General features: G+C 37.1%; 1 protein-coding gene across 3 annotated transcripts; it reads right to left on the bottom strand.

Annotated features, from left to right (window-relative positions):
- Window positions 1-38,285: 38,285 nt before the first annotated feature.
- Window positions 38,286-130,917, bottom strand: UBE3A (ubiquitin protein ligase E3A). 3 transcript variants are annotated; one of them, XM_029237093.1, is made up of 13 exons: window positions 130,364-130,917; window positions 102,599-102,662; window positions 99,852-99,971; window positions 96,706-96,750; window positions 71,892-72,196; window positions 64,666-65,912; window positions 55,514-55,658; window positions 52,278-52,483; window positions 51,493-51,657; window positions 50,255-50,410; window positions 50,086-50,159; window positions 41,977-42,120; window positions 38,286-40,946 (listed from the first exon to the last, which is right to left on the bottom strand). In XM_029237093.1, the coding sequence occupies exons 3-13, from the start codon at window positions 99,869-99,871 to the stop codon at window positions 40,826-40,828; spliced, it is 2,628 nt and encodes an 875-aa protein (XP_029092926.1). In that variant the 5' UTR covers window positions 99,872-99,971; window positions 102,599-102,662; window positions 130,364-130,917; the 3' UTR covers window positions 38,286-40,825. The 3 variants fall into 3 exon arrangements, with proteins under 3 accessions (XP_029092926.1, XP_029092928.1, XP_029092927.1); XM_029237095.1 differs by lacking the exon at window positions 99,852-99,971 and having other exon boundaries at window positions 40,793-40,946; window positions 130,364-130,590; XM_029237094.1 differs by lacking the exons at window positions 102,599-102,662; window positions 130,364-130,917 and adding an exon at window positions 98,277-98,347 and having other exon boundaries at window positions 40,793-40,946; window positions 99,852-101,105.
- Window positions 130,918-144,179: the final 13,262 nt, after the last annotated feature.

Raw genomic sequence — 144,179 nt, 5'->3', positions numbered from 1 at the left:
TACCAGTCAGATTAGATTAGGCTCAACTCATATGACCTCATTTAACCTAATTGCATCTTTAAAGACCTTATTTACAAATACAGTCACATTCTGAAATAATGGGGGTTAGAACTTCAACACATTAATTTTGAGGGTACACAAATCACTCTATAACATTCCACTCTCTGGATCCCCTAAGTTCATCTTCTTCTAACATGTAAATATATTCATTCCATCCCAAAGAGACTCAAAAGTTTTAACTCATTTCAGAATCAACTCTAATTTCCAACTCTCATCTAAATATCATCTAAATCAGGTATGGGTGAGACTTTATGTATAATTCATCCTGAGGCAAAATTTCTCTTCTGCTGTGAACCTGTGAAACCAGGCAAGTTATCTGCATACAAAATACAAACAGGGATAGAATAGACATTCTTTTTCCAAATGGAAGATATCAGAAAGAAGGAATCATGAGTCCCAAGAAGTCCACGACCTATCAGGGAAAATTCCATTATATTTTAAGACTCAAGAATAGTCCTCCTTAGCTCAGTGTTCTGACTTCCTGGACTATCAGGGTGATGGTTCTGGGCCCTCGATGGCAGCCGTGTTGATCACTGAATTACCTTTTGGGTCATTTTCCCCTTTTCTTGAAGGAAAAATCATGTTCACAGGTAAATAAGTCTATTGTCATATCCTGTAGAATCCCAGAAGTCCAAAAGCTTTCCCTCATTTTGCTCCATCTCTACCTCCTTTAGTCCAACCTGGAAGTGTTTTTGCTGTTAAAACACATCTCAATTCTTGGCTTCAGCTGAGATGGCTTGTTCGTCAGTGAGTCATACCTGTAAGTCCCTTTATGGAGTTTTTTTCCAGCCACACTTTGGTGTTCTCTTCAGAACATGCTTTCTTATATTTTGAAATATGGATAGGCTGATAATTTTCCAAATTTTCAAGTTCTGCTTCCTTTTTGCTTAACAATTTCTTCAATTTTTCCGTCTCTTCTCACATTTTCCTATAAACAGCAAAGAGAAACCGAAGTATAGTTTCAACAATTTGTTTAGAAATCTCCTCAGTTATGTGATGATCCAAGATCATCACATACAATTTCTACTTTCAACAAGACACTAGAACACACTTCAGTTATCTTCTTTGCCATTTTGTAGCAAAGATCAACTTTCCTCCAGTCACCAATAACATGTTATTCATTTCTATTTGAGACGTTAACAGAATCACATTTAACATCCACATTCCTACTAACAGTCTCTTCAAGAAAGTCTAGTTTTTTTCTAACACGTACCTCAAAATTCTTCCAGCCTCTACCCATAATCCAGTTTAAAAGCCACTTACACATTTTTGGGTTTTGTTACATTTCATGGCACCAAAATTTGTATTATTATGTTAGAACTGCCATAACAAAATGCCACAAACTGGGTAGCTTAACAGGAATTTATTTTCTCACAATTCTGGAGGCTTGAAGTTCAAGCTCAAGGTGTTAGTAGGTTTGGTTTTTTCTGAGAACTCTCTTTTTGGCTTGCAGATTGTCCCTTTACTGCATTGTCATATGGCCATTTCTCTGTGCGTGCACTTCCCCGGTGTCTCTTTTATGTGTCCAAATTTCCTCTTCTTATATGGATACCAGTCAGACTGGATTAGGTGCTACCCATATTACTTTATTTAACCTTAATTACCTCTTTGAGGGCTATATGCAAATAGAGTTACATTCTGAGGAACTGAACTGAAATTCAACATATTTGGGAGGGACACAATTCAGTCCATAATTCTACTACAGATCTGGCATGTGGTGAGATGGTAGGTAGGCAGTTAAAAATGCCATAATACTCTTACCCCAAAGCATCTGCTCCTTCCTTCAACAAGCTTTCCCTCGGCTTTTGTGAGTTTTTTTCACTAAAATCCAGAATTCTAGTCAAGTTGATTATGACAATTTTTAATTTAAATTTTTTATTATTTTATTTTATTTTTGCAGTACGCGGGCCTCTCACTGTTGTGGCCTCTCCCGTTGTGGAGCACAGGCTCTGGACATGCAGGCTCAGCTGCCATGGCTCACGGGCCCAGCTGCTCCGCGGCATGTGGGATCTTCCCGGACCAGGGCACGAACCTGTGTCCTCTGCATCGGCAGGCAGACTCTCCACCACTGCTTCACCAGGGAAGCCCTAAAATTTTTATTTTTTAGATCAGTTTTAGGTTCACAGAAAATCTAAGTGGAAAATACAGAGATTTCTCAAACATCCCCTGTTCCCACACATGCACACCTTCCCTACTATCTTACATCTTTCACCAGAGCAGTACATTTTTTACAATGTACTATAAAGACAATGTACAATGTACTAAAAGGTTTATAAGATAAACCTATATCAACAAATCATTATTATGCAAAGTCCAGTTTATATTAGGGTTTGGCCTTGGAATTGTATATTCTATGGGCTTTGTCAAACATGTAATGACATGTATCCATCATTGTAGTATCTTACAGGATGATTTTACTGTCCTAAAAATTCTCTACTTTCTGCCTATTCATCACTTCCTCCCTACTAATCCCTGTCAACTACTAATCTTTTTTACTATCTCCATAGTTTTGCCTTTTCCAAAATACCATATAGTTGGAATATAACAGTAGAGAGCTTTTTCACATTGCATTTAATTTTCCTCCATGTTTTTTCATGGCTTGACAAATAATTTCCTTTACTGCTGAATAATAGTCCACTGTCTGTGGGCACCACAGTTTATAAATTCACCTACTGAAGCACATATTGGTTGTTCCAAATTTGGCAGTTATGAATAAAGCTTCTATAAACATCTGTGTAGACAGAAGTTTTCAATTTATTTGGTTAAATACCAAAAATCACAATACATGGATTGTATGTTAAGTGTATGTTTAGTGTTATAAGAAACTGCCAAACTGTCTTCCAAACTGACTGTAGCATTTTGCATTTCCTCCAGCAATGAATGAGTTTCCTATTGCTCCTTATCATCACCAATGCCAATCTCATCTGGTATTGTCTATGTTCTGGAATTTGGCCATTCTAGTGGGTTTGTAGTGGTATCTCATTGTTTTAATTTGCATTTCCCTGATGACAATAATGTGGAGCATCTTTCCATATGCTTATTTGCCATGTGTATGTCTTCTTTGGTGAGGTGTTTCTTAAGGTCTTTGGCCCATTTTTTTTAAAACATCTTTATTGGAGTATAATTGCTTTACAATATTGTGTTAGTTTCAGCTGTATAACAAAGTGAATCAGCTATATGTATACATATATCCCCATATCCCCTTCCTCTAGTGTTTCCCTCCTACCCTCCCTATCCCACCCCTCTAGGTGGCCACAAAGCACTGAGCTGGCCCATTTTTAAAATCAGTTGTTTATTTTCTTATTGTTGAATTTTAAGAGTTCTTTGTATATTTTGGATAAGAGTTCTTTACCAGAGGTGTCTTTTGGAATACCATCTCCCGGTCTATGGACTGTTTCCTCATTCTCTTGACATTTTCTTTCTGAGAACAGAAGTTTTTAATTTTAATGAAGCCCACTTTATCAATTGTCTTTTTCATGAATTATATCCCTAGTGTCTTAAAAGTCTGCCATATTCAAGGTCATCTAGGTTTTCTCCTATGTTACCTCCTATTCTGGGCTTTTTTTCTTTACATATAAATTACAGAATTATTTTTTAATATCCTTAAAATAACGTTAATATTCAGATTAAAATTACATTGAATCTATAGATTAAGTTGGGAAGAACTGATGTATTGACAATATTGAGTCTTCCTATCAATGAACATGAAATCTCTCTCCATTTATTTAGTTCTTCTTTGATATCTTTCATCAGAGCTTCATAGTTTTCTTCATATAGATCTTCTACACATATTATTAGATTTATACCTAAGTATTTAATATGGGGGAATGTTAATGTAAATGTAATGTATTCTTTTTTTTAACATCTTTATTGGAGTATAATTGCTTTACAATGGTGTGTCAGTTTCTGCTTTATAATAACGTGAATCAGTTATACATATACATATGTTCCCATATCTCTTCCCTCTTGCATCTCCCTCCCTCCCACCCTCCCTATCCCACCCCTCTAGGTGGTCACAAAGCACCGAGCTGATCTCCCCGTGCTATGCGGCTGCTTCCCACTAGCTATCTATTTTACGTTTGGTAGTGTATATATGGCCATGCCACTCTCTCACTTTGTCACAGCTTACCCTTCCCCCTCGCAATATCCTCAAGTCCATTCTCTAGTAGGTGTGTGTCTTTATTCAAATTCCACATGTCTATTGCTGGTATGTTGGAAAAAATTGACTTTTGTATATTAATCTTGTATTCTGCAACGTTTCTATAAACCAGGAAAAAATTGTTTTTCAATTCTTTCAGATTTTCTACAAAGACAATTATGTCACCTGTGAACAAAGGCAGTTTTATTTCTTCCCTCACAACCTGTATAACTTTTATTTCCTTGTTTTGTTGTTGCATTATGTAGAACATCCTGTATGATGTTGAAGAGCAGTGGTGAAAGACCACATCCTTGTTTGTACCTGATCTTAGTGAGAAAGCTTTGAGTTTATCATCATTAAGTATGATGCTAGCTGTAAGGTTTTTTGTATATATTTTTTATAAAGTTGAGAAAGTTCCCCTCTATCCCTAGTTTTTTGAGAGTTTTTATCATGAATGAGCATTGGATTTTTTGTCAAATGCATTTTATGCATCAATACATCTGTTGATATGATCATGAGACTTTTCTTTTGTCTGTTGATTTGATGGAATACATTAACTAATTTTTGAAAGTTGAACTAGCCTTGCATATGTGGGATAAATCCCACTTGGTTGTGATGTATAATTTCTTTTTTAAAATTAATTAATTAATTTATTTATGGCTGCATTGGGTCTTAGTTACTGCACACAGGCTTTCTCTAGTCACAGCGAGCAGGGGCTACTCTTCAATGCAGTGTTAAGACTTCTCATTGTGGTGGCTTCTCTTTGTTGTGGAGCATGGTCTCTAGACTCGTGGCTTCATTAGTTGTGGCTCGTGGGCTTAGTTGCTCCGTGGCATGTGGGATTATCCCGAACCAGGGCTCGAACTCATGTCCCCTGAATTGGCAGGTGGATTATTAACCACTGGTCCACCAAGGAAGTCCCTGTGATGTATAATTTCTTTTACACATTTTTGGATTTAACTTGTGAATATTTTGTTGAGGATTTTTGCATGTATCTTCATGAGAGACATTCTTCTGTAATTTCCTTCTTTACAATGCCTTTCTCTGGTTTTGGTACTAGGATAATGCTGGCCACACACAGTAAATTAGGAACTATTTCTTCTGCTTGTAGCTTCTGAACAAAATTGTAGAGAACCTGGTGAATTCTACCAACCATTTAAGAAATTGTTTATTTCTCTTTCACTTTTGAAGGATAATTTCACAGGGTACAGAAATCTAGTTTGGGATTTTTTCCTCAATGTTTTAAATATTTCACTCCACTCTTTTGCTCCGGATGTGCAGGCTTGGTGGCCATGGCTCACGGGCCTAGCCACTCCACAGTATGTGGGATCTTCCTGGACCGGGGCACGAACCCGTGTCCCCTGCATCGGTAGGTGGAGTCTCAACCACTGCACCACCAGGGAAGCCCTCAGGACTTTTTTTAATCTTCAATTTTTTTGTAGTTTGAAAATGATATGCCTACCTGTGTTGTTGTTGTTGTTATTTACCATTTGGTGTTCTCTAAGCTTCCCAGATCTGTGGTTTTGTGCATGACATTAATTTGGGGATATCCTTAGTCATTATTGTTTCAAATATGTTTCTGTCCCTTTTCTCTCCTTCTTATTCCTACTAAGTGTATGTTACACATTTTGTAGTTGTCCTATAGTCCTTGGATATTCTGTTATGTTTTTAAAAACCATTTTTCTCTTTGTCTTTCACTGTGGAAAGTTTTTCATATTCTCAAAATTAGAGATTATTTCCTCAGCCATGGCCTGCCTACTAATGAGGTGTTCTTCATTTCTGTTACAGTGTTTATCTCTAATATTTCCTTTTAAAACTTTCTTAGAATTTCCACCTCTTACTTACATTATCTGTTTTTGCATGTTATCTTCTTTTTCTATTAAAGTCTTTAGAATGTTAATCACAGGTTTTTAAAAATTCCTCATCTGATAATTCCAACATTTCTGTCACAGCTGACTCTGGTTCTGACGCCTAGTCTCTTCAGATTGTGTTTATGCCTTTTAGTGTGGCTTGTAATTTATTCTTGAAAGATGAACCTGATATACTGGGTAAAAGGAATTGCACTAAACAGGCCTGTAGTAATGTGGTGGTGCTGTGTGTTAGGAGGAAAAGTATTCTATACTTCTCTGATTAGGTCTCAGTCATTTGGTGAGCCTGTGCCCCTGGACTGTCAACTTCACAGATGCTCCTCAGTTTTTTTCTCCATTAAGTGGAACAGGAGAGCTAGAGAAGGCTGGAGTTGGATATTTCCCTTTCCCAATGTAGGTAAAATAGTTTCTCCTATTGGCAGGCCTTACTAAGAAGAGCAGAATGCTCTGGCCAATTTCAAAATGGTTTATTTTTCCCTTCCTCTGCTTAAAAATATGAGGGGATTTTTTCTCTGATATATACTATGAGAATGAGGTTGAGCTCCTGGAGAGAAAACTGACAAAAGTATTGGTTCCACTGGAGATCTGAACTCTCAAAATTGTCCACTCTGAACCTCCTTCAGTTCATCAATTACAGTTCAGGTTTTCCTAACTCAGCACTGGTTCCCACAGAGGTTTCTGCTCATGGATTTCTGCTGTAGTAAATTGTGATTTTCTGTATCTGCCTGTATATCTTTCCAATTTTTCAGGCAGTGGTCTGCCTTGTGGTTTCTCTTCTCTGATGGATCTAAGAATAGTTGTTGATTTTTCAGTTTTTTCAGCATTTTACTTGTTGTTAGGAATGGCGGTTTCTAAGCTCCTTACAGGCAAGTTTTTGTTAGCTTGTTAGTTTCTTCTTTGAAGGGTTGTTAGCTTGTTAGTTTCTTCTTTGAAGGGCCGGAGCCCTGTATTTCTCTACTTTGCAATTTTTGGTGATGTTGCTCCTTTGTCTTTTAATTGGTATTTGAGACCATTTACACTTGAGGAAATTATTATTTTATGGCTTACATGTGCCACTTTATTTGTTTCCTATTTATTTTCTGTTTCCCTTTTCTGGCCTTCCTATGGATCCTTGAACATATTTATTTAAGGAACAATCTGATTTATCTATGAGTGTCTTTGAGTTTTTATAGTTGTTTTTTGTAGTTTTACCCCTCCTTGGGCATAACAGTATAAACATATACCATGTCATAATCTTCTGATATTGGCATTTGCCACTTCAAGTGATAACCTTACTTCCATTTAGGTTCCTTTACCATCCACACTTTTAAAATACACATATCTGAAGTATTTCCTCTACCTATTTTAAGAACCAAATCAGATAGTATTATAATTTTTATTTCCACCATCAAACATGTTTAAATATCTCATGAAAAGGATAATCTATTATATTTTTACTCTTGTATTCACCCATTCCAATGTTCTCCTTTTCTTTCTTAAGTTCTAAGATATCTTTTATTCTTTCCTTTATGTTTAGAGAACTTCCTTTAAACTTTCTTTACTGATAGGTTTGTTAGAGAAATTCTCTTTTGTTTTCCTTCATCTAAGAATGTGTTTATTTTCTCTTTTTTACCCTGAAAGATTGTTTTGCTGGGTTAAAAAAAAAAGTAGTTGATGATTATTGTCTTTTAGTACCTGAAAAATTAACATTTTTCTACATTAACATTTGCTACTTCCTTTGGTCTTTATGTTTTCAAGTGAGAAATGCACTGTCATTTGAATCTATTTTCTTTCCTTAACACACTTAAATGTGTCATTTCTCTCTAGCTTCTTTCAAGATTTTTTCTTTTTCTTTAACTTTCAGAGTTTGATTATGATGCGTTTTGGCATGGATTTCTTTGGGTTTATTTTATTTGGGTTTGTTTAGCTTCCTAAATCTATAGGTTAATGTGTTTTTCTAATTTGGGAGAATTCTAAGCCATTATTTTTGTTCATATTTTTCAGTTCCACTCTCTTCTCTCTTCTGATACTCCAATGTTTTGAATGCTAGTTCTTTTGTTATTGCCCATAGGTCCACAAGACTACTTTTTTTTTTAGTCTTTTTGTTTGTTTGTTTATTGTTCAGATTAGATTGGGCAAATTCTTTTTATCTGCCCTCAAGTTCATTAAATCTTTCCTCTGTCATCACCACTCTATTATTCGATCCCATCTATCAGTTTTTTAATTTGGCTATGTATTATTCCTTTCTAAAGTTTGCATTTTGTTCTCTTTTATAAATCCTATTGTTTTGCTGAGATTTTCTATTTTTCATTTGTTTTAAAAGAATTCATGATTGCTTGTTGTAACATTTTCATGACAGCTGCTTTAAAATTGTCAGATAATTTCAACATCTCATCCATGGTGGTGTTAACACTTGTAGACTCTTTTCTCATTCAAGTTGGGGTTTTCCTAGTTCTTGGTATGATTAGTGACTTTCAACTTTATCCTGAACAGTTTAGATATTATATTTTGTGACTCTGGATCCTATTTAATCTTTTTTTATTAGGCAGTTCCTTTGTTTATGTGTAGTTCAAGGTCTTGGTGAGGGTGTATTGTAGGCTTTCTATTGCCCATTCCTCCTACACATACACCTTTTCAGCAAAAGTGGAGTGATGACTCACACTGCTATGGTGTGTGAGAAGTTCAGCTTCCCTCTTAGCCCTGTTGACACCCCAGCAAAAGTAAGGTGCCAACTCACACCACTTTGTTGTCTCCAAGTGGGGGTGAAATGTCACTTCCCCACTGGACCCTTCTGACATCCCACTGAGGAAAAACTATGCCCTGTTCATTCTCACTTGATGTCAGGTGATAGTAGAATCTCAGATGTCCAATGGGCCCATTGTTATCAAGGTTCACTTTATATGGGGTAGAGTGAAAAGTGGTGACTAGCCTTGCCTCACAGTATCTTATTAAGTCTCATTCTACGTGGTGTCTCAGCTTGCTACTGAACTCCATTGACACTACCATGTGTGGGGGGTGGGAACTTGGGAACGTGGCATCACTGTTTCCTCCTGGTAAGTAATGGAAGTTCAGCTCTCTGTTCAGTCTTGCTTACACTACTCTAGCTGTGGAATTGATGTACACTGCATGCTTCCACCAGATAGAGGGTGGAAGATCAGCACAGTAATACCACCCTGCCAGGTAATCAAAGTTTTATCACCTATTCCATGGTGCAGGGAAATGTAATGGAATAACAATTCCCCATTCAGAGAAGGGGTCTACAGTTATTCCATTGGTATGTGGCTGAAGTAAGATGGATACTGCCAAAGAGTCTGTTATTAGGTTCTTTGTCTAATAGGAACAGATTTTTTTTCCTTATGTCTGTGCCTATTGGTAGTTCAAGTTGGAGGCTTGAAGCAGTGCCCTACCTAGAATATATGGGAAGTATTAAAGAAACACGGGGACCTCACTACAACATTCCTCAAGTCTCAAGTTTCCTAGGTAGTCCACCTTCTTCCTTCCACACAGTAGGACTGTTGGAGTCCTCCTATGCTTGTTTGTTATGTTATGTCTAGGGAGTTTTGATTGAAAGGGGGAGAATCTGAGAATAAGGGGGATACTCTCTTTTGGCCTTAATCAGAAATCTCTTACTACTTTATTGGCTTAAAATTTATCTCCCTTCCATATGTCAATTGCCTGAACTCAAGAAATTGTGATCACATTCTACTGAAATGATTCATTGTGATTTAGCAAAAAGTTTTGAGGTTTTATGTAAAAGCCAACTGGACATTATTTTGGCCTTCCTGGTGTGACTTCCTTCACTGCTGTGTGTCATTGACTTTTTGACTCAACTTTGTAATAAAGCTCATGGATGTTTTACAATCTTCTAAGAAATTCATACATCACCTCCATTCAGAGGTGTCCATCAAAACAGGGAACAACACAGTATGTTCAAACATCATGCTGCAGGCCTCCCAGAGCCCCCAAAGTCCCCACAGACACATTCAGTAGCATACCATATTGCATAGATTGAGAAATTTACAGTTACAGAATTTTTCCTTGGCAAATCTAAGCATTATTTTTAAATCTTGGTCTCCTTCCTCCAGTTGTTCTAGACACTCTATGTATTTCACTCCAGAAGAGCAGCACACTTGCTTGGAGAAATTTCTCCAGTCTGTGATGGTCTTTTTACTTCAAGTCAAGGTGAACTAATGATCAGTGTCTCTGGCATAAAACTATCCAGCAGGACAGTACTTTATGCCTTCAGTAAATCCATTCCTCTAGAAACTATGGCACAGTTTAGAGTATTGTGGTTTCAGATAAATTCAGTATGCCAGTTGAAAGAAAATCATGGTCCTAAGTAATTCTGCAAGGAGGAAAATACTTTAAGATTAGTTCTGATCATAGGTAAAGAGAACAAAATTTTCTTTTACAGAGAAATTGTTTCTTGAGTAATGAAGAAACTTTATTAAAAAATTCATACCGAATCCCTCCATCTCTTTGATGGTATACAGTTTTTCCAAAGTTGTGTGCATGTTCTCTTCCCAATTTTCTCTTTTTTGTTCATCAAATGATTGGATAACGTGTGGAAATATGTAGAATTTTCACCTTACGTAGATAGTGAATGTTCCATTATTTTGAAATCTGTCATAGAGTACCTCTTCATATAGATATTGAGATTTTTCCCCCTCATACTATTATGATTAATGTAGGTATAAAATACTGATTAATATTATGATCTTTTCCTACAGTGGCATGGTTGAGCCTGAGGACAATTCTATAATTTCTGGCCAATGGACACAATTTTCTTGAGTTTTCACACTGAGGCTACAGTCCAGTCAGAGATGCTCAGTACAAGGATATATGTACATATATTTCTCATTGAAGTCTTCCTTGGCTCCCACTACATAAATTTGGAAGCACAGCATTTCCTCTCCCTTATCCTGGTTTATTTTCCCTCAGAGATTTTGTCACAATCTGATATGCCATTTGATAACTATCTTGCCAGATTATAAGCATATAAGTTTATAAGGTTATCACCTTATAAACACATAAGCTTTATGAGTAAAGGTTTTGTCCGTTTTTTTATAAAACTGCTCTTTCAATGGTGTGTTTTTGGCCATCTTTTTTCATGTTCACCTCTATTCTAAGAAGAAAAAAAAGTTACTTTTGAGAAAACTGTCTGAGATGTGACTTCTTTGCTCTAATACTGCCTATTTTCACAAACACTGCATTTGCTGTAAATGTAGTAAGAAGCACCTTTGTACTGAGCACAACATAATAATTGAGATGACGTTCAAACACACTGCTAGATTCATCTCAACCTGCTCTAACAAGAAAGTTCATTTGATACAAATGTGTGTTTCTGAGCTATTTTGCACATGTAAAACTTAGAATCATGTCACTTTTTTTCTAATGGCTAAAGAGACCTTTCTCTCTAGCAAGAAATGTCTGATTCTGAGCTTCATTTCATGTTGGGTTTTTTGTTGTTGTTATTTGGGGGTTTTTAGTGGATTTTTTTGTTCGTTTATTTTTGGTGCACATACACTTCTTGTTTCATCCAAATTTCTTCTATTAGCAATAAAAATATACTTGTCAGAAAAACATATGATATTGAGATCATTTACAATTATGTTAATTTAAATACTACTTTGACTCATTTTTCTCTAGCTCAAAGTAAGAACTTTGAGCTAGAGAACTTATGAGGACAATGTATGATTCTGAGTTCATTTTCATAAATACTGCTTAGATTCATCTTGATTTCTTCTTACAGTAAGAAAGCAAATATGAGATTATTGTTTTTAATTTAATTGCCAATATAAAACTTAAAAAAATATTTATAATTGGCAAGTATTAGAAGGAAGGGGAACAAAGGGGAGAAGGAACAAGAGAATCTTGGAGAATAGGCAAATAGCAGAAGCAGAAAATAAAAGGAGAGGGAAGAAATTCTGCAGTCACCATGTATTAGATGAGGTAAAAGAAGGGAGTAAAATCTTGGGGAATCAACTGGTGTCATAATGGGAAGATGAGAGAGAAAAGGAAGGAAAATCTTAAAGAATCAGAAGATTTCAAAAGGGAGAAAATAGTGAAGATTGGCAGTGATTAGAAGACAAGTGAAGGGTGACAAAGAGGGAAAAAATCATGGAGAATTTTCCAGAGTGAGAATGAGAAAAAGGGATGATAAAATCTTATAAAAGTGGCATGGACAAGTAAGGGTAGAAAAGGGAAGAAGTAGGAAGGGAAATTTGGAGACGACATTGGGAAAATGGGGGAAGAAATTCTTGTAGAATTGGCTTGCTCTAGAAAAAGGAAATGGGTGAAGAATACTAGAGATAATCATGTAAAATTGGCAGGTACCAAATACAGAAGTAGAGTAGAGGGAAAGAAGGTAGTGAAAATTTGGGAGAATCACAGATGTAAGAAGTGGTGAGGATGTGAGAGAAAATGCTGATACATTGGCAGATGTCAGAATGGGGAATTGGGGATGGAAAAGAAGAGAATATCCGGGGCTTCCCTGGTGGCGCAGTGGTTGAGAGTCCGCCTGCCGATGCAGGGGACACGGGTTCGTGCCCCAGTCCGGGAAGATCCCACATGCCGCAGAGTGGCTAGGCCCGTGAGCCATGGCCGCTGAGCCTGCACGTCCGGAGCCTGTGCTCCGCAACGGGAGAGGCCACAACAGTGAGAGACCCACGTACCACAAGACAACAACAACAAAAAAAAACAAGAAGAGAATATCCAAGGTACAGATCCAAAATTCAGGTTGAAGGTCCAAAGTCAAGATCCAAGAACAAGTACAGGTCCAAGGTCCAGGTTCCTGTCTGAAGTCCAGATCAAAGGTCCAATTCAAATCCATGTGAAAGTTCTAGATCCAACGTCCAAATTCAGGTACAATGTCCAGGTCCGAGGACATGACCAGGGCCAAGATCAAGAACCATAATGCAAATATAAGGACCAGGTCCAGGTCTGAGGTCTAGTTCCAACATCATTATCTAGATCTGAAGTCCAAGAACAATGTCCAAGTTAAGGTCAGGTTCAAGTTCTGCTCTTTCATCTACTCTCTTTTATCCAATTATTTCATTAGGATGAATTCATGTATGCTGAATTGCTAGTTCACTTCCTAAAGCTTTACTTACATGTTGTCAAAGTGCACATTTCTTAGGGCAAACCAAGATCACTCCAGAGCACAGTCATCGTGACACTTCTAAGAAGGACTGAACAAAAAATCTCTGGTGATATACTTTCATCTAAGGGTAAACTTAGGATACTAGTGGAGCAGCTGGACTGTGTGTTCTCCAAAAAAATCCTCCTTAACTATCACTTTCCAAAATTAAGATTTAGAAATGCAAGCAATAAATAATGTAATGTAATGCTGCTGGCAAAAGTAGTAGTAGTAGTAGCAGAAGCAGCAGCATTAGAAGAAAGAGAGGGAGAGGGAGGAGGAGAAGGAGAACGAGAAGAAGGAGGAGGGGGAGAGAGGAAAAACAGCTCTTCTTTGTTGCTAATCAAGGGTGAAGTTTTTTGCTTTCCCGTTCACTGGGGCAGAAGGTAGATTCAAGCAAATAGTTTCTTATAAAAAGTTAAAGGGCTTAAATGGATGGCCATCTGACAGAGGTGGAGGAATTATAGTTTTCATTTTGCATTTGCAGAGAATTAAATTTGCCTTTCCCTCAACTAGTCTGAATGAATGAGATTGGTCAGTTGTGACAGCATCTAACATTTATAGAATGCTCTTCAGTTCACAGAGAACATTCCAACCCCAGTGACACTGCCTTGGTCCTCAGCTTCATCATCTCCCACTGGGATTATTACATCAGCATTCTTTCTGGTCTCCTGTGTCTAGTCCCATGGAGATTAACTGACAGGATCTGATGGAGTCTCTGGACAATCTCTCAGAAAACAGTGTTTATGCACAGTCACAGGAAACTTACCTTAGAATTTCAAGATTTTTTCCCCCTTCCTCTGCATCCCTGATTCTATCCCTGCATTCCTGCTGCAGTCTTACATGCTCTTGCCAGGGTGACCAATGAAACCCTCTGTGATTCTTAATTGCTTCCAAATAAAATCTGAATCCCGCAGAATATGTGAACTCATCATCTGCCTCTGCTTACCTATCATATACTATACCTCCTGACATACACCATCCTCTCCAGGCCCTTTAACCCACTGACCTTCCAAGATCATCTATGAGCATCTCTGCCTAGAGTAACTTCTCTCCAACTCCTCCCTACTCTCTCAAAACTAGGGCAGATGTTGCTTTCCCGGGGCACCCACTACTGGAGGCAGATTTGAACACCACTTTTATGTTTTCATTGCCTCATATAAACACACTTGATGGGTCACTTTGCCACATTCAAGTGTGCAATTATAAACTGGCACATTTTTCCTCAACTTCACTTTAGGCTCCTTGAAAGCAAATACAATATTTATGTCCCCAGTGTCTAGTACAATGTGGCTGTAGTAAGAGATCAATGAATACTTGCTAAAAATTTATTTGCTGAATAAAATGGATTTTATGGATGATATATGTTAAGTTAAAGTAACTTTATAGAAGCCATGACAATCTGAAGGGTAGATCTGGAATTAAAATCTAAGTACAATTCTTAATCCACTGCCCATGTCCATATGACGTTCATGGGCCATTATCTTGCAAGTGTTTCTCAAAGCCATACTGAGGATATAATCCTTAGTGCTAAGGGCTCTGGTTACACTGGGGTGAGAGAGAGCTGAGAAAAAGGCATATCATTTCCAAGGAGAGCTACCAGTCCTCTTCCCCTGCTTTCATGCTTCCCACTGCCAAGAGAGAGATGTCACTGAAGGCCCTAGGCAGGGGGATTGACAATGTTCTCATACACCTGCAGACACTGAACTTGCCCCCAAAAGTGATTTAATCAACCAGGTTCTGGGAGAATGGAATTCAGAGATGGAAATCAAGCTGAGCTCTGTAAATACTGATGGACTGTTAATGCCACTCACCTCTTTTGCTAGTGTCCAAGGAAAAGATTAACCATCTACTGCAAGAACTTCTAAATTGAGCAGACCTTTGTATTTGCCTATTTACAGGCAAAAGAGCTCTCAGTTAAGATGCAGACCTCATTGTGCTAAGTACATAAACATAAAATTGCTAGGTGGGGTCAGTATTCAAACAACTTCTCTAATGGGAATGCAGATAATCTTTAATGGTGGCTTAAGCAAAATCACCTATAATTGACTATAGCATGAGTTTCTGGTGCCTTTGGCTCAAGGATTATCTCAGTCTAGCACACCTATAGGACTCAGTACTATAGCATGGTCCCTTTGTGCGGAACAAATACAGTCTAGAAAGAATCCACTCTTGATGCCATGTGGCAGCAGGTCCACAGCTTCTGGGTGAAATGAGTGTGAGGAGGAGAGACTGCTGCCTCTGCTATGGTCTGTGCCTCTTCATGATCCCTTAACATACTTACTTTGTTGGATATAGGTGTGTGCCAGGAGAAAAGCAGACAATCTACTTTCATAGCCTTAGCCAGGGGAATGGGGTAGGCTATTTAGGTCTGCTCACTGCCCTGGACATAGTGATTTGTCTAGGGATAGGCACATGACACAACGTTGAGCATTCAGTGTCTTCGCTGGGATTTTTTTCCACCCAAAAAATCCATCAGGGGAGAAACTCTCTTTCTCCTGGGGTAAATCTTGAGCTGCTGGCTGTCCTACTCACCATGTGGAAAAAAACCCAGAGGGATAAACTTCTGAAGACCTCATGAAAGCCCTGCATGCAGCTGTGCCAAAGGCCAAGCTATACCTCAACATTTTTCTTTAAATTGAGGCATAATTGACATATCATAAACTACACATATTTAACACTGAACACATCCATCACTCCACTATTTTCACAACTTTTCTTCCACAACTTCTTTTCTTCCACTAAGTTTCCTCTTTCTTCCCCTCCCCAGGAAACCACTGCCACTTTCTGTCACTATATATTAGTGAAGAATTTTATATAATTGGAATCTCACAGTATGTACTTTTTGGTTTGGCTTTTTTCACTCAGCATATTTATTTTGAGATTCATCCATGTTGTTATGAGAATCAGCAGTTCATTCCTTTTTATGAATAGATACACCACAATTTATTTATTCATTCACCTGTTAATGGACATTTGGATTGTTTCAATTTGGAGTTATACAAGTTAAGCTGCTATGTACATTCATGTACAAGTCTTTGTAAGGACATCTGATTTCATTTTTCTTAGGTAAATACCTAGGAGTGGGAATGGCTGGATTATGTATATGGTAGGTGTATGTGTAAATTTTTTAAGAATCTGGCAAACTGTTTTCTGAAATTATATCATTTTACATTTCCATCAGCAGTGTATGAGAGAACTAGTTTCTCTACAACCTTGCCAATACTTGATATGGTCAGTCTTTTTATTTTTAGTATTCCAATAAGTGTGCAGTGGTATTCAATTGCGCATGAATGTGCTTTTCCTGAATGATTAATAATTTTGAGTATTTTAAATGTGCTTATTTGCCATTCATATATCTTATTTGGTGAAATGTTTTTTCATCTTTTGCCATGTTTTTAATTGGGCTGTGTTTTCTTATGGTGGAGATTTAATAGTTTTTAAATATGTTCTTGATAGAAGTCCTTTATTAGATATGTGATACACAAATATTTTCTTCTAGTTTACTAGAAGAAACTAGTGTCTTTTCACTCTCTTGCTGTCTTCAAAGGGCAGAAGTTCTTAATTTTTATTAATTCCAACTTATCAAACTTTTTTCTTTTGTGCAATGGAGTTTTGTGTCGTGTTTGTCTCTGCTTAGCCCCAGGTCATAAATATTTCTTCTAGGAATTTTATGTTTTATATTTAGATCAGTGATCCATTTTTTTTCTTAATTTTTGTATATAGTACAAGGTACAGATAAAAGTTCTTCTTCTTCTTTCTCCTTCCCCTTCTCCTCCTCCTTCTTCTTCTTTTATGGCATGTAGATATCCAATAGTTCCAATACATTTTGTTGAAAAGATTAACCTTTCTTCACTGAAGTATACCTTTGATTCCTTGCTTAAAATCAACTGTCAATATTTGTTTACATCTATATCTAGATTATCTATTCCATTTTGTTATATTTATGTCAAAAGCACATTCTTGATTACTGTAGCTTTATAAGTAGTCTCAAAGCCAGTTTTAGTCCACTCACTTTTTTCTTATTTTTAGTTATTTTGGCTCTTCTAAGTCCATTGCATTTCCTTACGAATTTTAGGATCACCTTATTGATATCTACGAAAAACTTCTTGCAATTTTGTTTGGGATTTCATTGAATCTCTAGATCAGTTTAAGAATTGAAACTAAAAATATTGAGTCTTTCAACACATAAACAAGGCATATCTCCCCATGTATTTAGCTGTTCTTAAATTTCTTCCAGTGGTGATTTTAGCTTTTTTTCTTTTTGCGGTACGCGAGCCTCTCACTGTTGTGGCCTCTCCCATTGTGGAGCACAGGCTCCGGACGCGCAGGCCCAGCGGCCATGGCTCATGCGCCCAGCTGCTCCGCAGCATGCGGGATCCTCCCGGACCAGGGCACGAACCCGTGTCCCCTTCACCGGCAGGCGGACCCTCAACCACTGCGCCACCAGGGAAGCCTGATTTTAGTTTTTGTTATACATGTTTTTCACACCTTTTGTTCAGATTTATCACTAAGTATTCCAGATTTTTGATGGTAAATGGTAGCTTGTATTTCAACTTGTGATTGTTCACTGCTGGTATATAATACATAATTTTTTATTATATTGATCTTGTATCCTGAAAACTTGCTGAACTCATTTATTAGTTCTAATAGCAATTTTGTAGATTCCATCAGATTACCTACAGAGATGATCATATCATCTGTGAATAATGGCACTGTTATTTCTTCCTTTCTTACCTAAATGACTTGTTTTGATTTCTTTATTTGACTGGCCAGAACCTCTAGTACAAATGCTAAATCAAAATTGAGAGACTGGACTTATTTGCTTTATTCTCAGTCTCAGGGGGAAATAATTCAATCTTTCACTAGTAAGTACGATGTTAGCTGTGGATTTTTATAGATAACCTTTATCAGGTTGAGGAAGTTCCATTCTATTCCTAGCTTACTGAGGATTGAAAGTGGATTTTGTTAAAATGCTTTCTCTGTGCTTATTGAAATGAATATGTGGGTTCCTTTTTAGTATATTAATATGGTGAATAACATTGATTGACATTCAAATGGTAAACTAAACTTGCTTTCCTGGGATAAACTTCACTTGGCCTTGATACATTACCTTTTTAATATATTATTGGGTACAATTTGATAGACTTTTGCTAAGAATTTTTGTATCTATATTCATGAGGGTTATAGTTCTATAATTTTCTCTCTTTTAAAAACTATCTGTCTGGATTTTCTACAAGGGTAACACTGGACTCAATAATTTGAAAAATATTCTACTGTCTTCAATTTTCTGGAAGATTTTGTATAGGATCTGTATTATTTCTTCCTTAAATGTTGAGTAGAATTCAGGAAGGAAGACATCTGGGTCTGAAGTTTTCTTTGTGGATAAGTTTCCAACTACATATTCAATTACTTTAATAGACATAGGGCTCTTCACATAGGGCTCTTCACATTTATCTATTTCTTCTTGGGTGAGTTTGATCATTTCATCTAAGTTGTCAAATCCATTGACAAAATGTTCACAATATTCACTTGTTCTCCTTTCAGCATCAGTAGAATCTGAAGTGAGGTCAACACTTTTAGTCTTTAAAATGGCAATTTTGTCTTCTCCATTTTTTTTAACCTGATCAATCTGGCTTGAAGTTTGTCAATTTTATTGATTTTTATATTGATTTTACTCTATCATTTTGTTTTACATTTCACTGATTTCTGCTTTGCTCTTTATTATTTCCTTTCTTCTGCTTATTTTGGGTTTAACTTGTTTGTTGAGTTGGAAGCTGATGTCATTCATTCGAGATCTTTCTTCTTTTCTAATATAGATGCTAGTGTTATAAATTTTGCCCTAATTATTACTTTGGTAAAATTCAACAATATTTTTTTATTGAAGTATAATTGCTTTAAAATGTTGTGTTAATTTCTGCTGTAGAACAAAGTGAACCAGCTGTATGTATACATATGTCCCCTCCCTCCTGGACCTCCCTCCTGCCCCCTACCCCATCACACTCATCTAGGTCATCATAGAGCACAAAACTGAGTTCTCTGCACTATACAGCAGGTTCTCACTAGCTATCTGTTTTACACATGGTAGTGTATATATGTCAATCCTAATCTCCCAATTCATCCCACCATCCCCTTCCTCCCCTGTGTCCACATGCCTTTTCTCTACATCTGCATCTCTATTCCTGCCCTGGAAATAGGTTCATCTGTACTATTTTTTTATATTGCACATATATGCGTTAATATACTATATTTGTTTTCCTCTTTCTGACATACTTCACTCTGCATGACAGACTCTAGGTCTATCCACATCTCTACAAATGACGCAGTTTCATTCCTTTTTATGGCTGAGTAATATTCCATTGTATATATGTACCACATCTTCTTTATCCATTCATCTGTCAACGGACATTTAGGTTGTTTCCATGTCCTGGCTATTGTAAATAGTGCTTCAATGAATATTGGGGTACATGTGTCTTTTTGAATTATGGTTTTCTCAAGATATATGCCCAGTAGTGGGATTGCTGGGTCATATGGTAGTTCTGTTTTTAGTTTTTTGAGGAACTTCCATGTTCTCCACAGTGGCTGTATCAATTGCCATTCCCAACAACAGTGTAAGAGTGTTCCCTTTTCTCCACACCCTCTCCAACATTTATCATTTGTAGATTTTTTGACAATGGCCATTCTGACTGGTGTGAGGTGATACCTCATTGTAGTTCTGATTTGCATTTCTCTAATAATTAGTGATGCTGAGCATTGTTTCATGTGCCTCTTGGCCATCTCTATGTCTTCTTCGGAGAAATGTCTATTTAGTTCTTCTGCTCATTTTTTGATTGGGTTGTTCTTTTTTTTGATATTGAGTTTTGTGAGCTGTTTGTATATTTTGGATATTAACCCATTGTCAGCCACATCATTTGCAAAGCATGGAGCTGAGCTCCCTGTGCTATATAGCAGCTTCCCACTAGCTATCTATTTTACACATGGTAGTGTATATATGTCAATGCACTCATTGTCCACACCTCATTGTGGTTTTGATTTGCATTTCTCTAATAATTAGTGATGTTGAGCATCTTTTCATGTGTTTGTTGGCCATCTGTATGTCTTCTTTGGAGAAATGTCTATTTAGGTTTTCCATCCATTTTGATAGAAAGCCCAGAGTTAAACCCACACACCTACAGTCACTATATCTTTGACAAAGGAGGTAAGAATATACAATGGAGAAGAGACAGCCTCTTCAATAAGTGGTGCTGGGAAAACTGGACAGCTACATGTAAAAGAATGAAAATAGAACACTTCCTAACACCATACACCAAAATAAACTCAAAATGGATTAAAGATCTAAATGTAAGGCCAGACACTATAAAACTCTTAGAAGAAACATAGGTAGAACACTCTTTGATATAAATCGCAGCAAGATCTTTTTTGACTCACCTCCCAGAGTAATGAAAATAAAAACAAAAATAAATAAATGGGACCTAATTAAACTTAAAAGGTTTTGCACAGCAAAGGAAACCATAAGCAAGACAAAAAGACAATGCTCAGAATGGGAGAAAATATTTGCAAACAAAAGATTAATCTCCAAAATATACAAGCAGCTCATGCAGCTCAATATCAAAAAAAGATACATTTTTACATGTTGTGTTTTCATTTTTCTTTAGTTCAAAATTTTTCTTAATTTCATTTTGGATTTTTGTGTATGTGTGTATTTGGTAACTAATTTCAAATATCCATGATTTTCCAGAGATTTTTCTGTTATTGATTTCTAATTTAATTCCATTGTGGTCTGGAAACATGCTTTGTATGCCTTCAGAATTAATTTTTATTACTATGTTAAAAAGTCACATACATAAAATGAACTTTTAATTTTTTTTTGCCACACTGCGTGGCCTGTGGGATCTTGGCTCCCTGACCAGGGATTGAACCCGCACCCTTGGCAGTGAGAGCGCAGAGTCTTAACCACTGGACTGCCAGGTAATTACCAAAATGGACCATTTTAAAGTGTACAATTCACAATTCAGTGGCATTTAGTACATTCACAATTTTTTACAACTATTATTTTTATCTAGTTCCCAAATATTTTTTTTAATGTAAAAGGAAACACCATACCCATTAAGCAGTCAATCTTCATTCCTCTTTCTCACAGCCCCTGACAACCAGTAATCTGCTTTCTGTTTCCATAGATCTACCAATTCATATAAATGGAATCATATAAAATGTGGCCTTTTGCATATGGCTTCTTTCAGTTAGTATAACGTTTCTGAGGTTCTTCCATGTTGTAGCACGTATCAGTACTTCATTCCTTTTTATGATTGAATACTATTACATTGTATGGATATACCACATATTGTTTAACCATTCATTAATTGATAAACATTTGTGTTTTTCCCACATTTTGACTATTGTGAATAGTGCTGCTATGAACATTAGTGTACAAGTTTTTGTTTAAAACTTCAATTCGTTTGGGCATATATCTATTAGAGGAATTGTTGGGTCATATGGTAATTCTATATTTATTTTGGAACTACCGAACTGTTTTCCACAGTGCTTGCATCATTTTATATTCCCACTTGCAATGGATGAGTGTTGCAATTTCTCCACATTCTCACAAACGCTTGTTAATTTCCTTTTTTTTTATTATAACCATCTTGTGGGTGTGAAGTGTTATCTCATGGTTTTGATTTGTATTTCCCTAGTGAATAATGATGGTGAGCATTTATTCAGGCATTTGGTGGCCACTGTACACATTAATTGGAGAAATGTCTATTTATGTACTTTTCCCATTATTTAACTGAGTTGTCTTTATTGTAGAATTGTTAAGAGTTCTTTAGATATTCTGAATAGACATTTTTATATTTGTCCACGTATCTACTCTTTTTTTTTTTTTTTTTTTTTTGCGGTACGCGGGCCTCTCACTGTTGCGGCCTCTCCCATTGCCGAGCACAGGCTCCGGACACGCAGGCTCCGCGGCCATGGCTCACGGGCCCAGCCGCTCCACGGCATGTGGGATCTTCCCGGACCGGGGCACGAACCCGCGTCCCCTGCATCGGCAGGCGGACTCTCAACCACCGCGCCACCAGGGAAGCCCCACATATCTACTCTTACCAGAGATTTTTATATCTTTATGTGGCTTTGAATTATTTGCATCCTTTCATTTCAACCTGATGGACTGCCTTTAGCCATTTCTTATAGAGCTGGTCTCATGATAATTAACTCTTTCAGCTTTTGTTTATTTGCAAATGTCTTAATTTGTCCTTCAGTTTTTTGATGGACAGTTTTGCTGGATATAGAAATCTTGGTTGACAGGTTTTTGTTTTTTGTTTTCCCCTTCAGCCTTTTTTTTTTTTTTTTTAATGTGGTACGCGGGCCTCTCACTGCTGTGGCCTCTCCCATTGTGGAGCACAGCCTCCGGACGCGCAGGCTCAGCGGCCATGGCTCACGGGCCCAGCCGCTCCACAGCATGTGGCATACTCCCGGGCCGGAGCACAAACCCATGTCCCCTGCATTGGCAGGTGGACCCTCAACCACTGCGCCACCAGGGAAGTCCCACCCCTTCAGCCTTTTAAATATATAATTCCACTGCTTTCTGGCCACCAAAATTTCTGTTGAATTAATTCAACTGATAATTTTATTGAAGCTCCCTTGTCTTTGTCTTTTCACAGTTAGATTATAATGTGTCTTGGCATAAGTCTCTTTCAACTTATCCTACAGAGTTTGTTAGGAGTCTTAGATTTGTAGTCATGTCGTTCAACAAATTTGGGTAGTTTTCGACCTTATTTCTTAAATCTTCCTCTCTTTTCCATAGGGGAATCCCATAATGCCTATATTGGTTTATTTAATGATGGCTCACAAGTATTTAAGGCTCTGTTCACTTTTCTTTAATCTTTCTTCTTTCTGCCTGACAGACTTGACTCATTTCAATTGTCCTGCCTTCAAGTTTGCCAATTTTTCTTTTGCCTTATTAAATCTGCTGTTGAACCCCTCTGGTAAATTTTTCAACTCAGATATTGTATTTTTCAGATCCAGAATTTCTTTTTGGTCCCTCTTTATAATTATATCTCTCTGTAGGTATTCTCACTTTGTTCATATATAATTTCCTGATTTCCTTTAGTTTGTGCGTGTGTGTTTTCCTTTAGCTATTTGAGCATATTTAAGACAGTTCCTTTAAAGTCTTTACCTAGTAAGTCCAGTGCCTGTGCTTCTTCAGAGGTGGTTTCTGCCAATTTCTTTTCTTTTTTTTAATTGGCCATGTTTCTTTGTATGCCTTGTAAGTTCTCTTTGTTGAAAATTTGCATTTGTAAAAACAGCCAGCTTTCCCAGTCTTTGTAGACTGTTTCTGTGCCAGAGCAGTCCTTCACTGATTAGTTGGGCATGTTCTGAACCTAGGGATCAGCTGAGATAAAAGCTTAAGGTCTTCTTAGAGCATGCACCTTGCTCATGCCTGTTTATGACTTTCTCAATTCTCATGTCTTAATATCTCAAAGAGTCTCACCTCGGCTTCTCCCCAGGACTTTAAATGGTCTGTTGTATGTCTCCATCCATAATCTCTTGCTCTGGATGTCTGCACAGCTGTAGTATCATTGCAACTTTCATGACCAGTGGCTGCCAATTTTCCCCATCTGAGAGTTCAGTTAGTTGAGACAGACAGCAGTCCTTCAGGAAGCCCCCAGGCAGGTTAGAAAGCTGCAAAGAGGTCTGTTCTGCTCCCTCTGGTTTAAAGGAGGGAATTGGGAACTGAACTTTCACCTTATCAAAGCAAGACCACACCACATGAGGGAGTCAGTGGTGCATGTGGGAGTAAAACAGCAATAAAACTTTCTACCATTTTGAATGTGATTTTTTCCTTGGTTGAGCATTTGCATGTTTGCTATAGACTTTTGTCTGCTTTCCAGAGCTCGTACAAAGTTATTTTAGCCAGTTTCTGGTTCTTTTCTTACATCTCCATGGGAGAAAAACAGTTTAGAGCTTCCTTGATCACCATTTTGCTGAAATCACTATTCTGTATTCAACCTTAAATATATTGATACTTATTTTATGGCCCAGAATATGATCTATCTTGGTGAACATCCCATTCACTTGAAAATTATGTGTATTCTGCTGCTATTGTGTGGAGTGTTCTAGAAATGTCACTTAAGTCAAGGTGGTTAATAGTGGTGTTCAAGTCTTCTATAACCTTGCTGATTTTCTGTCCATTTATTCTATCAATAATAGAAAGAGATGTATTAAAATTTCTGACTTTAATTGTGGATTTATCTGTTGTTTTTTTTAACATCTTTATTGGAGCATAATTGCTTTACAATGGTGTGTTAGTTTCTGATGTATATCAAAGTGAATCAGCTATATGTACACATATATCCCCATATGCCCTCCCTCTTGTGTCTCCCTCCCACCCTCCCTATCCCACCCCTCTAGGTGGTCACAAAGCACGGAGCTGATCTGTTTTTATTTGCATTTCTATCAATTTTTACTTTAAGCATTTTGAAGGCCTGTTAGGTACATAAATACTTCAGATTGTTATGTCCTCTTATTAAATTGACTCCTTTATGATTATGAAGTAAAACTTTATTATTCCTTCCTGTGTATATATATATATATATATATATATATTTAAAAAATCCAATCTGATATTCTCTACCTTTTTACTGCAGTTTTTATATGATTTACACTTAATATGATTATTGTTATGGCTAATATTAAGTCTATCATCTTGTTATCTGGTTTGTATTTGTCTCATCGGTTTTTTTTTTTTTTTTTCTTTCCCTTTTCTGCCTTCTTTTGGGTTGAGTATTGTATTCATTTCCTAGAGCTATGTAAAAAAGTAGTACAAGCCAGGTTTCTTAAAATAATAGAAATTTTTGTCTCACAGTTTTGGAGCCTAGTCATCTGAAATCAAGGTGCCAGCAGGGTCATGTTCTCTCTGAAACCTGTAGGAGAGAATCCTTCTTGCCTCTTCTACCTTCTGATATTTTTCAGCAATCCTTGGTATTCCTTAGCTTTTAGATTCATTTCTTCAATCTCTGCCTCCATCATCACATGGCCATCTTCTCCCTGTGTGTGCTGTTCTCATCCTCTAATAAGGACACCAGTCATATTGAATTAGGTCTCATCCTAATGATCTCACCTTCAGTTGATTACATCTGCAAAGATCTTATTTCCTAATAAGGTCACATTCACAGGTATCAGGGGTTAGGACTTCAACATACCTTTTGGGGGGACACAATTCAACCCATAACAAGTGTTTTATATGACTCTATTTTATCTCCTTTGTTGGCTTACTAATTACAATTTTGTTTTATTAATTTAGTGGTTGCCTTAGGGTTTATTATATACCTCTTTATTACAGTGTACCTACAAGTGATATTATACCTATCACAATGTATAGTTTAAAAGCCTTATAATACTTGATAATACTTTTTAAATGAAAAGTTATATACTTTTATAAAACATGTATAATTAAAGGCAGTAGCATTTCAGGTACAGAAGTGTTCTCAGCTTCAATGGTTGTTTACAGCTGGCATCTGTTCCAATTGGTTGGTGCCACATTGTTAAATATTTGAAGATTATCCCTGGGTGGGCTCTGTTGACTATAAAACAAACTAGCACTTCTAATCTGTAGGGGCTCAAACTAGGGGAAACAACCCTGATGGAGAAGGGAAAGACAGTCAATAAACGAGAACTGGGTTAATTCAGCTCATTCACCAGTTGCAATAACACAACCAAACCATGCAAACCATTGTGATGGTTGTCCTGCTATTTAAAGTCAGTGAAGTGAAAGAGGGACCTTCCTCTACAGTGTGCAATGGGTCAACATCATTCTCCCACAGCCACTTACCCCTACAAAGGAGTTCTGATACTTTGCTAAGAAGTAAAATTTTCTTATGTCAGTTAAAATACCGTTAGCTGAAGACTTCCAGGATGATTTGATGAAATGGCTCAGCCATGTGATTTAAAATCTGGGTTTTGTCCCACCACACAACCATCCATGGGTCAGTATCATCTCAAGGCTGGGTGTGCGTGTTGGTAGAAAGGCATGACAGCACCTGGCGTTAATAGCAACTGGAACAACATGCTTCCTTGTTCAGGCAGCTTGTTGCTTCTTAAAACCCACATAAGAGAAGCATGCTCTTTTCCTCAAGCTATAGTAAACATTCTGTCATAGTGGTTTTGGTTGGACCCAATCCAAGCCAATCAACTGTGGTAAGGCAGGTGGCATTATTCTGATTGGCTTAGATGGACCTATCTACCCCTGTGGCTGGGTCTGCCCTCCAAACTGAATGATAGCCATTCAGTTGGAGAAACATGGCCTGGATATTTGGGAGGCAACCTGAATTCATGAAAATGCATTTAGATTTACATAATATTTTCTAATTTAGAAATCACTTTTATAGAATTTAATTTTACTAATAAAAATACCACTTTTACCCTAAATGTAAGTAAAGGATAAGGTCCAGAAAGGTGTGGGAGCTATCAAAGCTTTGTGATTTTACACGGCAGGGTTTGGCAAAGCAGTAACTCTTAAGGGGAACAAACACAGAGGAAGTCGAAGGTTTAGAGAAGCCTTGGTATGCTGAAGGAAGGCTCAGCACTGTTTCAGGAATACAACGTTTACATAAAAGAGGTTGGGGTCTGCTGCTCTTGAGGAGAGTTGAGGATAGACTGGGAAACAGGAGTAAAAGGGATAGGAGGAAGAGGAAGAGGACAGATGATTTACATACTACATGGGCAACAGTCAATGGACCCCTAAGGAGAGGAAGATAATAGTTGTGAAAAGGTCAGTTGCTAAAAAAAAGAAACCATAACAAGTAACATTCTGAGCTGCAAAGTGGCTGGGTCACTAACACACTAAATCCTGGTAGAACAAACGCAGCAGTTTATTTGAAGGTGCTTAGGTAAATGGAGCTACAGTTTGAGGAATAAGGGAGCCAGGATTAGGAATCTGGGACATCTGCAGGCTGGCAGAAGCACCTTCTAGCAGGCTCTGTGAGCCACCCTGTTGTCACCCTCTCTGAATCTAGAGAAGGTCTACAATTAGGGCTACATTTCTTGAGCTCAGGATCCAGGGACAGTCTGTCAACAGCTGATGCACCCTCAGCAAATGTATCCTCATTTATTACCTTCTCTTCTTCCTCCTCCTCTACCTCCCACCTCCCCACCGCCCCCCTTTTTAACTTTTGGGAGGCCTCATCTTTGAATAAAATTCTTATATAACACAATTAAAGAAAGGGCCCAACTTTAACCAATTGACCAACTCTATCCTTGAGATATTCATACAATAAAACTATAAAAAGTTCTTTTTTCAACCACCTACATAAAAGTTCTCCTATTAGATTATACTTCTAAATTTCATATCTCTGTTGTTAATCTTATTAAATACTTCCCCATTACCACCTGCCAGGGACATATTGCCAATTCAGGTCCTATCACTCAGAGACGGTAGATGGCGTTTAAGTCTCCTTCCCCTTGGAATGGGGACAGTTCTCAGGTAGAAGTTGGGCCTGTGCTCAACAGGTCAGTGAAGAAGCCTCCCAGGACCTCTGTCCTTGGGAGAAGAACTTGCCCTTGATTATCTACAGTCCTTAACAACAAACACTGGAGCCTGGAATAGAACCCTCTGGTCATAGTGCCCACACGTCACTAAGCTCCTTCACAGGTCTGCTGACAGAACACTGGCTGCCAGGTCTCCAAGTGGGCAGAGAAATGTCAGAGCCCCAGACCAAACTGGGCATCTCCTGGAAAAGCCACCAACAGAGTGACCATCAGAGCTTGTTAGCACCAAAAATCAGGGACATAGGTGCTATTCCATATCAGGAGAGAACATAAAGCTTATGGAAACAGAGAAGTCCTACTCATTTCTGTCCTTCAATTGGAAAGAAGAGAGTTTGCTGAAAAAGAAACTCAGTTTTCTGGACTCCATGAAGAAATATGAAGCTAATGCCTGGCTAATGGAGCAGAAAGCCTTTTATAAACGATGCCACTCGAAGCTCTGAAAGTCAGAGCTGGTGCATGCTTGGTTGCTAGGCAACAAGGACTTGGTCAAACAGCTCACCTCCAAGAATATGTTGTGTAACTACACGACCAACTTGGTGGATGAGAGTGAGGCAGCAGTGAAGGCAATAATCCAGAACAGGAGAGAGGGGGAGAAGAACTAGATGCTCTTCAGACTTAGCCTGGACAAGGACAGACTCTACCCACCCACAGCTTCCAGAGCAACCTTAAAGGCAGACTCTAAAGATAAGAATGGGTGGGCAACTGTAAAAATAAGGGGGTCTCCCTCCAGAGGGGAGGGCAAACCAGCTCTGGTTTTATCTTTAGAGTCTTTGGATAATCCAGAGCAGGGAGAAAAACAGAGAAAGCTTCCTGTGGACAGCAGGCCACCATTCAGGGGAGAAGTGATCCTTAGAGACTCCCCTAGCAAGCCCTTCAGCACTGTGCAGAGTCATTTCCAAGATCCAGCCATTGGCAGGAAATTGAAAGGCAAGCTTCTTAAATACATAGTCTATGGCAACAGAAGTGGGGATCACCCCAAGAAGAAAAGGTCAAGACCCCAGAACAGCCCACATGGCCCAGAGGATGTGCAAATGGACTGGGCACTGCTAACCCAGATCCAAGTCAGCCTAAGGTAGGAGTTTCTCATGAGTGAAAGAGTCAAGTATCTGGAAGACAGAATCCAAAGTCTACCACAGCCCACATGTTTTCTCTTTCAAGGTTATTCTTCTAACAGCCCCTGGGAGAAAGGAAGTGAAGGAGTACTGCATGCTCCAGGAATCAGAACACAGGGTGCAGGAAGAGGGCAGAAAATCATTCCTGAAGAGATTGGAAAACAAACTGGAAGCAATCCCATCACCGAGAACACCTTTTATCCTAAGGCACCCTTCCCCTTTCCACCCCTTTATCATTCAGCAACTACTTCTTAATACTTACCAAGAAAAATCTTACCCCTGACCTCAAGACTGCTCCGGAACTCAGGGAGAAAATGCTTTTCCTCTTCTATAAAAACATGGCAACCAAGGCAGGATTTAACAGTAAGAAAGTGGACCTGGGTCACGACTCGCCCTGCAGCCCTTCAAATGGAGACACGGAGACAAGCAGCGAGCACGAGCAGCAGAGGCAGAGCAGGCTGGGCTGGGCCCGCATCTGGAGCTTCCCACGCAAGCCTTCATATCCACATCAAGGAGGAATATCTAAGAGGAACATGATTCTGGGAAACATTTTGCCAGTAATGCTCTTACTGTAAAAAGAGAGAGTAAAAGACAATAATTTGGGGAATGTTAGCAAATTTGTTTCTTCAGTGGCTTGGGGAGGGAACAGGAATAGGAACCTGGCTCTAATTTTTTATCTTTTTCAATAAAATCAAACCAATGAAAACTAGTCGACTTGAAAACTAGGAGAGAGCTCTCTCTTTTACTCTCCCTCTGCACCCCATCCTCAGCAGGCAAGCCCTATGGGGAGCCTCCTTACATTTAGTTAAGCAAAGAAATGCTGACTTAAGCAAGCAAGTGGCCTGATGATGTTATAAGAGCACCAAATGGGAGGCAGAGGTTCTACTTTCTAGCTTCATATAAATTCATATAAATGTAATGACCAGAGTAATCTTGGGCAAAGTGCTTCACAGCTTGAGACCTAAGTTTCCTCATCTATAAAAAGAGGGTTGGAGAAGATGATTTTTTAGAAGGTCATTTTTATCCTTACACCTCTACAATACAATTACGTTAACTTGTCACAAAAGCAGATGTTGGATGACTGCCCTTGAGCAAAATAAAACACCTTCAGTCTTTTTTCCTTCCAGTAGTCAGTCCAGTGGTTGGTTAACATGTCAGACTTTTTTCTGAGGTAATATAAGGAAGTTGAGGTCTTCGTTATCAATTAGATGGTCATGAGAAGTAGCAATTTTACATTAAAATGAATAATGGTAGGGCTCTCTTTAAATGTTATTTCTTTGTATTTCCTAAATACTTAAGTCCCATGATGACAGCAACGTAAGTGGAATTAATGTTATAAAGCACATGGCTAAATAATTGCAGACTAATGTCACCTGAAATCATATCTGCAGACAGAGGCTACTCCTGTCCACTGCAGTGGTCTGCACTGTCCCAAATGACTGCATCCACTTCATGTGGATTCAGTGTGAATTTTACTGATTTCCTTTATGGGTTACTTGCATAGAAGTATTGAAAGCACACAGGTGGTTGTGATGAGAAACAAAAAGCCACCCTTATATAAATAATGGGATTACAAGCATGATTTTAGAGTGGGGAGTGGGGTGGGGACCTGCAGTAGAAAGAAGCTCATAAAACTAAAGTTACTTAGGAAAACATGATTGTTTACTCACCATCTTCTTAGGAATATATGGAAAACTGGTTTCCCTCTTATTGCTTTCCAAAACCAGCTACATTTATAAAAGCAGTATAAGGTTGTGCTATCCCTGAACAGTGGAACATGTGAGGAGCACCTGAATGCCAGAAAAGCTCCATCCAGGACCCCCTCTTCACATGCAGGAACAGCTCTTACACTACTTTTACTGGTAGCTTCTGTGGAGATCTGGAAGTCCAGTTGACAAATCAGGCCCTTTGGTTTTACAAGCATAATTTCATTCATACAAGCATAATTTCATTCACTCAACAAATACGTTCTGAACATCGGGGTGAAAAAAACAGACACATTCCTACTCTCATGGAGTAGAATTTAAGGAAAGAGGCAATAATGAAGTAAGCAAAATAATACACTGTGAAAGGCACTTTGGAATTATGAATATTTTAGGGACTATAGTTTAAATTTGAAAAATATTTCAGTCCTTTTAACAATACATATTGAAGGCATTTTCTTTGGGTCTGGGTACAGGATGCAAGCACATGGGGGCAATTCTGAAATGCATTTTTAGGTAATAGGCTAACTTCCATTTGACAGGCCAAAGTATACACTGTAGTTGTGGTGAGCTGGGATTCTCCTGCTCAATCTCAGCTTGAAGCACTGGAGGTTATCTTCCTGCCCTTGGTGATTATCTCCAGAGCAAGGCTGCCTTCTTAGTTGCCTCAAGAAACCGATTTGATCTCACTACTGTGAACTTTTTGACCCACTGGTAAGTGGGCCAAACCCAGCAGTGTTAGGCAGTGATCAGTCCTGAAAGCTGGACATTTGCTGTAATTGATGATTTTCAAGTTAATATATATCACATTTCAAAAGTTTTGAAATATTTTCACATAGCTGATATATTTCCTGGGATGACCTTCTTAAAAACTGCGGTAAGAATTGAGGTGGGGGAGGGTATCAGCCAGAAGTGTGCAAGGGACAGAAGGGAAGAGGATGGGAAAGGGTTTCTGAGGCAACCTGGCTGCTCTGTAGTTCTACAAAGCTTGTTTACATTCTGCTCTAGGCACTGGGGGCACAGCCATGATTAAGACAAGGTCCCTGGGCTTCCCTTGTGGTGCAGTGGTTGAGAGTCCGCCTGCCGATGCAGGGGACTCGGGTTCGTGCCCCGGTCTGGGAAGATCCCACATGCCGCGGAGCAGCTGGGCCCGTGAGCCATGGCCGATGAGCCTGTGCTTCTGGAGGCTGTGCTCCGCAACGGGAGAGGCCACAACAGTGAGAGGCCCACGTACCAAAAAAAAAAAAACAAAACAAGGTCCCTGCCCTCATCAGGCTTGGTTTCTAGTGGAACACAGATAAAAATGAGCAAATAAGTGAACTGCTTTTCATTTTCCTTTCCTTGTGTAACCCTCAAATGCTAGCATTTTCCAGGGATTCTGTCCATGTTCTTTCTTCCTTCCTTTATTCCCTTTCCCTGGTGATTACCTAAGGGCTCATCTATACTGAAGAACCATACACTTTAATCTTGTGTAGGCTTTTCTTTAAACGCTTATTTTTTTTTTAACTGCCTCTGAACAGCTCCACTTGTGTATCTCTCAGACACTTCAACTGAAACATAATCCAAGAGTATTAATGTTCCCTCCAAAACCTGCTTCTCTTCCCTGTAGACCCCACACCACCACTACCAACCCATTAACCCAAACCAGAAATGTGGGAGTTATCTTTGACTACTCTCTCCCAGGAATATCTAATCAGTCACCCAGTCCCAGTTCCTAATATATCTTAGACTGTCCCCTCCCTTCTATCCTCAGGCTCTTATATACCATTCTAGAATTATGGCAGTGGTCTCCTAACTACAAAGACCGCGTGGCACTTATGCTCCTCCAGTCCATGTTATAATACATATGAAATGCAAAATGAATTATCTTTGTATTACAGTATCTGCAAAATAAAAGTCCAAAGTCCTTGGTAAAGTCTACAAGGTCTTTCATGATCTGACCTGTCTTCCTTCCCAATCCTGTCTTGATCCCTTTGAGCCCTACCTACACTCAGGCATACTGAACACCCTCCACTTGTCTGCCTAGTATACACCCACCCATCCGTTAAGATTCAGCTAATCCTTCACCTCCTAATTGAAAATTTTTTGGATCTGAATTCTCTGTCCGAACTGTATTTCTACATACTTCTATTACGCTTTGTGGTTTATATGTATGTCTGGCCCACTAGATTCTGTCTCCCCATAAAAGATTCCTTGATTGAACAAAGCAGCTCTGAAACCTCAGCAAACCTGTAACATGATTAGCATTCAACTGGTATTTGCCAGGTAAATGTTAGTGAACAGAAAAAACTTCACACTTCATTTGGAATAGGACTAGAGGTAGGTTTGAAATCTCCCTTAGAGATCTTTCCTTAGCACCATCCTAAGTGTGCCTAAGTCCTTTCTATAGGTCTGATTTACTACATAATGAGGAACCTGTGTGTCAGGAAGGAAGTAAGGGGGATGGTGCAGCAGAACACAATGTTTTTCTTTTTGCAAGTCTGCTCTCTGGCTCTGGATTTGTTTTTCTAGGAATGAATTCTCAGGTCATGTAGTTTTTCTGGTCACTTTCAGGTAATAAACAAAGCATCTATTTTTCTGGGTATGAAATCCACACTAGTGAAACGTCAAAAGGCCACTCTCTCCCCTAATTGAAGACATAACTCTTGCTCAGGCCTTCTTCTGGGTGGGAAGCCTGAAGATAGGCTCTTCCTCACTTTACCTTCTTTCTCACTCAAAAGCTATGTCTGGCCCTTCTGGAAGGGAGGGAATTAGAGAAAAGAATCCTGCCTTATCCAGTTGGTGCAACTGTAATAGGATACTGAGCCTTCAGGCAGAGGTGGGGGTTAATGTCTATCTTTCATGAAGCAGACTCTCCAGGGAACCCCAACTGAAACATCTGGCTTGGTTGGTAGCTTCCTTCTCCTCACACAGCTTCTACATCTGATGGTACTCAGATGTTGGATGCCTTGCTCCAGAGCAGGAAGCCCACTTGTGCAGGGTAATTTTCAAGACAGCTCGTGACCAGTCTCTTACAACGACCCCACGTGGCCTATAGGAAACACACTTCAGCCTCATCATTGGTAAATGTGCCCTTTATTCGGCAATATTCTGAACAAAATACAAACAAACCAAACCCAGCAGCATATTAGAAGGTTTGTGTACCATGGACCTGTAGGATAACCCCATGAATGCAGGGTTGGTACAACATACCAAAATCCATCAATGTGATAAAGGGCAAAACCCACATGACCATCTTAACAGAAGCAGAAGAAACATCTGACAAAATCTAATATCCTTTCTTGAGAAAAAACACTCAACAAACTAGAAAGGGAAGGAAAATTTCCTCAACCTGAAGCAGCTATGAAAAACCTACCGTTAGCATCACACTCAATGGTGAAAGATTAAATGCTTTCCTCATAAAATCAGGACTAAGATAAAGATATCTGTTCTTGCCACTTCCATTCAATATTGTACTAGAGGTGCTAGCCAGGGCACTTAGAAAAGAAAGAAATAAAAAGAACCCAGAGTGAAAGGGAAGAAGTCAAACTATTTCTATTTGGCAGATGCATGATCTTGTATATATAAAATCCAAAAGAACAAAAAGAATAAAATACTTAGGAAAATATTTAACCAAAGAAACCAAGACTTGTACACTGAAATCTATGAAACATCAATGAAAAAATTAAAGACCTTAATAAATGCAAAGACATCCATGTTCATGAATTGAATACCTTTATATTGTCAAATTAGCGATATTCCCCATATCTATTTACAGATTCAACACAATCCTTATCAAAATCCTAGCTGCCTGTTTTGTAGAAACTGATAAGCTGACCCCAGGATTCACATGGAACTGCAAGGCACCCATAATAGCCAAAATGACCTTGAAAAAGAACAAAGTTAGAAGATTCACACATCCCAAATTCAAAACTTACTACAAAGCTACAGTAATCAAGACAATGTAGTACTGGCATAAGGACTGACATATAGGTCAATGGAATGAAATTGAGAGTCCAGAAATAAAGTCTTATATTTACGGTCAATTATTTCTCCATAAGGGTGCCAACACTATTCACAGGGAAGTAAGTCTTTCAACAACTGGTGCCTGGACAATTGGATATCCACATGCCAAAAAATGAAGCTAGACTCCTACAAGGCACCATATGCAAAAATGTATTAAAGATCTAAATATAGGAGCTAAAACTACAAGACACATATGATTCTTTAAAATATGACACCAAAAGCACAAGCAACAAAAGAAAAAATAATTTGGACATCACCAAAATTAAAGTCTTTTGTACTTCAAAGAACACCATCAATAAAGTGAAAATACTATCCAAAGGATGGGATAAAATATTTGCAAATAACTTATCTGGTAAGGGACTTGCATCAAAATTAAACAACTCAATAATAAAAAGACAACTCAATCAAAGATTGGGGAAATGTTCTGAATAAACATGTCTCTAAAGATGATAAAACAGCCAAAAGCACATGAAAAGATGCTCAACATCATTAGTCATTAGGAAAATGCAAATCAAAACTGAGATATCGCTTCACTCCCACTAGGACGGCTGGAATCAAAGTCAGATAATATGTGTTGGCCAGGATGTGGAGGAATAAGAACTCAAGTTGCTGGTGGGAATGTAAAATAGTGCAGCCACGTTGGAAAACAGTTGGCAGTTCCTTGAAAGGATTGGGCATATGACCCAGAAATTCACTCCTGTGTACATAGCCAAAAGAAATGAAAGCTTATGTCCACATAAAAACTTGTACACAATGTTCATGGTTGTAGTACTTATTAGCCAAACAGTGAAAACTACACAAATATCTACCAAATGAACAAAAATATGGTATAGCAATATATTATTCAGCTATAAAAAGAAATGAAGTGCTGAAACATACTGCAACATAGATGCACCTTGAAAACACTGTTCTAAGTGAAAAAAGCTAGACACAAAAGGCCACATGTTGTATGATTCTATTGATATGGAATATCCAAAATTGGCAAATCTATAGACAAAAAGTAGGTAAGTAGATTAGTGGTTAGCACTTGGAGAGCGGGGAGAGACACTTTCAATGGGTACAAGATTTTTTTCTTTTTTTGCAGTGATGAAGATGCTCTGGAATTATATGTGATGCTTGCACAATCTTGTGAATATTCTAAGAGCCACTAATTATATACCTTAAAGGGGTGAATTTTATTATGTGAATTATCTTAATTAAAAAAACAAAGATGAGGGAAAACACCCCTCCTCCTTTTTGAGGTAGATGAGGGTCAACTCCTGCAAAAGAAATCACTACAAGCATCTCCAGCCTCTCAATGGATTCCCTCTTCTGTCTTGCAACAGGTTGCCTAGCATCTGTATCTCAACTTCACTGAGTCTTGGATATGATAATCCAAGCTGAAGGAAGGGCAGAGCCAGGACTGAGACCCAGTCATCCAACTCTGAAGGTTGTGCCCTCAATCTGTGCACTATTTACTAGACACATGCCCATCACATTTTCTATGGTTTCCTGGAGACTGGAAGATAGGATAATTATTCCCGATCCTGTTCAGCTGAACATAAGAATCCTGATTTAAGGGTCAATTTGTAGCAATGGTTATAAGGTTCTGGCAAAACAGGTATTCATCATGGTGAGTGCTTCATTTAGTATAAAAAACACAGTATTTAGCAAAGAATAGCTCCTTGATGTGAGGGTTTGGCAACAGCAGGATGGTGTAAGACACCCGCTCCCATCTCCACTGGGAGAGGAGTGTAGCCACAGAGGCTGGCTGCACAGAGGCTCCTGGTTGCCAGAGCACATCCATAAAGCAGGAAAATCTTGCCTTCAAGGACTTTGTTCTTTTCATCCTTCCCCTCTTAGTAACCTACAGTTTCACAGGCTGAAATGACAGAGCCGGTTATTCTGGGGAGCCACTTCCTCCAAGAGCAAGTTCTTTAGCCACTAAATATTCAAATATTTAAAATAAAAACCTTTTTGGGGGAGGAGGGAGGAGACTGAGGCCATCTTTAGTGGAAAAAAGAGAAGCTTCATTGAACATTCTATGGCACGCTGAGTCATTTTCAATCATTCATCAGGTAGTGATTGACAAGCTAGTGGAAAAATAGAGCTAATCCTTTAACAAAGTTATTATGCAACTACTACATGGCAGAGGCACAAAGATAAACAATCTTCCCCATGAATCTGCCCACATCAGGTAATGATTATGGGAAAAAAAGAAAAATCCCAGTGATTCCTCACTGTTCGATGTGCCCAACCATGCATGTACTACCATGGAAGTTTGGGGTGCTGTTAGGTTACAGAGGCACTCTGGGGGTTGATGAAGTCTTTATGCGTGAGGCGCTTTTAAAATTTTGGCCTTCAAGGTTACTTGAGAAATATGAAATAATTAAGCACAGCGTGCTAAGATGTGGGTGGGGATGCAGGGAGACATGCCTGTAACTGATGGTAAATAAGATGTGGGTGGGGACGCAGGGAGACATGCCTGTAACTGATGGTAAAATTGGAAAAGCAGGTGGGGCTGAGCCTATGGAGGGTTTTGGATGCAGGCTTGCAGATTTATTCAAAGGGGAACAAGTTTTGAAGGAAAGGATATTTAAATTAGCAAAATTGTGTTTTGGCAGAACAAAAAAGAATGCAAGAGGACGTTAGTCAGGCAGATGAGTTAGGAAGCTACTAACAGCATCCAGGTGAGTCAGAGGATCAGGGGCTGAAACGAAGTATGTTGAAGGATGGAGGGGGAAAGAAATGATACAAGCAGTGATAACTGAGGGATGAGGGATTCTGAGTTGAAAATGATGCTTTTAAGGAAGAAACAATAAATGGTAGGTACAGACATAAGAGTTTCATTTTTAAGTGCATTGATTTTGAGGTACCAGAAAGATATTCTGGGGATAGAGACTGAGCAGAAGACATGGATTTGAGGAAGAATCTTTTTGAGTGGTGGAGGAATAACAGACAGAATTGGGCAGGTACAGACCAGAACTTTACAATTATAGTAGTATCCATCCAACTGAAAAAAGGACAGTAGCAGATGAACCAAGTTCAGGGTGCTGCCAAGGTTACTGGAGTTCTCACTGGCAAGTAGGAGGCTATGAGTATCTTTCAGGAAAGCATTTTTAGTGGCACAGCAATAGTTTAGCAGCATTTCTCACAGGGACACATCTGCACCAAAATCTTCCTACAGTGGTTAACAAAAGTCAACTACTGGATTTGAATAGGGGAAAAGAAAAAGTCTCGAGACTCTGCACTAGTAACACTCTCTAGCCTCCCCAGGAAATTATACACTAACACTGTGGGTAAAAGACAACAAGAGAGAGAGCCAGAGGAAGCTGTGCTTTGAATTCTCTGGCGGCTCAGGGAAGGGGTAGGGAGGGTAAAGATGGTCCTTAGAAGCCAGTGGAAGGTCAAAAAAGAAATTTAAGGTAAACAGGTAAGGGGAGCATGACTACAGAGAGCAGCCTTGGGAAGACACTCCTTCCAATGACAGTTTGAATGAAATTCTTGAGAAAACCCCTTAAAGGGGCCTGAAATCCCAGCACAGTCATGGTATTATGGGAACAGGGAGTCATGTTGCCAGGTTACAATCATGTCTTTTCTAATAAGATGGACCTGTGCCAATGGGGAAATGAATACCATCAGCAAGTTCTGTTTGAAGCCTCATTTCGTGTATCTCCCTGCTTAGGTATGTATCCCAAAATAAAGCTAGGGAAGTTGTCATTGGATTTTATCACAAAACTAAGCACAGCCCAGGAAAGTATATAGGGGAGGAAATCCAACTCAATTTGCTGAAGCAGCCGGGCTCCAGAAAAGTTTGGCTACAGGCCGTGTTTTTTTTTTAATCACACAACTAAGCACAGCCCAGGAAAGTATATAGGGGAGGAAATCCAACTCAATTTGCTGAAGCGGCCAGGCTCCAGAAAAGTTTGGCTACAGGCCGTGTTTTTATTGTATGTTTGAAATACTGAGTAACAATGATATATAAGAGAAAATTTGTATTTTATTTGGAAAACCAATTACTTTAGTTTATGGTTTTTTATTTCCTCCAGAGCTTCCTGCTGATCCAGGCAAAAGAGTACTTTATAACATGACATCTGGGGTAGATATCTACTACAGTTAAAATTTCTATTTTTTTTCCTCTTCCTAAAGATATTGTTCCGTGACATTTTGTAAACAGTAGTGAAAAGGAGGCAATGATAAAAAGAAGTGGTAACATGCCCAGGATAATTAGTTACTAAGCAAGTGAGAGCAATTAGTCTAGACAACCAATGAATTTTTCTCTTAAAATATTTTCAAGGGTAGGTTTATTTTCAACTGTTTGTTAAAAGTCTATTTGATGTGAATTCTATGTCTGATAACCTATACTCAATTACTATTCAAAAACTTCACACAGATATTATTACAACTGTAGAACTTCAATACTGTAGTGATAATAAAACTTGAGAACCAAAGAACACAAATTTCTTCATGAATTTATTATACAAAACGCCCCCAGAGTATTTGATTTCTCTTATTCTCACTTTCATTATACACAAGAAGCACAAGAATGAGAGAGAGGCCTTTTAAGGTGACTGTAGTAGCATGAGGGTCCCTTGCATCAAGGCAGTGTACATACCTTAACAGTGTTCTAAAGGCTGGCCCAGAAAAACCCCATGTTACTTTATCACAATATGGAAAGCAACGTCTTCTTTTTCCACTAAATTATGGTGAAAAATGTCACTTTTATTTAGCATTATGGTACATAACAGTTAAGTCTCAATTACTAAAAGAATTAAAATAATTCTTAAAGACATCCTCTTTCCCCCTCCAATGATTTGAAAGCTGTATTTTTCCTGCCAATTTCAAACAAATCATCAAATTGATCTGTCATAGTCAGTTAAAACAATCATCGAGGCACAAGCTCAGCACATTAGCTGTAACTTGTAGTAAAAGGATATATCAATATGTCTCTTCTCAGTTAAAAATACATAATCCTTTTATTTTATATTGCAATAAAAGAAATTAACAACACAGACACAGAAGACTAGAAAGGGGAAGAAACTACTTACTTCTGAATGTCCAGTAATTTAAACCAACCTGTACTTTTCCATAGTACATGAAAGTATTATTTAACACTTACTTTTTGAAATAAACTTTAATCTTTGGGGATAGACAATGTAAATAGGACTAAAGAGTAATAGTTCCATTCACTTCCAGGTCTCTGCTTACTGTATGATTAGGTAAAACAAGGCACAGTAGCCATCCTTTCCATTATGTTCCAACACTGATCATGTGCCTTGATAAAATGGCTGATTAGATAAGATGATGGCAACATGAAGGGAAGACTTTGGATTGTCTATTTAAAATGCGGGTAATAAGCAATTAATAAAAAATTTATTTTAAGTGCACTTTCACATGCTTTATGTTTATAATAAACAACAAACTTCCTACCTTTCTTGCAAAGGGTTTGACTACCATTTCTTTTGGCCAAATGCACTTTTCCCCAGTAAACTTAAAACAACAACAACAACAACAACAGTGACGACAACAACAAATCCCTGTCCTTCCATATACTAAGAAAGAGGATTGGCTACTGAAACAGTTCATTGCAAGACACATGAAGACGACATACTGTGGCATGAGTTGTTTTTAATTCGTTGTGCTGTTACTAAAGTAAAGTTCTGAGGGCTGCAGTTAAACATTCCAAGTTCTCCCTTCCATCTTTATTGATTTTAAGATTTTGCACAGAAAACTCTTTGGGGACTAGAACAGCAGCAACTGCATCACACTGTTTTCAAGACTTCAAGTTTCAAAAGCAAATTGTTTAAAAAAAAAATACAGCTCCTGATTTGAGTTAGATACAGGGACAAAAAAAATAGCACATACTTGAAGGTTACATGGTCTACAAATGGTGGCAATATTTTCCTTGGGAGAGTAGTTTGTTGGTATATATTTTTTAAATATGCAAAAAGGCTCAACCTCAAGCAGTAATAAACACAAGCAAAAGTGATTTAACCCTTAAAATAAATATTCAGAAAAACCTCTCTGTACATACAAGTGAAAGAAAAAGTAACACTTTCACGCAAAAAAATAAAATAAAATAATAATAATAATAAAGGATTTGTTCATATAAGTAGCTGAAATCTGCTGTTCCAGCCCACATATCCCCAATAAAGAAGGGAGGCACAGACATAGGTGACTACTGTGGTTCACTATTTTACAGCCTTTTTGTACTGGGTCACTATCACCACCAATTTTATCCCTCTTGTTATATTTATTAAAATTTTAAATTTTTTTCTCCCCCCCCCCTTTTTTTTTGTTTTTTACAGCATGCCAAATCCTTTGGCATAAGTGATGGCCTTCAACAATCTCTCTTTAAGTTTTTCTTTGCTTGAATATTCCGGAAGTAAAAGGACATTAAAGCAAGTATGAGATGTAGGTAACCTATATAGAGAGAAAGGGGAAAAATAGGAAAATAAGTCATGGGAAATACGCTCAGTATTAAATGATCCTACTTTAGATGGTATATATGTTGAGATGGTTTGCAATGCAGACTATACACTAATACAAGTCATGGATAATCTTTCTGCTCTTGCCATACAACTACCAAACTGCAGTTTGTCTCTATCGCATAAATTACTCAATGCTAATAATGATGATGGTTGATGATAACATATTGCATCCACAAAATTATTACTACATACCAGATATTGTTTTAGGTACTTAACCCTGAGAGCTCATTTAACTAAATTTTCTTACAATAAACCTACAGACTGGGTGTCAGTTTCCCCACTGTAGAGTTGAAGTCACTGAGAAGTTAAGTAACTTACTCAAAGGTGGAGGTAATATATTCAAACCTCGTTTCCAAAATTTCAAAGTCTGGGCTCTTTAATGCTTATTAGAAATATTCTTGTATGACTATGTAATTGATTTGATAACCAATAAACTTACATTAATACCAAATAATACAGATAATACCAAATAATATCAAATAATGTAGAAAACTAATAGAAATGTTTCTATACATTCAAGCTATTAAATATACTACTGCTCACATACGGTCACTATGCACCAAATGTTAACTTACACGACGGAGAGGAAACACAACGTAAGGACTATGAAATTCATCATTCTAGCATAATATAGGGCTGAATAGACAATCTCCTGAGCCTCAACTTTACTATTCTAAACAGATGACATAATATGGCTTCCAATTAAAAAATTCTCAACCAAAAACTAATCACACCAATTTTAAAAATTTCAAATCAAGTGAACTCCATAATAATTTTTAACCTGGCCAGTGTTTAAAAATTTTCTCAAACATTAACAGCAAAATATTCTCTGAACTAATGTTTCATGTGATTTGGAGATTTCTATATAAAATTGCAAAAGTGCTCAGAAGCTTATGGATACGTCACACATGTGTAATGTGGAATGCAAGGTTTTCAGTATACAGTCACAATTTAATAATTACCTTTCTGTGTCTGGGCCATTTTTGGCTATAATCATCTTTAATTTTCCTAGTCCGCCCACAGGTGCCCTGTCTGTGCCCGTTGTAAACTGCAAGAAGAGTCTTTTCTGCTCATCTGTAAATGAATGAACGATTTCCCAGAACTCCCTAATAAGAAAATATAAAATACTGATTTTAGTTTGGCATTCATTATAACGAGCACTAATGTAAGTTTATGATTTGCATTAAAACCATAATAGGAGATAACCTGGAAGTTAGTATCAAGTACCCTGAAGATTCTTTTCTGTTCATCTAGGACCTAGGAATTCCACTACGCAAATTTATCTTACGGAAACAGTTTTTAAAAATATAAAAGCTTTTGTTCATCACTACATTATCTACAACAGCAATAACTGGTAAACCTAAGTGTCCAACAAAAGGAAATAATTATGTAAACTGTAAATATATAATCAGTAACAAACAAAAGACAAAATGTGTGTACTGTGAAAACTTAACTCCGGATGTGTGTGTGTGTGTATTTTATTTACCCCTCCTTCTTTATTTTCTTTGTCAATGTGTGTGCATGTGTGTATACATTGTATTTACCCCTCCTTTATTTTCTTTGTCTGCTCATATCTTACACAACTTTGGGGGAGAAGGTGATACAGATAAGAGACAAAAGAAAAGGAAAAGAAAAAAATAAAAACAACCCACACACCTAAAAGTACTAATAAAAAAGTATATAATTATTATATAATCAATATCAATAGTGTGTGCTGGGGAAGGGGAGATGGGGTATTATCCTGATATATCTGTCATCTGCAGTTATTTTAAGAGAATAATTTAATCCCTGGCATTCCTAAAACCTATGTGATAAAAGTCATGTTATAATGATGCTTGTTAAACTTACTCTAAAAACAAAATGCAAGCAAATTAAGAGCAATCCTGGCATGCTTATTTGAATAATCCATAAATTTAACATACACACTACTTCTCAGATAAAAATTTTTAAGATTTTGGAAAACAATTAAAAACATTTTTAATTGGTGAAAGAATGCATTTTTTAAATTTAATTTTTATTTTATATTGGAGTATAGTTGATTTACAATATTGTGTTAGTTTCAGGTGTACAGCAAAGTGATTCAGTTATACATATATCCATTCTTTTTCAGATTCTTTTCCATATAGGTTATTACAAAATACTGAATTCCCTGTGCTACAGAGTAGGTCCTTGTTGATTATCTATTTTATATACAGTAGTGTGTATATGTTAATCCCAAACTCCTAATTTATCCCTCCTCCCACCTGTCCCCTTTGGTAACCATTAAGTTGGTTTTAGAAGTCTGAGTCTGTTTCTGTTTTGTAAATAAGTGCACTTGTATCATTTTTTTTTAGATTCCACATATAAGTGATATCATATGGTATTTGTCTTTCTCTATCTGATTTACCTCACTTAGTATGATCATCTACAGGTCCACCCATGTTGCTGCAAATGGCATTATTTCATTCTTTTTTATGGCTAAGTAATATCCATTGTACATATGTACCATATCTTCTTTATCCATTCCTTTGCTGATGAACATTTAGGTTGCTTCCACATCTTGGCTATCGTAAATAGTGCAATGAACACTGGGGTGCACGTATCCTTTTGAATTATCCTTTTCTCCAGATATATGCCCAGGAGTGGGATTGCTGGATCATATGGTACCTCTATTTTTAATTTTTAAGGAACTTCCATACTGTGTTCCATAGTGGCTATATCAATTTACATTCCTACCAACAGTGTGGAAGGATTCCCTTTTCTCCACACCCTCTCCAGCACTTATTTTTTGTAGATTTTTTGATGATGGCCATTCTGACCGGTGTGAGGTGATACCTCATTGCAGTTTCTATTTGCATTTCTCTAATAATTAGCGATGTTGAGCATTTTTTCATGTGCTTTTTGGTCATCTGTATGTCTTCTTCGAAGGAATGTCTATTTAGATCTTCTGCCCATTTTCTGATTAGCTTGTTTTTTGATATTCAGCTGCATGAGCTGTTTGCATATTTTGGAGATTAATCCCTTGTTGGTCACTTCGTTTGCAAATATATTCTCCCATTCTGTGGGTTGTCTTTTTGTTTTGTTTATGGTTTCATTTGCTGTGCAAAAAGCTTTTACGTTTCATTAGGTCCCATTTGTTTGTTTTTATTTTCATTATTTCAGAAAGATATTTCTGCAATTTATGTCACAGAGTTTTCTGCCTATGTTTTCCTCTAAGAGTTTTATAGTATAGTCTTACATTTAGGTCTTTAATCCATTTTGAATTTATTTTTGTGTACAGTGTTAGAGAATGTTCTAATTTCATTCTTTTCCATATAGCTGTCCAGTTTTCCCAGCACCACTTACTAAAGAGACTGTCTTTTCTCCACTGTATATTCTTGCCTCCTCTGTCATAGATTAATTAACCATAGGTGTATGGGTTTGTATTTGAGCTTTCTATCCTGTTCCATTGATCTATATTTCTATTTTTGTGCCAATACCAAACTATTTTGATTACTGTAGCTTTGTAGTATAGTCTGAAGTCAGGGAACCTGATTCCTCCAGCTCCATTTTTCTTTCTCAGGATTGCTGTGGCTATTTGGGGTCTTTCCTGTTTCTGTACAAATTTTAAAGATTTTGTTCTAGAAAATGCCATTGATAATTTGATAGGAATTGGATTATCTGTAGGTTACCCTGGGTAGTATAGTCATTTTGACAATACCGAATCTTTCAATCCAAGAACATGGTATATCTTTCCATCTGTTTGTGTCGTCTTCGATTTCTTTCATCAGCATCCTATAGTTTTCGGAGCACAGGTCTTTTTTCTCCTTAGGTAGGTTTATTCCTAGGTATTTTATTCTTTTTGATGCGATGGTAAATGGGATTGTTTCCTTAATTTCCCTTTCTGATCTTTCATTGTTAGTGTATAGAAATGCAAGAGATCTCTGTATATTAATTTTGTATTCTGCAACTTTACCGAATTCATCGATAAGCTCTAGTTTTCTGAAGAATGCATTTTAATATTTATTTGAAAGTTCTTTCCAGAAACTTGGCAGAGAATGTCATACTTCCTACATCCATAATTACAATTCTAGTTTTTGATATTCTAGTATTCTAGAATACAATTTCTATTACCAAAATGCTAGTATTTTTGTTGGTGCAATGCCATTATTTCTAACATAGCTTAGCAGCTTTATTAGAATTCTTGGCTCTCTCCACTTCCCTTCCCTGACACTCTAATATCCTCCCCACCCTTCAGTTCTTGCAAACCCCCCATTCACCTAGAGAAAAGAATTTAAAAAAAACTACACAAGAGGAAATTGGACATGGATAGGCACATCTCTCAGGAAGGAGAGAAATCATACCACAGTTTAGGTCATTCCTTTTGGGTGGCTGGCAAGAAAAAGCAAGTCTGCTGTAACCCAGAGCCCTTTGTCAGGGCAGAAAAGCTTCCTCACCCTTCAGGAGTGTTCTAAAGCCATACTGAATCAGCCACACCTGAAGAGGCAGACCAACGGGTGCCCTTGAGTAGAGGAGACAAACCCTGAAGGAAACAGCAGACCAGCAGTGGTCACTGTGAAAAGTTTAGCTGTTTTTTTGGTTCCTTCTAAAAAATTAGAACTTAAAATATTAGGGTTACTACTGTCAGTTTATATAATGAAAACACTTACTGAGCAAAATTCTTCTTTTCCTATAAGTGTTATGTTCTACATTAAAACTGTGAACTAAGAATGCAACTATTTAGAAAACTGAAAATGAAAAAAAGAAGCTTTTGTGTTTCTACATTAAAGTGGTAGCTGTATGGATTGCATCCCACTCACATCTTCTAAAACCTATCCAGTACATAAAGGAGACAAATTCCAATAAAAACACCCATAATCTATGCCTAAGTTAACTAGAAAAACAGAGTGGAAAACTCAAACTGACATGTAAACTGGAGTTTATATACACCTGAGTCCACACCAGCAGAGTCCAGCAGGAGCTATGTGGAAGAATGGGGTGTGCAGAATTACATGGGCTAGGGTTCACCCCAAAAGGGCAGAGCCCCACCCCAAGAGTGAACTACTAAGGGCAGGTAAGAGCACTGGCAAGAGGAAAGTATCTTGGACCAAATATGGCAGTCTCAGGAAGACATCATGCCTGAAAGGGATAGGGGGCACCCTGGAAAGCAGAGGTGTCCCCTAAAAGTAGCTTCTGGTTGTAAAGGGATGAAAGCAGCTGACAAAAATTGGCCCTAGTCAGGTAGAAGGCACTGGGCCACATAAACACACATGGAACTCAGTGAGAGATGGACAAATCTGAAATAGAAATTAGAAGTCTCTAAAATACTCAAGAAATATGCAAAATATACTTGGAAATAAAGCTAATTTATGTGGTGACTAAAGGAGAAACAATATGACTAAAATTTCTACTATGGACATAGGAGGTCAGAAACAGAAGAGCAAAAATAAAAAGTATTTAAAAAAAACTAAAGAAATACAAAGTATTTAACTGCATAAACATAATAGTTTTCATTTGCAAAACACCCCTGTAAGCAAAGTCAAAAGACAAACGAGGTAAAAATATCTGCCAATTTATTCAAGTGCTGATGTCCCTAATACAAATATAAAGTTTCTAAAAATCAAAATGACTGAGCAGCAAAATGAGCAGAACTATAAAAATTACTAATAGCTCTTAAATATAAGAAAAGATGCCCAACCTCCCTCATTCATAATGAGAAAACCACAAATTATAACTACACTGAAATGTCATTTCTCAACTAACAGACAGGTAAACAGCTGAGTTTAACAACACAATGGGTTTGGGAAAATTGTAAGAAATGAGATACTCATATATTACTGGTGGGAGTGCAAAATGTCACAATTTCTGTGAAGGAGAATTTGGCAGTATTTAACAAAATTACATATGTATCTACCATTTGGTTCAACAATCCCACTTTTAGCACCAATTCCCAATTTAATGATGTCTCTACATATGTATGGAATAATCCGTATGTAAGATGATTCACTGTGACTTTCTCCTAACAGGGTTGGAAATAACCAACATGTCTGTCTACACAATACGACAGTATTCAGACACACGCCTTTTTTTTAAACTGCTAAAGTAAAAAACGTAATAGGACCCAGGGTCTCCTAACAAAACAGCCATAATGTCCAGCATACAATCCAAAATCACCTGTCAAACCAAGAACCAGGAAAATCACATGAAAGAAAGAGAATCAACCAATGTCAACACTGTGATGAATAAGATACTGGAATTAACTGACAAAGATTTTAATGAGGTCGTTATAAAAATGATTCTACAAGCAATTACAAGTTCTAGTGTTTCAAAACTGAAACATCAGAAACTCTCAGCAAAAATTATAAGTTATAATAAAAAAGAGCCAAATGGAAATTACAGAACTAAAAAACAGAGTAAGAGAAAAATACGAGATGGGCTCAACAGTAGAGTCAAGATGACCAAGGATAAAAATCTGAACAAAAGAGAAAATAGACTGAAAAAAGATAAATAGAGCCTCAGGTACATGTGAACAATGACGAATGACTGAACGTTGGTATCATGAGAGGCATAGAAAGAAAGGAAAAAGAGGGATTTCTCTGGTGGTACAGTGGGTAAGACTCCATACTCTCAATACAGGGGGCCTGGGTTTGATCCCTGGTCAGAGAACTAGATCTCGCATGCATGTCGCAACTAAGAGTTCACAAGCCGCAACTAAAGATCCCACATCCACGATGAAGATCCTGCACGCCACAACTAAGAGTCGGTGCAGCCAAAATAAATAAATAAAGGAATATTTAAAAAAAAAAAAAAAAGGAAAAACAGAGTGGTACTGAAAAAGTGTTTCAAGAAATCATGCCTGAAAACATTCTGTGTTTGGAAAAAGACACAAACCCAGACTTAAGAAGCTAAGAAACCCCAAATAGCACAAACAAAACTGTTCTTCAGAAATAAAGGGGAAGTCACCCTCAGGCAAAGGAAAACTAAAAGAATTTGTCATTAGCAGATCTGCCTTTGAAGACTAACTAAAGGAAGTGATAAAAGATGGACTCTGAGGCAAACAGAAGAAAGAACAGAAATAGAAGAAATACAGGTACATACAACAGACTACCATCCTCCTCATGAATTTTATAAATCATATGTGATGACTGCTACAAAAATTGTAACAGCAGTAATATTCAAGACAACGATATTTAAAGGTGGGGTTTCCATACTTCACAGGAAGAGATTTTGATAGCAATACCACATATGTACAATGTAATAACAACAGCAACCATGAAGAACACTATACTAAGCAACATACACAAAAAAAGAACACTAAAATCATGAAATCCTTAAAAATGTTCAAATAACTAAGTATCCCACAGAAGGCAAAAAGATATCAACAAGGAACCATACAGAAGAAACAGAAAACAAATAAAATGGCAGACTTGAGCCCTAACATATCAATAATTACCTTGAATACAAATGGCCTAAATATACCAATTAAAGGCAAAGATTGACAGACATGACTCAGCTATTTTTAAGAAACTCATTTCAAATTCAGCAACATAGATAGGTTGAAAAGTAAAAAGACATTAAAAGATATATCATGCAAACAAAAAGCAAAGCAATACAAAACCAGGAATGGTTACAGTCATATCAGATTCAGATCAAAGAAAATTACAAGACATAAAGAGAGACCTTACATAATGATGGGGGGTGGGGTGGGGAGTCAAATTAGAAGTATGGGATTAACAGATACAAACTACTATACATAAAATAGATAAGCAACAAGCATTTACTGTACAGCACAGGGAATTATACCCAATCTTATAATAACCTATAATGAAATATAATCTGCAAAAAAAAATCACCATGTTGTACACCTGAAACACAACACTGCAATACTGCAAATCAACTAAAATTCAAAAAAAATTTTTTTAAGCATTCACATATGATCTTAAGATATGTATCAAGTAGCAATTATGTTATTATAAAAGATAGAAATAAAATTAAGACCTTAACTTAAAAAGTAATTTCTCCATAAGGAGGAGCACAAGATATCTTCAACTATTCTAAGGGAAACATTAAGATGCTACACAGTCATAACTATCTGTGATCAATAATATCACTAACAGAGATGCTGCTGTGATAATACTCACAAGTGAGGTTATCCTTTCATCATGTTATCTCAACCCTTTTATGGGTCACCTTTGAACTTCAAGTAAATAGCAGAGCCGTGGTTGCTAAAAGTAAAAAAAGCTCACGACTGCTGCTAGAAATGACCAAGGGTGTGCTAAATAGAGGAAATATCAGTAACCTCCCACAAACCAGAATGAAGAATAAAATAACAGAACAAAAGAAAACAAGAGAACATAAAATAACATATTATTTATTTCTAGATACAACTGATATTCATTATGGTTTTCACACACTTGAGTCTTAGAGTAATAACCTTCAGAGACAACCTCCAGGAATGCCTTCCCACCTCACTCCACCAGTGACTGCCAGAAGGGCATCTTTGTCCCCTTAAACCCACCTTAGCAGGAGAGGAAGAAGCCTATGTCTCTCAGGACTGGACAGTAGTAAAGAAAAGAAGACAACAGCATTTGCTTGGAAGCAGTTAAGACTGGGAATCTCTGCTTCTTTCTGTGAGAATTTGGAGGCTTCAGATGTACAATAACAATTCTAGTATGTACCTTGCCATGTTGTAAGGATTAAATCAAAGAATGTACCATTTCACACAAAAGATGCTTCATATAGGGTAGGTAAGTAACATTTCACAGAGTTCAAAAGAAAGGAGAAATACTCGGAAGTGATAGTTCTATTTTCCTCATCATGTAACTGGCAGTAAGCACATTCTAACCAGAATTACTAGGAATATTAGATACTTTATACCCCCAATGCAGAAAAAAACATGCCACTTACATAAAACACATCAGTCAGGAAATAAACCACAAGATTAACAATAAGAACTGGTGATTGATTATATTACAAATATACCTCCAATTTTATAGATTGAGAATTTGTGAGTTTGCTTATTTGGGAAGTAAAACCTGGAGACAAAGGTCTAAAGCATAAAGCACACATCCCTTTGGTGAATTAAATCTTCCTTTTAAGAATTAAGCACTTACCTGATCACAACAGAGTCCCTGGTATAGCCACCGTCATATTCTGTAGTTTCTTCTAGTGCTTGGAAATCTAGATTCTGCAAATTCGAGAAAACATGTCTTAACATCTACACCACACCATTACAAACAATTAATCAATAGAAGATATTTTTGCAAACCCTTGCTTTCTTACCCGGCTTCCACATATAAGCAATTCAATTTCCTCTGGTCTGAATAAGTACTTTAAAGGAGATTCATTGGTCACCATATGAAAACCTCTCCGAAAAGCCTTGAACTGTTTTTCTACTGATTTATTGAGAATGTAGTCAGAATAGAGATTGACAAATTCCTGCAGAAAATATTAACCACAAGAGCATCTTATAATATGCAGTACAACAAAACACAACGAGCTACAGGGCTGCATAACTTTTTTGTTTTTATTTTCCCAAAGAAAAAACATTCAAGAATATTTTTTAAAATTCAAACTTTACACACACAAAGGAAAATACCTTTAACAATTTCACAGCTCTCTATTATAGTCAATACTGAACTGTAAAAAGGCCATGCACAAATAAGTTGATACAATTTTAAAGTTCTCTCAATTAGGTATGCAAACAAAGAGACATTTAAACCATTTATACATCAATTTATAAAAATTAACATTTTTAATAAAGTGCAATGTACTGGATATGTATAAGCAAACAAGGAAGTCTCATGTTTTCTATTCTAGAATATTTGGGGAGCTGCCTACTGTATCCAGTTCAACAAAAATATTGGTGTTTTAATTGATGCACAAGCTACTATACCAAATCATAAATGGAAAATATACTTTTGTATCCTAACTTAGTGAATATGATATTTTATCAAAAATTATATTAACATAAACACACACTTACTAAAGGTTTTATATATATCGTAATTTCCCTGTTATGTTCTGGGTTATTCCCCTCTGTTTCCAGATGCATACTTTTCTAGTCAACAGAAAACACAAAACTGATTTCTTTAAAGTATTCTTTAATACTTTTCAGACGTATACTTAAGGCACATATATGTGTGAGTACATTAAATGCAATTATCATCTGTTTGGTTATAAGGACCTTAATTACAAGGTCCCTGTTTCCCTCCCCTCTACAGCTTAATATGAGAAACACCCCACTTCATGCTTTATACCACAGCCACACTGAGCCATTCACTACCTCCTACGCATGCCTTCTTTCTCTAAAAGGGGCTTAATGCCCAACCATGTGCTCTCACACAGCTTACAGCCAAAATTTAGGAAACTGTGGTTATTTCCTTTATAATAACTTGGTTACTTGATTTCTTGGGTCTCTGTATGGATATTAGATACTCCTTTAAAAACTAGAAGCATATATGATTTAAAATTCTGTTAATAAAGAGAAAAGACAAGGATGACATAAAAACATTTATTACCTTCCTGTTTTCATTTGTAATTGGAATTTTATCACCATTTTCCTTTAGATCATACATCATTGGATTACCAAAAAGATCCGTCTGAGATATCTGGAAAGTGATCATCATATCATCTTCCACATTCCCTTCATACTCCAGTAAGTCTTTTAAACTCTGATATAGAACCTAACAATCAGAAATGGAAAATTAAGGCTACCACAGAACTACAAAATACAACAGTTTGTATCACTCTTCTTGGGAAAAGATTAAAAAACAAAAAGCCTTTAACAATAAAAATTAAAGCATAGATAGTATTCCTGCCCCAACAGTTTATATGTAGAAACTAAAGAAAGACTGTCAGTCATTGGTGATGTCCCATTCTCTGCTGAGAAACCCCACACCAGCTACTTAGCAATGGATCTCACACTGTGCTCTTATGAGAACCTTAGAGGTGTGTCTCAAGGTTAAAGAGCGGCTGTAGCCACCAGCCCCTTACTCAGCGCAGCTCTGATTTAACTGGGCAATTTCATGATTTCATTAAAAACAAACGAGCAAAAAATTAAAAACACTTTCCTACAGAATCAATCTTTACAAAGCCAGCTTGCTGACAGCAATATGTAAAAAAGTTCCCCTTCGAGTTTTTAAGTGTTTGGTACTTCAGACAGATTAAAGCAACTTTATCTTACTAGGTATAGATATTAACAAAGGTTCCAAATGAAAGCTTTAAAATTTTTATATAAATGAAACTCTGTATTTGCTTTTAAATAAAATCTAAAAGAGAGAAGAAAAAATGACCAAAGACTTACAGGGTGAGAGTCTCCCAGGTCAAGAAAAGTTCCTTTTTTCCCCATTAGTTTCCTGTAGACAACCATGGGAAAATGTACATCCAGTATACAGTTATTGTAAATAGCCAGACCCAGTACTATGCCAATCAGAGTGAACTGACCCTCAGTTTCAAAAGAGGATGGATTAAACCAAAACAATTTTGTAGATTCATCATATGTGAACATACCTATAAGAAATGATTTTTAAAAATACATTACTTTCACATTTTATTACAGACTGATGAACAAATATTTATACATATAAAATATAAAAATATACAGTTATACATGTAAGCTTATGTGCACTACGTATAGAAATATTTTTTCTCTTACATTAGCACTTGAGAAAACAAAGTTCAAATACATATGAATGTTATAAATTGTGGCAAATGGTAGCATATATTTTTAAGAAGCCAAAGAAATAAAGTAATAAGGCATTTTGGTGGCATTTTCTAAGAAGTTAGGGAAAATGTTCATTAAATTCAAGTTCTCTAATCTTCTACTAACACAAATGAAAAGTTAATCTGCATTCACACTTTATCTACTCAATCGTTGAAAAATAAATGCAAAAGGAAAAAACGCTAATCATACTCTGAAAATGTTTCACTTATAAAAACATATTCAATCCATACATACCGTTTTAAAAAACAATTTTGAATTTCATTAAGTAAAAGTCTGTGTTTTCCCCAAACTGTACAACGGTTCCATGAAGTTTATCCAGCACCTTTCTAACAAAGATGCCAAGTACTTAAACTCAGGTAAACTTGATAAACTTAGATTATGCCCCAAAATCAAACCCATTTAATACACACATTAACTGTGAGTCAATAAGTAAAACAAAAGTAATTTGTATTTGTAGTCTTCTTTCAGTTTCACATGGTCTTCACTATTTTAAACGCAAGTTTGGAAACCTTTTTGATATCACTCATTTAAAAATAGGAATCTGAATAGCCATTACCAAGGTAGATTTATCTCCTTCCCTTTAAAGAAATATCTAAGATAAAAAGTTAAATGATATTTTAATTGAATTAACAATTTCATTTTACTAAAATGTTTTTCACTTGCTACTGTGAAACTGAATGAAAATATTTTAAGAATTAGGTCTGGAAAAGAGGGGGAAGTTCCAATAGAACAAACTTTAGAAATCAATAGAGCATATAAATCAATTTATAAGTTTTTTAAAAGTTTTAAAAATGTTTCTTCATTTTCACATGCAGTTTAGGTTAAATATAAAGGGAAATTTAAAAGGTCCCCTTGATCATAAGAACATGAATTAAACTAAGACATTTTTCTAATGCAATTTAATGTTCATGAAATAACATTTTATAAATTATCCAATTCATACTTGAATTTCACAGTTTACATCCAACTTTTTTTACAGGCCTAAGTTACAACATCTACTGAAGTGCTTAAAAACTTCATTTAATTATAAATATGGTATTAACAGGGTCAGAACGGTTAAAAATAATTACAATTAATAACTTTGATGAAATATCACAAATGCATGTCCTTGGTCTCAAGGGCAATAAATTAACAAATTAATCGGAATGTAAATTACATAGGTCACTACTCTCATCTTTCTGTGTGAAAGATAATAATATCTTTCAAGGAGATACCATTTGGGGCACATTTATTTTCAGGTCCCTGGAAGAAAAGCTTCATGAAGTGTGGCTCTTCTAAAATATTCCTTTTTGATATTTCTATTGTCATCATTTTAATTGTTTTACTATCAAGTGGATCTGTTTAATGTATGGTTTTTCTTAAAAGTATTTCTGCATATAATGTAAATATACTTTATAGCTAATGTTTAACTTTTTTAGATACATCAGAACCTACAGCTAAAGTTTACCAAATTTATGAAGCTCATAAATTTTCTGTCTCAAAAAGGGCATGGTTCTATGTGTCTAGGTTTACTTTGAATGAATTACATACAAAATGGCATAGCTTTCTGATTAACAAACATTAGCTAAAATACGAAGTCTTAACTATTATATTTATGTCATGAACTCAAAATGTCTATTTTCATTTGCAAGTAGACTAAGAACAATTACAGAAAAGTCAATTCACTGTACATACTGAGAGTCAATAGACTTTAACGGTTCAATTCTCAAAGCTTAAGGGAAATGATCTGTAGTACTCTCTGCCACATTCTTCACAATTATGATGGTAGCTTTTGAGAAGTTCTTTTCCTATAACTGTCATGCAATCAATTTTAAAAGTAAGCAAACCCAGTAATCAAGTAGTTATACTGTAGAAATTGAATCAGATCACAATTACACAATAGTATACTACCTAAGAAGCTGTTATCTTTTTCCTGTTCTACTTTGCCAAGTTTGTCTATTACTTTGTCTATCAGTGAAACCCAAATTCTTCACTTTTAGACTATTATAGATCAGTTTTTCCCAAACTGTGTTCAATGAAAACTCTTCTGGGAAGCAAATACTATTAGATACAGGATGGAAGAAGGGTTCTGGAGTTCAAAAAGTTTGGGAAAACATTACAATATTAAGCCCAAGAGATCCTGTAGCAAATAAACCAAATTAATTTGACATCAGCCAGTGTTTCCAAACTTTGAGCATGATACACTTGTGAGACATTCTCAACAGTCTTCAGACCATTATTCTATGAAACTCTTGTCTCAGAAATGCTATGGGTCAGACTTCCCCGGTGGTCCAGTGGTTAAGAATCCACCTTCCAGGGGCCTCCCTGGCGGCACAGTGGTTAAAAATCCACCTGTCAATGCAGGGGACATGGGTTCACTCCTGGTCTGGGAAGATCCCACATGCCGCGGAGCAACTAAGCCCGTGTGCCACAACTACTGAGCCTGCATGCTGCAACTACTGAAGCCCACGCACCTAGAGCCCATGCTCCGCAACAAGAGAAGCCACTGTAATGAGAAGCCTGCGCACCGCAACAAAGAGTAGCCCCCGCTCGCCCCAACTAGAGGAAAGCCCATGCGCAGCAACGAAGACCCAATGTGGCCAAAAAATAAAAAATAAAATATCTGTTTAAGTTATCTAAATAAGAACTTGAATAAATGAGTGATGCAGGACGAATCCCCAAAGTCCACAAATTCAGTCATTATCTGTGACTCTAGGTAATCCATACCAAAATCTCCTTCTGCTGCTCTTCATAACTGAAAATATTTATAAACCTAGGTAAATAAATTCTTAATTCAAAAAGATATGACACCATGATCACATCACTAAAATATTTACCAATATCTGGATTGAAGATTTCCTCCACAACCAGCTGAAAAAATTCTTTGGAAACACCTCCCTCATCAACTCCTTGTTCTCCTTCAAATTCCACATACAACTGTTTCTTCAAGTCTGCAGGATTTTCCATAGCGATCATCTCTAGCTAGTGAGTGAAAAGATAAAGTGAAAAGGTGAATGCCAGTATTAGGATGAAAGAAAATAAAAATAAGGTGTAGGGGTAGGGAGCAAATAAAAGGTATCGTTTTTGATATATTTTAAATGGAAACAGGAAGCAAACTGGTAAAAAGCCAGTGAAGGCAAAGATTCAGTCTCACAGATAATGGAAAAATAGGACAGAAGAAAAACCAGCATAGAATCTAAAGGGTTACTTTCTAACTACTGATCTGTTATGAAATTAACATTAAAATTAGAAAATTAGAATTAGGTTTTCTGTTAATTATGTATATAACAAACCTGGGCAGTAAGATTAGGACATGGAAAAAAGTCAAGATAACAAAAATGCCTTAAGTAACTACTCAAATTATTTCAGGAGAAACAACGGCTTATAAAAGTTTGACTTCAAAACTGTTCACTTGTAGTTCTTTATGTTTACTAGAATAGAAACTCAAGAATTAAGTCTTAATATCTATTAAACAATAAATAAAACAATTTCAATTAAGAAAAATACATTTAGGGAAGCAGTTTATGGTCTCCTAATAGCACCTTAGGTACAAATTACCGTTTTAATGGATTAGAACATATTTTATATCCACTTTTTTTTGAAAGCAGATGAGACATACACTTGCCTATATCCTTACTCTTAACTTCTTACTAACAGTTATCAAACCCCAGTTTCAACATTTCTTCAACTATAAATCTTTACCAAATACTTTTTGTATCTATAGAATAATATAATGATTGCTCTCAGTTATTGAGATTAATCATAAAATCAACACTGTATTCTAATGTGAAATATTTATACTGTAATTTGTCTTATGTCTGAAATTTACTAACAGCATGCCTGACTAATCATCCACCTTATTTGCTAAAGTGACTTTAAATCTGCCAAAACAGAACGTATTTAAGGGTGTTCAGGTTTTTGCAACTATTCCAATTAGAATCTTTAAAATGGTTTTGAGCAATGCAAACATCATCAGAGTAAGTGTACTATAGTCAGTCCTAAAGTAATTACTTTAAGTAACAGCACTATTTTGTACATTCTAGTGTGTCTATAAAAAATAAAATAAAATCTCACAAATTCATGATTCAGGTCAGTTGCCCTAGATCAATGTTTTTCAAGCTGCCAACTGCAATTCATTAGTGGGTAGTCCAATCCATTTAATGAAAACCAAATAAGGGAAAAAATCAGAATGCATTCCACAAAGTACTGGCACCTACTGTTCTGTGAAACTTTTGCTTCAATTATATGTACAGGCAGATATGCACATGAGTACTGGAATGCTATGTAAAATATCTCTTACTAGGGGCTGCAATCAAAAACATTTGAACAAAGCCAAAATGATCTCCTGGATATCTTCGACTTTTGGATTCTATGATTCTGTGAATTTAGAATCTTTAGCTCTAAGGAATGTCTATCCCGTACAACAGTGGTATCTACCATTTGCAAAATCATTTTTATGCCAAGTTGTATTAAGATAATTTATCTTTGAGACAGTGCCGTTGTGGAAAGATTGAGTCAAATACTCTGTATTAGTCCCAACTGTCACTTAACATAATTTTTAACCTTTAAATTTTAACAAGGAACTCAGCTGAGCCTGTTTCCTCATCTGCAAAGGGGGAAAAAAATTAGGATGGTATTCTTCACACTGCAAAGTTGTGAAGGCTTAATAAGAATGTATGAGAAGGAGTTCTAGAGTGGGTGATATTAAGATAACACATCATATTTTTACCTTTTAAAACACCTCTGCTCTTTGAACAAAAAATTCTCAATTTGATTTTATAGCCTAGTCTCAAATTTTGAAAATAACTTAGGGGAAAAAAAACAGTTCCAGTTGGAAACCTGTTTCAAGTCACTGGCTATAAAGAATTCCATGGACTAAGTCAGAATTATCATCTTAGCTCAAATGTGGTTTACCCATCAGGCCAATATCCCGTATTGCCATGAAACGCATCGCTAATTTCCTTCTCCCAGTTTCCACCTGCCTAGGTGTTATAGAAATGTACATCAATGTTTATGTACACCCTTACAACACAAAGACAAACCTGCTTCTATCAGGTACAGCTATTCCAAAGTGGAAAAAAATAATTATCTGTTATTTAATTATGTGTCCTGTATCTCTTCCTCACTAACATTTGTAACTGAGAGCTGACTCTGTGTCAATGTGACTGATACTTTTTAAAGGATTTGGTGTAGTTTCTAAAGAATTCAGAGGCCCCATGTTCTAGTCTTAGCTCCACACAAGACACTTCGTATCACAGGTGAAGCAAATTTATCTTCAGTCTTAATAAAATATTACATGTCTGTCCATTCCCACCAATCTTCACTCCATTCCACACCTTGAATGCCAAAAGAATTTAATGCAATATGTTCTATTATTATGATAATTATAAACAAGTCACTTTATCTCTCTTTTAGTTTCATCTGTAAAATGAGCATAAAAATATATCAATAAGTTAATGTATGCAAAGCACAGATGAATTCCCTGCACAACAATTCTTTATAAATACTAGCTCTTGGGCTTCCCTGGTGGCGCGGTGGTTCAGAGTCCGCCTGCCGATGCAGGGGACTCGGTTTCGTGCCCCGGTCCGGGAAGATCCCACATGCTGCGGAGCGGCTGGGCCCGTGAGCCATGGCCGTTGAGCCTGCGCGTCCAGAGCCTGTGCTCCACAATGGGAGAGGCCACAACAATGAGAAGCCCACATACCACAAAAAAAAAAAAAAAAAAAAAAAAATACTAGCTCTTATTATTACATTTGTTTTACTGAAAATTTAATGACTCAGCTATAACAGAACAAAAATATTCCGGTATTAACAACAAAACAATATATAACACTTAATATGCCAGGACACTTTACACGTATCAACTCATTTAATCTTCATAAGAATCTTATCAGGTCGGTAATATTATTAACCCTATTTTACAGATGCATACCCTGAAGTAATGAGATTCATAAACTTGCTCAAGTCAGTCAGTAAATGGTAGAACAGAAATTCTAGTCCGGGCACCAAGCTCTTTACTATGCTTTACTGCCTCTCCTCAGTGACTAGTAACAATCTTTTTTAAAATATTGAGTGATTTTCATTGTTATGTTCTTCCGTATGTTTCAATCTTTTTTTCTTTTTACAATAAATATATATTATTTTTAGAATCAGGATATATTCAAATGTAAATATTCACAGAAAGAATGGCTTGAAAAATAGACTGCAACTGAATTCCGTGGGTGAAAATTTCCCATTATTATTTATTTTAGATTATCATTCTCAGATATACTACATGGTTCTCTAAAATATGGTATAATTTATGACATCAGTAGCCTATCTTTTATAAAAATTACTTTTGTGGTAACAAACACATAACAAAATTTAACAATAATTATTTTGACAAAGGCCATTATTAATGGACTGCATTTATTTTTATGTTTCTTAAAAACAAGCACTTCTAATTCATTGTTCAATTAGAGAAGACTTAAGAATAGTAAAGGTATATCACTTTATGTAATAGACACATACCATTTAAAATTGAATTTTTTTAATCAAAAGCTATCTTGAAGGCAGGAGAATATTTGGAAATTGGAAGAATATGTCAATGAACAGTCTGAAAATGGAGAATTTGCATGCATCCTTTAATTAAATTCATTTAGTACACAGACCTGGATTTTTACATATAGGTTTTCTTAAAGTAGAGTACACTTTGTATTAATTTAATATGGAGACTGGCAAAAGACAGATTATGTCAAATGTATCCTGATTCATAGTCGAAAAAAAAATTCCTAATGGTATGGATATTTAAGTAGAAGTAGCATTATTCACATAAAACAGACCTAATACTTAAGAATGCTTAGGATCCATAAGAATGGCTGGCTTAAACTACTTCAGTCAACTTACTAGAATCTACGTTTAAACACTTTGCTAGTGAGTACATTAAAACTATTGACTGGAATGAGATTTTTAGATTACCTGGGTATATTTAGTTTTTTCATTTCTCTGTAAAGAGATGAGGAAAAGTTGTTTATCTTAAATATAAAGTTTAGATGTCTGGGTAACAGCCAAATCATATAATCACATCTGCCTGTGAGACCAGGAACCCTGAGTTCTACTTCCAATTCTGTTATTAATTTCTGTAGGTCAGAATCTGAGTTTCATTTTCCTCGCATGTAACAACTAAGAAGTTTGACAAGTTTCATTGTTTTAAATTATTTTACGATGAATCTATGTAGATCTATTTCACTCTCTTGTTCTAATTAAAGGACAAAAATCAGGTATGAAGTTCTTCAATTCAATTAGAATAAATCTTAAGAAACTATAATGGCCATTGCATTAAGCACAATATAGTGAATGTAGATGATACAATTAAACATACCTAAAGGAGCACAGAATAATCTTACTCCTAAAGCACTGTAGGTCAATTGACAAGTAAAAGAATCAAGTTTTGTTTCAATAATAACTAAGGGTGTCTATCAAGGAAAATGCTGGGGACTGGGTTAGACAGTATTGGTATAGCAGAGCCCAGAATAAAATGAGTGAGTGATTTTTAGAAGAGATTGAGCATAACCTCTTGGCAGTAGGGCTTGCATTTGTACCTATCACCTTTAATATGTTCTAGTTCTTATTTTTGGACTTTCCTATCCAGTTCTACATCACAGCCATTTCTTTTGGTCTTTAGATCTCTACTCAAAATTCTAGGACTCCCTGACTAATCTGAACCAAGTCTCATATCACCCCTTACCCCTATGCCTACAATCCTCATCACTCTCTTAAAGCCTGCCAGTTCCTAAACATGTAATTGTATATAAAAATGGCCTCAATAAATATGTATATATAAACTTGTACAAACAGCCATCTCCCAAATACTGGTTTCCAGTCTGGCTTTATCAGAATACCTGGGGTTACTAACAGAAATATATATTCCTAGGCTATACACGAGGGCTCCTAATCTGAATCTCTAGAGGGTAGAACTTTGGATTTTTTTTTTTAAACAAATCTCTCATTCAGATACGAAGGCAGTTTGGGGCACCTCACAGACAGCAATACTGTCTTGCAAAATACTCATACCCTCAACTCAATTTCCTAACATAAAAGGTAATTTAAAAAAATTTTTTTACATCTTCTTACCTTGAAGATGTTTTGTCTAAGAAAAAAATGACAAATTATCTAAAAGATAATTTAAAAGAACACACAAATAGATAAATGTTATTAGCAAAACACCGTAAAAACCTCATCACATTAGGATCGCTCTCATTCAAATGAAAAGCTGAGTTCTGAGCCCGTTTATCACTGTACTATTTCCTACGGAACAACAAAAAGTAGTGAAAATAAGTCCTAGGGAGAAATATTCCAGTAATTTAAGGGTGTAGGGTTAGTTTTTTTTTCCAGTATGCGGGCCTCTCACTGCTGTGGCCTCTCCCGTTGCGGAGGCTCCGGACGCGCAAGCGCAGCGGCCATGGCTCATGGGCCCAGCCACTCCGCGGCATGTGGGATCTTCCCGGACCGGGGCACGAATCCGTGTCCCCTGCATCGGCAGGCGGACTCTCAACCACTGCGCCACCAGGGAAGCCCCTGTAGGGGTAGTTTTTAAACGATTCTGATATCTATTTGTGGAAAGACAACTTATATATTACATTTCATTGATTTTTAAAATTTGCTTTTGTTTTCATATTTTAACGTCTCTGAAATCAGGATATAACATAAAATTGACAGCGTCTCAAAACTAAATTGGCAGCATTTGTTCTTTTTAGCTGTATTAAAATAACAGTGTGGCCTACAACCAGTGAAGATATCTTAGGTTTGATAAAATATTGTAAACACTAATACTCTTATTGTCATCAAAAACAGTTCCTCTAAAAACTCCAGTTAGGAAACAATTTGTTACTCTGGTTTGAATTATATGGTACATGAAAGCAAGGAATATATTTTTCTTTAAATAAAAAAAAATCTATAATCATTAAGTTACTACCGCTCCCTCCAAGCTAGTCAGTCTTACAATTAATAACTGAAAAATAAGACCCAATAGAAATACTCAAGAGTGCCATATTTTCCAGGAAATAGTCACTATTTTCCAGGCCTCATTTATAAACTAACGAGTAGATGAGCTCCAAGGCTCCCTTTAGCTCTTAAAGTCTAAGGCCCTATAACCTTGATTATTTAATTATTAATATTGAGCACACCACAAAGTTTCTCATTTCCTCTTCTCTTCCTGACCCTACTCTGTAGTTCAAAATTAGCAGGTCATAAGAAAGTGGTCAATAGGTTTATTTTGTTTGTCAAATTGTTATATAAAAAGATGAGGCTTAAAAAAGGCAAAGTCGGGCTTCCCTGGTGGCGCAGTGGTTGAGAGTCCGCCTGCCGATGCAGGGGACACGGGTTCGTGCCCCGGTCCGGGAAGATCCCACATGCCGCGGAGCGGCTGGGCCCGTGAGCCATGGCCGCTGAGCCTGCGCGTCCAGAGCCTGTGCTCCGCAACGGGAGAGGCCACAACAGTGAGAGGTCCGCGTACAGCAAAAAAAAAAAAAAAAAAAAAAAAAAAAAGGCAAAGTAGATCTTACTGGGGAATAAGATGTTGAAAATCCATCAGTACTTCTGAGAGTGTACCTGAGAGGATCACCTTAAACTACTTTTTGTTACTAAAACACTATAACTTTATCATAATCATCACCTGCTATGAATGTTTCCCAAAAAATTGGCAGATTATCAATTTGACTTCCAAGACCTATTTTGATGCTTTTTATTTTTTAACCTTTCCACACTGTGTTATTAAAGAAGGAAAGAAGGGGGGGAGGGAGGGAGGGAGGGAGTGGGGAGGGACGAGATGGGAGGAAGAAAGTTAGCAGTAAAATCTGCTTAATGTGTACCCCTAAGAAGCTCCTCAGTGGTCATGATTCATCTTTACATCTCTATTGCTTAGCAAAGGGCCTCACACAAAGGGTTTCTGAAGTGGTAATATTCAAGTACAGATATTATCTAGTGAATCCTAGTTTATAATAGGTAAATTGATAATATTTAGCTTTGACATAATTAAGCTGAATTCACTAAAAAAACAATTTGTTAACATAATTTAAAAGCTCACAGTTAACTTTACCCTAACACTTGCTCAAAGGACATCCTTATAAACTAAAATGGTTGTTTCCTCAAAATTCTAGAGGATAATTTTTAAAATAGAATAAAGTAAGTATACAATAAGCACCTAAAGTTTCGTAGGTTCTTAGTCTTGCTTTACTGGGGCGGGGAAATGGGATGGTGTGGGGGAAGACAGTAAGGCTCAGTAGATTTCTGAGAAGGCAGCTAAGAAAGGTAGACACTTTTTTAAAATTCTGGATTGAATGTCACAGAGAGTAATTTCATTGCTTTTAAAGGCCAGGTACAGCTTTTGGAAACAGATGAAAAGATCCTAACCCAAGACGACAAAGATAAAATGTGTAGTTTGGGGATTTGTAGTTCTGCTCTAACAATGGAAATTCATAGATAGACCTCAACGTGCTTTCCATAAAATATCATCACACCCTTATACAATACCCTATCATTCTGTTAAACTATGGAAAATAAGTTGCTGGCTATGTGATGATCAGTTATTAAGTATATTAAGTCAGTAGTTATTCATGTAGCTCAAAACTACTAAAGTAAAATTAAAAGGGCACCAGAAAGCAAGCAAGCAATGATAATTACTCTAAGCAACTACTGCCCCTTTCTGTCTCTGGTGAAAAACTGCCTGAGTTGCTTAAATAATGAAGAATCCTTTTTCAACATTAGAGACCTATTTGGTATTAAAAAAAAAAAAAAGGTAACAAAGAAAAGAAGCACAGAACCTCTGCAACTTTTAAATTTCTAAGATGTCAAACAACTTTTTCCACTGGTTTAGTTTTATAAATTCTCAGATTTAGATAAATCCATTCTAAAACTAAAATATATTTTGAAATAAATTTCATTACTTTCTAGTTATCTGTGTCATGGGTTCTTTTCCTTTATTAGTATAGAAGACTGACTATATCTTAATTTTAGTTGCCATTAAATTTTACTTGAAGTTGATGAAAAAGAACTAGCAATGCCAGGTACATCTAATATTATAAATACAATAAAATCCTGTGATAAAGAACCCTATAACAAACGTAAATGTTGGTACAATGTGATTGGCAATTGGTTTCTGTCTTCTGGAAAGGCTTACATTCTTAAATGGGGGCACTAAAATTCTTATTTTCTGTGGAGGGAAGGAGTGAACAAAAAGCAACCCATCTGGAGAAACAGGGAACTAGAAGGTGGGTACCTGTGTTCTCAGTATTCTCCCAGTTCAATCTCCCTGGATTGGGTTGATAATACAGACACCACTAATTACAAGATTCCTGGAATAGTTGCTGTTTTCCCAGAAGTTCCAACCAACTCCAAGGCCTGGTGTAGTCCATATGTATATTTAAGTAGGAAGAAACTACTACAGTCAGGCAGTGCCAAACAGGGACCTTCTGAGTGACCCCGCAGGAACTCCTACCAGCAGCATGCACCACCTGCCCAGGTCACTTCATTAACCTCACAATAATGCAATACTCAACCTCACATGATGGCATTTTTAGACACCACTTATTTCATGGTGTGGTTTTATTCTACTATTTCTTCCTATTAAGACTTTACATTCATACTTATTATTGGGTATCTCCACAACCCCCTAGTTTCTGTGCTCTGCAACATCCACTTCTCTTCTGAATGACAAAACTTTGGGGGTTAGTTGTCAAGATTTAGAAAATTTATTCTTTTTCAAAGAGAGAGTGATCATGACACAAGACAACCAATATTTTGTGGAACATTTATGAACTTGGACAGGAGCAACAAAAATATAGTACTTACATTTACAATAAAAAAGTCCATGTGTTCCTATACTATATAATCATATACATACACTTTCCCCCCAAAGAGTCACTTATAAAATGAATTCACTGAACTGTATCACAGTCTCCCCATCATTAGGTATTCAATCTAGTACTAATTTTTAAACAGTAGCCCAACTTACCCGGACGAGGGCATCATCTATGATATGGTCACGTCTGACTTTGAGTCTCAAATATGGATTCAACTGCTGTCCTTGAACTAAGCTGTAGAGAACAGTGATTCTTCGTTCACTGTACATGCGAATTCTATTGTCATAATACAATCCCAAATTCTTTGTGACAGCATTCAATATAAAGGGACATGTCATAAAAGAGAATTTGTTCTCTGTTTCTACTTTGAAAAAAGTATAATCTTTATCCATTTCTAGAACATCATTCAGTGGTTCATTAATAAACTCTTCAAAAGGGATAAGTGGTTTTCGACAATCCAGAGTTTTAACAGCAAGTTCAGTTTCTAGTGGGTCCACTCGAGGACCTTTCTTGTTCCTTCTTTCTTCTCCCAATAGCTCCTGAAGTGTCAATTCACTGGACTCAGGAATGGGCTCTTCATCATCTTCTTCATTATGATTTGTGTCCACTTCCCCTCCCACTACATTTGCATAGTAAACCATTTTCAAGCACTTGGAAGCAGCAACAATAGCATCATCATCGTTCACTAGATTTCGATTGTTAAAGTCAGTGCTTATGACTTTGTATGTAATAAGCTGTTGAAACGTTTCCATCATTCTCCGAATCTGGTCTGCGCTGTATTTAGACCACAGTCTGACCAGTTTTCCTTGGGCTGCAAGGGGTAGCTTACTCATTGCTTTGCAAAACAGTGGCAAAGCCATTTCCAGATATTCAGGACTGTGGAGATTTCTATTCTCCATGACAATAATGAATAAATTCAGATAATTAGGATCTCGGGAGTATACATTGTGATATGTCAAGTCACATTCCACATTAGGTGACAAATACACAAGTGCATTGAGAAAGGCAGTTTCTATTTTTTCATTAGAGAGCAATCTGGTGTAGACCCTTCTAATGGCCTCAATATCCACAGACACATCGTCAGGACCTAATTTTTGTAAGTTGTTATCTCCTTGTGAGCTATCACTTATCCTTGAGGAAGATGCTTCTGAATCTTCTTCCATAGCTGCAGCAGAACATGCAGCTTTTTCCTTTTCATCTTCATCTTTGTCTTCATCCTTTCCTTGAAGAGATTTCAGTTCTTCCTTGGTGTGTTGTTTGACTTTCCGAAAGCTTTGTACCAATGCCTCAGCACTAGAAAAAACTCTTCCAATAACACGAATTAAAGGGGAATAATCCTCCCTCTCTCTACATAATTCTAGAATTTCATATACCGTCTCTTCTGTTAGGTAAGTCACATCTAGAAAATTAGGAAAAAAGAGAACATTTATTTTCATAATATATATGTATGTTTGCTTTCTTTTAATAAGTTCTAGTGAAAAATAAAATTGCCAAACATTTTGCAATAAATACCATTTATGATTTACAACTCCTTTAAAAAGTATCTTAATACTTAGGTTCAACCAACAAAATATGCTTACCTATTTTTTTCAATGTACTACTAATATTAGCAACTTTACTCATTCTTTTATATTCTATATGTATTCTTATATATAGCTTTTAATGAGCTCAAGCTCATTTTCACAATGATGGTATATATTAACGTGCAGTTTTAACTGTAAATATGAACCAAGATATCATGTGCCGACTCATCACAATATACCTCTTACAACTTCGCTTTACTTTAGAGCAGAAACACCACTATTTTTCTGAGAGGTTTCTTCCTTATTTCACTACTCTGTTTCAAAAGACTAGGAAGGCAAGGTTTTAATAAAGATTTCTTCAGAGTCCTCTTTTGGAAACAGCCCTTGTCCTAAAACCAGACTAGTTCCTTTCTGAGTCTTCCTTTCTGAGTCTTAGTTTTTTTTCAGGGTGGCCATTCTGTGGGTGACTGAGAAGGATTAATATATCATTTCCCATAAGCTCTGAAGTTGACAGACACTGCCATCTGCAGCCAGGTTGGAATAAATCTTACACAGTGACAGGAAATAGTTACAAAGCAGTGAAAACAATAGGGTGGGAAGAAGGCAACTTATGAGCAGACAAGCGAAACAGACTACTATGTAGTCACCAAAATCTGTTTCCTCTCGTTCCTGCGCACAGAGTTGGACACATTCTCCAGCTTTCCTAGCTTTTTGAGATAAGTGCTACTTTCAGGCTAATGCTTTTCTCCTTCTGGCTAATGGGATGATGCTTCCAGGATGGTTCTGAAAATCGTGTGTTAAAGATAGTGCCATTACAGCTGCAACTCTGAATGACTGCATGAACCAGAACTCTCTGCCAATCTAAAATATTATGGCTGTTAGATGAGCTAGAAAAAATTTCCACTGTTTGTAATAAGCTAGTATTCTTTCTGGGGTCTACTTAATATTGTATTCTAGCTGATCCTTACAAGTAGAGAAGCCTTTCATTTTCCTTATCTTGCCTTCAGAGTCTTTAAAGTACAAGTAATGACCATCTCCCCCCTAAACTGATATATTACCACTGTTTTTACAGCTTGTAGTATTCAAATCCATGGGAGTTTTATTATGATTTTCTATTATATCCATTCTTCCCCATAAAGAAATAACATCATAAAAGGCAAAAATGACAGCAGGCCCTGAAAGGCCAGACTGAATATCAACTTACTACACATTTTCAGAGTTACCGTAATGTTAACAAATTAAAATTCTAATGAAATCACAGAAGAAACAAAGAAAAAAATACTTCAAGGACTTTTTGAGATAAAAATCTCTGGAGCCATGGACAGTTGCAGGGGTGAAAGAGTTTGTTGCAGTTTGCTGGAATTCATTTTACTTCCTTCTCATATCTGTCTTTAAATATAGTGGCTTAGGCCTCCACTGTCAGCTTTTGCCATTAGACTTTTTACATTTGCTATTATTCGCTTTCAGACAAAACCAGATAAACCTACAGCTCCCATTCTCTTTAACAACAAAATTTAAATCTATACATATACTCCCTTGAGAGGAAAAGAGTAAGTTTGGAGGTTACAGAATGCACAAGTGCTTAAGGTGAGTGCCACTGCATGAAATACATTAGAAAAAGAAAGAAAAACTCCATGTGTTCCTTCTCTTACACTTTTCTTACTCGAGAAAATACAAGCACACACACAAAAATGAATTTTAACATGCTGTTTCCTAAAACTGCAAGTTCTCATCTTACTCAAATGTTGATTTATTTTGTGCAGTTTAATATGAGCTTTCATAATGTTTGACTTTTTTCAAAGAAGTTACCGAGTACAATGACTGGAGTGAAAAACAATGTAAAACATTCAAACTTGAAAGAGTAGTAAATCCCAATGGTTGGGAATATCATACAATAGGCAATGGGTTGATTCAACAACTTATATCATAAAACTCCCTGGCACTTACCATGAGTTTCAACTAAAAAAAAAAAAAAGAAAAAAGAAGAAAAAAACTAACAATTTTAAAATGAAAATTAGCTTAGCTATAATGTACTCACCTTCATGATGTTATCAAAAAAACCAAACCCACCCTACATTCTCTCACTTATTTTCTGAGATAAGCCTATATAATTACAAAATTTTACCTACCAAAGCTGAGAAATATAACCCAATAACACTATTTTTTGTTATGACTTGCATGAATATTAGATTACTAGATATAAAATAAAATGTTTTAACAGTCAACAATTTATTGCATGCAATAAACAGAAGCATAAACAATTGTATTTTAAATGAAAATACAGAAGTAAAAATATTTCAATCCTGTAGTCAAATAACTACATTAATAAAAGAAGTGAAAACAGCCTTTAAACAGAAGATAACCAAATTTCACTTTATAAATCAATTCTAATAGCAAAGAAAACAATGAATGCTCCGGGCAGAGATAATTCAAAAACCCTGAAAGGGGGGTGGCTGGGAGTGCGCACGCGCGCGAACGTGTGTGCGTGTGCGCGCGCGCGTTGTGTGTGATCCCTAATGACTATAAAACATGTCTGGCATTACTCAAAGTACTCAAATGTTTGACAGGTAAGACTAACCGATTACCAAAAGGATATGAAACCTCTAATGACCAACCACAAGATCTCATTCTCAACTAACAGAAAGCTGGGTAACGCTGGGTAATACCCCAAGACTTCTGTGTCCTGATTAATAGCAGTTTAGTTTACATGGCTATATCAACTTAAATTTTCTATTGCAATTACTTCTAACTCCAAAGCAAGTGCTATCATTGTTCTGTATTTGAAATGTGATCCTCTGAAACTGCTCTCTTAACCTCCAGCTCTCTAATATATCTGGGCAGACACTTTAGGCTGGCTAACTCCAAATCTATTTCACCACCTTTACCCCGACATGCCATTGTGATAAAACTGCAAACTAAACACTAGTATTCCAATCCTCACTTGCATTGGGGGCGGTATGTGACACAGGTCTGCCAGTGACCTAAGTGGAAGCCTACTGGTGGACTTCTCAGGATTTGTTTTCCTGATAAATGAGACAAATATGACTAACTCATACTTTGAGTAGAAAAAAAAATCATTTATTCTTATCAGCAGATGTACAAAATAAGCTAACTAATATAATTTTCAAATTACCCAAGCAAAGACTATACAGGTCTCTACAAATTATAAAACTGTCCTTCAAATTAAAAAAAAAAATAGTGTTTACTAATATTTTGAGACCACTTTTCATACAGGCCAGTAAAAATTATCGAACTGTGGAAGAAATAAAAATGTAGCACCCCAAATAAAGAGGTTTTGTCATTTTGAATTAACTATTCAGATATGTTATTTTACAGGAAAGAGAACAAATGATATATTTTGTCTGTTAACTCTAAGAAGATGTACTGGTAAAACAATATTACTGACAAAAGTCTTAATCCCTTTAATCAAAAGAGTGACAGCCTTGTCATCAAATACTTAAGCAGAGGATAATTTTAGAGTCATGTAGATAATCCTATCTTCATTGTGTCAAATGGACCCTGATACTTGTAATGGACACATATAAAATTTCTTAATATGATTCCTACTTCTGCTTTTATATTTGCTTCATAGTAAAAGATAATACAAAATGCAAATGGTCAGTGAATGAGCAGCTTCCAAAAACTGAACCACAAAAATACCAAATTTTATCACACCATGAATCTAATCTTTGGTCCTTGCTACCAGACTGTCAACACCTTCTTTTATGGGCCATAACTCTTTAATAACGAATCCTTAAGGTTTGTTCTATTCAGGATATTTAGGCATCTTCTGCTAAACTTCAGTAACCTCTTCCTGAAGTGTGTGAGACTGCTAACTGGGAGCTTATTTCGCACTATTTTAATTGGAAAAAATTATAACATGTTCTTATGAGACCAGGTCCAAAAAACAAAAACAAAAAACACCTAATTTCTTAAAATGTAACCAAAACATAGTAACTATCTATTATAAATAACTATCCAGTTAGGACATAGGACACTCTGTTTCCTAATCATCAAATAATAAAGTTAACAAAGAGTTGCCTTGCATGTAGTAAATATGGCTTATCTTACGGATAAGCAGCGTTCTAGACCCACGCACCCTCTGTTGGCATGACATGCTCTTCAGAACATCTTCAAGTGATTCTGACATTCTACTAATTCTACATAAAATATACCAATACTTTATTCACATGGTGTTTTGTTTAAAATGTTAAACTGAGTTTTTCAGACATAAATGTAAATTAGTTAAAAAACACTGCATTTTGAAATATAAACATTCATTAACGTTTGGGTATCAATAAAAGGAGGTATTCTACTGAGAAAACAATAAAATTTTTGTATGACATACCTGTATATTTTATGATATATGTATATTTGAAAAATACTCAATCTATAAAATTTTAAACTTAAATTCTTATGCAAAAAGAGAGTTTGGGGCAGACTATTCAACACCTGAAACTTTGTAACTAGAGCTAACATATATAATTAACACTCAAAATAAAAGTACTAGTGCAGTTAATATACTTATAATTCCTAGTAAAAATATACTATAGTAAATACAGATGTTGCAGGAAAAAGGGGGCAGGGGGGAAAGAGTGTAGTATATTGGAAGAAAGTACAATGAACTGCTAAATTATATAAACTTGAGCTTAAACAGTACACAAAGACTGAGGATAATCACCCAATAAGTACCTCTAAAATGAACCACATAGCCAAAAAGAAGATGGGTACATCCATCCTGCACTATAACCCCCATATGGCTTGCTGCCTTCAACTGTGGCAGCACATCCTACATTCACAGTAACGGTTGTTCTTATGGTGCACACTTGCTGGGGAAATGTGTATAATGCAACTTCCACATTAACATATTGACAATGTTCACTTATTTATCTGGTGTGTGAGCTAATTCATGGAATAGAAATATTCATGCAATCAAGCTGTAATAAAGTTATGAAAACAGCTTTATTATGGAAACAGAGTAGAAGCTATTAACACAATTCCATTTCACTAATTAATTTAAACTTGATTCAAATGACGTTATTGAAAACTTTAGAGGTAGTATCTAACTTCTATATATCCTAAACAAAAAGCTTCCTCTTTTAAAATACAATTACCTCCGGTAGGACTGTCAGTCATTCAAAAATCTGATTAACTTTTTTCTAATACCGATTTGCCTTCACTGGGAGAAAGAAAGCTTGAAGTTTATTAAAAAGAGAAAAAGTTTTAAAAGTATTGAAATACAGGATCATTTAGAAAGAAAAATAAGGCTTGGGTAAGACTACCATTGTTAGGTAATGATTCTTGGCAGTATGAGCGTGCCAAATGCCTGGGAGAAGGTGAGCAGGATACAGGAAGAATACATTAGAAAGAAAAATTGATTATTTCTCAGGTAACTATTAACATTTTGCCTTGCCTTCAGAAACAGAAAAAGACCACTGATCAGTCTGCTACTTTCACTGTATAGTGCTCGGGTTCCAAAATGCATGCCAGATATTTAGTCCAGCTATTCCAACATCTAAATGACTTTGTGGCCTAGTTTAGGTTATTAACTACTACTTAATACATTTTTCCTAGTGGAAAATATTTAAAATTTCTAATCAATCCATCAGCAAAGGAACTTTGGGGAATATAATCTGCTTCTAATTAAAGATCATCGGAACAGTAAAACAGAGTGAAATCATTAACTCAACTATTAGTTCTGTCCTCTATCACAATAAAAAATCGATTCCACCATACTATCATGTCCTAAGGTCAAAAATGAGACAAAAAAAGCAAACAGCAACACCTCACACATTTTGAAAATCTCCAATGTGGTTTTCAGTGCAAAATTCTCAATTAAAAATAGAACGTCTTACCTTTAAAATCATCTCGTGCTCCTTGTCCATCCTTCTTGTTCATTTTCATGTCAGAGCAGTTGTTAGGGGCACCTTTAGAGTTTTCAAGGTAAGCTGAGCTTGCTCCTTTCTTGGAGGGATGAGGATCACAGAGTTTTGCATTAATCTTATAAAGCTCAAGGGCTTTAATAGCTGCTGCATTGTTATCCATACGACGAAAAGTTGGACAGGAAGCACAAAACTCATTCGTGCAGGCCTCATTTCCACAGCCCTCAGTTAACTGGTGGTAGTAGCGTTCTATTAGATGTTTTGCAGCTGCTCGCTTCCTGTACCAAACATTCAAACAATAAGCACAGTGATTAGTAGAGCTCTCAGGTACAAAGCTCAACAGATCATCAACAAGGTAGAAGTTAGTCAAGCACTGAAGTAATAAACCCGCGTATTAAGATGAGGTATAGAAAATGGAGATACACTATTTACACAAAACTTTTAACTGGTGAAATATTTGATACTTATTTCCTAAGACATATGATAAAGAATATCAATGCTTGAGAAAAGTCATTGTTTTAATAGAATATGCTTTCCTTTGGTTTGGGGCGCAGTGGAGGGGCGCTTGCTTGATGTGCTTCAATTGTTTAGCACCACAGCTGAAAATCACAAGTTTTATGACTAAGAGTTTTAGTAGTCTATCACTTTAAAAATTAACATTAAGAAAATGAGAGTCTATTTAAAGTATCAATCCAGCTTTCCTTTATATAATCACCATTTTGTTTCAGCAGCCTGTAAATACTTGACTTATAGTTAACATAGAACTTCTATGTGGAACAAAGAAGGACCCCTCCCCATTATCTACTATACGGAAGGTTTAAAAAGAAATTTATAAATAAAATATCCAAACCTTGTGTTATATTACAAGAAAGTGGCTCAAAACATACAATTTTGAACCCAAAAGGTATCAGTAAACTTCCTCATTAATACCATGTCATAGGAACATGGAATATTTTAAATTCCTTTTAGAGCAAAATCTTATGTTACTCTTACTTTGTGAACATAAAGTATGCGAATTAATGTTCCATTATGGCTGTTCTAGCAGACCTAGCAAGGATATTGAAGAAGGGGTTATTTCATCAAGCAAGAAGCTGGACTAATTTCTATCTCTATGGCTTATTCCAACTCTTAAGATCTATACTTCTACTATTGATGGTATGAGATCACCATAACTTGAGTAGTCGACTGGATCCAAAAAAACATAATTCACAGCTATTCCTTGTTTCCAAATAGACACGCAGGAATAAAAACTACAAATAATCAAAACTATTTAAAAAATAATTTATCTAATTTAATTCTCAAAATGTTCCTACAATGATCTCACAAACATGTAGGACTAAATGGCAAATGGTATTAGAATTTACATCTTGTTAATCGTGAGATACATCTTGTTAATCATGAGATACATCTTGTTAATCATGAGAAACTGAACAACTAACAAGACAAATAAGAGACACACTAGTAAGTCCAATTTTGTCTCAAAAGTAGGACTTTGTCTCTAAACTATCAAGGTAACTGACAAACAGTAATAACTCAAACACATTCAATTCATTCTGGTGCTGTTTTTCATATGTTCCATGCAAATTTACCACTCAATGCATGCGAACAGAGAAAAAAGAATAACCCACAAAACGCACTTAGATATTTTATTATATGTAGCTATAAACAATTCCACTCCTGAAAATTAAAACATATTATTTCAGATATATCACTGTGCAAAATACTAAAGTGACAACATGTAAAGAAAGAGAAATATAGAATTTATAAGGTTTATACCATACACTGCTATTCTTCTTCCAAAACGCTATAGCCTTTCCTAGTGAGAATGTAAATAAGTATGTATTTCCTTTCTGGAAGAAAATTATGAACATTTATCAAAAGTCTTAAAAATGAATCAGAGGATGAACCATATGAACCAAAGATCCCATTTTGGGTGAAAATAATCGGACAATTTTGTTTCTACAAAACCTGGAAAAAAAATTGCCATGCCCAAAAACAGATTACTAAAATGAACTGATAACCATTCACACAATGGAATAAACAAAAATTATCAAGATCTGAATTTGGCATAGATCACTAATTGATCTTTTAATTGTAAAAGTCTGTTACAAAGTAGTGTCATATGAAGCCATTTTTATTTCAAAGTGTTAACAGTCTTTCCCTGAATAATGTGATTGAATCAGTTTTTTAAATTATTCTATCATTTTGCTTGCAATTTATTTTTTCTATAACATGCTACTTGTATAATGAAATTAATGAATATGAAAAGGGAAAACGTTAGTGGTTTCAAAACTTCATATACATGATTTGAATGGCCTCAAGGTTTACTAAATTGTCCGTATGAGTTTTTAAAGATTAGTTTCAAAAATCAAAATACCAAAACAGTCTAGCTATTTTTCTTATTGTCCTAAAAAAACAAACAAACCAAAAAATACCGGTCATACACATAATGCTTCTGAATGTAATACATAAAACAAGTGTGAACATTAAAAACAGAACAAGACTGAGAAATCAGAAAACCGGCTTTAAGAATCAAAGTAGCTGTACTATCTGAACAACTCTGGGCCTCAGTTTCCCATCTTTAAGACTCCTTTCAGTTCTAAATCTGTTAATAGGGAGGTGAGCAAGGAACTATAATTTGTTGAATGCCTGGTAACATACTGGACACACTGCAAGGGACTTTCACATAGATTATCTCATCTGAATCCCATGACTTTGAGGATGATCTTCAGGCCACAGCCAAAAAAGGAGACAGAACTGAAAGAGTCAAATCACGTATCCAAGGTCGCACAAAGGAAAGTGCAGAACTAGGATGAGAGCAGGAGTCCAGAGGTCTTCCGGCTTCAGAGTGTAAGTCGTTCCTACTATATTGTCTTACAGGTGATACATTTCAAAATAATTCTTAACAACAGTAGTACTAAAAACTTTTATGGAAAAAAAATCCCATAAATAATGTGTAATTGAAAAAAGTAAAATGCCTTCTGAAAAATCATAATTTGAATCTCAAATTTATGCATATCTGGTATCACACAAGAACACAGTTTCTTGAAGAACAGGTAGCACTATATTCTGTAAATCTAATATATTTATAATTTGTTGAAGACCTACGTGCTAGGCTTACAGATGTTCTTGCTTTAGACGACAATAAACCCTAGAAGTTAAAAGTTCACACTCTGAGGCTAGATTGCCCAAGTTCACATGCTGGCTCTGCCACTTAATAACTATGTCACCTTGAATGAGTTTACTTAACTTCCTGTGTCTCAGTTTCCTCATCTTAAAAATGATGGCATACAGAAGAATTATTATGGCTGTGAGAGAATTAAATGAGTCAATATATAAAAAGTGCTTAGAACACTGCATGGCACATAGTAAGCACCATTAACTTATGGCACATAGTTAGCCACCATTATTGTTACAATTTTTATTAGCATCCTCACAAGTCTATGATTAGCTATATTAACCTGCATTCTGCTGATGCTCAGAGCTGTTACCTAACAAGTTGCATATCTAGTAAGAGATCTGAACCCAGGTTTGGCTCAAAACTTGGGCTTTTAATACCACTAAGGGTAGATTTAATATAAAAGTAGGCCCCTCTATTTGATCTGCTTTGCTGCCCCAAGACTTAGAAACGGCAGCTAGACTGATGAAACAGGACTGAAAGGAGGCCAAGACAGAACCTCCATGTTATTAGTGGAATCAACCACACCAAGTATTTTTCTTCTTTCCTCACTTCAGTGACACCTTGAATTACCTGTATATAATTCTGTATCCCCATCTAATTTAGAGCACATAAAAAAGCTCTACATTGGGAATATGTACACTAATAATGACATTTTGGTAAATAACCTGTACAAGGTTAATCCCTATACATCAAGTTGCCAAATCATAGCTTATGGACCAAATCTAGCATGCCACCTATTTTTTTATAGCTTGTTTGGTTTTTAAATTTTAAATGGTTGAAAAAGTCAGTAAAAGAATAACATTTTGTGACATGTAAAAATTACACGAAATTCAAATTTTAGCATCCACAAAGTCTTACTAGAACACAGCCAAGCTCATTCATTTACATATTGTCTACTGCTGTTTCCACATTACAACAGCAGAGTTGAGTAGCTTTAACAGAGACTGTACAGCCTGCAGAGCCTAAAATAAATACCACCTGGCCTTAACAGAAAAAATTTCCCAACTCTTAATTTAGAGACTGGGCTTTCTGCCCTCCAGTGACACTTCCATCCAATCACATGGCCTCCTACTCTTTCTTTTCCCTCAGCAAATCATTTTATGCAGTAAAATGTATAACTCCCTCAAGTATGATTTCAAAAAACAAAGGAGAGAGGGAAAAAGAAAGATAAAGAAGAGATGAGGAGAGAAAAAGAAGAAGAAAGTGAAATAAAAAAAAGGAAAGAAATGAAGAGACATCTTTTCCCAATGGGGTCCCCTTTAGTGACACCTTATCTGTCATTCAAAACTACCCCAAGAGGGGCTATGGCTAACTTTCTATAATTTCCTCACATCTCACTGCCTTTTCTTCTATGTAAAAAACAAACCAAGTATTATACTTTATAATATACTGATTTTTTATAAAGGGATTTTTTCTTATCAAGTCAAGTGACATTTAGTGATAGCGCTCTCAACGCTCTTGAGATTACTTACACATTGAAAACAGGTAATACTTTCCACTGACTTCTTTTACTTCTATGACTGAATCAGTGAGACAGTCCTACAAATAAATGTTCTGTGGAATAATAATATAGAGAGCCAGAGTTACTCTAGAAAACTTGGCGGAAATCTTTTAAAAATGGTTTCACCTTAGGGGGAAGTGTACTGATGTCAGCAATTAACTTTGAAATGTATGGGGTGGGGGAAGATGGATTGATAAATAGAAGGGTGGACATATGATAAAGCACTGTAAATATTAAAGGTAGAATGTAGATGACAGGCATATGGCATCAACTGTGCAATTCTTTCAATTTACCTGCATGTTTGGAAGTTTTCAAAGTAAAACACTAGGGGAAAATACTGTTGCTGTATTTTAACTTTATAGACAGCAGATCAAATGGCAGAGGAAATGGTTTCAGCCATCAGGGGAGGAAAAGGAAAACCAATGTCAACATCATCAATGGTACTAATACCACATTTGCCGACTCTGTTTTTGGAACAGTCCGGTACTTAACAAAAACAAACAAACAAGACCCTAAAATAATAATGATAAATACAAGAGTTAAACTCTGACCACATTATACACAGAAACTTAATTTGCCTGTCAAGGAAACAAATACTAGGAAAGTATGTTTAATGTTCCTATACCAATGGCAAACCACTGGAATCAGAACCACTGAAACAGCTGCCAACAATATAAGACATGTTAGTGGAAAATGATCTTAAATTGAACTTATTAGGAAGTTGGAAAATAAACAATGAATACAAGAACAAAGAAAATGAAGAAATAAAAATAGTAACTGTCAGGGGACTTCCCTGGCAGTCGGGTGACTAAGACCCCAAGCTCCCAACGCAGAGGGCACAGGTTTGATCCCTAGTCGGGGAACTAAAGATCTCACATGTTGCATGGCGTGGCCAAAAAAAAAGCAACTGTCAGAAAGTGAAGATGTATCAGTAAACAGTGAGCAAACAAGACTGTAATTATAATACAAAACGACAGAACTCAAAAGAAATATTAACTGTGACATGCAACATAAGAACTATTGGTGGAGGAAGTACAGAATAATGAAAGGACATTAAAAGGCAAAGATCAAAAGAACATGTGAACGTTAAGTAGAGGGTCTTTAATTGAAAATGAAGTCAAATGAAGATGTGAGGAATCAAGAAGCCAGAGATAAAACAGAAAAGGGCCCAAGGCTTATATAATCAGTCTATAAAGCTAATAACCACTGCTTACTAGCCTCAAAGAAAGTAGAACACCTTTGTTCCTTCTAGGATGTTGCCTTTGTAAATCCTCCACCCCTTCCCCAAAGTTTTATTTAACATAAAAAAATTTTAAGAACGACCAATGTTATACTAGATAGTATTAGGCCTTACAGAAATAGATCCGACCAAAAGAACATCTGTGACACAGCCATGATCAGGTTTATGGCTGGGTCTATTACAATGGATTTGAGTGAATTATTAGATTATTTCAATTGTGAACTCATTATTACCATGATCCAAGCAACAAGCCATTAACTACAGAATAAGATACAGTTTTCACAAAAAAAAGTTTTTATTTAAATTGGTATTTTTTTACTGTTAGAAATATGTTTACTGTAATAATAACTCCTGAGTATTCTTTTATTGAGGCTTATAATCTCAATGCCTAGAGTTTATTATACAGTAAACACAACTGTACAACTAAATATTTATACAAAATTACTCACCTTAAAAAAACTTTTTGTTTTTTAAAACAGTGTGACATTTTAGAGTGAAGAATAAACAAAATACAAAATATATCCATCCACCTCCCTCCAATTAAGATCCTAAAGGGAAAGGAATACAAAGTACACGTTGGCATTAGTGTAGAGCAACTACTAATTCTCTGTGATGATCGTGAAATATGGTCTTTGATTTTTATTTCTGATTCAAAGACAATCAAGACAAAACTTGTACCTTGACTAATTATACACTTGAGTGTCTACCATGGATCAGGCAATATGCTGTAAATTCTGTGATAAAGATCTGGTTGGCGGACTATTCTGCATTCTAGATAGCTGGATCACTCTTATAAAATAATCTTTTCTAGGAGGTTAGGGAGCTGAGAAAACCTTGGAGTTATTAAAAAACTTAATAGCTTTTATAAATATTGTTGAGAAACACCTAGAGTTCTTTCAGTGTTAGGGTGAGAAAATTCTTAAGACTTAACTTTGAATTTATACTAAAGATTATTCAATACACATCAAAGTTAGCTTTGTACAGGTGATAAATGAGCCTATAGGTGCATTCCTATCAACTGAACTGTAGAATTACTACATTTATCTGAACAAAGATAAAAAAAAACTAACCAGCCAACCAGAAAGGACAGCAGGATGGAGAAAAAAGAAGCACCGGAACTGATTCCCCCACAGAAACTCTGACTTATATGTGATCCCAAAACCTTTTAGGGAACCTCCAAAACCAATTAGAAAGTTGCAGTACCTCAAGCAAGCTCAAAGCCTAAACACCAGCCAGAAATGTGTAAGAAAAGTTGTTTCATATCAATTGCCTCAACCCCTCCTCAAACTGGCACAGTTCACAATAGTGATGAAAAGCCCAACTTGCAGCATCACCCTTGGGAACAGAAAAAAAAAAGAGAAGAATTATGTCCAACATTCTCAAGGGGGCTGCCCAAAGAACTACTTTCTGTCTTGCCTAACTCAGAAAACTGATGGAACTAGCATACACTGGATGCCTAGGGAAAACAAAAGACAGTTCTCTGGCTTGCTCATAGAACCTTAAGTGCTACAGAAAGACACAAGAGAAGGCAAAATACTATAAGCTCTTGAAAAAAAACCAATAAACCTCTTCAATTGGGAAATTACAAGCACAAGTCCAGAGAAGATGCACTCCCTAAAAGGTTTTAGAGGTACCAAGAATCTCTAGCTAGGCTGAATGATGGTGATCTTCCCCTCTACGAAGCCAGACCATAAAGACTGGGAGAGAAGCTGTTTTCCAAATGCAAAATCCACATCAATAACAACAAAAAAAATAAGGCACATAAAAAAACAGGGAATCATGACCCAGTCAAATGAACAAAATAAAGTTCTAGAAAATGACCTAAAGAAGCAGAGCTGTGCGAATTAAATGACAAAAAATTCAGCCTAATTGCTTTAAAGAAACTCACAGTACTACAAGAGAACACAGAGAAAAACAGATGAAATCATGATGCATGAACAAATGAGAATATCAAAAAATATATATATAAAGAACCAAAGATTCTAGAGTTGAAGAATACAATAAATGAACTGAAAAATTCTCAAGAGGTAATGGCAGATCTGATCAAGCAAAAGAAAAGAATCAATGAACCTGATGGGTGGGTCTTTGAAATTCTTGAGTCAGAAGAAAAAAAGAAAAGAAAAGAAAAAGAAAAATGAAGAAAGCCTAAGGGACTTATGGGACATCATCAAGATGACTAATATATGCATTAGGGGAATACCAGCAAGAGAAGAGAGAATGAAGCAGACAGCTTATTTGAAAAAATAATGGCCAAATGCCTTCCAAATATGAGGAAGAAAAAAATGGTATCTAATTTTAAGAGGCTCAAAGGACTCCAACTAGGATGAACCCAAGGAGGCCCATGCTAAGATGCATTATAATCAAACTGTCCATAGCCAAAGGTAAAGAAAAATCTTGAAAGCAACAAAACGGAAAATACTGGTCATGTACAAGGAAGCTACCACTAGACTATCCGCAGATTTCTCAGCAGAAACCCTCCACACCAGAAAGGAGTGGGATGACATGTTCACAGTGCTGGAAAAAAATACCTTCCAACCAAAACACTATTTATTATCTGGCAAACTGACTTTAAAAATGAAGGAGATATAAAAACCTCCTAGCATAAACAAAACCTGAGATAGTTCACCACCACTAAACCCACCTTACAAAAAATGCAAAAGGGAGTCCTACAACTTGAAACAAAAGGACACAAAACACAACACAAAAGTATATGAAAGTATAAAGCTTTCTGGTAAAGGTAAATTTATAGACAAATACAGAATCCTGTAATATTATAATGGTGGTGAGTAAATCACTTTTAATTCAGGTAGAGAGTTAAAATATAAAAACATTTTAAAAACTCAACTATATGTCAATGGATATGAAATATAAAAAGGTGTGATTTGTGTCATCAACAAAAATGGGAGAGATGTAAAGAAGTAAAGTTTTTGTACGCAACTGAAATTGTTATCAGTTTAAAATACTTCATTACAACTATAAGATTTTATGTAATTGCCATGGTAACCACAAAGAAAATACCTATAGAAGATGCGCAAAAGAAAGGAAGGAATCAAAGCATGTCACTACAAAAAAAAAAAAATTAACAAAACACAAAGGAAGGCATCTCAGAGAAAAAGAGGGGAAAAAATAACTACAATATATACAAAAAAACAATTAACAAAATGGCAATAGTAAGTCGTTCCCTATCAGTACTTACTTTAAATGTTAATGGATTAAACTCCCAATCTAAAGACATAGATTGGCTAAATGGATTTAAAAAAGAAAAGACTCAACTATATGTTGTCTACAAAAGAGTTACTTTAGATACAAGGACATACACAAGCAGAAAGTGAAAGAACAGAAGAAACATCCTATGCAAATATAACCGAAAGAGGGAAGAGATACATATGATCAGAAAATAAAGAAAATATTTATATATAAGAAAATAAAGTCAAAAACTGTCATAAGAAACAAAGGACACATTATATAATAATAAAAGGGTCAATTCACCAGAAAGACACTACGATTATAAATATATATGCAGAGCACTGAAACATACTAAGCAAACATTAGCAGCATCAAAGGGAGAAATAGACAGTAACACAATTACAGTAGGACATTTCAGTACCTCACTTTCAATAGTAGATATATCAACCAGACAGAAAATCACTTGGGAAACAGAGGACTTGAACATCATAACAGACCAAATGGACCTAACAGACAAATAAATGACACTCCACACAACAACAGCAGAATCTACATTTTCTCAGTTGCACATAAAACATTTTCCAGGAAAGAGCACGAGTCTTAACAAAATTTAAGAAGACGGAGATCATACCAAGTATCTTTCCCAACAACAATGGAATGAAGTTCAAAATCAAAATCAAAAGGAAAACTTGAATATCCACAAATTTATGGAAATTAAACAACACAGTCTTGAACAACCAATGGGTCAAAGAAGAAATCAGAAGAAAAATTAGAAAATATCTTGAGACAAACAACAATGAAACACAACATACCAAAATGTATGGGATGCAGCAGAAGCAGTACTGGAGAAGTTTATAGTGGTAAACAGCCACATTAAAAAAGAAAAAAGACCTCGAATCAACAACTAACTTTAGACCTCAAGGAACCAGAAAAACAGACTAACTCAGAAGAAAGGAAACAAAGATTACAGAGAAATGAAATAGAGCACAGACAAATGAAAAAATAATCAATGACAGTAAGAGTTGTTTTTGGAGAATTTCAAGAAAATCAACAAATCATTTGCCAGACCAAGAAAAAAGAGAAATGACTCAAATAACAAAATCAGAAATGAAAGAAGATAAATTATAATTGATGCCACAAAAATAAAAAGAATCATAAGAGACTACTAACAAGTATACACCAACAAATTGAATAACCTAGGAAAAAAATGAATATATTTCTACAAAAGCCCAGGATAAGACAGCTTCACTGGAGAATTCTACCAAAGATTTAAAGAAGAATTAACACCAATCCTTCTCAAACTCTTCCCAAAAAATGAAGAGAAGGATACATACACTTCCAAACTTACCTATGAGGCCAGCATTACCCTGATACTGAAATAAGACAGAACTACGAGACAAGAAAAATACAGGCCAATATCCCTGATGAATATGGATGCAAAAATCAATAAATTACTAGCAAGTAGAATTTGACAACATCTGAAAAGGATTATACACCATTGCCAGGCGGGATTTATTCCTGGAATGTAAGGATGCTTCATCATATGAAAATCAATCAATGTCATACACCAAATTACCAAACTGAAGGACAAAAATAACAAGATCATCTCAACTGATGCAGAAAAAGCATTTGACAAACACCCTTTCATAACAAAAAGTCAAACTAGACACAAAAGGAAATTATCTCAACATAATAAAGCATATAAGCAAAGCCCACAGTCAATATTATACCCAATGGTGTAAAACTGAAAACCTTCCCTCTAACATCAGGAACAAAGGAAGGATGCACACTCTCACCGTTTCTTTTCAACACAGTACTGGCAATCCTAGTCAGAGCATTCAGGCAAGAAAAACAAATGAAGGCATCCAAATAGGAAAGGAAGAAACAAAATTATCTTTGTTCACAGATGACATGAATATGCAGGAAACCATAAAGATCCCACACAAAAAAATGTTAGAATAAATGAATTCAGTAAAGTTGCAGGATACAAAAATCAACTTGCAAAAATAAGTTGTGCTTCTATAAACGAAAAATGAACAATCTGAAAAGGAAATTAAGAAAATATTCCCATTTGCAACAGCATCAAAAATAAAATACTTACGAACAGACTTACCCAAGGAGGCCAAAGACTTTTACAGTGAAACTGACAAAAAATTTCTGAAAGAAGCTAAAGACACAAACAAATGGAAAGACAGCCTGTGTTCATGGACTCAAAGACTTAGTTAATGTTGTTAAAAGGTCCATACTACCCAAAGCAATCTACAGATTCAATTCAATCCCTATTGAAATCCCAATGGCATTTTCTCAGAAACAGAAAAAGAAATCCTAAAATTCATATGGAATCTCAAAGGACCCCAAATAGCAAAACTAATCTTGAGAAAGAAAAACAATGCCAGAGGCCTCACAATTCCTGATTTCAAAACATCTTTACAAAGCTACAGTAATTAAAACAGTATGGTACTGGTATAAAGATAAGTCATACAGACCAATGGAACACAACAGAGAATACAGAAATAAACTCTTACACATACGGTCAAATGATCTTCAACAAAGGTGCCATGGGTACACATGCGGAAGAACAGTCTCTTCAACAAATGGTGCTGAGAAAACTGAATATCCTCAAGCAAAGAATGAAGTTGGACCCTTAACTTATACTATACAATATATAAGTTAATTCAAGATGGATTAAAGACCTAAATATATGACCTGAAACTATGAAACTCCTAGAAGAAAACATAGTGGGATAGTTTCAGGACACTGGATTTGGGTAATGAATTCTTTGATATGACACCAAAAGCATACGCAATGAAAGCAAAAATAGCCAAATGGGACTATATCAAACTTAAAAATAAGAAATATCAAAGGAAACAATCAATAGAGTGAAAAGGCAACCGATGGAATACAATCTATTCAATCTTCTGGGCTCAACAGTCTATGTCAGGAGTACAGGAACCAGAGGGTTGAGGCTGGAAGATAGCAGAGGGGCCAAGGAACATCTCTTAAAGACAAGGAAGGACAGATGGGATGAGAGAAAGCAAGTAAGAAAGCACACAAAGTCTGCAACCAGAGGTGGGTGTTTTAATGAAAGGTTTCAGGGGTAAAACAGTTCAGACTTACCTGCCTATGGGAATGGGAAGGAGCAGGAAGCAGAGGTGAAGGTTTTTGAAGATAAAATGGGTGGGGAACTGAGATGTTGTTAGAGGTTACCCATGTAAACAAAGACAGCAGGGGATCTGCAGCAGAGTACAAAAGTATGAGTTCTTCAAAGACTGAGAAAGGCCTGGGAGATAACTAGATAATGAAGAGAGAAGATGACACAGCCAGAAAAGCACAGCCTCAAAGGAACAGGGATTCTTATACTGAGAAAATAACTGAAACAGTCCAGAAGCATTAGTGGAAAAAACGAGTAACAGTGTGTAGGAAACAAAGTCAAGGCTTACAGCACCCTGTATCCAGTAATGTAGAGACTGTTCTCACCAAGTCACCACTTTTCACTCCTTATTTTACTTAACCTTGCTGAGAAATGTAGGTCTTTTGGAAATTGTTGACTGTGGGCTTTCAGGACACTATTTCCTGATTTCCTCCTTTCTCTCTGGCTGTTCTTCAGATACTTCCCTTCCTAATCTAGAAATGCTTATTATACTCCCCAGGGACCAGCCATTAGACACTTTTTCTTTTGTATTTCTCTTCGGACAGTTTCATCTTTCAAGGCTTTAGAAACACCTGATGACTTCCAAATGTCTCCTTCAGTATAGTTCAAACTCTGCTTGAGAAACTAGTACTATTCCAGCTCCTATGGCTATTTCTATATGGGCTCTTTCTTCAAGGAACTTACTGTTTAAAGGGGAAAAAAGCCAGAAGATTTTAACATCATAGGGACTCAAGAGGTATGGCAATATAAAGAGAGGCAATTTAACCAAGATGAATCACAAAGGATGACTAGGAACTGACAACACAAAGGGTGGGAAGACCGGTTCTGATAAGAGGGAAATGAGTGAGTGAAGGCAGAAGAGCCTAAGAACATGGTCTTATGACAACTGGAAGCAGTTCAACAGTAAAAAGTTCAAAGAAGGACTCAAAAAATATGAAGAGGCAGGGAGAAGCCACATTATGGGAGACTTTATAAGATATGATAAGAAATTCAGATTTTAGCCAGCAGAGGAGTAATCTTACAAAGGCTAATAACTTTCTCCACATAAAAATTCATGCACATATACTCCATCTGGCAAAAAGTTTCAGAATGTTCACACACTATTCATAAACCACTAGATAAGAACACTTGCAGCAGGAGTCACTAAAGGGTTTTAAGCAGGTCAGTGACTAAGTCAAATCTGCCTTTATGATAATTCCATTTTCTAAACTGGGACCAAAGTTGGCAAAACTGGAGACAGGCAATCGAGTTAAGTGATGACTACTATTATAGACCAGGCAAAAAATGAAGAAGTAGCAGGAAAGAAGAGGAAACTGATGCAAGAAACATTTAAAAGATGCAGTATGTAGGGGCAAATGAGTTGGAACAGCTAATACCTAGGTTTCTAAGATGGACACCTGGGTAGAAGGTAGCGCTACAAGCTGAAATGATAACAATAAACATTCATTAACATACAGTGAGTGGTTTTTGTAAATTATGTCCTTTAATCTTCACAAATTATCCTAGGAGCGAGGATTGTAAACTATTCCCACTAACATTTCTTAAACTTTTTTTAAGGACACGTAAGATATAATGAATAAAATACAAAATTCACACTGATTCTAAAAACTGCTTCATTGGAGTACTTCAACAAAACAGCAGAATTTTGCTCATTCTGCCTTCTGAGAAGACTCAGTCAGAGGCAGTTCATCTATTCATCCATTCCTACCATGAACCAGAAGCATGTTTCCTTGTATTCAAAACAGAATATATAGGTTTCTACAATGCTTTGTGGTAGGAAAGTGGACAGACTATGACTCATGTCACTTCTATGCCTAACACCTTTCATTAGTTCCCATGTCTATCAGGAGAAAACCAGGGACTTTTCAGTAGTGCCAAGGCCTTTCACTAAATGGTTCTAGCTTTCTAATTCCAACTACATTTTTCACCACTTCTCTCGTCTCGTAACTCTGTATTCCAGCATAACAGTTCAGAGGATTTGTTCTGCTGTCTTCCTTGGCTCCAGGTCTTAAAAAAGTTTTTCTTCCTGCCTAGAATACTATGATCTCAATATTTATAACTAATCATCCTCAAAGATTCAGCTTAGCTATCATTTCCAGGATCACGACTGCTGCTCCCACAGTAACCTGTACCTACTCTCAGTACACCTTATAATAACTGCCTATTAATTACATGGTAAGCTCCCTGAGACACATGATCCGATAATTTATATATTAATAAATTAATAAATAACCCAGTGAATTTCAGAGCCTCAATGAGGAGTCTTCAATTTCTCTCCTGATATTGTCTAGATAACAGTGTCAATTAACTCTATCTTTTTCTAGTACTTAACCATAAAGGGAAACAGATGTCAGGATACCTCCCAGTTTCTTAGGTATATCAGACGCACACAAAAGAATATGCAAAGGCTCAGTCTGAAGAAGAACGTGCTATCAGAACCCATAGGAGAGAAACCTGAAAACAGAAGAGCTATCTTTATTTGGTTGAAGAGATTTGTATCTTTTACTTCAGAATGTATTTCAAGATGTTACTTAATCCATAAATGTTTTTATACACATGTAAGTATATTTGAGTTGAAAGTCGTATAGAAATATTTTCTCCCACTCCACATTGAAAACAGCATCCAAGCTATATCTCAACTTCTGATTTCTGGTTCCACAAGTAAGGAGCTAGGAAATCACTTCTCCAATCCAATAACAAGTAAAAAGCTAAAGAGACTAAAAAATCCACAACTCTTCTTGAATCCCTAAGGGAGGGAGAACATAAACTGCAAACTGTTGTCCCTAATACTGAAGAGACAAACACAGTTTTACTGAAGCAGAGATCCACAAGCAGGAATCTGTGACAGGACATGAGACTGAGCATAGGTAAGTCGAGAGTTAAAAACTCTAGGGGGGCCCAGTCACAGGGGAGCCCCCACAGTTCTTATGAGACTTACCCCAAGAAGCTCAAGCAGGTTCTCAAAGCAAGTACTGGGGATAATCCTCTCATGCTTCCAGCAGGGATAGGAGGAAAGGAACCATTTTGAGACACACCAGAGCCCTCTATTCTTCTAGGCCTGTCCTCAAGCAAACTAGTTTACCAGAGCCTACCCTGATGGGATATTATCAAATGCTTCCTTTCCCCTTATATCTCACTATCACATTACTAAAGCCCTATTTATAGCAATTCCTTCACTTGGGAGATCATGTCCAGCTATTAAGAAAAAATTACAAAGCATACTAAAAGGCAAAAAACACTATTTGTAACCACAGAGCAAGCATAAGAACTAGAAATGGCAGGGATGTTGGAATTAACACACCAGAAATTTAAACCAACTAAAGGCTAGTTAATATACAACTTACTAGTTTTAATGAATAAAGTGGACAGCATGTAGGAACAGATGAACAATGTAAACAGAGAGATGGATATCCTAAGAAAAACTAAAACAAACAAACCTAGAGATCAAAAACATTGAAACAGAATTCAAAAATGTCTTTTATGGGCTTAATAGTAGACTGGAAACAACTTTTCTCAGTAGACTGAGAAAAGACTCTCTGAACTTGAAGATATATCAATACAATCACCAAAAACTGAAAAGCAAACAGAGCAAAGACTAACAAACACAAAACTGACTATCTAAGGACTGTGGGACAACTATAAAAAGTGTAGCATACACATACAGGGGATACCAGAAAAAGAAAAGACCATCAGAAATACTTGAAACAATGACTGAGAATGTCCCCAAATTAATATCAGACACCAAACAACAGATCCAGGAAGCTCAGAAAACACCAAGCAGGATAAATGTCCCCCAAAAAACCCTACACTTAGGCATATCATTTTCAGACTACAGATAATCAAAGGTAAAGAAAAAATTCTGAAAGAAGCCAGAGGAGGGAAACTCCTTACCTACAGAAGATCAAAAATAAGAATTACATCTGACTTCTCCTCAGAAACTATGAAAGGAGAGTGAAATGAAATATATAGAGTATTAAGGGGAAAAAAAGAAAGAAAAAAAACACCAACTTAGGGCTTCCCTGGTGGCGCAGTGGTTGAGAGTCCGCCTGCCGATGCAGGGGACGCGGGTTCGTGCCCCGGTCTGGGAAGATCCCACATGCTGTGGAGCGGTTAGGCCATGTAGGCCCGTGAGCCATGGCCACTGAGCCTGTGTGTCCGGAGCCTGTGCTCCGCAATGGGAGAGGGCACAAGAGTGAGAGGCCTGCGTACCTCAAAAAAAAAAAACAAAAAAACACCAACTTAGAATTCTGTACCCTGTGAAATTCTTCTTCAAAAGTGAGGAAGAAATAAAGACTCAGATAGATAAAAATTCAGGGAATTTGTTGTCAGTAGACCAGCCTTCTTGTTAAAAGAAGTTCTCTAGAGAGAAGGAAAATGATACAGGATCAGAACCTCAAATTTACATAAAGAAGGAAGAGCACTGAGAAAGAAATAAGTGGAAAGTAAAGTAAAACCTTTTATTTTTCTTTATCTTAACTGACCTATCAGGTAACAGTTTGTTCAAAATAATACCACCATGTATTTGGTTACGAATACTTATGTGTGTGTACATATATGTGTGTGTACATATATGCTCATATATCTGTATATATATGCTTATATATGTATTTATGTGTATGTATGCTATTATCCAAGTGAAATGTATGACAGCAATGATACAAAGAATAGGAGGGAGGAATTAGGGTTATTTTGTTATTACAAGGTACTCACACTCCCTGTAATGTGATACAGCATTATTTGAAAGTGGACTAAGAGTAGATGTAAATGCAAACTCTATGACATCCACTAAAAAAAGTAAAAATGTAGGATAACTGATATGCTAACAAAGGAGAGAAAATGGAATCATATAATATGCTCAAGTAAAAACCACAAAAGGCAGAAAAAGAATAGAAGACAAAAATAGGAACAAAAAACAAGGGCAACAAATAGAAAATAGTAACAAACATGTTAGATATTAAACCAACTGTATCAATAATCAGTTTAAACATTAACGGTCTAAATGCACCAATTAAAAGAGATGTCAGAGTGGATCAAAAAATAAGCCCAACTATATGTTTTCTATACTTCAAATATAAAGACACATATAAATTTTAAAAGATAGAAAAAATATATGCCATGCTAACAATAATCAAAAGAAAGCAGGAGTAGCTATATTAACTTCAGCCAGAGGGCTTCCCTGGTGGCGCAGTGGTTAAGAATCCACCTGCCGATGCAGGGGACACGGGCTCAATCCCTGGTCTGGGAAGATCCCACATGCTGCGGAGCCACTAAGCCCGTGTGCCGCAACTACTGAGCTTGTGCTCTAGAGCCCGCAAGCCACAACTACTGAGCCCGCATACTGCAACTACTGAAGCCCGTGTGCCTAGAGCCTGTGCTCTGCAACAAGAGAAGCCACCACAATGAGAAGCATGTGCACTGCAACGAAAAGCAGCCCCCACTCACCGCAACTAGAGAAAAGACCATGCACAGCAACGAAGACACAATGCAGCCAAAAATAAAATAAAATAAATAATTTCAGCCAGAGCAGATTTCAAAGCAAAGTAGCTATCAGGGTTAAAAAAAGGGCATTACATAATGCGAAATGGGTCAGTTCTCCAAGAAGATATTATAATCCTTCATGTGTATGCACCTAACAACAGAGCATCAAATTACATGAGGCAAAAAGTGATAGAACTGCAAGGAAAAACAGATGAATCCACTACCATAGTTGGAGACTTCAATACCTCTCTATCAGGAATGGGCAGATCTAGCAGGCAGAAAATCATTAAGGACACAGATGACTCAATAGCACCATCAATCAACTGGATATAATAGACATCTCTGGACTACTTCATCCAACAACAGATTACACATTCTTCTCAAACTCACATGGAACATTCACCAAGACAGACCACATTCTGGGCCAAAAAACACACTTTAACACATTTAAAAGAACAGAAATCATACAATGTCTACATTCAGACTACAACGGAATTAAACTAGAAATCAGTAACAGAAATATAACTGGAAAATCTCAAAATATGTGGAGATTAAACAACACATTTCTAAGTAACACAAGTCAAAGAAAAAAATCACAAGAGAAACTAAAAAATATTTTGAAATAAACACAACTCATCAAAATTTGTGAGATGCAGTGAAAGCAGTGCTTTACAGGGGACTCATAACATTAAATGCATTTATTAGGAAAGAAGATCTTAAAAAAAAAAAAATCAATCATCTAAACTCCCACCTTAGTAAACTAGAATAAAGAGCAAATTAAATCCAAAGTAAGCAGAAGAAATAAGAAAAGTTAGAGCAGAAATCAATGAAATTGAAAAAAGGAAATCCACAGAGAAAAACCGAAATCTGGTTCTTTGAAAAGATCAATAATAAAACTGGTAATCCTCTAACCAGGCTAATTAAGGAAAAGAGAAGGCACACAAATTATTAATATCACAAATGAAAGAGGGCACATTGCTACAAATCACATGGACATTAAAAAAACAATAAAGGAGTACTATGAACAATTCTATGCCCACAAATTTGATAACCTAGATGCAATGGACCAATTCCTTGAAAGACACAGTCTGTCAAAACTCACAAGAAACAGACAACCTGAGTAGGCCTATATCTATTAAAGATATTAAATCAATTAAAAAATAACCTTCCAGGGTTTCCCTGGTGGCGCAGTGGTTGAGAGTCCGCTTGCCGATGCAGGGGACGCGGGTTCGTGTCGCGGTCCGGGAAGATCCCACATGCCGCGGAGTGACTGAGCCCGTAAGCCATGGCCGCTGAGCCTGTGCGTCCGGAGCCTGTGCTCCGCAACGGGAGAGGCCACAACAGTGAGAGGCCCGCATAGCGCAAGAAAAATAAATAAAATAACCTTCTAAAACAGAAAGCACCACTACCAGAAGGGTTTAACAAAAATTTAAGGAAGAAACTATACCAATTCTCTACAATCTCTTTCAGAGGACACAAGTTATATCACCATAGTCTACTCTGATAAAAGGCTTACTTCTCCTATGATATAATGCATGTACAGTACTGAGCACTATGGCTTGTCGTATGGTAAGTGCTCAAGAAGATGTTATTACCCAAGTTCTGTAGGCTATGTACATATATCAGTTTATTTATATTTAACTGATCCTAGAATATTCTTCCTACATTTCTACAAGGGAACTGAAAAGGTAGAAATAAACATTTCACATAAATGTCATTTCACTCTTTCACATAATAAATACTTACTACCTCTTGTATGCCCGGCACTCTCATTAGGCTTCCATGCTACTGACAGTATTAAGTGAGCCAGACAACAAAGAAATCAATAGGAAACCAGTCAGATGACATTAAATCCCATGAAGATAAATACAGCACAGGAAGGGGCACAGGGAAGACAGAGCATGACCATTCTTTGAAGAAAGTTGGTCAAGGAAGGCCTCTCTGATAAGGTATCATTTAAGAGCTCTAAAGCAAGTAAGAAAGGAGGCCATGTGGATATCACAGAGAAGGGTCACAGAAAACAGGCACAAGTCTTAAGAACACCAAAACATTAAGGGCAAGAGCATAAAGCCATAGACAAAAATGGTCAAGAGAAAATGGAAAGGTCACAGAAGTGAAAGGAAGTTCATACAGGGCCTTGTAGATCCTTTGATTTTACTCTGAGAGAGACGGGAAGCCTTTGAAAGGTTTTGAGTATAAGCAACATGGTTTAACTTCGATCTTAAAAAAGATCACTCTGGCTGCTACACAGAAAATACCTTGGTAAGGGGTAAGTATGGAAGCAGCAAGACTACTGGGAAACAACTTCATTCTTTTGGTAAATGATGGCTTTAATCAGAGTGGTTGAGGTGGAAATGGTGTTTAAAAAAAAAAAAGTTGTTGAAGTATCAATTAATTTTAAAGGTGGAGTCAATAGGATTTGCTGATGTGAGACAAAGAGAAAACAAGGATGCTTCCAAAACAAAACTTTGGATGAACTGGAAGAAAAAAAGAGTTGCCACTGATTAAAATGGCAAAAAGATTACAAGAGAAGCAGATTTGAGAGGATGAAAATCAAGAGCTCCATTTTGTTTTGGACTTAAGTGTGAGAATCAGGCATCCAATTATTAGATATATACGTCTACAGTTCAGAAGGTAAGTCGGAGTTGGAGATGAAAATATGCAAGTTGTCATAGTATATATGTTAAAGTTCTTACCTAGAGAGAACAGATAATGATGGCCTGAGAACTAGGTCCTTGGTCATTATCCAACATTTAGAAAAAATAGGCTTTCCAAACACTGAACCATAAATCACTTGATACATTTACCCTTGGTTCCACTTACTGTATTAGTTATAGACCTGAAAACATAGCCTAAGTGTTAGAGTTAGGGTTGGGGAGTAACTACCAAAGATAAGAAATCTGAAGTTACTAGAAACTGCTTTGAAATCATTAAGAAAATTAAAGAGTCTAAATTAATATGTGCAAAAAGACTACTACATGGTATATATAAATTTAAACAAAATCCAAGTACATAATACATATATAATTGAATAAAAAGATCTGGGTTATTGTGTTAGTTCTATTTCTAGGCTAAACTATAAATTAGCATGCAGCTCTTAAAAACTTTTACTATGTTTTTCTGCACTCTAGGAAATGGGTGACACTAGGAATTCCTAAAAACAGGCATATTCTTTAATTTTATATAAATTACTATTTTAAATGTACTCAAGGTGTTCCCTAAAGGATGTCAAATGCAAATGCATCTCAAAGTGCTAAAAAAAAAATCATGCTTTAATAAATTTAAGATGTTGCCATTAATAAAACACACTAGCTAATTCTTAGGTAAAAACAAGATTCCTTCATCACCTATTTTGTAAATCAAGACCCACAAGATTAAGGTAGAACAAATCTTACTAAACTACTGCCTGGTTACAATTTCTACAGGTATAGGAATTTGAGAAACTGTATCAACCTCACATTCTTGCCATCCTTGGTTTTTACTACAAAATGCAAGCCTCCATCTTTCCTTTTCCATTCTTTACTCTTGATTCATCCATCTAACCTCCTCCACCAAGATTTCTAGAAATACATTTATGATATAGGCTGTCACCTATCTTCAACTGCTTTATATAATAGCTCCTCAATCTCTTAGCTTTCACTAAAACCTGATTTACCCCCAAAGGCTTTTCTTACGTTGCAATCCTTTTAGGTGAGGGTTCCATAGACAACTCAAACCCCTAAGTGCACCATTTTTATTCTAATTGCTTATATTAAAAATAATGCCCATCCCCCCAAACAAAACAAAGCACAGCACAAACACAACTTATTCTTTGAAACTCATGTTATCTACCTGAAATCCTTCTTCCTTCCCTCTCTGGTCTGGTAAATTATACCCATATACTAAAGGCTCTATTTTTCCCAAGTTATATTGCTGGCATTGTGGCTTCAATGTCTGTGTGCATGATCTATCCCAACACTCTAGCCCCCAAAATATTTGACTTTCTTAACTTGAGGGTCCCTCACCTCCTCTCAATTTCAGCCAATCACCACCTTAGGCTCTGATCATTATCATCTATCTTTGTAAGAGTTTCACTTATACTGAACTATCTCTTTGACCCATCAGGCTTTTTGTAACCAACCCAACCATCTTCACCTGGCATCACAACCTTTCCAACAGTGGCCATCGCCAATGACATATAAGTTCAACTACTCCAATGTTAACACTCTACACACATGCCACTTCCCATATGCTCTAATAGCCAACCCTGAAATACCATGCATCTTCTTCTAGCTATTAAAGAAAAGTCTTTAAACTGCAAGTATGCAGTAAGCTAACCTTAGCTGGCCACTCAGTAGCATGAGGCTCTCAATAATATCTGGTCCACTTCTTCACCCATTTCCCCCAATAACTTTCCAAGTTTTCAGTCTTCTCAAATCCCCTAACCAAACTCCGTGTTCCACGAGAACTACTTGAAAATATTTCTTAAAAAGTTACATAGTCAGGACTTCCCTGGTTGTGCAGTGGTTAAGAATCCTCCTGCTAATGCAGGGGACATGGGTTCAAGCCCTGGTCCAGGAAGATCCCACATGCTGCGAACAACTAAGCCCGTGTGCCACAACTACTGAGCCTGCCCTCTAGAGCCCACAAGCCACAACTACTGAGCCCGCATGCCACAACTACTGAAGCCCACGTGCCTAGAGCCCGTGCTGTGCAACAAGAGAAGCCACCACAATGCAAAGCCCGCGCACCGCAATGAAGAGTAGCCCCTGATCGCCGCAACTAGAGAAAGCCCACAGGCAGCAAACGAAGACCCAACACAGCCATAAATAGATAGATAGATAGATAAATTTATTACAAAAAAAAGTTACAGGGTCACAAAACTACCAAGAAATATCACCTTACTCCCATTAGGATGGCTACTATGAAAAAAACAGATAATTACAAATGTTGATGAGAATGTGGAGAAATTATAACCTTTGTGCATTATTAGGTCAGAATGCTAATTTGGTGCAGCCACTGTAGAAAACAGTACAGAGGTTCCTCAGAAAATTAAAAATAGGACTACCAAATGATCCAGCAATCCCACTTCTGGGTATATACCCAAAAAAATAAAAGCAGGGTCTCAAAGAGCTATTTGTACATTGCAGCATTATTCACAATAGCTAAAACATAAGCAACCTGTGTCCATCAACAGATGAATGGATAAACAAAATACGTTACATACATACAACAGATTATTCAGCCTTAAAAAGGAAGAAAATTCTGACATATGCTACAACAGGGATGAACCCTGACATCATGCTACGTAAGTAAAATAAGCCAATCACAAAAAGACAAATACTGTGGGCGCTCACAGTAAATGAGGTAGAGTCGTTAAAATCATAAAGACAGAAAGTAGAATGGTGGTTGCCAGGGGCTAGGGAGAAGGGTGAATGGGGAGTGATTGTTTAACAGGTACATTTTCAGTTTTGCAAGATGAAAAGAGTTATGCAGATGATGGTGGCAATGACTGCACGACAATATGGATGTACTTAATACCACTAAATTGTATACTTAAAAATAGTAAAGATGGCAAATTTTGTTATGTGCATTCTACCACAAAAATTTTTTTTAAAGGTTACATGGACACATAAATTTGAGAAATACATTTTATAGTCCCTTCTTGGAGATGCACAATGTACATGAGCATTTTAAAGGATTTCCACTGTTTTCAGTAGAGAAATCTGCTGTTAAGTCTGCATGTCCCAAGCTTAATCCACAACCACTTTTTCAAGAAGCACACAGTGGTGTAGCTGACCTAATTTACTAAGAAAATTGACAATTCAGACACAAATGACTTTGACTTCCCCATTCTTACCTACCAATACATTTAACATCACATATCCATTTTTACCTCCTTCTTCTAGTTTCATAAGATCTGGGTCTTTGCTCTTATTCAAGAGAAATCCCTACACCTATATTCTTCATTCCAACCCTTACTATCTTAAAAACCTTGCTTCAACAATTACCACTTCTCATATTATCTTAAACTTCTTATATTCTCACAACTAATCACAGAAGTCTTACCTACTTCACCTTCTATTTTTCTTTCATCCAGAAAACTTTATCTTGAATTCCTAATATACCACTGCCCTTATTTAGGCCCTCATTGACTGAAGCCCTGGTCAACGTACCACCACATGATTTCTCCTCAATCCTGCTTCCCTGTTGGCAAAGTTATTAAAAATATACACCTAACAAGGTTACTACCCCTACTTAGCAAATTCTTTACTGACTCCCAAATACCTATGAGAGACAGGCCAAGGTCCTTTACATAGTATGCAAGCACCTAGTCCTTTCTTAAGTCTCATCTCCTTCAATTTCCTACATTTCAGTCAGTCTATGATCTAAAAATCCTCAACTGCCTACTGTTCCCTACATTCACTATGCTGCTTTGTAACTCTGCTCCTGCTTCTGCCTAGAATGTGCTACCTAACTCCCAGTCACACTTCAAGACTTAACTTAGCCTTTCCTGATCACCCCTATTTCCCTGCCATCTGGATTAGGTCCCTATTGCATCAGGGTACTTGAGTACCCTGGTACTTCTTTATGTTCATGTTCCATCCTGGGTATCCTTCTACCACAATGATTGAAATGATTTGCTTCTGGGTCTTTTACACTGAGTAGACTAAATTTATGTAGGTTAATTTAGCTTAACTAATCTTATGCATCTCTGTATCCACAAAACAGCACCCAATATCTTATACACAGCAGGCGCTTAATAAATGATTGTTAAGCTGAACTCTTCCCCATCTATTTCCCCAAAACTGCTAGGTGAGCAAAAATATGTAAGAATCCAGGGGCATGCAATTATCTATCCAGAAGTAGAAATCTAGTAGCATGTTACCAAGATTTAGAGGTATTTATTTGGTAGGGAAAATATTAGACATGTGTATTCCTATCTTCCAATTTACTTTTTAAAGCATTATACTCTCTTTAACTGGAAATTATTTTCAAATAATGTGATACAATTTAAAGCAATCTAGTGCAACTTAAAAGACACCACAGCCTCAACCAAGTTATACTTACATTCGGCTAGCTTCAATGTCGTCAGACTGAGGTTCTCCTGATGATCTGTAAAATGCAATTCAGTAAAGTTAAGCAAAATATTCCATATTTCAAAAAGGGGCAAACATTTTATTTTGGAAGACAAATTTGAAAACAAGATTTAATGGTTAACAGTTTTAAAAGTTCAACATGTGAAAAAGTGATCAAATCAGATTGCCATACAACACATTTATTGTAAGGGCTAGACTAATAAAAACTCAGTTCTCTTTTTTTTTTTTTTTTTAAGGAAACTGTAAACACTATATTTAGATACCAACATACAAAGCAGTGTAATAAATCATAATTATTCACAAAGTCAAATATTTATAATAAAAACCCACAACTATGAAACCTTCTACAGCCAAGTACTGGTTATCTACAATATCAAAAGTATTCACTGGTATTAACAGTCCCAAACTTTAGATGAGGGATCAGCAAACTACTGCCTGGGATGACAAACTAAGGCCTGGGTTGGCCGCCTATTTTTGTAAAGTTGTACGGGCACAGAATCACGCTCATTTATTTACGGCTGCTTTTACATTACAAAAGCAGAGCTGAGAAACTCTGTCAGAGACATGTGCCTCACAAAGCCTAAAATATTTATTACCTAGCCCTTTAAGAAAAAGTTTGCCAACCTCTGCTGTAGATAATTCAAATTTCAATCTAATACCCTTCTGAATTTTGAGACACTTAAGTCTGTTTTACCATTCTAACCATGATTACCTTATTTCAACAATGAAAGTAGCTTTCCCTGAAAATACACTGGCAGGATGTACTACCTGTCAAAATTGTACCATCCTAGGGTATTAAAATTTTGCTGTGGATAACTGTGAATTGACTTCAGTTATAAATAGTTGCCACTTATTTTCTTTTTTTTTTAATATACTGCTGCTATTTTAAGTAGAAATACTGAAAATTCTAAGACACTAAGAAGCCTTTTATTTTCATTTTGGGGCATGAACCAATTTTGCCTACCCCATCATGCTGTTAAAAATAAATTCCTGTTACTCTATTCACTTTTACATCAGTCAAAATATATTGTATTAAGGTGAATCAACATAATACTGATTTCTAACACTTTTAATTCACAAAACAGGTAAAATATTTTTTAGATGTCAAAAGCTATATTTTCAAACTGACATTACAAGGACTTGATTTGTAAATTTATAACTGACTTGAGACTTCAAATTCTAAACAACTTTTAACAAGAGAATCTTAAAATCAGAGCCACCAGAAAAGAATCTGTTTTCCATATTTCTTAGATTTTAAAAAACTCACTTCTTTATCAGACTTTCAAAATTACCCCTCATTGCAGTGGTCCAAGGACAAGAATGCAAAAAATAAAAATAAAAAATAAAAAAAAATCCAGCAGCTCAAATATTTATTTTAGATCTTCTTTGCAGTATATTTACATTTTCAATTTTGCACAAAATGATATTAGAACTAAAAACTGGGGCATGCTGGAGGTGGCAGTGACTTGGCAGTGACACAAATGCAAAAATTTCACTCCACCCTCTCCCCCAGGGAGCAAGCAAATCACCTTTGTGACACACCTGGTCTCCACCAGCCTTGTGGGTAAGTACCCCAAGATTGCTTCCAAACTTGTATCTCTCAGACAGAAGAGCTAAAAAGTGATGATAACCCCATGTACCAGCTGACTCATTTTTGAAAGTGCGACCCTCCAGCATCAGATGTCATACTGTAAGGAGGCAGAGCAGGCTTGCAAAACAAAAAATAAACCTGCTGGCACTAAGGGAAGAGAGGCAGATTAGAAGCTTTCATACATGTAGGCGGCAAAACTTTCAAAATTAACAGGGAAAGAGAGAGAGGGGAAAAACTGAGGACACAATGACAGGGAAATTAAACTACTACTGCAAAAAGGTAAGATACAAGCAAGAGGAAAAACAAATCCAAGTCTCAGAAGCACAATTTTTAACTGCTGCAAAGTTTTGAGATTCTGAAATGGGATAGAGGTTAAATACATCAAATGGTAACTACATTCTATTTTCCAAAGTCTATTCTCTAAACAAGAGGATATGTAAACATTAGCACCAAAATGTCATGAAATTACTGTAAATAAACTAGATCACTTAACATTAACATATATTAACGTGAGCTACCAAAAACCACTTTAAGTCAAACCAAGTAATTTAAACCAATTCAGTCAACAAGAAGAACAAAAGAATAAGGACTGAAGATTATTACCTTAAAACGATCTATCCTAGGTCTCTTAAACAGAGTTAGCATAATTGTTTTTTACTCAAAACAAAAATTGTTTTTTAATCAGAGAAAGGTGAATATACACTGAACAAATAGAAGCACCTTTTACCTTACAGTGAGCAATAACAGTACCTGCCTGAATAAATTTCTAGTCATTCTGCTTATTGTATTCTGTCTGTTTTATTCTAAATATTCTAAATAATTAGAATATTATTTATTCTAAATATTTTACTAATTTTCTAAATAATTTACTAAAGAATATCCTAAAATTAGGATCCAAACTCTCAAAATTATAAAATACCTAAGATCTAACAATAGTTTCCAAGCTTCAATTTAGCCCCTGAAGAGTCTCTTTATTCTTTACTCTCAAGTTCTTAGAAGTAAGGATCTGGTACATATTTTAATTTTACCAAATTGAGGACATATAACCAAAGGAGAAAAAAACCCAAAAAGTATTGACTTAGGTTAACCTAAAGTTCGTCAGAATAACAAATCAGAAAAGAGATTTCTATGAGGTCCAGCTTCTCTAGCCTGCAAGCCCTTCTACTGTAACTCTCTAGGAGAGACAAGTATACTAGATTTATTAAAACTCTCACCACATAAAAAGCACACTTTAAAATGCATATTAAGACTTTTTTCATAGTTTTTTTTAATGTTCATAATAAAATGTTTATTTAAAAACTAGAAACTTTTTAGAAATACTTTCCTGTTTATTCATACAGATAGGTCTGGGGAAAGGGCACAAAGTATTTTAGGAAGGAGATTAAATGGAGAAGCAGGTCAACTCTTAGGTCCACTATTCTTAGCAGGCAGTATTCCTGCCAACTGTACATTTTCTTCATTTTTTTTACAGCACGTATTTTACAATGACAGCCTTTTAAAGGCTGTAAAATAACATTTAAAATTACCTTTTACAAGCTGTGGCCATTCGGTGACATCAGGGTGATCACAGCTCTGAGTCACTGATTAAAAACAGGTTGTCACACCAGTCTAGCTGCTAACTTGATCTGAGCGTAGGTTTAATAACTCTAATAAATTAAACAAATCTTTAGTTAGAACACTTTAATATATAAACCCAATTCATTGTTCAAAAATAATCTTCAAAGGTTCAAATTAGGTGCCAATGCAACAACCATCAGAAGAGTAATTATAGAAATGCTTTTAAGGACTATTTTCCAGCATTTTTTTTTTCCTTAAATGATTTCTTCACTTGAGAAAATATAATAATCTCCTGTACTTTTATGAAGTGTTACAGTTTACAAAGCACTTTGGTCAACGGCATCTTAAGTCTAAAGATAATTTGGGCTCTACCTATTCAGAGCAGATACTATAGAAAGAATTTAAAAGAAGAAAAAGAAAAAACCAAGCAGCCTTAGAGTGATTAATTGACTTGCCCAAGATTTTAGTATTAGCATTGAAGCCAGGACTAGGATTAAAAACCCAGATATACTGACTGCCTATCCAGAGTTAGTATTCTGTGATTTCATTTAGTTTTGCTATAGAGTCTCATGATTTAAATATATGAACAAAGATTTAAAATATGGATTGACACCCCACCATTACAATAATTTAAATGGGACTAATAGTAGTACAGTTTTCCAGGTAGTCAAATGCTTAATGGAACAGTTATACACCCACACCCACACAGATACACACACTCACACACACACACACACACACACCCAGTCTATTCCTACTTATTCCATATTAAAATAGGATAATCTAACATTAGCCAAAACTCCTTGGGTATTTCATGAAAACATGTTCTCCACATCAGCCATAAACCCACTAATATTCAATTTCATGAGAGAGAATGGCAAAATATGAAAACATTTCCTCCTCCTTCAACCTAGTATCTTTTGATCCTCTGACTTGGCCTTAGCTGAACTTTCCTGATTCCTGATTATCATGGTTCACATTTATCAGGCATCCTAATCACACTGTAGTTTCAGGCAAAGATACACATCCAAAATATCCCAGAATCAAGAGCTCATGTCGTGCAACTAGTTTTTCCCCTGATGATTTCCCTACCAAACTATATATCCAGGCCAAATCTGAAAAGTGAACTGAGGAAAGATGAGAAAATTAGGAAAGAAAAAAGAAGATCCTTGATAGTTAACACCTTCCAAGTGACAACAGACAACCACAGAAGGTGGTTTACAGCACGGATCCAGAGCCCTATATAAAATAGCAAGTTATCTGAGAACCCTAAGAGAAGGGATGAAACATCAATGCTTGAGCCCATACCTCTGCAGCCTATGAACTTGGGCTTCAAATTCAGATAAGGGTGAGAGTTTGCCTAAGAATACATTAACTTCAGGGGACTCCAATACAGGCATACTTCATTTTATTGTGCTTCACAGATATTGTGTTTTTTACAAACTGAAGGTTTGTAGCAGCCCTGCATCAAGCATGTCTATTGGTGCCATCTTTCCAACTGCATTTGCTCTCTTCATGTCTCTGTGTCACATTTCGGTAATTCCTGCAATATTTCAAACTTTTTCATCATTATTATATTTGTTATGGTGATCTGTGATCAGTAACTTTTGATGTTACCACAACAACTTGCTGAAGGCTCAGATGATGGTTAGCATATTTTAGCAATAAAGTATTTTGTAATTAAGGTGTGTACATTACTTTTTTAGACATAATGCTATGGCACACTTAATAGACTGTAGTATAGTGTAGACATAATTTTTATATGCACTGGAAAGCCAAAAAATTCACCTGATTACCTTTATCTGCCTTATTGCGGTGGTCTAGGACTAAACCTGAAATACCTGAGGTATGCCTATAACTGGGATTTTTAATCCCTGGAAGATATATTCAAATTTCCCAGATTTTCCTATCATAGTTGCATGTTTTCTAATAAAAACCTAGAATATTCCTGAGGTCATATGGGAAAGAGGTAAGGCGCCCCTGAAATGAACAGTGTTTCCTGTGGGGTCCTCATAAGACTAATAGTGTATGTGGATTTAAAAGATGCAAGTCTAACTTTCCAACCTGTAAACATAAAAATGAGAAAGTCAAAATACCTTTTAACTGATTAATTAACTGAGATGAATTAATTCATTAAAGAGCTACGTGTATTGTGAAAATTACTGAGGCAAGTCCTCTCTTCTAGACCTCCGTTTTCATGAGGTCCAGTGCTCCACAGAGCAGAGGTTCCAGAGTCAGTCTGGATTCAAGTCCCTGTTTGGTCACTTACTAGATGGAAAATCTTGGGCAAGTTACTTAACCTCTCCAAGCCTAAGTATCCTGATATGCAGAACTAAGATAACAGTAGTATCTATTTCAGAGGGCTGTCATGAGGATGAACAAACATATATATTGTTCACAACAGTGTCTGGCACATAGTAAGAGCCCAACAAATGGAAGCTATTATTAACTCATAGCCTAAACAGCCAAGCTTACCCTCTCAACCTTCTTATGCAATTATTTTACTTTTCATAGCATACTAACCTCTTCTAAAATTCTTCAGAATCCCACCTGGCTTCCTCATACAGTCTACCTGGTAGCATAGTGATTTAGCACCTAGCACATGCTTTAAAAATGGCAGACACCCAAATTTGTTGAATACATTTGTCATTATTCTAACCATGGCATTAAGATATACATGCAATTTTGAATTCCAAAAAATAAAACGGAAACATACCATATTTCGCCAAACTTCTGAGGAGCTGGTGAATTCTAAAATCAGGCTCTTACAGATTTTTAACCTAAAATATAAAACACCTCACTCAATTCTTTTTACACAGACAACTGGATGGACAACTTTCATAGAAAAAATTTTTTCTAAAATTTATTATAAAAGCAAATTCATTTGTAATACTTATGAATATCCAGAAACATATTAAGAGACAAATGCCCCTAATGCTGTTGCCAGGATGCATGGAAAGGTGGTTAGGCAGGCCCTGTGGTCTGAGTGCTTTCAGCTGGCAGAACCATGATACCCATTTTCATCCAAAGAACTTACTGCTTGCCGTTTCTTTACTCTTCCCTCCCTCCAAAATGGCTGAAAATATATGAAAACTGTTTAACTACATGCCTCTAATTCCTTCAGATACCTACAGCAATTAAGCTTTTAATTAAATTCCCTGTGCTGAGGACCTGCTGTATTAGGTACATATATGGGCATCTGCCCAACTACCTCCTGAGTAGCAGCCTTTGGCAGGTCCCTTGACCTGTAAGTCTTAGGTGTCAGGTTGTTGTAATAGAGAAAATATTTTTAAAGTATGTAGGACAATGCCGCCTGGAGCATAATAGGGTCTCAGTGTATGGTAGCAAATATTATTTCTTAAATCAAACATTTCATATATCTATCAGAACTTATCAAAAACCAAATTCTGAAGCTTAAAGCATGCATCCAAATAATCACCGTAAATTCTTAACTCATCTGTATATTATCAGAGCATTCCTCAGTTGAACAGGAACTAAAGTCTTTTAATACATTTCCTCTTATTGCATATGAAGAAACCAAGTCCTCCACCAAATAAGGAAACCCACCCAGCATCCTACAGGTTGATGGCAGAAAATGAATATACTATACTGCATATAAATATTTCTTTTAAATTAACCAAGTGTTAAGAGGACTGAGTCTCAAACTCTGTTTTATAATACAATCACCTAAGGAACCTGTAAAAAATGCAGATACTGGGCTTCCCTGGTAGCGCAGTGGTTGAGAGTCCGCCTGCCGATGCAGGGGACACGGATTCATGGCCCGGTCCGGGAAGATCCCACATGCCGCAGAGCGGCTGGGCCCGTAAGCCATGGCCGCTGAGCCTGCGCGTCCGGAGCCTGTGCTCCGTAACGGGAGAGGCCCGCGTACCGCAAAAAAAAAAAAAACAAAAAATGCAGATACTTACTTGATCTCAACCTCCAGAGACTGTGATTCAGTACATAAAATGGGGGTGTGTGAATCTGTATTTTTAACATACATTTCAGGTGATATGCATACCCCAATTTGAGAAACTTTGCCTTAGAAGATTAGGAACACATAATCACAGAATGTACCAAATCTACGAAGATATAGGATAAGTAACAGAAACTGTAAGCACCAGAAATGTTACCTGCACTCTTGGCAAATTTAACCATTAGCACTCTTACACCAGACCTAGTGCCTTTATTTTATTTATATACGCATTCCTTTCCAACAGAGGGCTCAGTCTAATAATCTAATAAGAAAGGAATCAAATAAGAAGAAATGCCTATACCAATCTACATCCACCTGTCCCTGTAACGTTTTCACTTATCCTTAAAATAGTCCATCTGCCTGCTCTCTTTCTCTCTCCCTCTCTACACAGGTGCATACATATTATTATTACATCTGTCATGTCCTTTATCTCCTCTCCAACAGCCCATTTCCTTCACCTCCTTGTAACCCTAGGTCAAACTTAATTTCAGACTACCTTTTCTATCACTTTTTTATTGTGTCCACTCAGCAATCTTGTTCTCCTTTATGCCATGTTTATGGTGTCTTAAATTTATGGGAAAGCTACTCGTTGAAACTCATTAAGTTTTGTACATTTGTAAATTTCACAACAAAAGACTGTTCCAATAACTTTCCTGTGTGAATTTTCCTGTCTTTAGGCTCTACCTCATTCTAGTCCATTCTGCAGTTAGACTAAAATTTCAGAACACTGCTTTCATATAGTACTTTCAACATAATTCCCTCAACTCCATGAACTCTTTACAGTACCATTTCCTTACTCTCCTTCCTTTAACTGCCAGAAAGGCCTGAAAACCGTTAGCTCAGATGCTAACATACAAAACCTTCCACATACTGAAACTTTTCTTATAAAAGTCATCATCATTCTTATATGTCCCAAATCCTGTGGCCTCTTAATCCTACTTTTTCTCTGCAGCATTTCACACTGCTAACCATTTCTCACCCCTCCTGGACTTCCATAATGCTGTACCTGCCTGTGTTCTTCTACCTCTGACAGGAACTAAGTCTCTGCTAGTTCATCTTCCTACCCCTCAATCATAGCCACTCTCCAAGTTTCTATCAATAGCCCCTTTTCGTAGGTTAAGAATTAATTTTCTGTGCAATGTCATCATCCATTCCTATAGCACCTCTCTATACTTAGGATCCCTAACTCTACATCTTTAAGCCTTCATCTCTTGAGTCATAAGCCTGCTACTCTCAATTACCAATAGTACACATGCACTTGGTTGTTTCATTAGCATCTAAAATCAAGCTCAATTATTCCCAAAAAACGTACTCCACCCTGAATGTGCCTAATCTTGTTGTCCTACTAGTTACAGAATGAAAAAAATTGGTGCCATTCTTTATTTTCTCCCCCTCATTTTTATTTAGCCTAACCAATGTATGGTTTGATACTAAAGGTCATTCAAAGAATGTCTACTAGCTAAAACTAATACAATGTTATATGTCAATTATAACTCAGTTTAAAAATATGTTTGAGTGTCTACTAAGTGGATGAAGACATAGTGGTAAAGAAACTAGACAATCTTGTATCCCCATGTAATGGGGGAAATGCGCACAATAAAAACCACAATAAACTAGGTAACTGCAATGCATAGTTAAGTGTTGTGAAGAAGAAACCAGGATATGGTTAAGTGTACATATACAGTATTCTGACTTAGTCTGGGGAAAAAGGAAATACGTTCTTCATGAAGTAACATATAAACTGAGCTTTGAGGCATGAGCAAGGTTTATCCCAGACATATTAAGAAAAACCGTGGAAGGTATAACAGTACCACTACCAGTCCAGTCACCCATTAGAAAATTCTGAGTCATATTCTAAAGAGAAGGCCCCTCTCTTTGCAGTAAAACAAACCGTTCACCCAGTGCTATCAATTCCACCTCAGAAATTCCCCCACACTCCAACATTGCCCCCAATTATTCCTTTGTTGGCTTTGTTCCAGAGTAACATTTCCTATGAAACTATACAAAATTTGGCCAAAACCTGCCAGTCCAGCCTCTTCTCTCAGACTAGACCACACTTGTAGAGAACACATATATCATTCATTTTTATTTTTACACTTCCAGTGCTTGAAAATGTTCACAAAATATACTTCACAGGATAAACATCTTATGAAGAGGAAAGTTTTCTTTTACATGACTTGCTTTAGAGGTCATTTAACTAGTGAATACAAGATTAAAAACAAGTTGTCTGATTGTAAAGGCCATGCTCCTTCCCTTGTACACTTCTAATTTATACCCAAATCCTGTAAATTTTTTCTTTGAAATATCACTTGCATCCTTTTTGCCCCATGCATAGTCATGTTATAGATGCTCATTACTTCACCTAGTTTTACTTTTTCCTCTATCCTTGACTCTGCCACTAGAATTATCTTCCTAAACACCCAAATTTGGCCATATCACTCTCATACTCAAAATCTATACTTTCCCAATGCCCACAGGATAAATTTCAAACTATCATATGAAGTCCCTGCCACCGGCTTCCACCCATTCATACAAGCCTTACTGCCCACTCTATGACATTATTACCAAGTACTTGATCTAGTCCCATCATTGGATTACTGGCTATCACATACTGGCCATCTGTATTTCTAATTTCAATGCTTCTGTTTCTCACGACACTTCACTCAGAAATACTTCTCTCTCCTTTGCTAACTTCCACCCCCCACCCACCTATTATGCCCTGTTTAAAAAAACTCTACTCATTTTAAAGGCTGTATCTCACAGAGTTCTCTAAGCTCTTCTGTAAATAATCACTGTCTTGTCTGGGAACTATATGTTCCTAATACTATAAAATAATTTCTTAATTTCCACCCTAAATTTATTATTTTATACATTATAGCTATCTGAATACGTTTCTCAGTGCCTCTAGCTATAAGCTGGTAGAAGGTAGTGCTCGTCTCATCCATATGTTTATTTTCATAGTAATGGGGATTGTTTTCTTGACACCACACCTCCCTCTACAAGGAAAAAAAAAGGAATGAGGATCATGGCCTGACAAAGGATTCTAAACTAGCTCCAAATGCAATTCATGGATGCACAAACAAGGGTATCCTTTAATTCCAAATTAACACAAATTTAACCCAATGCCAATCTAACAAAAGTTTATTTTGAAGGTCAAACATGTAAGAATAACCATGAAACTTTCATTTTTCTCAAAGAAGAATAATGCCTCTCTTCCAAGAACTTGTTCTACCAGGGACTAAAGCATAAAATATTTTAGTATAATTAAAATCAATACAACCCCTTCAAAAAACTTTGACAGTATCTATTAAAACTAAATCATTTAGTTTAGTCATTTACCCTATGACTTAAAAATTCCACTAAGTACACATCAAATAGAAATGAGTACATATGTTCACTAGAAGACGTTCAGTGGAATATTGACAGTAACAATATTCTTAGTAGCCCCAAACCAAAAATGACTAAAATGTCCATCAACAGCAAAATGAAAAACAAAATATAGGTGGCCCTTAACCCAGGTTTGAATCATGCAGGTCTACTTCTACGCAGATTTTTTTTTCAGTAAATACATTAATACAGTACCACACTATCTGCAATTGGTTGAATTCACAGATACAGAAATGTAAAGTTCTCAAGGCCTACTGTAAAGTTATATATGCAGATTTTCAACTATGCAGGGGATGGGTACCCCCAGCCCCTTACCTAGTTCAAGGGTCAAGTGTACTATACAGAAATTATAAGCAACTGACTACAGCCAACAATGTAGATGAATCTCACAAATATTTTATTTGAGAGAAGCCAGACACAACTAAATGTGACTGTTTCTAATTACATAAAATATAAAAACAGGAAAATCTAATCTATGCTAGTAGAAGTCAGGATAGTGGTTACTCTTGGGGAAAGAGAGGTAGTAACAAAGAGAGCACAAGGGGCTTCAGAAGAGCTGATCTTGTTTCTTGATCTGAATGCTGGCTAAACGTGTGTGCTCAGTGTGTGAAAGTTAAACAAGCTACGTGCACATTTATACACTTTTGTATGTGTACTAATACTTCAATCAAAAGTTTATTTTAAAAAGCACAGTACAGTATGAGCATTAGCTAAATGTTTAAATGGAACAGAAAGTTAAGTCCAGAGAAAGATCCAAAAGTATATGAGTTGCTTCTAGTCAAAAACAAGAAAACTGGACAACACATGAAACAGCTGTGTTCAGACCTTGGATAACAGGCAGTGTGAGACTGATCCGTGAGAACCAACAGAAATGAGGTGAACCCTTCCAATGCTTGAATTTCTTCATGGAGGAGGCTTTCCAACCTCAGTCAATGGAGGGGAAACCCAGTCAGAGGACAGCAGTCTCACTGAGGTAAGAAGCAAGAGGTCAGAGTTGAGGCTGAAGTGGGTGGAATTTTTAATAAGACAGACTGCCACAGAGGGGAGCTATGCAGAGGAAAGTCCAGAAATCTGTCACTTGGGGGTCCTTTCGAGTCTGCCACTATACACAAAACTGCATGAATAAAGGGAAAGACTATATGAAGCTGGGGAAAGAAGAGCTGTGAGCTGAAATATCCCCAGTGCTCATACAGGACTAGGAGATCCCTAAGTTTCTCCCAACCAGAATGAAGAGAATATGCTGACACTGGGGACATTTAGTAGAGAACTAAGAAGGGCCATGCATTTGTAGTAGCTACCAGCCTTAAAGTAAAGCCTTCTCTAGATACACCCTAATAGAGCCTTGAAGGGATCAAGCTGACCAGCGAGTTACTTAGCTCGCTGGCAAAACAAAGTTTAACACTTTAAAAGACAACAAAATTCAGCCACTCAACAATAGACTATAACAATGTTCAGTATCCAATAGGAAAGTACTAAATATGTAAGCAGGAAAAGACAGCCCATAACCAACAGAAAAACCAATCAATAGACCCTGAAATGAAAGAATTGATAGAATCAGTAGGCAAGAACTTTCAAACAGCTATTATAAATATGCTCAAGGATTCAAAGGAATACATGAAAACAAATCAGACGGAACTTCTAGAAATACAAAAAGTAAATAAATATATACATATTTATATAAATATATAAAATATCTGAAAGTATTTGACCCTGCAGGGGAAAAAAAAAAGGACAGTGAAATACAAGACAAAGTAAACTAAAGCACAGAGAGACCAAAAAAACTAAAAATGTTAATGACCTGAAGATAATATCAAATGGTCTAACATTATACATATAACCAGAGTAACCCTGGAAAAGAGTGTAGAAGGAAGAGAGCTAACTTTAAAAAAATACATGTGAAGAAATAATGACTGACACTTTTCCAAATTTGATGAAAACATAAACACAGACCAAAAAAACAAAACCAAAAACTCAATAAATCCTAAGCAGGATAATCACAAAGAAAACCAGCAATGAAGAGAAAATCTTAAAGAAAAGCCAGAGGTAAATAAAAACACTTTAAGTACAGGGGAAGAAAGATAAGTATAACCACAGACTTCTCATCAGAAACAAATGCTGAAAAAAAAATTTGTCAACCTAGACATATTTATCACTTGATATATCACTTATATATCAAGTGATAAATATCCTTCAAAATATGAAGATAAACCTCTATACATCTACCAGAATGGCTACATCAAAAAGACTGACAGTCCCAAATGCTGACAAGAATGTAGAGCAACTGGAAACTCTCATACAATTGTTGGTAAGAGTATAAAACAAAACAACCAATTTGGGGAAAAGATCTGGCAACTATCCTATAACCCAAACTGCACTCCTAGGTATTTACCCAAGAGCAAAGAAACCATACATATCTACACAAAGTCTTTCATACAGCTGTTCACTGAAGGCTTTTCACAACAGCTAGAAACTGAAAATAGCCCAGGTGTCCCTTAAGAGAAGAATGTAGTTACAAACTATTGACACATGCAGTACCATAGATGAATTTCATAAACATCATGCTAAGGGAAACCTTATACAAATAAGTACCATGATTTATATTTATATGGAATTCTAGAGCAAGCTAAACTAATCTATGTTAAAGTGATCACAACAATGATTGACTTAGGGGTGTGGGTAATGTGGGGACAGGAAATGGCTAGGAAGGGGTACAGATTCCATAACTTGATAGGACTTTGTGTTGCAAAGATGTAAGCATTTGTCAAAACACATGGAATGGTATATGTGGCAGACTGTATTTTCTAAAGATGGCTAGCCACAATATAATCCATCCCACATGCTCTTCTTACAAGGTTAACATTGGCATTCTCCCATCAGCTGGTAGGGTCTATGTGACTTCTTGAATTTGAGCAGCCTCGGTGACTTTCAATCAAGAAAGTACGGTGGAAGTGTGTGCTCTTTTATAAGCTAGACTTCTGATGCTAGGTTATAAAAATGCCATGCACTTCTGCCTTGGTCTCTTGAAATACTACTCACTCTTGGAACGTAGCCACTCTACAGTGATGAAGCCAGCCACTTGGCAATGAAGCCAAGCAACCATATACAAAAGCAACATCTAAGTGTTCTAGACCAGAGCTCCAGTTGAAGTCCTGACAGCCAGCATCAATATCCAGATGTGTGAGCAAGCCTTTAGATGATAACAGCCTCAACTTATTAGGTTACCTCAACTCCAGCTCACATGCTTGAAGTCAAGACAAGCTATCCTTGCCAGTCTCTGCCAAAAGTACAGATTCAAAAGCAAAAGAAATGACTGCTGATGTTTGCGGTACAATGAGTTTGGAGTGATCTGTTAGGGAGCAATAGATAACCAGAACAATATACTAAATTCAGTTAATAATACTAAATTTAAATAATACTAAATTTCTAAGTTTTAGTTGACTATATATGATGACTATATACGATGAAGTTAAGGATGAGATATTCTACTATATATGATGAAGTTAAGGATGATATGTTCTAACATCCACAACCTACTTTGAAAAGCATCAAAAAAATAAGACAAATTAATAGATGGATAGATATAAGAGAGTAAATATAGTAAAGTGTTAATTGTGGAATTACATTCTGCAATTATTTCACATCCATGTAAGTCTGAAAATTTTCCTAATAAAATGTTGAAGAGTGAAATAAAGTCATTTTCATACAAATAGAAGCTGAAATATATTTTTGGCCAATAGACCTGGTGCTTTAGAAATTTTTTAATTCTTCAAGTAGAATGAAAACACCACCACATAGAAACTTAGGTCCATGAAAAAAGTCCACACAAATCTACACAAAGGAAAAGAAATGAAAATGGAAAATATGGGCAAAACATCAAAGAATGCTGCTTTTCATTTTTAAATTTCTTTATAAAACAACTGACTGTTTAAAGAAATAATCAGAAATTCTATTCGGGAATTAATGGAAGACTACAATGGCAAAAAGGTAAACGAATTTATAACGTATTAGAATTCTTACATTATACTCTAAGAGGTCTAATTTTGAAGGCAGACTGAAATAAACTAAGGTGCATACTGTAAATACTAGTGCAACCACTGGAAAAAAAACAGAGGTAGGTATAAGCTAATACTGGAGATAAAACAGACTTCCGAAAAAATGCTCAATCCAAAAGAAATCAGGAAAGGAAGAAAAAAAGAAGGTAGTATAAATGGTACAACTAGAAAACAAATAGTAACCTGGTAGTGTTACTATTGAAAATTACAATAAATATAAGTGGACTGAACGCTCAAATTAAAAAGCAGAGACTGTAAAAAATCCAAAAAATGCAACTATACACTATCTAAAAGACTTATTAAATATAATGGCATATAAGTTGAAAATAAAGAGACAGCAAAAGATATAATATGCAAACACGAATCCTAAGAAAGGAGAAGTAGCTATATTAATACCAGACAAAGCAGACTTTAGGACAAGGAACATTACCAGAGAACAGAGACATTTCTTAATGATAAAGAATCAATTCATCAAGGAGATCTTCCAGTCCTAAATGTGAATGCATCTAATAACAGAACTTGAGAATACATGAAGCACGGGGACTTCCCTGGTGGCACAGTGGTTAAGAATCAGCCTGCCAATGCAGGGGACATGGGTTTGATCCCTGGTCCGGGAAGATCCCACATGCCACGGAGCAACTAAGCCCATGAGCCACAACTACTGAGCCTGAGCTCTAGAGCCCACAAGCCACAACTACTGAGCCTGCGTGCCACAACTACTGAAGCCTGCACGCCCTAGAGCCTGCACACCGCAACTACCGCATCCCGCACGCTCTAGGGGCCCACATACTGCAACTACAGAGCCCGTGTGCTGCAACTACTGAAGCCTGCCTAGAGCCCGTGCTCTGCAACAAGGAAAGCCACCGCAATGAGAAGCCCGCATGCCACAACAAAGGGTAGCCCCCACTCGCCGTGACTAGAGAAAGTCCACGCGCAGCAACAAAGACCCAACGCAGCCAAAAAGTTAAAGAATAAATAAAGAAAATACATGGAAGCAAAAATGAAGAGAAGTGAAAGAAAAGATAGTGGGTTCACAACTATAGTTAAAGATTTCAACACTCCTCTCGTTAATTAATAAAGTAAGTATCCCCCCCAAAAAAAATCAGTAATGATACAGAATACATGCCTATCTAAAAAAGGACCTGTATCCTGAAAAGAAAAAGAATGTGCAAAATATTTGGATACTCACAAAAGAAGACATACATGTGACCAATTAATACATGAAAACATCAACATCATTAGTCATCACGGAAATGTAAATTAAAACCACAATGACACTGCACACCCATTATCTGGCAATTATTTTTTAAAAATAAAAACAACACATTAGCAAGGTATTAGCAAAGATGTGGAGAAACTGGGACCCTTGTGGGAAGGTAAAACAGTACAGCTGCTATGGAAAATGGTATATTGGTTTTCAAAAAAATTAAACACAAAATTACTAGATATATTACATTCCTAGATATATACCCAAAAGAACTGAAAGCAGGGACTTGAAGAGATCTATTTTTAACACCCATGTTTATAGCAGCACTATTCACAACAGTCAAAGGAAGGAAGCAACTCAAGTCTCCATCAATGAAAGAATGATTAAACAAAATGTGGTATATACACATAATAGAATATTATTCAGCTTTAAAAAGGAAATGCTGATATATGATGTAACATGGGTGAACCTTGAGGACATTATGCTAAGTGAAATAAGCCAAAAGCAAAAGGACAAACATCACATGGATTCCACTTACATGAGCACCTAGAAAAGTCAAATTCGTAGTCAGAAAGTAGAATAGGGGCTGGAGGGAGGAGGAAGAAATTGGGGGGTTACTGTTTAATGGGGATGGAGTTTCAGTTTGGGATGATGAGCAAGTTTCAAAAATGGGTTAAGAATGATGGTTGCACAATGTGAGTATAATTTATGCCACTGAACTGTACAGTTAAAATGGTTAAGATGGTAAATTTTATGTTATGCATATTTTACTACAATTAAAGAAAAAGAAACTGCAGTGGGATACCACTACACATCCATGAGAATGTCTGCAATTTATTTGAGAGTATCAAATGCTGACAAGGATTTGGAAGAAATGGAACTCTCATACGTTGCTGGTAAGAATGCAAAATGGTATAACCATTGGGAAAATAGTTCATCAGTTCCTTATAAATTTAAACATAAAACTACCACACACTTCCCTGGTGACGTAGTGGTTAAGAATCTACCTGCTGGGCTTCCCTGGTGGTGCAGTGGTTGAGAGAGTCCGCCTGCCGATGCAGGGGACACAGGTTCGTGCCCTGGTCCGGGAGGATCCCACATGCCGCGGACCGACTGGGCCCGTGAGCCACGGCCGCTGAGCCTGCGCGTCCGGAGCCTGTGCTCCACAACAGGAGAGGCCACAACAGTGAGAGGACTGCGTACCGCAAAAAAGAAAAAATAAATAACCTACCTACCAATGCAGGGGACATGGGTTCGATCCCTGGTCCAGGAAGATCCTACATGCCACGGAGCAAATAAGCCCATGCACCACAACTACCGAGCCTGCGCTCTAGAGCTCGTGAGCCACAACTACTGAGCTCGCGTGCCACAACCACTGAAGCCCGTGCACCTAGAGCCTGTGCCCCGTAACAAGAGAAGCCACCACAACGAAAAGTAGCCCCCACTCGCCGCAGCTAGAGAAAGCCCGCGCACAGCAATGAAGACCCAATGCAGCCAAAAAAAAAGTTAAATAAATGAATAAATAAATTTTAAAAATAAAAAAAAGGTGCACTTTACTGGATATAAATTCAGTACTTCAATAAACATGATTTTTTTCTTAGTTTATGAAAACAATATATAAAAAGATGGTATTTTAAATCAGTGGGGAAAGGATCCCTTAGGTGGTCTAGAGCAAGGGTCCCCAACCCCCGGACCAGTACTGGTCCGCAGCCTGTTAGGAACAGGGCCACACAACAGGAGGTGAGTGGCAGGCGAGCAAGCGAAGAAGCTTCATCTGCGCTCCCCATCGCTCGCGTTACCGCCTAAACCATCCGACTCACCCCCACCCCCTGTCCGTGGAAAAACTGTCTTCCACAAAACCGGTCCCTGGTGCCTAAAAGGTTGGGAACCGCTGGTCTAGAGAATTAGCTGCCCAAGTGGGGATATTTAGATATTAGAACTTAGAAAAGTTAGATATTTTCACACAACATCCAAACATATGCCAAATGCAATCCAAATCTAAACCTAAATCATACAATATTCAAAAAAATGCTGAATGTATTCAGATCTAAATCTATAAATCTAAACCTATAAAGTAACCTCATAGAAGTGCTAGAAAATATGAGATTTCTGTATTATCTTTGTAAGCATGGTGAAACTCAGAAGCCATAAAGGATAGATAGATTCACCTATATCAAAAAATTCTAATCTCATGACTAGATACTATATAATAAGCAATGAGGTAAATCAGCAGTCCTACACAATGTGCTGGGAATGAAACTTGATTAAAAAGCTTTTTTTTAAAGAGTAATTGACAGTATCTATCAAATCTTTAAGCTGACATAGCCTCATGGTCTAACAGTCATTTTATAGAAATCTACCTTACAGAAATAATATGTACCATTATTTGTAATATCAAAAATTGAAAACAGGGCTTCCCTGGTGGCGCAGTGGTTGAGAGTCCGCCTGCCGATGCAGGGGACACGGCTTCGTGCCCCGGTACGGGAAGATACGACATGCCGTGGAGCGGCTAGGCCCGTGAGCCATGGCCGCTGAGCCTGCACGTCCTGAACCTACGCTCCGCAACAGGAGAGGCCACAACAGTGAGAGGCCCGTGTACCAAAAAAAAAAAAAAAAAAAAAAAAAAATTTTAAACAACCTAAATTCCACAATAAAGAGTTTCAAAATATATTATGAACTCTGAGTTAGTTTCCTAGTTCAGTTCTAAAGGCTGATAGAAGTCAAAAAATTGATAGTCTTCTATCAAGTTTACTTCAGGACATATGTTCCACATCTTAACATTCTTTTCCTTTCTTGAGTTTTTTCTTTTGTTTCCCTTTCCACCAAGCTGATACGGTAAAATTACCTGTAGTTACGTGGGCTGTGATACCACACATAGATTTAATGCAGTAACTAAAAAGTACTGTTCAACTCCATACTTTCAGTTGTTCTAGCCAAAACCTGTGTCATCTTTTACTCCTCCCTTTATTTCACACTTATATCTGACCTATTACCAAATCCTACAGACTATAATTTCAACACGTATCAATAATTCAGCCACTTCTCACCAACCTGATAGGCCTCACCTTGTCCAACCGACCGTCATCACCTCCTATCTGTACTGCTGTAATAGCCTGCCAACTGGTCTCTTGATTCTGCCCTTCTCTTTCAATCTACGATCAACATGGCAGCCAGAGTGATCTTGCTAAAACCTAAGTCAGAACTTTCCACTCTGCTCAAAAACCTTCAATGGCTTCCCATCTCACTCAAAGGTAAACGTCAAACTCTTTATTATGACCAAATGATCTGTATCCTACATTCCCTTTCTGACTCGATTTCCATCATTAACTTTTCTACAGCCCCACAGGCCACCTCACTGTTCCTCAAACACATCAGGCACTCTCCCACTTCAGTGTTTCCTTACTTACTACACCCTTTGCCTGAAGTGCTCTTCCCCCAGTCATCCACATGGCTAGCTCTCGCATCTCCTTCAGTTCTTTACTCAAGTTATCATCTCAGTGAGGTTTTCTCTGGCCACACTAAAATTTGCACTCAACCCCTGCACTCTCAAATACTTCATACCCCACTTCATTTTTCTCCTTAGAAGTACTATGCAACATACGATATATTCTACATATCTTGTTTTTGATGTTTATGATCTCTCTTTCCCTACTAAGTATAAGTTCCATGAAAACAGGAGTTTTGGTGGATTTTGTACACTGCTGTCTCCACTAGCACCTAGAAAAATGCCTATGACATAGTAGGTGCTCAATAAATATTTGCTAAATGAATGAGGTAGATGCACATGTAACCACTCACATGGAAAAGATTTCTATAACAAACAGTTAAGAGGGGAAAAAAACAAGTTGTACAGAATACAAGTTCAGGACAAAAATCTATACACAAGCAATGAATAATCTGAAAATAAAATTAAGAAAAATTCCATAAGCAATAACATCAAAAAGAATGAATCTTAGGAATATATAAAATACATTTCTTTTGAACAGAAGAAGTGTAAGACCTGTACAACGAAAACTACAAAACACACAAAAAAATTAAAGACCTAAACAAACAGAAAGACATCCCATGTTCATGGATCAAAAGACATAATACTAAGGTAGCAATACTCCTCAAATAGACCTACATATTCAACACAAATCTTATCAAAATCCCACCTGCCCTTTTTGCAGAAATTGACAAGCTAACCCTAAAATTCACACAGAAATTCAAGGAACCCAGACAGCCAAAAAAAGAAGAGCCAAGTTTGAATATTCACATTTTCCAATTTCAAAACTTACTACAAATCTACAGTAACCAAGAATGTGTATTAATGGCTGAAGAACAGACATACAGATTAATGGAAGAGAACTGAGAGTCCAGAAGTAAATTCTTACATTTATGGCCAGTTGATTTTCAACAAGGGTACCAAGACAATTCAATGGGAAAGAATAGTCTTTTTCAGCAAATGTTTCTGAGACAGCTGGATATCTATATGTAAAAATAATAAAGTTGGACCCCTACCTCATGTAACACCATATGCAAAAATTAACTCAAAACAGATGACAAACATAAATGTAAGAGTTAAAACTACAATACTCTTAGAAGCAAACAGGTATAAATCTATATGACTGGTCAGACAATGGTTTCTTACTGTGTTGGCCAAAAAGTTCATTCGGGTTTTTCTGTAAGATGTATGGAAAAACCTGAACAAACTTTTTGGCCAACACAATAAATAACACCAAAGACAACAAAAGAAAAACAAACAGGACTTCACCAAAATTTATAACTTGTGTGCCTCAGAGGAAACAATCATGAAAGTGAAAAAAACAACCTTTTGGGGGAAAATACTTGGAAATCATATATCTGATAAGGGACTTGTATCCAGGACACATAAAAACGCTTAAAAGCCAACAATAAAAAGAAAAATGACCCAATTTTAAAACAGCAAAGGATCTAAATAGATCTGTGAAGATGGACAATTAGGGCACGAAATGATGATCATTAGTCATTTAGCAAATGCAAATCAAAATCACAAAGATACCTTCACGTCCACAAGATGGCTAAAATAAAAGGGACAGACAATTGGTTTGTCAAGGAAGTAATTAGAAAGAACCCTCATATACTGCTGATGTAACTGTAAAATAGTGCAGCCACTTTGGAAAAAAAGTTTGGCAGTTCCTCAAAACGTTAAACACAGTTAGTTAGCTAAGACCCAACAGTTTCACTCCTAGGTACTTACCCAAGAGAATGAATTTATATGTCCACACAAAAGAGCTTATATATGAATGTTCGTAACATGATTCATAATAACCAAAAAATGGAAACAATCCAAAGTTATCAACTGATTACTGAATAAACAGTATGTGTATACTCATACAATGTAATATGAACCTCCAAAATATCATTTAAGTACAGGAAGACATACACAAAAGGACATATATTTTATGATTCCATTTATATGAAACGTCCAGAATAGGCAACCCATAAAGTAAGGAAGCAGATTAGTGGTTGCCACTCTTCAGGGGCTGAAGAAGGAAAGAATGGTGAATGACTGCTAACAGGTACAGGGTTTCTTTTGGGGATGACGAAAATGTTCTAAAATTAGGTAATGGTGATGGTTGCCAATTGAATATACTAAAACCCACTCTAAATGGTGGATTTTATAGTATGTGAATTATATCTCAATAAAGTTGGAAATTATAAAAAGTGTATGGAATGATTTTTTATAAACCACCCCAAAAAAGAAAAAAACTACAAGTATCTGTTACACAGATGTATTTGTTTGGTATTCACCAGATGTTTTTATGTTTTTCTACATTTAAATTGAACAACAGTTAAGTTTTGGAATTGGCTAAGGAAGGAAAACTTTCACTTCTTTTTATACTTTAAAAATACGTATTTTTTTCTGTATTTCCTTATTCTCAAAAATAATTAATTCTACACACCAATATTTGAGGGGTGGAGCAACCAACCATGACATATAAAAGGCTCTCTGGAAATATGAAAGTTCTAGGATTTCTGGTTTTATGATTTACAGGAATAACCTAACATTTAAAATTGAGGCCATGCTGGCAAATCTCGGTGTATGGTCAGTTTATATACAGGAGTAAAATTTTAGGATCACAATCACTGTGCATTAGAAAAGAACGGAACTCTCTAATGTGACCCTTGGCCCTCCCCTCTCTCTGGGTTCTGTGAACATTTTCAAAAGTAAACAAACTATGCTTATTTACCTGTCTGAAAAACTATAAAAGGTAAACCCATGATCTGCCAACATTAAAATGCTATCTTTCCCCAGTGTTTACTTAAGTGTTTATTATGTGACTTACTAGCAGTGAGAGAATCTTATCTCAGTGTAGATCCCAAGTGTCATCTATGGAAAGCCTTTAAAAATTCCAAATTACCAGAATTATTTCAATTTCCTGACTTTAATTATAAATCACTTATTACAATCAACAATTCCATGATCTGAAAACAGAAGCAATGTGCCACACACATAGTCCCAATGACTTATTATTCTGAAATTTTCCTCTGGGTTCTTTCTGCACAATAGTTAAATTGAGTTCAATCTTACATAGAACTTAACCTAAAATTAAACACAGAATTACATTAGTATTCAGCGCACACACAAAAAGTATTTATAATGCAATATACTAAAATAACTAAAGGTAGGTGAGTTTTCCTAGAAATAATCATAAACACTATTTTATGTTTAATTTATTACATTTCATCTAACAAATGTAGCATCTAAAGTCATAAAATCTGAATTAAGGATAAAAGACCATTAGCTTCTAATTTAACTTCAAAATGCTTTCAAAAATTCACAACATATGGGCTTCCCTGGTAGCGCAGTGGTTGAGAGTCCGCCTGCCGATGCAGGGGACACGGGTTCGTGCCCTGGTCTGGGAAGATCCCACATGCCACGGAGCGGCTGGGCCTGTGAGCCATGACCCCTGAGGCTGTGCGTCCGGAGCCTGTGCTCGGCAACGGGAGAGGCCACAGCAGTGAGAGGCCCGCATACCGCAAAAAAAAAAAAAAAAAAAAAATTCACAACATATAATTTTAAGTGAACTAGATTGCATCTGTTAAAAGACAGAAAATTGTTTTTCTAAAGACCATCCATACTCGAAGGACATAAATATTAAACATTGAGAACATTTAATTTTCTATTAATGTCTAGTAAAATACTTAAGTGTAACCTAATTACAAATTTTCTTTTGAGCAGTTACCAACTGGAGTAATATTTCTCTAACTGGAAAAAAAATGCAATTCTGATCAATCAGTAAACATCCAACACTGACAAATGCCTGAAACTGCGCATGAAAAAAAAATGAGACCGACATTTATTTTTCTCATTGAATCTTCAATTCAAAAGTAATTATTTAATGTCAGTTGAGCTAAGTACTTATTCAGGAAACACAGAATTCAATAACCATACCGTACAAGAAAGCCCTAATACTAGTAAGTACAAAGAGATTCTAAAAGGAAGGCTTCCTTGAGTAATATTTAGGCTGAACCCTACAGGATGGATAAAATTTGTTGGCTAACTGTGTTCTAGGCAGACTGAAATGCACTGGGCAAAAGGTTTGCAACAAGGAGCCTGGATAGTTCAAAAAACTGAAAAAAAGGCCAATATTGTTAGGTGGTTCCAAACAAAGGAGAGTGTGAATTAAATCTTAGGAGGCAGAGAGAATCCAGATCAGATGGGACCTTGTAGACCAATTAAGGATTCTGCATTTTATTCTAAAAGCCACAGAAAGCCAAAGAATAATTTTAAACAGAAAGTAACAAAGTTAGACTTGTATTTTTAAAAGTTCACTGGAAAAGACAGAATTGTTGTTTATAATAATCTAAAAGAATTATAAACTAATAAAACTGATGGAGTTCACCCAAGTTAATGGATACAAAATTAACACCAGCAATGATCAAATGTAACAGAAAAAAGATCCTATTTACAGTGCAAAAAAATATGTATAGATCAAATATCTAGGAATAAATTTAACAAGGTATGTATAAAAGGAATTTAGGAAGAAAACTGTAAAATACAGAATAAATGGCAAGATAAACTATGTCAATTCTCAAGTTAATTGATGTATTCAATGCAATTCCAATTAATATCCGCAAAGAAACTTGATACACTGCTTTTAAATTATTATGGAAGAGTGAAAGTCTAAGAATAAAAGTTCTGAAAATGAATAAAGGAGTAGGCTTTGACTCACACTTCAAAGCTTAACATAAAGCTATTTGAAATAAAACAATGTACTACCAGTGTTTAAAAAAATAAAATAAAATCAAACCCAAGCATTTGGCAGATGATACAGGTGATATTTAAAAAATTTAATGGGGAAAAGATTCAATACTTAATGTTGGGACAACTCGTTTTTTATTTAAAAAAAAAAAGATTCCTAATTCCCTCCCAGATGGACCTAAATGCAAAAAAATAAACAACAACAAAAACCTCTCAACTATTTGCAGACAATATTAAAAGGGATTTCTTCAATAAAAAACAGAAATCATAAAAGAAAAGACTCATGAGCTTCACTTCAAAAATTGAGATATATCCCAAAAGAGAATATCACAAAGGACAATAAGTAGGGTTTTATATTTTATTCTTATTCTGATAACTTTCCCAGCTGCATCATAAAGAATGTTGGATGAGATGATCTCCAAGATCCTTTACAACATAAACGTTGTATAACACGTTGTCTCTTATTTTCTTTTAAACCATTTCTTTATGAAACATTTAAAACATACAGAAAATAATAAAATTCATATCCATATATCCACCACCCAGAATAATCAAGGAAATGCTAAAATGAGAGTAATATTTTGCTAAAATTTCACACCCATCAAATTTGCAAAAGTTTTAAAATCTGACAATCTCAAGTATGGGCTACGATGCTGGAAAAAGAAATGTCCGTACACTGCTGATAAAGTATATACTGGCGTAGCCGGGCTTCCCTGGTGGCGCAGTGGTTGAGAGTCCGCCTGCCGATGCAGAGGACACGGGTTCGTGCCCCGGGCCGGGAAGATCCCACATGCCGCGGAGCAGCTGGGCCCATGAGCTATGGCCGCTGAGCCTGCGCGTCCGGAGCCTGTGCTCCACAACGGGTGAGGCCACAACAGTGAGAGGCCCACGTAAAGCAAAAAAAAAAAAAAGTATATACTGACATAACCATTTTAGAGAAGAATCTAGCAACATCCAGTAAAGTTATTCACAATCTATTTCCCAGCAGTTTCACTTCCATGAATCTTCCCAAAGAAATATGTGCACAAAGAAATGTGTTAACATGATCACTGCAGCATCGTTTATAATAGCGAAAAAGGAAAAAACTCAAAATATCCATTAGTAGTGGGACACATATATTTGATATTATCATACAATGGAGTACTATACAGCAGTTAAACTAAACTAGAGCTACATGCATCAACATACATATCCCAAAAAATAGTTTTAAAAAAAAAAAAGCTGATGAAAGATATGTACAGTAACAATACCATTTTGTAAAAATTTTAAAACACAAAATCCAACACCATATATAGCACTTACAGATACAAGTACACATATACAGTAAAAGTATAAACAAGGATATGAAATTCAAGAACCTCGGGATAGTTATTACCTTGGGTAAAGAGAGAAGGTAATAGGACTTGGGGGTGAGGTGGCTACAAATGCATATGTAAGACTGCGTCTGGTTCGCTAAGGATCAAAAGGCATAATTTATAGTTCTGAGTGATGGGTAAATAAGTACCTGATATATTATTTACTGTTTTAAATGTTTTTTTAATTAAAATATATACATATATTTTAAAAAGAAAAAAGTGAGCATATAATATCCAAGCCGAAAATTACTTTGGAGATCTTCTAATCCAAACTACTTCCTTTATAAAAGAACTAAGGAAAGATATCAGAATAAGAACACAAAATAAATACTATTGTAGTCATCGCCATTTTAAACACATACTACGTAGCTAAAAAAGCACTTATGGGGATTAGACCTTGTTCGCTGGAGAGAAAACCTTGGTAGGCTGAATAGCGATCAGCCCCAATTTCTCAAAATCTGGTGTCAGTTAGTAATATGGAATGGGCATGTGTGAGCACATGTGCGCGCACACACACACACACACACACACACACACACTCACTCTCTCTCTCTCTCTCTCTCTCTCTCTCTCTCTCTCTCTCCTAGGAGTGCCTTGTCAAATTCAGCACAGGAATAGGCAGTAAAGTGGGTCTCTGGCCCACTATCCAGGCTGACCCCTAGTCCATCTTTACTTAAAATTACTTGAAGTTCTGAGGCCTAGAGGATTGTTCCAGATCATACTTCATTATATCCTGATCATAGTTCATTAGCCCACAGCACATATCTAAAAGTAGTCCTGAACTAACTAAAAAGTAGCTCATTCATCCAGCACTTACAAATACCTAAAACAGCACACGGAAAAAAAAAAAAAGAGAGAGAGAGAGACAGCAAATATTTAGTGTTCACACAGAATCTTCAATCCAGGAGTAAACAGTTTAATTTCAGCTGAGATAAGTGACCTATCAATATTTTACAACTTGGATCCATCTATTTTTAAGTTCACCCCTCCCTACCCTTCATCTACCCAAAACATGTAAGAGGAATTTTGAGGAGGGAGGAGACTGACTCAGATACTGAGTTAAATGAAACCCTAAGATTTTACTTTTTATTTTGAAGATAATATGAAATATAGTACACTGGGTAATAATTAAATTTAAAGAAATAGATGATTTTAAATGCAGAAATCTAGTTTTATGTATATGAAAGTCTAATGTTTGTTCAGCTTTTCTAGTATATTATACTTAAGTGTTCTCATGTCAACATTAAAGTCAACTTTTAAGAAGCAGTTCCACCCGTTTACAGGGCAGAAATAGAGACAGATGTAGAGAACAAACGTATGGACACCAAGGGGGGAAAGTGGCGGGGGCGGCGGTGGTGGTGGTGGGATGAATTGGGAGATTGGGATTGACATATATACACTAATATGCACAAAATAGATAACTAATAAGAACCTGCTCTATAAAAAGTAAAATAAAATTAAAAAAAAAGCAGTTCCATTTTATCAAGCACAATGTACCCCTACGTTAGCTACCAAACTTTATCCATTTAATTTCCTATTTTCCTCCTCTGTTCTTTAAACATGTTTGATATGTGTCCTAGTCCATTTAGGCTGCTTATATAACAAAATACCATAGACTGGGTGGTGTATAAACAACAAAAATTTCTCACAGTTCTGGAGCCTAGGAAGTCCAAAATCAAGGCACCGGCAGATGTGATGTCTGGCGAGAATCACCTTCCTGCTTCATAGATGGCCATCCTCTGGCTAGATCCTCACAGTGGCAGAAGGGAGGGAGGGAATTCTTTGGAGTCTTTTAAAGGGCATTAATTCCATCATGAGGGCTCCATTCTCATGACCTAATCAACTCGCAAAGGCCCTACCATCTAATGCCATCACAATGGGGGGTCAGGATTTCAACATATGAATTTGGGGGTTGGGGGGGACATAAACATTCTATAACAATATGTTACAGACATAGCAAAATGTGTAAGAAATTGAATATGAATGAAGCAGCTTAACTAATTAGGGAAGGTTTTCATTTCTTAGGAGCTCTAAATTTGGATTATCTTAAACAGCATAGTTTTCTATCACCAACATGGAATATGGCACATTATCAGCTCACTTCAGAAAACTAGAAAAAATGTTACCTAAATATTCTTTGTGTGAAATGGGATTTATCAATTAGTATACATGTCACATACAATAGGTGTTCAAAAGACAGGTATTTTTTAATTCTCAAAACAAAAACTTTATTTAGCAAAGGTAAATATTTAGTATCCTTATTCATGGCACACTGTAAGGTTATCAATATTGGCAAATAGAAACACAAGGCACAATAAGCAGAATTCCTAAGAAAAAAGTACTAAGGTAATTAATAAGCTGGAAATAACCCAAATTTCTCCCTGTGACCCATTAGCTTTATATAGAAAACACTGCTGGGCATCTCATCCTTTCCCTTCCAAAAATCAGGATTATGCTTTACATATGATAAAAGATAGGAAAGTATTTGTTGTATGAAGAAATTCCTGTAGTGGTATCTGCAGTGCTAGAGCTATCATCTGAGAAGAAAATAAAGAACATCCCTTTTAGAAAGGGTGCTAAAGAGTGCAAGTGACAAAATGTGACATTTGTCCATACTGAGTGGTACATACATGGTTGTTGTATTATTCTTTCTACTGTTTGTATATTTAATTCGTAAGGAAAATTCAGAATTTACGCTGCATCACAAAGAATATAAAAATAACTGAGTTAGCATATTGGCTACAGCTCACAAGGGCAATTAATCCTAAGACTATTTCTCACATTCAAGGAGACTGCTGAGGTAGACGTCTATTAGAGACTTGAAATGGATAAGCCATTCTTTTTGATACAAGGAGACACAAGTCAACAAATGAAAAGAATATGTGTAAAGTACTGGTAGCATCTTCATTCAGCCCCTAGCTATGTAATTTGTGTGTAGCACTACTTGTCTCAAATGTGAAAAGGAACATTCTGAATTACTGAAAGTATGAAAAATGGACACCTATTAAGACCTAAAAAAGAGCTACAAGCCTGCATACCACAAAGAGACAGGTCAAAAAAAAAAAAGTTTCATGTTTTATTTCTGCAACATAAAGGGATCTGTGCTTGACTAACCTCATCTCTTCCCAAAGGGTACAGAATATCAACTTCTGGAACACAATGAACTGTTAAAGAGTCACCACAGTAGTCTCCACACTGGCAAGCCAAGAGTTTCATTGAAAGAAGATTTTTATCCTACTTGGGTTAAGTGTTCAGGGCTTGTACACCACCTCCTTGCTTTATTTGCAGCACAGATGTTGACTTTAATTAATGAAGTCTTACTTAGGATTCTCTTCCACAATCCACATATGACATCTTATGTGAGATTCCAGAAGATTTCCTAAAATTGAACTTCAGGAATAATTTAATCTAGTAAGGTTCTAAGTCTCGAAAACCTCTTTTCCTTTCAGGTCAACCTTATGATTCACTTGCCTTTATCACATTAACAGGAGAGGTCAAAAGTAAAGCAAATTACAGAAGTGATTTGACTTTGGACTAATAATACTGAATAATGCATCACTAACTATTAAGATCTACTGTTTATTTCAAATGTAGCTACCAAATATAAAATAAATTCACATACTAAGTATTTCCAAAAATAATATTTCTATGGAAAGGTTAAAAATGTTAGTAGAGAAAAGCATGAAAATACACCAAGGTTCCAACGGTCTGTCCACCACTAACCAACCTGTTTTCTTGGGCAAGTCACTAAATCAGTTATAAGGTCACTTTACAGAGTACCATTAATTTACTTTTTCAAGAATGATCTCATTTGAAAATCATTCCTCAGAAACAAAGCAAGTATCACCTTTACTTGACAGAAGGAACAGAGTCAAGGCTTAGAAAGCTAAATGGCCTACTCATGCCCAGCTAGGAAGCTAGAGAAGAAGGATGAACCCACAATCTTCTGACACCAAAGTTAGTGTTTCTTCCTCCACATCAATGGTTCTCCATGGCTTTCGTTCACAGAACCTGTTGAGACTCTAAAGCACTTAAATTTTTATATATAATTTTAGGGCGTTCACAGTCACAAGGCTTAGAATCAAACCGTAATAACTGTCAGCTAAATCTCATGTGCAAACAACAGTAAAAAAAAAAAAAAAAAAAAGTACTAGCCTTATTTCACTTTCAGATAGACCTTATACTTAATCTTTTTTTTTAACTTACTATCCATAATGGTATTTATGTTAAAGATAACAGATAACTCAGATCAAAGCACTGTGACAATTTTGAGATTAAATGAAAAGTTGGCAAAGAAATTTATCATGTATTTGTAAGTAATCTCATTAAAAAACTATTTATAGGGACTTCCCTGGTGGTCCAGTGGTTAAGACTCCGCACTTCCACTGCAGGGGGCGTGGGTTCGATCCCTAGAACTAAGATCTCGCACGTTGCATGGTGCAGCCAAAAAAAAAAAAGAAAAAGGAAAAACCTATTTATGTAGCATCTTTAAGTATTTCAAACATCTCATGTTTTGGACATAGGATATAGGCTTGTAGATTAACACTATTTCCACTTACTGTAATTTTACTTTATTTTCTTTATTAGAAGAAAAAGCCCCACTTCCTCCAGTAACTGCTATGGTCAGAAAAGGCATCTTGTTGAAGGTTGCCTTCTACTAATATCATAGAAAATACTCACTTAACTGCAATAAGGTGGGTGGGCATTCTCAAAGCAAAGTAACACTCCTCCTAACAGGTAAGACAGAACATGTACCATTATGTGCAGAGTCCTGACCTGGAGTCCAGAGGCTCAAAATGTGCCCTGGCTCTGCCACCTGGTGACTTTAAGAAAACCATCTTAAAGCTCTGCACTTCAATTTCCTCATGTGTAAAACAGGAATAGCCCTACTCAGGCTCACAACTTCTGTGAATTTATAACCAGAAGACAGAATGATGACTGTCCCAGAAAAATACCAGAGTATTTACAGGCAACTTGCCAAAGTAAATTTATTTTTTTTATACATATACATACACACAAACACTAACACACTATGTGCCAGACACTGGGTGGAGGATTGGGACCAAGATATGAAGTATCTAACATGTGCCAGACAGTGTATAAAGGAAGCAGTAAAACAATATTCTTTAGAACAGGAGCTGGGAGTAGGAGGTGTTGAGTCCACAGAACTGCCTGAGGAGTGGAAGGGCACCAGGAGAATGGGGCTCCATTATTTGACAGGGTTTCACAAAAAGTGTTATATGGAGAAAGTCACTAGACTATATACTTCCAAAAGACAGAGACATGAGTCTTGTCTTTATAGCCCCTACACCAAGCTCAGCTCAGAGTAGCCACAGTAGATACCTAATAAACGTTAGCTGATAACTAAGTCATCCATACTCTGGTAACACACTCTCTGGTAAACACTAGAAGTCCTTGTCCTTAAAAAGTGAGTTCAAAACCAGTAAGCAAAGTAACAATGTAAAGGATAATATGTTAGAGTCCACTGTCTATAAGGTGCTTTGAGAACATTCGGAAAAACTGGGTAGGAAGACTTCAAAGGATAATACTTATTAAGTGCCTATGTGTTAGGCATTGCACATGCTTTAATCCTCACAACTCTGAGTTAGTCTCACCACCCCATTTTACAGATGACAAAACTTGCGGCTCGAGATTAAGTAACTTGCCAAGGGTCAGACAACCAGGGTAAGCCAGAATTAAAAGCAGGATCTAACTCCAAAGCTATTTCCACTATACATACCATAATGTCTTTGGTTTTTATACTTTACCTTTACATTTGCAGTGGGGAGAGAGCAGGGACTATCAAAATCAGCCAAAATTTTGTCATCCTGAATCATTATGAAAAGAGCATCTAAAACTTTACCCAAGTATTTTACTTGAAAAATCACTTCTGAAAATTAGTCTTCACTCATAAAAATCATAAAACTAATTTTTTAACAGCTGTATATGTATACTTAATGTCATGTTTCTACATTTTGACCTATACAACTACAGGTCTAAACAAAAGGGCAAAACATGACTGAAGAACATGACCAGTAATCATTTAAGAAAACAGACACTTACTTTAAGTGTTTGGGCTGAAAAATTTAGGTATGATCCATAGTTTTATATTATTCCACTGACTGCATATTGAGAGAAAGAGCAAATTATTCCAAATATTTTTTTAAGGGGAGAGAGGATTGTTTTTGGAGGGGAGAGAGGAGGAGTCATTTAGAAATGATCTATGGTTTAAGGAATAAAACATTAAATGTTACGTGTCAAAGACACTGTAGGTACCCAACAAATCTTGTTAAATGGACTGGGCAAGTTGGATGAGAATGTGTCTTCCTCTCGCTTCTGACTACTTACTTACGAAGCTTTTTTTTAAGCCATGAAAAAAAGTGTAAATTTAAGAGATATGAAATACAAGCAGCATATAAAACCTGTGAAAATGAATCAGAACATTGTAATTTGTGTCTCTGTGTAAACTCCTCAGTAACCCAGCAATGTCAGAAGATCGTGTACATGCTACTCAGCACATTAATGCTACTTAGCAAATACTGACACAATAAGACTTTCATAGTTTACGTTCTAATTTTTAAATTTTTTTAAAACTGTTTTTGGTTTGCTATTTAAAGCATTCCGTTAGTGCCACAGGAGTTTAAGTCTTTTTTTTTTTTAATATTTATTTATTTGGCTACGCCAGGTTACAGCTGCGGCATGTGGGATCTTTTAGCTGTGGCATTCGGGCTCTTAGTTGTGGCATGCGGGATCTAGTGCCCTGACCAGGGGTCAAACCCCGGCCCCCTGCATTTCGAGCCCAGCGTCTTAACCACTGGACCACCAGGGAAGTCCTGAGATCATTATTTCTTCAAGCTACTTCTTGTTTCTGTTTTGTCATGATTAATAATTTCTTTAATGGGCTTCTGGTCATTCTTTGGATTTAGCAGCACCATCATTAATATTGTATTTTTTCATTAAAAATGTGATAAGCAGTTCAGATTTACAAGCAGGGTCTAATTCCAAAGTTATTTCCACTTCTTTTTACCTTCCTAAACTCTAAACTTTTTTACATGGTTTACAAAATAATCTCTTAAATAAGGGTACTTACTCGTCAGAGGTGTAAAATAAACACTTCTCAGCCCTCTTGTCCAAATCACTTGACAACATTTACTAGGTATCTCAAGTGTCTTTCACAAGTAACTTTTTAACAGTTGTACTTCTGAACTTTAGGTCGTTTCCATTTCAATCCCCCTTCTCCCCCTGACCCCAGACAAAGTTCTGGGGTAATCTGCTGCTTCTCTCAATATGGAAGATAGTGGAATGATCTGAAATTATGGGTCATACCTGTATTCCTTTCTGATTGATGGAGGGTAATTTCGGACTGTAAATCCCATATGCCATTAGCTGACATTTTCGACAGCACCCTAGCCATTTAATAAATATAATAACAGACTTTGTAATGTTTCTTTTTTAACATATCCACAGAACGTTTTAAAAAATTCGGAAACTAAATTATCTTTCAAGGATTCTAAGATTAACCAACCAGCGTCATATTAAAATTATTTTTAACAATTTTATGGATCAAAACATCTGTCGCATTAAATTCTGACTTTACCAACAAAATCCTCCATACCATGACGAGTCCTTTTCATTTTCTCAACTGTAAAAAAAAAAAAGGGCCAACTGTTTGCAGGTTTGCATTTAATAGTCTCCAGCAAACCCAGCAGCTCACGTTTAATTTCAGAATCTCGATGAGTAATCTGTGAACACAACCCTTGGGCTTGATTTAACACTTCATCCGCCCTCCCTCCCCACCAGTCCACCCCCAAAACCCCAACCCACCAAAGCACACGTCTAAATATTTCTTCACCAAGAAGGCCAAAACCTCGAAAACAGCGAGGAAGAGCTCCCCTTGGAAGGAAAGGGCCAGCCCTTCCCAGCCAGAGGCCCAGGCCGGCCCTACTAGCCCCACTCCAAGAAGGGCCACCTCTCGATCGCCAGCACGCCCCGCCCCGGGCCCGCTCGTGTCCCCTCGGGCGACAAAACCCTCCCTCCCTGCGGCGCCCAGCCAGGACTGACAGTCACGGCAGGAGCAGCAGCAGCCGCTGCTAGCAGAGGCCTACTTCTGGCACCGGCCTCTCCAGACCGCGCGCGCCCCCAGACACTCGCCCCGGCGGGGGTGGGGGCGTCCCTACCCTCGCCGGAGCCTGCCCCGAAGGGGGACTTGGGCGGCCGAGGAGACGATGGGAGGTGCCACCCGGCCGCCCCGGCCCAGACCCGGTCCTCAGCCACACTGACCTGTCGTCGCCCCCGCGCCTGGGCTGCGGCCCCCGCAGCAGCAGCAGCAGCCGCTTCACTGGTCGTCGCAGCCCTCACCCGCCGCCTCCGCCCGCCACCGCCTCGTTCCCTTTCGCTGCCGCCACCGCCGGCGCTCATGCGGGACCCGCGCTTCCTTCTCCGGAGACCGAGACCGGGAAAGGAGGCGCAGGGGCCGCAGAAAACCCCGCGCTCGTCGCCAGCCGCCGCTCCGCCGCTGCCTGTCCGCACCGGGGGGCTACGCGGCCCGCCTGGCCGGGGCTAGGTGCGAGGTGGTCCGAGCACAGACCCGAAGTAGAGCCGAGAGAGGCGCCGCCGCCCGCGGCCGTGAGCGCCGGGTCGGCAGAGGTGAAGCGCAAGTCGGCGCGGCGGCGGATGGCGGGCGCCCGAGCCGGCGGAAGGCTACGCGGAGGCGGGGTGCGCGAGCAAGAGAAGGGCGGTGTGTCGAGGTTCCGGCGAAGGCGAGTCGGGCTCTATCGTCTCCTACAGTCACCCCGAGCCCAGCGCCACCATCTTGGGAAAAACGCGGATCTCGCAGCCGCGGCGTAAGCGGGGAGGACTGGCTGGGCGGGCCGAGTATCCCGGCAGGCAGCGCGCGCCACCCGGCCGGGAGAGGGCTCCAGGCCTGGACGCACGGACGCGGGGCGGGGCCGGTGTGCGGGCGGGAGGGCGCCGCGCTCTGCCCCGCCCTCCACCGCCAGCTCCGCTCCCCTCCTGCTTGCCGTCGTCGCCAGCGCAGGGGCTGTTGGGAAGGGGAAGTAGCTAGCGCCTCCTCGGAGTCCCACCAGGTTGGTCGCCATATTGGCACTGGGAAGAGGGGGCGATGCCTCTTTTGAGCCACCGTGGTCTGTGGCCCGACAGAAAGCCGGCGGTACACTCCGGAAACGCCCTGGAGCCCTCTGGAGTGTTGGCGAGTCCCGTGGTCAACCCAACCGAGGAACGTGCCTGAACTTGGACGCTCCCGATTTTGTTGGGGAATGAATCGGCTCCGAAATTGCGCCAAGGGGGCTTTGAAAGCTGCTAGCCCCGCGGTGGGGCAGAACACTCCATATTCTGGGTCTCCGATCCCAACCCCTTTACGCCCTGAGCTGCTTTGTAAACATTGCAGAGGTAGCCCAAGAGTGCGGACCAGCTTTCAGGGGACCAAGGTCATCTGCTTAGGACTTTTGCCAACACACGATGTGTCACTAGTTTACATGAAGGTGAAAGCCTGTCTCCTGCAATTTTGACCTTCAGTAGGTTGTCGATAAAGAGAAAGTGGCCCCTTAGTTGACCCCAGCTGGATACAGGCTAATTCTGATCCGTATGACGACTGAATCCATTTAAAGCCGTGCGCCTTCATATTTAGCACCAAGGTCACCATCTTATTTAAAAGGATTTTTTATGGCTCTGCAACACTTACTAGCAAAGCTGCAATGGGGTCACTAACAATTCATATCCTTAAGGTTTGCGGCTTTTGCTGCATAGAATACTGTATGAGATCCCATTCATCTAGTATTCAAACTTTATATCAACAATAGTACGTGGCAGTGAATTTAGCTGTCATTCTTAGAACATCTTTTATATATATATGTATATATGTATATATATATAATATAATATATATATGTATACTGCTTCCCAACAACAAAAAATAAGCTAGTGGAATTTAAATTATTCTAGCACAACTGATGATAAATGACAGTATTAAAGCATGCCCAATTTTAACTCAGTTCCTTATTCTTTTTTCATTTTCTTCCATTACAGATTCTCATTTGGAAACTTTGCAGTTATGTTTTATGGGAGAGATTAGTTAAAATCAGTCTCTTAAGGATTTATCTTTGCATATTATCAAAATAGGCAAGTGTAAATCTTTAAAGACTTCATTAAAGTAAAATATTGCTACAATATCTAGCATATGAAGATTCTTTTAGCAATTCTACTTCCTCTTACGTAAAAATTGTCTGAATAATGTAATTTTTTTTGGTAATAACCTGGTATATCAAATGTGGCAGAAAACCATGAGTTCCAAGAAAATTAAAGGCAAGAGAAATAAACCTCTTAATTAAATGTCAGTTAAATGCCAGTTCTTTACTAAGATCAAAGAGGATCCCAATTCCTCCTTGAAATCTGGAGGAATTACCCATAGCCCTTTTAGCTCGTTAATATTAAATAGGCATTCTTATGTGTGATGCTAGTGTCAGACTTGTTTCAAGAACCCACTGTGCTGTTTGCCTTGTCCATGTTCAAATTTCAAAATGTTTGCTGGTAAAAATTACCAGTATGGAACATTGTCAGGAATCCTTAGAATACTAATAGTGTTCCATCTCCATATATATCAGTTTTTATGAATAATTTTTTTTCCCAAGTCAAACCCATATTTTTCTTCAGGTACATTTTCCCAGAAAAACAACTTAGTAGCTACCAAGTTAAGTAGTAAATTTGTTAGACTATTGTAGGCAATATGTGACCCAGTAGTTTCTAAGTTTCTCATTTCAGGTATAAAGTGAAAGGAGCAGTTTAATTTTTTTAGCATAGTGCATTAATTCCTTTAACAAACTTTGAACTTCTACTATTTACCCAGAACTGTGCCAGGCTTTGGAAAACAATGAAAGATCAACAATCCCTATCCTTGCCCTCAAGAACTCACAGTCCAAGAGGAAATCACCAGTAAAATGAAATTTATTTCGGAGTAACCCAACAGTTTTTATAGAACAGTGTTCCCCAAATTGCTGATCAAGTTGGTTTTTCAACAGGGCTGTTTTGTTGCTCAAGATTTCTTTTTGATGTGAGTCACAACAGATGAATCAAAATGCAAAAACACAATTTTTTATTACCTAGCATGCCCCTGGGATCAGGAAGAAGGTGAAAGAATAGAAAAAAAATGGTTGGATATGGTGGGATAAAAGTTACTGTTGCGGGCTTCCCTGGTGGCGCAGTGGTTGAGAGTCCGCCTGCCGATGCAGGGGACATGGGTTCGTGCCCCGGTCCGGGAAGATCCCACATGCTGTGGAGCGGCTGGGCCCGTGAGCCATGGCCGCTGAGCCTGCGCGTCCGGAGCCTGTGCTCCACAACGGGAGAGGCCAAAACAGTGAGAGGCCTGCGTACCGAAAAAAAAAAAAAAAAAAGTTACTGTTGCTATATTTAGGTTGCATCAAAATGTTACACACTCAACTATTGAAAAAGACTAGGCTTTCAGTATATGAGTAGCTCTCAGTATTTAAGAAATACTGTTGTAGCAAAATTAATTCCATGAAAAACATTGCCTGGCATATGACAAGTGCTCAGTAAATGTTAGTGCTTAGTAATAGCTGTAGTGATATTAGCATTATCTGTATCATTGTTTATCATTACGGACTTCAGGCATTAACTCCTTCACACCTTCACCCTTATTCCTACAGATTACCCAAATCTGTACTCCCCCTGATCTCCTGTCCTAAAGTATGAGCCATCTTTCTTCCTTTCTACAGCTAATATATATATTATATATATATGGGGAGAGGTGCTGCTCAAGAATTAATCCCTCAGTCATTCCCTCTCCTGTTCATTAATTCTCCTATTAACTTTGTCCTTTCTGTTTGGAAAAGCTACCAGACTGCCATTTCCTTCCAAGTCCCTCTTCAACTACTGAAATTTAGCATGTGCCCCCATTTTACTAGCAACATATACATTGCTAGTATTAATGTCAGTAATGGCATAATGATCAAATTTAAAAGTTGCTTCTCAATTTTCATGGTATATGACCACTTTGCAGCCTTCCACACTGCCAACCACTACCTACTGGAAACTGCTCCCTTGGTTTCCATCACCCTGAATTCTCCATCTTCTGTGTCTTGGACCACTCTTTGTCAAGTCTTCTTTACAGAATGCTTATCCTCTCTGCTTTTGGTTCTCTTCGCCCGCCATTATTACAGTCTCTCACAGAACTGTTTATGTATACTCTTTCTCTATCACTTATATAAGTCAGGAATGAAATCTGAATCTTGAACACTGACCTCACTCAGAAACTTGAGACATGTATCTGCAGCCCCTTATTGAAAATTTGTATTGAATATCCTACAGGCACCTCAAATTCATCCACGTCTGAAATCGAACTGCTGACTGTGTCCCATTCTTCATCATTAGCTGAGATGTGGATAACTGTGGAGAGAAGCAGGTTTTGGAAGAATAAGCAGGAATTGGTTTTTGCAAATGTTAAATTTGAGATGCCTATATCTCTAGTACAGACTGATTGTTAGTTGGCCCCTAATATGCACTCTACTCTACTCTTCATACATGATAATGGAATATCTAGCCAGATACACAGTTGCCTGAAATAAACTCTCTAAGTGTGGCCATGTCACTAAGTTCTGACTAGTGAGATGTGAGCAGAAATGATGTGAGCAACTTCCAGATCATATTCTAAAAGAAAGGAGATGCTCCTTTCCCTTTGTCCCTTTCTGATGATTGGAATGTGGGGTTGTGAGCTAGAGCAATAAGATGTGTCCCTGAGGACTTCCTGAGTCACAGTTTGTATACCAGTGAACTTTGGTGTGAGACAGCTACTAACTTCTATAATCTGCCATGGTTATTCTAGATACCTTTCACTGCAGCTGACCCTGTATCCTAGTATCCAAATGAAGAAATCAAGGAAGCAGGTGGACGTAGGCATCTGGAGTTAGGGGTGAATGAAACCAAATCATCCTACATTCTTTGACTTGATTGATGACTCTACCATCTGTGGCAGTCCCCAATCATAATGTTAGTAATCCTAGATTTCTTCCTCTTCCTCACTCTCCTGACATTTAGGAGGCAAAGTTAAATATTCCTTAAAGAATTGATTTTAGAATTAGGTAGCATAGCAAAGTGGTTAAAAGCATAGGTTAACAACTGCAAAAATGCTGGGCAAAATCATAAACTCCTCTGTGATTTGGTTTTCTCATCTGTAAAATTGGGTTGTTGTAAGGATTACAAGTTAGTATACATAAAAGCACTTAGAGTAATGCTGGGTACGTAGTACAAGCTCAGTAAAGGTGAGCTTTTTTTTTAATCCCATGCAAATTCCAGTTCTGCCGCTTACCAGATATAGAAACTTCAATTAAATATTCAATTAATCTTTCTGTTTCCTCATCAGTGAAGCAGGAAAAATAATAGTACTGACCTCATCCGGCTACTGTGGAGAGTGAACAGGGACAATATATGTGAAGTGTTTAGTGCCTGGCATATGGGAAGCATCCAATAAATGGGAATAGGCACTACTATTACTATTAATAGCTGTTATTGTCATTATTATTATAACATCCATTTCCTTCTATATAATCCCACTGCTGCTACCATAATTTAGATCCTTAGTGTTTCTTACTTGAACCAGAATATAAGCTCCAGAAGGGCAGGGCCATTTTATCTTACTCATTATTGTATCCCCAACACCCAACACAATGCTTGTCCAATACTTTCCTACTGAAGCATCTCATCATGGAATGTTTTTCAAAGAAACAAATGTGAATCTTATTGCTCCCTTGCTTGAATATAGCAGTGGCTCTTCATAGCTTTCTGGAAAATGTTCAGACTCCAAGAATAAGGCCCACTGGAGGTGGGCTCTGCCTCCCAGCCCTGTTTCCTTCCACTCCCCTCATGGATCCCTTCCTGGAGCAGTACTTTACAGTCATTTGGAGCCCTTTTGCCTGCAATTCGTTCTGTCTTTTAAACAATTTCAAGCACCTCCTCTGAGAAGCCTCTCTAATCTTTCCAGGCAGGGTTGTTGCTCGTGCCACTTCTTCCTATCATGTCACTTTTCACATACTGTTGGTTTATGTGCTGTGCTTACAATTCTGTCTCCCCTTAAGTTCCTTGAGAGAGGAGAGTGCCTTTGGTTTGCTTTTTGTTCCCAGTATCTATCTCCGTAGCTAAAACCTGGCAAGTCCTCAAAAACTGTTTGAATGAATGACCTAATATATGGTAAAGTAGTGTATCTTTGGATGTTTCACTTTTCAACTGTGCCAAGCAGAGATACAAGGTGCAGAAGTGCCTGCCTATACAATTTAGTGGGGACAGAAAAATCAGGCAAATAAATTTGTTTTGATAAATTATCAAAGTAATATATTTTAACTTGTGAACTCCAGCAACTAAGTAAGCAACAATATATGTCTTTTAATCTTTTGGGACCTTAGTATTATTATGTATAAAATTAAGATAGCAAGATAACCTACAAAATTCTCTTAAATCTACAACTTATTCAACCACTAAATTTCACTAATTGCACATATATCCAAGACTACTTAAGAAGTCATTCAAGGGCTTACCTGGTGGCGCAGTGGTTGAGAGTCCGCCTGCTAGTGCACGGGACACGGGTTCGTGCCCCGGTCCGGGAAGATCCCACATGCCGCGGAAAGGCTGGGCCCGTGAGCCATGGCCGCTGAGCCTGCGCGTCCGGAGCCTGTGCTTCGCAACGGGAGAGGCCACAACAGTGAGAAACACGCGTACCGAAAAAAAAAATCACTCAAGCAAAACCCTGCAAGTCATTAAATCATGCTTTTACTGTGGTCATTTCAGTCTTTGTGCCTGCCTTACCCAGCTGGAGAGTAGATGGAAAAGAGGAGTTTTATTGAACAGCGGTTGCTGCTTTCACACTGAATTCATGCGTCTAATACCATTTTTAAGACATATCATACTGATCCTAACAGAAATTCTAACAATTTTTTAAATCTCAGGAACTGCGTTGTTTAAATAAAATCTTGGTTAGTAAAAATAGTGTAGACAACTATACTTACTGTTTTTCTTTGGGATACCTCAACTAAAGAAAATATCTAGCAGGGGAAGAATCGTGAATATAGTTTGCAATTGATAAGCAATATTTTCTTATTCTTAATACAAGAGAATAAAAAATTATCAAAATGATAAAATTTACTATTGGAATTTTTTGGTATTCCTTGAAACAAAGCTTGCCTTCTTTTTGTTGTTTTTATTTTTTCGTTGTGACAGTAAACCATCATTATAATATAAAAAGACAAAGGTTTTTTAAAAATTCTAACGCTGATATTATTCTTGACATAAAATATTTTATATTGCTTCTTTTTTAGTTCCTGCTAAGCATGATAGTGGTTGCATCTATATTTCAGTACTTAACGCAAAGTTCCTGAAAATGAATTCATTTCCACAAATTGCATTTCTGAACCAATTAAGTGCTAGTTGCTTAAATAAATTGTACTAATACTGACAACAATCTTTGCTATTATGCATTTCATGGATTAGGAAATTGAGCTTAAAATAAGTAACTTGCCCATGTCCCACACCTAAAACCTAGTAGAGCTAGGGTGTAAATCCGTGGGGGGGGGGTGGGGGTGGTGGGGGTGGTGTGCGTGTGTTGCAGCTTTCCCAGAAAACAAAGATAAGTTTTTTCAATTGCAAAAATATGTTTCCTTGAAATGTTTTCTCAATTTTCCAGTTATCACTTTTATTCATTGCTTCCTAAAAGTGTTATAAGAACAATATTCTCCTTTAGCAGTTGTTATTAAGCTAGTTTGGTGGTGCTGAACTCTATCAGCTTTTGCTTGTCTGTAAAGGTTTTAATTTCTCCATCAAATCTGAATGAGATCCTTGCTGGGTAGAGTAATCTTGGTTGCAGGTTTTTCTCCGTCATCACTTCACATATGTCCTGCCACTCCCTTCTGGCTTGTAGGGTTTCTGCTGAGAGATCAGCTGTTAACCTTATGGGGATTCCCTTATGTGTTATTTGTTGGTTTTCCCTTGCTGCTTTTAATATGTTTTCTTTGTATTTAATTTTTGACAGTTTGATTAATATGTGTTTTGGCGTATTTCTCCTTGGATTTATCCTGTATGGGACTCTCTGTGCTTCCTGGACTTGATTGACTATTTCCTTTCCCATATTAGGGAAGTTTTCAACTATAATCTCTTCAAATATTTTCTGTCCCTTTCTTTTTCTCTTCTTCTTCTGGAACCCCTATAATTTGAATGTTGGTGCATTTAATGTTGTCCCAGAGGTCTCTGAGACTGTCCTCAGTTCTTTTCATTCTTTTTTCTTCATTTTGCTCTGCAGCAGTTATTTCCACTATATTAACTTCCAGGTCACTTATCCGTTCTTCTGCCTCAGTTATTCTGCTATTGGTCCCATCTAGAGTATTTTTAATTTCATTTATTGTGTTGTTCATCGTTGTTTGTTTCATCTTTAGTTCTTCTAGGTCCTTGTTAAACGTTTCTTGCATTTTGTCCATTCTATTTCCAAGATTTTGGATCATCTTTACTATCATTATCCTGAATTCTTTATCAGGTAGACTGCCTATTTCCTCTTCATTTGTTAGGTCTGGTGGGTTTTCATCTTGCTCCCTCATCTGCGGTGTGTTTTTCTGTCTTCTCATTTTGCTTATGTTACTGTGTTTGGGGTCTCCTTTTTGCAGGCTGCAGGTTCGTAGTTCCCATTGTTTTTGATATCTGTCCCCAGTGGCTAAGGTTGGTTCAGTGGGTTGTGTAGGCTTCCTGGTGGAGGGGACTAGTGCCTGTGTTCTGGTGGGTCAGGCTTGGTCTTCTCTTTCTGGTGGGCAGGTCCACGTCTGGTGGTGTGTTTTGGGGTATCTGTGGACTTATTATGATTTTAGGCAGCCTCTCTGCTAATGGGTAGTGTTGTGCTCCTGTCTTGCTAGTTGTTTGGCAAGAAACACGAAGGGAAAGACCTACAATAACGAACCCAAAACAATTAAGAAAATGGGAATAGGAACATATATATTGATAATTACCTTAAATGTAAATGGACTAAATGCTCCCACCAAAAGACACCGATTGGCTGAATGGATACAAAAACAAGACCCATATACTTGCTGTCTACAAGAGACCCACTTCAGACCTAGAGACACATACAGACTGAAAGTAAGGGGATGGAAAAAGGTATTTCATGCAAATGGAAACCAAAAGAAAGCTAGAGTAGCAATTCTCATATCAGACAAAATAGACTTTAAAATAAAGACTATTAGAAGAGACAAAGAAGGACACTACATAATGATCAAGAGATCGATCCAAGAAGAAGATATAACAATTCTAAATGTTTATGCACCCAACATAGGAGCACCTCAATATATAAGGCACATACTAACAGCCATAAAAGGGGAAATCAACAGTAACACATTCATAGTAGGGGACTTTAACACCCCACTTTCACCAATGGACAGATCATCCAAAATGAAAATAAATAAGGAAACACAAGCTTTAAATGATACATTAAAAAACATGGACTTAAATAATTTTTATAGGACATTCCATCCAAAAAAAACAGAATACACATTTTTCTCAAGTGCTCATGGAACATTCTCCAGGGTAGCTCATATCTTGGGTCACAAGTCAAGCCTTGGTAAATTTAAGAAAACTGAAATTGTTTCAAGTATCTTTTCCGACCACAATGCTATGAGACTAGATATCAATTACAGGAAAAGATCTGTAAAAAATACAAACACATGGAGGCTAACCAATACACTACTTAAAAAAGAAGTGTTCACTGGAGAAATCAAAGAGGAAATTTAAAAATACCTAAAACAAATGACAATGGAGACACGATGACCCAAAATCTATGGGATGCAGCAGAAGCAGTTCTAAGAGGGAAGTTTATAGCAATACAGTCCTACCTTAAGAAACAGGAAACATCTCGAATAAACAACCTAACCTTGCACCTCAAGCAATTAGAGAAAGAAGAACAAAAAACTCCCACAGTTAGCAGAAGGAAAGAAATCATAAAAATCAGATCAGAAATAAGTGAAAAAGAAATGAAGGAAATGATAACAAAGATCAACAAAACTAAAAACTGATTCTTTGAGAAGATAAACAAAATTGATAAACCATTAGCCAGACTCATCAAGAAAAAGAGGGAGAAGACTCAAATCAATAGAATTAGAAATGAAACAGGAGAAGTAACAACTGACACTGCAGAAATACAAACGATCATGAGAGATTACTACAAGCAACTCTAGGCCAATAAAATGGACAACCTGGAAGAAATGGACAAATTCTTGGAAATGCACAACGTGCCAAGACTGAATCAGGAAGAAATAGAAAATATAAACAGACCAATCACAAGCACTGAAATTGAAACTGTGATTAAAAATCTTCCAACAAGGTCTTCCCTGGTGGCGCAGTGGTTGAGAGTCCGCCTGCCGATGCAGGGGACACGGGTTCGTGCCCCGGTCCGGAAAGATCCCACGTGCTGCAGAGCGGCTGGGCCCGTGACACATGGCTGCTGAGCCTGCGCATCCGGAGCCTGTGCCTCGCAACGGGAGAGGCCACAACAGTGAGAGGCCCGCGTACCACAAAAAAAGAAAAAAAAAATCTTCCAACAAACAAAAGCCCAGGACCAGATGGCTTCACAGGCGAATTCTATCAAACATATAGAGAAGAGCTCACACCTATCCTTGTTAAACTCTTCCAAAATATAGCAGGGGGAGGAACACTCCCAAACTCATTTTACGAGGCTGCCATCACCTTGATACCAACACCAGACAAGGATGTCACAAAGAAAGAAAACTACAGGCCAATATCACTGATGAACATAGATGCAAAAATCCGCAACAAAATACTAGCAAACAGAATCCAACAGCACATTAAAAGGATCATACACCATGATCAAGTGGGGTTTATTCCAGGAATGCAAGGATTCTTCAATATACGCAAAACAATTAATGTGGTTTATTCCAGGAATGCAAGGATTCTTCAATATACGCAAAACAATTAATGTGATAAACCATATTGACAAATTGAAGGAGAAAAAGCATATGATCATCTCAATAGATGCAGAGAAGGCTTTCAAAAAAATTCAACACCCATTTATGATAAAAACCCTGCAGAAAGCAGGCATTGAGGGAACTTTCCTCAACATAATAAAGGTCATATACGACAAACCCACAGACAACATCGTCCTCAATGGTGAAAAACTGAAAGCATTTCCACTAAGATCAGGAACAAGACAAGATTGCCCACTCTCACCACTCATATTCAAAATAGTTTTGGAAGTTTTAGCCACAGCAATCAGAGAAGAAAAGGAAATAAAAGGAATCCAAATCGGAAAAGAAGTAAAGCTGTCTCTGTTTGCAGATGACCTGATACTATACATAGAGAATCCTAAAGATGCTACCAGAAAACTACTAGAGCTAATCAATGAATTTGGTAAAGTAGCAGGATACAAAATTAGTGAACAGAAATCTCTGGCATTCCTATACACTAATGATGAAAAATCTGAAAGTGAAATCAAGAAAACTCTCCCATTTACCATTGCAACAAAAAGAATAAAATATCTAGGAATAAACCTACCTAAGGAGGCAGAAGACCTGTATGCAGAAAATTATAAGACACTGATGAAAGAAATTAAAGATGATACAAATAGATGGAGAGATATACCATGCTCTTGGATTGGAAGCATCAACATTGTGAAAATGACTCTACTCCCCAAAGCAATCTACAGATTCAATGCAATCCCTATCAAACTACCATTGGCATTTTTTACAGAACTAGAACAAAAAATTTCACAATTTGTATGGAAACACAAAAGACCCCGAATAGCCACAGCAATCTTGAGAATGAAAAATGGAGCTGGAAGAATCAGGCTCCCTGACTTCAGACTATACTACAAAGCTACAGTAATCAAGACAGTATGGTAGTGGCACAAAAACAGAAAGATAGATCAATGGAACAGGATAGAAAGCCCAGAGATAAACCCACGCATATATGGTCACCTTATCTTTGATAAAGGAGGCAGGAATGTATAGTGGAGAAAGGACAGCCTCTTCAATAAGTGGTGCTGAGAAAACTGGACAGGTACATGTAAAAGTATGAGATCTGATCACTCCCTAACACCATACACAAAAATAAGCCCAGAATGGATTAAAGACCTAAATGTAAGGCCAGAAACTATCAAACTCTTAGAGGAAAACATAGGCGGAACACTCTATGACATAAATCACAGCAAGATCCTTTCTGACCCACCTCCTAGAGAAATGGAAATAAAAACAAAAATAAATGGGACCTAATGAAACTTCAAAGCTTTTGCACAACAAAGGAAACCATAAACAAGACCAAAAGACAACCCTCAGAATGGGAGAAAATATTTGCAAATGAAGCAACTGACAAAGGATTAATCTCCAAAATTTACAAGCAGCTCATGCAGCTCAATAACAAAAAAACAAACAACCCAATCCCAAAATGGGCAGAAGACCTAAATAGACATTTCTGCAAAGAAGATATACAGACTGCCAACAAACACATGAAAGAATGCTCAACTTCATTAATCATTAGAGAAATGCAAATTAAAACTACACTGAGATATCATCTCACACCAGTCAGAATGGCCATCATCAAAAAATCTAGAAACAATAAATGCTGGAGAGGGTGTGGAGAAAAGGGAACCCTCTTGCACTGTTCAGTGGGAATGTAAATTGATACAGCCACTGTGGAGAACAGTATGGAGGTTCCTTAAAAAACTACAAATAGAACTACCATATGACCCAGCAATCCCACTGCTGGGCATATACTCTGAGAAAGCCATAATTCAAAAAGAGTCACGTACCGGGGACGAGGGGAAGATGGCGGAAGAGTAAGACGTGGAGATCACCTTCCTCCCCACAGATACACCAGAAATACATCTACACGTGCAACAACTCCTACAGAACACTTACTGAACGCTGGCAGAAGACCTCAGACCTCCCAAAAGGCAAGAAATTCCCCACGTACCTGGGTAGGGCAAAAGAAAATAAAAAACAGAGACAAAAAAATAGGGACGGGACCTGCACCAGTGGGAGGGAGCTGTGAAGGAGGAAAGGTTTCCACACACTAGGAAGCCCCTTCGCGGGCAGAGACTCTGGGTGGCGGGTGGGGGGGGAGCTTCGGAGCTGCAGAAGAGAGCGCAGCAACAGGGTTGCGGAGGGCAAAGCGGAGAGATTCCCGCACAGAGGATCAGTGCTGACTGGCACTCACCAGCCCGAGAGGCTTGTCTGCTCACGCGCCCGGGCGCGTGGGGCTGCGAGCTGAGGCTCGGGCTTTGGTCCGAGCGCAGGCAGAGGACTGGTGGAGCGAACACAGCCTGCAGGGGTTAGTGCACCACGGATAGCCAGGAGGGAGTCCGTGAAAAGGTCTGGAGCTGCCGAAGAGGCAAGAGACTTTTTCTTCCCTCTTTGTTTCCTGGTGCGCGAGGAGACGGTTTTAAGAGCACCGCTTAAAGGAGCTCCAGAGACGGGCGCAAGCCGCGGCTAAAAGCGCGGACCCCAGAGACGGGCAGGAGATGCTAAAGCTGCTGCTGCCGCCACCAAGAAGCCTGTGTGCGAGCACAGATCACTATCCACACCTCCCTTCTGGGGAGCCTGTGAAGCCCGCCACTGCCAGGTTCCTGGGATCCAGGGACAACTTCCTCGGGAGAACGCATGGCGAGCCTCAGGCTGGTGCAACGTCACGCCGGCCTCTGCCACCGCAGGCTCGCCCCACACTCCGTGCCCCTCCCTCCCCACGGCCTGAGTAGCCAGAGCCCCCGAAACGGCGGCTCCTTTAACCCCGTCCTGTCTGAGCGAAAAACAGATGCCCTCCGGCGACCTACACGCAGAGGCGGGGCCATATCCAAAACTGAGGCCCTGGGAGCTGTGAGAACAAAGAAGAGAAAGGGAAATCTCTCCCAGCAGCCTCAGAAGCAGCAGATTAAAGCTCCACAATCAACTTGATGTACCCTGCATCTGTGGAATACAAGAATAGACAACGAATCATCCCAAATTGAGGAGGTGGACTTTGAGGGCAAGATTTATGATTTTTTCCCCTTTTCCTCTTTTTGTGAGTGTGTATGTCTATGCCTCTGTGTGAGATTTTG

The sequence above is a fragment of the Monodon monoceros genome, unplaced genomic scaffold (assembly GCF_005190385.1).
Source record: "Monodon monoceros isolate NGI ecotype Baffin Bay Population unplaced genomic scaffold, NGI_Narwhal_1 Super_Scaffold_21, whole genome shotgun sequence".
NCBI lineage: Eukaryota > Metazoa > Chordata > Mammalia > Artiodactyla > Monodontidae > Monodon > Monodon monoceros.
Note: the sequence above shows the minus strand (reverse complement) of the source record. Positions and strands in the feature narration are given on the sequence as shown.

Coding starts and splice junctions, on each gene's coding strand:
- UBE3A (XM_029237093.1), bottom strand. CDS start 99,871: ATGGCCACAGCTTGTAAAAG. Junction 65,913..71,891: donor AGCACGAGATGATTTTAAAG/GTAAGACGTTCT, acceptor CTAATTTTCTAG/ATGTGACTTACCTAACAGAA. Junction 40,947..41,976: donor AATGGCCCAGACACAGAAAG/GTAATTATTAAA, acceptor CTCTCTATATAG/GTTACCTACATCTCATACTT.